At 57.2% G+C, this 140,102-nt stretch overlaps 2 protein-coding genes and 1 long non-coding RNA gene across 21 annotated transcripts in view; 1 reads left to right on the top strand and 2 right to left on the bottom strand.

Annotated features, from left to right (window-relative positions):
- Positions 1-38,985, top strand: part of BRSK2 (BR serine/threonine kinase 2) — a 61,374-nt gene extending 22,389 nt beyond the window's left edge. The window contains exons 2-22 of one of the 16 annotated variants that reach the window (XR_012013787.1): positions 13,892-13,986; positions 15,064-15,149; positions 17,718-17,858; positions 18,932-19,048; positions 19,663-19,696; positions 19,849-19,917; positions 19,996-20,142; positions 22,005-22,036; positions 22,365-22,529; positions 22,643-22,740; positions 22,826-22,976; positions 25,197-25,262; positions 27,134-27,194; positions 27,966-28,173; positions 28,805-28,853; positions 32,181-32,304; positions 32,939-33,119; positions 33,190-33,279; positions 33,467-33,561; positions 35,733-35,780; positions 37,285-38,985. Coding sequence is in view for 12 of the 16 variants with exons in the window: in XM_072790451.1 (XP_072646552.1) it covers positions 13,892-13,986; positions 15,064-15,149; positions 17,718-17,858; positions 18,932-19,048; positions 19,663-19,696; positions 19,849-19,917; positions 19,996-20,142; positions 22,005-22,036; positions 22,365-22,529; positions 22,643-22,740; positions 22,826-22,976; positions 25,197-25,262; positions 27,134-27,194; positions 27,966-28,173; positions 28,805-28,853; positions 32,181-32,304; positions 32,939-33,119; positions 33,190-33,279; positions 35,733-35,780; positions 36,866-37,089 (2,186 nt within the window). In the remaining 4 variants the exon portion in view is untranslated. Of the gene's footprint in view, positions 1-4,843; positions 5,020-13,891; positions 13,987-15,063; positions 15,154-17,717; positions 17,859-18,931; positions 19,049-19,662; positions 19,697-19,848; positions 19,918-19,995; positions 20,143-22,004; positions 22,037-22,364; positions 22,530-22,642; positions 22,741-22,825; positions 22,977-25,196; positions 25,263-27,133; positions 27,195-27,965; positions 28,174-28,804; positions 28,854-32,180; positions 32,305-32,938; positions 33,120-33,189; positions 33,280-33,466; positions 33,562-35,732; positions 35,781-36,865; positions 37,105-37,284 lie in introns of those variants that run through there. The other 15 variants (XR_012013786.1, XR_012013788.1, XM_072790455.1 and 12 more) reach the window with 15 other exon arrangements.
- LOC140612644 (uncharacterized) lies at positions 30,161-37,447 on the bottom strand. Its single transcript, XR_012013790.1, has 4 exons — positions 37,313-37,447; positions 32,920-33,051; positions 32,218-32,347; positions 30,161-30,874 (listed from the first exon to the last, which is right to left on the bottom strand). It is a non-coding gene; the product is annotated as an uncharacterized lncRNA (long non-coding RNA).
- Positions 38,986-46,056: 7,071 nt separating the features above from the next.
- MOB2 (MOB kinase activator 2) lies at positions 46,057-124,310 on the bottom strand. Of its 4 annotated transcripts, XM_072790466.1 has the most exons (6): positions 124,180-124,253; positions 100,518-100,599; positions 56,088-56,248; positions 55,410-55,503; positions 47,876-48,000; positions 46,057-47,109 (listed from the first exon to the last, which is right to left on the bottom strand). In XM_072790466.1, the coding sequence occupies exons 2-6, from the start codon at positions 100,592-100,594 to the stop codon at positions 46,799-46,801; spliced, it is 768 nt and encodes a 255-aa protein (XP_072646567.1). In that variant the 5' UTR covers positions 100,595-100,599; positions 124,180-124,253; the 3' UTR covers positions 46,057-46,798. The 4 variants fall into 4 exon arrangements, with proteins under 4 accessions (XP_072646567.1, XP_072646568.1, XP_072646565.1 ...); XM_072790467.1 differs by lacking the exon at positions 100,518-100,599 and having other exon boundaries at positions 124,180-124,310; XM_072790464.1 differs by lacking the exons at positions 100,518-100,599; positions 124,180-124,253 and adding an exon at positions 106,909-106,934.
- Between the last annotated feature and the right edge of the window lie 15,792 nt (positions 124,311-140,102).

The following is a 140,102-nucleotide window of genomic DNA, read 5'->3' as shown; positions in this document are numbered from 1 at the left end:
TTCAGGGGTGCCTGGGTGGCTCAGTCAGTTAAGCCTCCAAGACTTGGATTTCAGCTCAGGTCGTGATCTCAGGGTTGTGAGATTGGGCCCCGTGTCGGGCTCAGCGCTGGGCGTGGAGTCTGCTTAAGATTCTCTCTCTCCCTCTGTCCCTTTGTCCTTCTCCCCCTTCTCTCTCTCACTCTCTCTCTCTCTCTCTCTCTCTCTCTCTCAAAAAAATAAAAGGTCACCTTCAGGGGGTTTCCCAGGACCCCCTTCTGGATGGGATCCATTGTTTCCTTCTGGTCTACCACTTCATTTTGTCGGGTGACTTCTAGGAACAGTTACTTGGAAAAGAAGCAGTCTAAGTCTCAGAACTGAAGTTCCCTCCTCTGTGCACTCAGCCCCCGTGGGGAGTCCTTTGTCCTCAGAACTTCGAGGGACTTTTGCTCCATTAGCTCCTGACCTCAGGCAGATGGAGGGAAGATGCCAGTCTGATTTACCTTCCTTTTCCTTGCCTCCATTTACATTAAAGCTCCTGAAAAGTGTTATTCTTGTTGAACCCACATCTTTTCTCTTTATCTCTTGACTCTGCCACCCTAACAAAGTGACCTACATGGTGCCAAACCCATGGTCCCTTCTCAGTCCTCACTCAACGAGCGTTTGATACAGTTGAACATTCTCCTCTATTCCTCTCTTCACTTAGCTTAGGAAATTCCATGTTTGTCCTTTTTTTCCCCTTCTGATTCTACTACCCATTTTCTCCCAGTTTTCTTCGCTGCCTCCTCTTTACCTGGGAGCACCCCAAGGTCAGCTTGGGTGTTGTCTGTTGATAGTCAGCCTGGGTGATCCCATCCATTCCCATGTGCAAAGGGTTTGCATGGCCTGTTTTTATGATCCTTTACTTACAACCTATGTACATCCTTGGATTTAAAGTGTGTCTCTTGTAAACAGCATACAGTAGGGTCTTGGGCTCCCCCACCCAACAGTCTTTCTTTGTTGGAGTGTTTATTTGTCCCATCTGTTCTTTGTACACTTGTTCCTCTTTTTGTGTCTTATTTTATGTCAACCAGGTGTCTTTTTTAAAGTTATTTTGCTTTCCATTCTCATTAATATTTTTCCTATACCTCTTTCCCCTTAGTTTCTCATTAGGGGTTACTCTAGAGCAGTTGTCCTCAGAGTCTCAGGCCAGGGACCTCTTGGGGAGAACCTTACAAAGGTTTTTTATGTCGCCTTATTTTTGACGGCTATTTTTGCTGGATATAGAATTCCGGGTTTTCTTTTAGCACTGGGGAGGTGTTAAGCCACTGCCTCCTGGCCATACTCTTTGTGGTGAGAAGTCACGCACTTCTGACACTCCCCCTGATGTGATAAGCATCCTTTTCTCTGGCTAGTTTTAAGATTTTCTCTTTTTCTTCCAGTTCTGTTGGGTTAGCAGTAATATGCCTTGGTGTGGGTATTCATGTTCTCTCCTGATTTTGCCTCTGTGAGCTTCATAGATTTGTGGGCTGACGTGTGTAATACCTTTCGGGGAAAATCATGGCTGTTATCTCTTAAAATATATCTTATGCTCTGTTCTCTCTTTCTCTAGAAAGAGACTCCTATTATAATTATGTCAGACTTTCTGGAGTTGTTCTACAGGTCTCTGATGTGCTGTTTGTTTTTTTATTCTTTTGCTTTCTGTATTTCAGTTTGGACAATTTCTATTGACTTGTCTTAGAGTTCACTAATCCTTTCTTTTGTGTCCAGTCTGCTGTTAAGCCCATCCAATTAATTCTTTTGGGCCTTTATTGTAATTAAAAAATATATTTGTGAGGAAAGAAGAGGGAGAGAAAAGATAAAAATATATATGAATATATTTTTATAATATTATCTTAAAGTTCTTTTCTGAAAATTCTAATAAATATTTCTGTTAGCTCTGGCCTGCTTCTATTGGTGATTTTTTCTCTTGAGTATAAGTCACATTTCTCTACTTCTTTGTATATGGCATCATTTTTATTGTATGCTGGACATTGTTTATTTAGGAAGATAGTTCAGCTGCAGTAGGGAAAGTTTTTGGCTTTTCCAGAATGGGCTTACCCTTCCATCTCAGGCATTTAGGGTGGGTCTGGTCAGTTTGATCTGTGCAGGACTTTAGCTGGATCAGGACTGAGTAGCCACTTCAGTGAGTTTCTGTTTAGGTCTAAGTATAGCAAAAGTGTAAGACCCACAATGTGGACATTTCTTCCTTTATCCCCCCTTGTTTTGAATGCCTATCACTAGGAAAAGCCCCATAAATCCTAAGTGAAGGAGACCCTAAGCTCCCGGGATCTCAGTGTCCAGAAGCTGTGCCTGGATGTAGGTCTGCATGCATTCCATGGCCGGGCAGGCTCTGGGGCCTTTTATTGTGACAAGTCCATGCCCACTGGGCCTTGGGTCTCAGGAACATCTTCTGTACACTCCCAGCTCCTTCCTCTCATCAGATACCAGCTTCCTGGGTTGTCGTCACTTCTTGGTTCCCCTTTTCTCTTCATCTCTGTGCTCAGCCTCATGGGCATTTCTCTGTGTTTTGGTCCTTTCAGCTGCTGCTTTTTCTAGCAGTTAGTCTTTACTTTCCTAGAGCTCTTTTTTGTTTTCTCATCCTTTTTATAGATTTCTTGTTTTATAGATGTAGCAACTTATTAAATCTGAGTGAGTCAATGCAATAATCAGATCTTTCTAGATGTTTCTACCAGGTCAGTTCTGATTCTCTGTCCTGGACTCCCTCTGGTAGCATGTAGTTGGCTGTTGACCTACATGAGGGGACCTAGGTGGGTGGCGTGGCTCCTTCTGTGTAAGAAGTAGGAATGTTTTCTTGCCTGGGTCTCTCTGGAAGGGGACTCCTGCTCACAGCTCAGAGCGTGGTAGGTCTGGTGGGGGTGTGTTCACGGGCAGGGACTGGGCATTAGACCTGTCAGAACAAGGAAGACTTGCTTAGGGCAGCCTCCTGGGCCCTAAAATACTGCATTTTGTCTCAGGTTGTATCCCATTCTTGGCATGGACAGGGGGATATCAACCTGGGTTGTCCTCACGTTGACACCTTCGTAAGTGTCACATCTGTCTTGCAGCCCTACTCTCCGGCCTACCCTGTACTCCCTGCTGACATTGGCATCTGGAGCTTCTCTTGGGTCCCCCAGAGACTGGTGTACCCAGTCCTTGTCCTGTCCCTCATCACCTGCCCCCTGCTTTCTGTTTCCAGAATGTTTTGAGATCTCCTCTCCACCATTAGGCTCCTTCATTTTTTAATCCAGAGGGTGGCATTGACAGGAGACAAACACAAGGGCACCTGCCCACAGCCTGGATCTCTTCCCAAAGTCCCCCCACCCCAAGCATCTGTCCCTGCCCTCCCTTTTTCTCTCCGAACTCCACCCAACTATGCCTCCTCTTCCACCACCTGGCCAGCAAAGTCCCCTTGGGGCCCATCTTCCTCCTCCCAGCTTCCTTCTTGGATTTGTCATATGTCCACAGTGGAGACACCTTCTGAAGGATACCTCATAGCCTACTTAGGAGACGCCTCTGGTAACTCCTGAATATGCCAGCCTCTGGTGGGGGTAGAGACTGCCTCGTCACTGAGCCTGGAGACCTTGGTGCTCAACACCCCCTTGGGGGCCAGCAGGCACCCAGCATCTCCACCTTTCTCAGCTTTGACTCAAGAGGCTGTTCTGAGTGTCTCACAGGGAAGGAGGGTCTGTGTCCCCAGGAGGGCCATGACCCCTCAACCCTCTACCTGGCTCCTGGCAAGAAAGTTCTTAGCCCTGAGGCTCCGGTGGGCGGTTCTTACCAGCATCTTCCAGTTGGGTGCAGAACCAAGATGGGGCTTTTTTGGAGGAGGGGGCATGTGCGACTGTCTTCTCATTTTCAGCTGGCTCTGGGTCTGAATCCATGCCAAGACTCTGAAGGCTGACTCTGGGCTGTGGAGAGAGGGTGGACTGGACCGACCCCACGGTGGAGACCCTGTGGCTCTGCTTGAACCCCTGGCTACACAGCTGGGCCTCTTGATGAGTGCAATTCCAGACTGCCTCTGGGAGGGGGAGGGATCAAATATAGGATGCTTAGGACTGCACTGGGTGTGGGGTCCTCATGCCATCTTTACCATAGGCAGGAGAAGGTTTTGGATATCCCCCAAGGCTGAAGGAGCCACTGAAGCCCCCACCCTGGGAGGGGACTAGGCTTTGATGACTGCAGCCCTCCTTGCCTACTGCAGGGCTGCAGAGATGGCCAGCTCCCCCTGGGAAGGGCTTTTGGGCACCAGAAGAGCCGCACTGTTACGCAAGGAGCTCTGGAATAGCCAGGGAGGCGGGAAGCCACAGATGGGGGTGGGTAGGGAGCTGGCCTCTCCGCCTACCGCCCTCCCCCCCCCCACCTCTCTTCCCATGGGTCGAGGGCAGCAGGAGGAGGGGCTCCAGCCCATCTTGCAGAGGGGTGGCCGGCCCCCACGTGGTGTTTGGGTGCTGTGGGTGGGGAGGGCGGGGAGCTTGGCAGAGGCAGCCCAGCGGCTGCAGCGGGTGTGAAATATTTCAGGCCTTAATTAATTTAATTTGAGAGGTTCCTTTTCAGAGCGTGAACAGTTGTCTCCCAAGAGACGCGCGCCACCGCCTCCCCCCTGGCGCCTGGTGGGCGAAGGAAACAGCGGCATCTATATTGAGATTGAGCTGCTGGGGGCCAGTGTTCCATCCCTCCCTGTCCCCTTCCCGGGTACCCCCCCCACCCGGTCGGGGCCTCCTTCCCAGCCCAGGAGGAGCGTGCGTGGGTGCGAACCTGGAGCTGGCCGCGTGATGGTGGGGTGTGGGGTGTGGGGGTGTTGGTGGACCCGGCCGGCGAGGCTTCCACGGAGCTCGGAAACGTGGGCCTCATGGCGGATGGATAGGGCCCCTGCAGGTTGGGGGTGGGGCACGGAATCCGGGCACCCCCCCCCCCCAAATAGAGGAGGAGGAGGAAGGGTTTGGGGGAAGAAGCAGGGCTGAAGCCCAACACTGCCCACTTCCCAGAGCTGGGGCAAGGGGCCCAGGGGCACCGCCGGAGGAGGTAGGTGGGGGCAGGAAGAAGGGGGAGGATGGGGAGAAGGCAGGCCCACGAGGTGCTGTGGGAACAGGGGCGCTTTGATGTCTGGGCAACTTCAAAGGGGCAGCGGGGGGCGGGGATGCAGCCGGGAGGCTGCGGAGGTGCATTTGAAGCCAGTCCGCTGGGTCCCCGCACCCCTGGGCTGGGACCTGGGGCATCCGGGGCAGCAGGGCAGGGGTGCTCCTGGAACCTGGGAACAAAACAGGGGGCTGGAGCACCCCCACCCCACACCCCCACCCCTGTAGGTGCCCCCGCCATTCCCACAGGTGCCCCCACCCCCGCAGTCGCAGGAGCTGCCCTCTGCCTGCAGAGGAGTGGCCTTGGAAGCCAGACGGAGCTCGGGGCCCTGCACCAGGGCCTGGGAGAGAAGAGAGAGCGATGGCGGGCCCTGTGGGTATGTGGGGGGTGAGGAGCCCCCAAACCCTCTTCCTGGGCACAGGTCTTGCATCTGGGTGCCCTCTCAGAGTGCGGGGGAACTGCTGGGAGGACACTGGGGCCTGTAGCCATTTATTCAGTGGAGCTGACACCCCGCGTATAGCCTACAGCTGGGCCTCCATTCCCGAATGTCCCCAGCCCGGCCACTACCAGGAGGGTAAGGCTGGTGGGGGTGGGAGTCAAGCAGCTGGAGAGGGCACAGACAGCGGGGTGCCTGGTCTACTGTCTGGTCATGGGAGGCAGCCGGGGTGGGGGGGGCAAGGCCTCAGCACGGCCCACACCCCCATCTTTCACACATGCCTGCAGTGGAATAACCAGGACTGGCTCCCAGCACAGCCTTCTGCTGTTAAGAGGTGCTGCCTAGGACCACCCAGGACTGGGATGGGGGGGGCTTCCTGCCCGGGGACCCCCAGGGGGACCTGGGCAGTGATGTCATCCCACTGGAGGTCTGAGGGACCTTGCAGTCTCCCCGAGCCGGGGTCTCAGACCCTCTGGAGACCAGAGCAGGCAGCCATCCCTCTGCGAGGCTCCACCCCTGTCACACCTCACCCCGGGGGCACCCCTGTCACACCTCACCCCAGGGGCGTTTGGCGCTGTGAGTGCAGTGAGCCCCCCCCCCCCCCGGCAGGTCCTGGCCTCCTGGACACTCCCCACTACAGGCTGCCACAAGTAGGATGCCCTTCCAGGAGGAATGGGGGCTCCTGTAGCACCTCCCCCCACCCAGAGGGAGGTGTTCCAGCCTCCCAGGGCTGGTCCCTTGGCCTTACCTGCACCCAGTGCCCGGGTGCCAGAGCTCTGGGGCCAGAAGGGCCGTCAGGGAGGTGTGCGCTCCACTGATATCCTGGGTTTACTGGTTGCCAGCATGCCACGCCCCCCAGAATGTGGTCCCGGCAGGCCTTGGTGCCAGGCTCAGGAAAGAGCAGGGGTGTGGCTCCAGGAGGTGCCCTGAGTGCACTGACAGATGCTTCCCAGGGTGCCATGTAGCCCCTAGCACGTCGCCTGCTGTCCCGGGACCCCCAAGGCAGAGGCTACGCCAGTCTCTGTCCGTGGTGCTGAAAGGACACCTTTCCCCCCACCCCCCACCAGGTCAGGAGCAGGGGCTGGGGACCTGAACTCATTCCCTTCTGTACCTTTAGGCTTCCTGCCCCGCCCCACCCCCCCCACCCCTGAAATCTTTGCTCAGCACCCCGCTGACACCCTAAGCCTGTGCTGGGGGTGCTGGGGGGTGGGACTTGTGCCTGCACCAGCAGGGGAAGCACTGTCCCCAGGCCCAGGCATGGGCAGGTTTATCCTAATGCCTTGGGCAGTGGTAGAAGAATGGGCTCTAGGGTCAGGCAGGCCCAGCCTCAGTTTCCTCTTCTGAGAAAGGAAGTGGGTGGTTGTAAGGATCAAGGTTCAAGTGGAAGATCCTGAGGAACGTCCTTTTAGGCCAGTGGCATGGATGGAACAGGCGGCCACATCCAGGCCTGACCACAACCCCCCTCCCAGAGCCCACCCTGCCCCAGGGCCTTAGCATGGCCCCAGATGACTGAGTGCAGCTCACCCCCCTGGAGGGGAGGATTGTGCCTGGTGCAGGCAGGGCAGTAGTGAGAGCCTCTTACCAATGAAGCAGAACCCGAACCTCCTGCAAACCCTGTCCTCAAAGTCCCCAGACTCCTGCTGGGTCAACAGCCCGTGCGTGTGTGTGTGTGTGTGTGTGTGTGTGTGTGTATGCGTGTGCTTGAATGCTGTTGGGAGCTGCCCACTGTGGCTGGGCATAGCAGTTTGCCAAGTGTGTGTCGGGGGGAGAGAAGGTCCCGCTATGGAGAGGGGTCTGGAGACATGTGCTTAGCTGGGGTTGTCGAAGGAGAAACAGAGACCCTTAGATGCATCAGGTTCCAGACAAAAGAAAACTCAAGATAAATATCACGGGCGTGGAACTGCCCATGTGACAAACTGCCACAGCCCCGGCTGCCAGAACACGAGCATCTCGTTTGCTCACCTGTAGGGACTGGTCCAGGCCTCCCCCCCACACCCCCCACGCCCGGGCGTGTTGTCCATCTGGCCCATAGAGCCGTGTCCCGCGTTTGCCTTCGTGTGTGTGGCGCGCTCTCTGTGCCTCTCATAGAAGCCCTGTCCTGAGTTTAGGGCCACCCTAAGTGCTGAGACACTCACACTGACATCTACAAATCTACCTCTGCAAAGTCTTTTTTTTCCCCCTAATAAGACCACATTCATGGGGTCCAGGCATTAGGACGTCTTGAGGCCACCGTCCACTCCACCTCCTACCTGATCTATCTGTGGTCTGGGGCCCCAGGCAGATCCCACGGTGTCCCCAGTTCTGCACCACAGCTTCCTGCCCGTGGGCTCAGGAGTGGCTCAGCTGGCTGCCAGGAGCCCTTGGTGGTCACCTGGAGCGTGGGCATCACCAGGGCCTCCTGCAGCCTCCATGGGTGCCCCAGCCCTAGACGAGGCAGAGTGTGGGGGTGAGGAAGGGGTAGGGGAGAGCCAGGAGGCGCAAAGAACACCCTAACCTTGTCCTGGTGGGGTGGCCTCCAGTCCAGCCCCACAGTGGAGGGGGCTCTGTGTCAGGTGAAGGGGTGGGGTCGGTGCAGGAAATGCTGCAGGGTGAGGTTCGCTTTTCTCAGCAGACTCCCAGTGGCAGGAACTGCCCTGGTGTTGAAGGGAGAAGGATACAGACACCCCGGGACCGGGCTGCACTGTGCCCCAGCAGGAACCAGATGGCCGGCACCATCAGCTCCTCCGCACCACCAGCATCCATGCAACTGACTGTCCCCTCCCAGCCACACACCAACCCCTGCCCTGGCCCGGGGGGCATTAGTCCTCAGACCCAGGCTGGAGGGCTGCCCAGCAAGCTGGGGGTTGAGACATGATGGCAGAGGGGCTCTCGCCCTGGGACACAGCCAGGTGGGTGCCTGGGGCTGTCTGTGGCGGACAGGAGGTCCCAGAGTGTCAGGAACAGAGCCCGTGCTGTGCACAAGGGCCTGTGTGGGGCGGGCTGTTTTCCCTACTTGCACAGATGAGGTGAGGACACTCAGGCTGGGGCACTAGTCTCGGGGCACCTGCCTGGGCCACCAGGCCATCCACTGCCGGGCGGTGCAGCTGGCCTGGGCATTCAGCTGGAGCCCGGTGCTTGGAGGGCAGAGCATCTTCACTACCTGTTACCCAACAAGGTCCCCCCAGAACGTGAACCTTGTCTCATGGTTCCTGAGGGTCAGGGGAATCCAGGGATAGCTGAGCTGGGCTGAGGCTGTACTGGCTGGAAGCCTCTGTTCTTGGCCACAGGGCGTCACCTCAGGACGAGGCCACGGGCTCCTCAGAGCAGGGATCCCAGGGAACAGACCCTGAAAGGAAGCTGGTTCCCCGAAAGCAGCCACCTGCCCTGAAGGATGAGGGCTTCTTTCTGCCACATCTCATTGTCCACACAGGCCAGGGTGGTGCAGTGCAGGAGCGGCCACGTGGCCAGAAGGTGGGCTTCCAGGATGTGGGGTCCCTAGGGGTCCTCTGGGAGGCTGCTGCTGCCGTCTGGGGAGGCAGGGTGACAAGGTGGCAGGAAGAGCCACAACCAGGCCAGAGGTTGCAGGGCAGGTGCAGCTGGGAGCATTGCACACATCCGCACCCCTATGGGCACGGTCTGTGCTCATGGCCTGTGCCCATGAGCTGCTCCTGGGAGTTGGGAGTGGGGCCTCTGCAGCCCCCCAAATCCACTTTCCTCCGGGCTCAGCTCTATGCTCAGCTTCTCTGGGAAGCTCCCCTGGGCCAGCTGGTTCTGTGGCCCACGGCCTCTGGCTGCCCCCCCTCCCACCCACAGGCATCCACTTCCCATCAGAGGCATTTGGCCCGTGGGGAACACCATGCCTGGTCCCTCCCTTTTGATTCTGCGTCCAGATCCAGGCCTGTGGATCCTGGCCTCAGCATGGGGCAGTTGTGCATGTGGGGACAGTGGCCAGGGCAGGACCACAAGGTTGCTAAGGACCAGCTGAGACCACCTGCTGTGTCTGGAGCTTCCCCTGTGGGGCTGCCTGGCACCTGGGAGCAGAGCCTGGGCAGCTCAGGTCCCATGATGGTCAAGGGCAGCCTGTGGGCTCTGAGCATGGCCCCAGGCTGCTCCCGTGAGGATACTGTGCCCTGATGCTGGGTGGGGGGAGTATTGCTCAGTCCCTCCCCTACTCACAGTCCCACCCTGCCCCTGCCCGCCCTCTCGGCTTCTCCCGCTGCCCTGCCTGCTGTGGGCAGCCCAGCCTGGGGGACGTGGGGCTGGCTCTGGGCCGCCAGCCCTGCTGACTTATTTTTCCAACAGCTGGTGTGGAGAGCCCAAGCAGGAGGGGTCACTGGGCCCATCCACCCCAGCCAGACAGGTATGTGTGCTGCGCGGGCCACAGGGACTGTGCCCTCACATGCCCATGAGGGAGCCCCACAGTGCGGCAGAGAATGGGTCACTCTCAGCTGTGCTTGTGGTCCTGGGAGTCGGCTGCAGGCTCCCAGAGGTGACGGAGGCCGCTCGTGCTGGAGGAGGGATGGCCTCCTGTCCCAGGTAGTAGTGACCCTCGGAGTGGCCCTGTGAGCGCTGGTGGCTGGATGCTGGTTTCTCCCAACTCATGGACGGAGCCCCATGAGGTTGGGTCCGCGCTGCCCTGCTCCTTTGTCCCCCCCATCATGAGTCTCCCTCCCCAGAACCCGCAGTGGGAGCTGCTATCGCCTGTCCCCCACAACCAAGGACCAGCTGACACCGTGGGGGTGGTCCCCCGTGTGAGCTCCGGGGCTGTGGGCTCCGTCAGCACCTCGGACAGTGGCCTCGGTTCTCAGGCGGGTTCCAGTTTCCAGGGAGCCTCCCTCTTCCCTGGAAACTCCTGTGTCTGGACGGCTCGCCGCGTGGGAGCCTGCAACCCACTCCTGCCCTGGGTCCCATGTCCACTGCTCTCAGCCTCCTCTGGAGGGGCAGGGGGATCGCCAGCCGCCGCAGGTGGGGAGCCACGGGAGGACCTTCTGGCAGACACTCCTCCCCTGAGGGCCAGATGATGCGGCCCCTGTGGACATTGGGGGGGGCGGGGTAGCCCCTGCGGACAGTGCAGGGGTGGGGGGCAGGGTAGCCCTGCAGATGGTGCGGGGGGTCGAGGGCCAGTCGAGTCTTGAGGGTACCTGAGTCAGCAATGGGAGGGGCTTCCCCAGGTCTCCATTGATCTAGATATTTGGTGATTTGATTGAGAAGAGCCATCATTTCTCCCTTGCGCTCCATTCCCCCGGTGCAGGAGCCCTGTGTGCATCGTTTCCTGGGACTCTGCAGGCAGGGCCGGTGGTGTTCCCAGGTCCCCACAGAGGCTGTGGGGTTCACGTGCCCTGGTCCGTGGCAGTTGGCAGGGCAGCGGGCACAGGCGTGGCTGACCACATCACGGGGCCCGTGTGCGGCATATGTTCGTTCATCCCTCCAGGTCCCAGGTTCCTCTCTCTGGAGGACCCTAACACCGGGCACATAGTAGACACTCAGAGAAGGTGGCCAGGGCATGCGTGCTCATGGTGTGGGCGGGTAATGACCTAAAGTGGCCCTGTGGGGAAGGTTCATGGTCACTCCGCTGTGTGGTCACCTTGCTTTCAGCTTCCCCCACAGTAGACCAGACACGGTTCAGCCGAGGCGGGCGGGGGCGGAGAGTGATGGGGGGCTTCCCCCCAGAAGCTGTCTTCCCACCATCTCGAGCCTGCGTAGGGGGCTCCTGAGGGCACACAGTCACTTCCTGCCTCCAGGGAAGTGGCAGCACTGCCAGGAACCCAAACACCCCACCCCAGGGGACACAGCCCAGGCTGGCAGGACACCTCACTAAGGAGGAGCACCTCTACGCTGGGTTTTGAGGGGTGTGTAGGAGTCTGTGGGGACTGAACACATCCTTGGCAGAGGCAGCAAGGGGAATAAGATGAAGTCAGGGAAGGAGCTGCCCCAGTTCCAGGACCGTGCCCAGGGCAGCCCCCCCGCACCTGGCCATGGCTCCCGGTGGTCAGGCCGACAGCCCCGTGAGCAGCTCTGGGGGGCAGGCCAGTGGGGCTTGTTTGGCACAACTCGTCTGCTGGGCCGTTTGGCCTCTGGCCTCTGGGCAGCCGTGTACCAGCTGCACAGCTCTGCTTCCAGAGAGCTGGCCGGCGCAGCGTCAGCGCCCTGTCCCTTTGACACCCATTTATTTTCCTGGAAGCAGGACATTTCTCCCCACACGTCTGGGATTCCTGCCTTGTGAGGACGAGTGTGCGCTGCTGTGTGAGGTGTGCGTGTAGGTGTGTCCTCGGTCACCTGCACCCGGCGAGCCCCTGCCCGCCCGTGTGCCCGAGCGCACCGTCCCATCTGCGTGATACCCTCTGCCTGGGCCCTGATTACGGAGCTCCTTCTTGTCTGGGGACATCACGACCCCCTGCCCGTTTTCGCCCCAGGAGCTGGCGTGCAGAGCCGGCCCAAGGCCGTGCCCACCTGTCTCCGCGCATGCCCAGGGATGGAGCTCTGCCCTGTGGGGTCCTCGGGCTCACGATCCAGGCGTTTCTGGGCCATTGCTGTCTCCTTCCAGGTGTCTGGCCACCCATCTGGCATCTGTCCTGGGCCTTCGGGCCTTGGACGAGCTTGTCCCCCTTGGGATAGCAGCTTCTGTTGCCTGTTGCTCCGGCTCCTCCTGGCCTGTCAGCCTTGTTCTGGGGACTGGCCACGCAGAGGTTCTGCTGCTGACTCTGGCTCTGGAGGCAGGGCTGGTGCCGGCCTGTGGGCAGTGAGTCCCTGGGCCTCCAGCCTGAATCACAGACGGAGGCCAACAGCACACCTGCTGGCACCCCCCACCCCCCTCCTGCTCTGTCCTCTGTGCTCTTCCTGCTGACCGGGAATCACAGGGCTCGGGGCCGGATCAAAGGCGGCCACCAGAGGCCCAGGAGTCTGCAGGCCTCCCTGGGGTGGGAGCTGGGGCGGCATGGGGGGCTCAGCGGGCACACCCTGCCGGGGTGCAGGAGCCCATCTGTCCTTCCCTGAGCACGCTCATAAGCTTCCGGCCCGTGGGCACTGCCCACGAAGGCCTGCGTGGCCCACCAGCTCCTTGCACCTGCCTGGCACTGCTCTGGGCTCTGGGCAGCCCCACGCTCTCTGGGCCGCGCTCACACGCACAGGGAGAGGCTGGCCTGTAGGCCCGTCCGTCCCAACAGCAGGGGAGGGCCTGAGCTGAGCTGGGAAGGACGGCCGTGACCGTGCTCCGTGGAAGGACGCAGAGGCCACATAAAGTTATGGACGTGTGGTCCGTTAAGGGATCGTGTTTTCTACACACATGACAAGGGATTCATTTCCCATAAACATCAAAGGGCTTTTGCAAACTCGTAAGAACCCTCCCCTGGCCCCACGTAAAAGTGGGTAGAGTGATCCCAGGGAGGTAGTGAGCCTGACAGGGAGCTCAAGGTCATGGTTAAAGCAGCAAGAGCTGGACGGGGCAGTGGGGGGTGGGGCGCAGGTCACCCCAGAACCACGGGGTGGCGTGCCGTCAGTCCCGGCTTTGGTCAATTCTGGATAATGCTGTGTGGGCGTCCCTCAGTGTTCACAGAAAAGGCATCCCCAAGCCAGGCTGCAATGCCAGGTGCACGGGTCCCCTGTCCCCCGTGGCCCCACACGCTGGAGGTGGGGCCGACCATTGTGATAACCTTCACATGCCTGCCTGGGAGTGGGAGTCACCTTGGAGAATGTTGGGGTTGGGGCCCGGGCTCAGCACCAGAGGGGGTGTCCTGGGCCCAAGGCCACAGTGCAGTCCAGCCAGAGGTTCTCAGGATGCTGGCGGGGGCCAGGCTGCCGTGGGGAGGTGGGAAGGAGGGAGAGAGGGATGTGGGTGCCTGGCTGTGGTCACGGGACAAGGGGGTGGCAACCAGAACTCAGGTCCTTGAAGTGTGAGCATGAGGACAAGTGAGGGGGTCCAGGGGTGGGGGTACGGGGCATGGCAGGCCAGGTGGTGCCATCCAGGGAGTGGCCTTAGGCCCATCCTGCTGTCCTGGGCACACCAGTGAGCTGGATGCCAGTGTCTGGGCACCTCTGTCCGGAGGTCTGCGGACCCAAGGGAGGTTGACAGGTCTGGGCTGCAGGGTGGCAGAGGCCAAGCATCCAGCAGGAGGGGACCCTAAGGGACCAGGCAGGGGGAGACCCTGAACCTGAGAGCACCCTGGCTTCCCTGCTGGGGGAGATGGGTGGTGCTGAAGGCCTGGGGTGGGGGCTCCAGGAGGCCAGAGGGCTGGTGCCATGGGAGGCGATGTGGTGTGTTCTGGGCAGTGACCGAGGAGTGTGAGAGGCCCACGGCAGCTGTGGGGGTCCCGCTGGGGTGCACTGGGCAGGGCCTGGGCCCTAGGGGGTGCGGGGGGCAGGTGGGACCCTGCTGGCCTGGGTCTGAGGGGGCTTCTCTACCCGCAGGCCTTGTGAAGCTGGGGATTCACTGTGTCACGTGCCAGAAGGTGGCTATTAAAATTGTCAACCGGGAGAAGCTCAGCGAGTCCGTCCTGATGAAGGTGAGCTCAGGTGGGCGGCCCTGTGGTGAGGAGCCCGCAGGACGGTCCCACTCGCTCCGTCCGTCTGTTGCCCGTGCCCGCCACCCTGCGACTGGCTGTCCCCCATTCCTGCCTGCTCTCTCCTGGCCTCAGCCGGGGGCCTGGGAGGGACAGGGACAGGCCGCATCCTGGGCACAGTCCTGGTGCTGTGCCAACCCGCTGAGATAGCCAACTGGGCCTCAGTTTCCCTAGTCAGATTAGGGAGGAGGCCCCTGCCTCTGAGGAGGGAAAGAGGAAGTGACAGTTCCTGGGGGACCGCACAGCCCCTCCTGCTTGCCGCCCCTTCCCTCCCCGGTCCTGGGAACCCCTTGTCACCTTTGGGACAGGTTGCCGGGCGGAAGGGGTTGCTCCAGCCTCGGTCCCCCATCTTCCTGCTTAGCCATGGGTGTAGAGTGCTCAGACCTTTGGGGTGGGGGGGCACGCTGGGGTTCCTATCAGCATGGCTGCCCTCCCCCCGGGGACGGCGCCTCCGTCGCTCCCCAAGACGGCTCCCAAGGGGCACATGAGGGGCCAGCACACCAGGAGGGCAGTGACAGGCTGCCTGGGGGTGGAGGCTTGTGGGGGGACCCCAGGGACCGAAGCTGGGGGAGTTTTAAGGAGATGCTTGCTTGGAGGGGTGAGGGGGGAGCTGCTGGGGGGCAGGCAGACCCTGACCTTGCCTTGGACTCACCGGGACTCACGTGTTCACTTGGGGGCAGTGAGTGCAAGACGTGCAAGACGCCCATAAACTCTGCGAGCAGAGAGACAGGAGCTCAGCGGCAGGGCCAGGGTGGAAGGGCCGGAGGCAGCCCCCTTCTTTACAGGGGTACAGACCCCATCGTGAGGCTGGACCTGCTCCAAGCCTCCTGCTGCCCCCGCGAACCTAGCGAGGGTGTCCAAGGGGGCATGGCCCCCGCAATCCCCCCATATCCCCACCAGCCAGGGACCGAGGGCAGGCACGGCCTGGCCTGGGGCTGCGAGTAGGAGGGGACGGGGTGGGTGGAAGCAGGGGGCAGGGGAATGAGCCTGCCCCCAGCTGGACCTCTCCCCCCAATGCAGGTGGAGCGGGAGATCGCCATCCTGAAGCTCATCGAGCACCCTCACGTTCTAAAGCTGCACGATGTTTATGAAAACAAAAAATATTTGTAGGTATTGCCGGGTCTGGAGAGCCGGGGTGGGGGCAGAGGTGAGGCCGTGGGGCCTCGGGGAGGGCACAGGCAGCCCCTTGGGCAGGGGGCCCCGGCGGCAGAGCTCGCAGGAGGGCTCTGAAGGGCGAGCCAGGCTGGCAGCCGGGGTCAAGCAGCAGGTGCCCTGGATCCCAGTGAGCACCCCCAGCCCTGCCACTGCCAGGGCTCCCAGGGACCCTCCGTATTCCCACTGAGCCCCACCAGCTCTCTCACGGGACTGGACCCCAGGGCCGGTTGGCGCCCCTCACCGGTCTGCTGTCCCACCCTCCCTGGGACGTCCGGTTCCCATGGTGCTGAGAGGCTGACCTCCGAGGCCAGCGGGAATCCCACATCTCGGGCACCCCTGGGTTGGAAAGTGGGCCCCGTCACCCCCCAGCCAAGTCAGCAGCTTTGTGGCCTCCATGAGCTCACCTGGGGTGTGGGTGGCGGTCACTCCCAGGGTCACGGCAAGGGGGCGTCCAGCCGTGTCACTGCTGCCTGTGTGACTGCAGGAGGGCCTCGGCCTGTGATGCATGCACAGGCCCTCGGGGAGGGGCTCCAGTGGCACTTCCTTGGGGACGTTGGGATTGAGGGAATGTGAGCAGGGGGCTGGCCCAGGGGACCCTAGAGGGTGTCTGATGGATGGGACCAGCTGGCCCCAGGTGGCCATCCCCAGCCTGCCCAGTTTTCCGGGCAGCGGGAGTTGGGGCACGAAGCTGGCTGCCAGGGGCTGCCCCGGGGGGAGCAGGAAGGCTCGGGCCTACAGATGGAGGACGGGCCCCCAGTCCAAAGCCCAGACCCTCCCACAAGTTACTCCCTCTTTGAGCCTGTTCCTCATCGCTGTGGTGTCCCCGCTGTGTGCCAGCCAGAGGCCCAGTGGCATGAGCGGCCAACTCCAAGTGTTTGAGGGTCAGGGGACAGGAGCTGCCCGGTCAGTACAGGTGTGGGGGTGCCGGGTGGCAGGTCGTGGTCCTGGGGCCCCTGACCGTGGTGAGCAGGACCTCTGCCCCGAGACACACACCTGCATGACCCTCACCATCAGCCTGATGGGGGCCCCCCTTGCAGCATCCAGCAATGTCCCGTGAGCTTGGGGCAGGTGTTGGCTGCCTCCACATACAACAAGCAGGAAACCCATCAGCCCTCATTTTTGCTGAGATCCTGGGGAGGACAGACTCAGGGGTGGGACGAAGGGCAGAGCCTTCGGCCCCAAGGAGGCCACCTCAGCGGGAGTCAGGAAGCAAGGGGGGGGCGCCTGGGACAGCAGGATGGGGCGGGGGGGGGCACAGCCCAGGTGAAGGCCCAATGACAGGGACGCCGTGCCCAGCACGAGGATGATCAGGGCTCCCCAGGACTCAGCCCCAAAGCAGCCCAGGGAGCCTGCAGGGACCTCTGCCAGCGAGGGCAGGCTGTGGCCTGTGCTGTGCTTGGATCCTCCTGCTCAGGAGCAGGGCAGGACCCCCAGGATGGCGCCCCCTGCCTGAACCCCACTAGGGCTCCCTCCCCATCTCCAGCTCCACTCCCTCACCCCCACTCCCACCTAAGGCTCCCTGTGCTTCCACCCCCACTGACCCTTCCATTTCTGCAAGACCAGCAGCTCCTGGGAGGTCCTGCAGGCATCATTGTCCACACGTCCTGGGGGCCATCCTGCACCTCCCCACCTGCCTTGGGGAGGCTCCCCCCGCAGCCACCATCACTAGGCCAGAGACATCAGCAGGCCAGAGACAGCCTGCCCTGCCCCTCCCGCTCTCCCCATCCTGCCCTGCCCCGCCCCACCGTGGCCCTGCACAGTAGCCCAGAGGGTCCTCAGTCCCTGGGCCTGGCCAGTGACATGATGCAGCAGAGGGGAGTGCCACCCCTTGAGGCCACCGCCCCAGGGCAAGTGCCCTGCCCCAGTGTGTGGGCATTGAGGCACTGGCCCACAGAGCCAGGAAACCCAAGGCCCTGTCAGAATCTTCCTGGTGGCCCAGTCCTCACCCCCTGCACCTGTCCAGGCCACCAGGCCATGCTGAGCCAAGGCGGGGGACAGTTACCACCTGCCAGCTGCCCCCCCCCCCCACTCAGGCCCTCCTTCCACACTTTTTCTTCCATCTTCCAAGAACCAGTTTGAGGGCCACCCCTGGGGGCCCCCAGCCATGCCTTGCTCCAGCCCCTTGCCCACCCTTGGGTCTGCCTTGGTGGCCAGGGCTCCCCGAGGGCCTGAGTGTCTGCTCTGGGAGCCCAAGTGGGGCTAGCCAGGGGGAGCCTAGAATAGTCATGACCCCAGCTTGCATGGGGGTCAGTGGCCACAGTGTCCCTCAGCCAGGGGGACAGGTGTGGCCCTCCTCCCAGACTCCCCGCATCAGGCCACCCCCCGCCCCGCCCATGGCTGCACTGGAGGCAGGCCTGCCGGGAGGTGGGCAGGCAGGCAGGGCCCCTCATGCTGAGGGTGCTGGACGCTGGGACGGGCTGGTGGCCTGCAGCCTGCGGCCGGTGCTGCTGTGGCCGGGTGGCCCCGAGGCGGGCTGGTCATACCGCGTGCAGCCACCCGACGCCCACCTGTCCCTGCAGATACCTGGTGCTAGAACACGTGTCTGGTGGGGAGCTCTTCGACTACCTGGTCAAGAAGGGGAGGCTGACCCCCAAAGAGGCCCGGAAGTTCTTCCGGCAGATCATCTCTGCGCTAGACTTCTGCCACAGTCACTCCATATGGTGTGTGCCCCAATACCACTAGGTGCCCCCAGCCCCACCAGCTGACCCCTCCCGTGCTAGGGCGCCTCCATCCCCCCAGGCAGGCCCTCACCCCCTGCCAGGGGCCCATTCCCCACCAGGTGGCCCCTACCATCCCCATCAGGTGCTCCCATCCCCCATCAGATGCCCCCACCCCCCACCAGGTGCCTCCCATCCTACCAGGTGCCCCTTCCACTGTCTCCCATCAGGTAACCCCCCATTTCCCATCACATACCCCCTACCCCACATCAGGTACCCTGCCACCTCCCATCAGGTACCCTTCTACCTACCATCAGGTGCTCCCATCCCCCATCAGGTACCCCTCCACCTCCCATCAGGTGCTCCCATCCCCCTTCAAGTACCTCCCATTCCCCAAGGTACCCTCCACCCCATCCCCCATCAGGTACTCCCCATCCCCCATGAGGTATCACCCATCCCCTATCCAGTGCTCTCCGTCCTCCATCAGGTGCTTCCCACCTCCCATCAGGTACCCCCGCCCCCCATCAGGTACCCCCATACCCTATTAGGTAACCTCCCACACCCCATCAGGTGCTCCCTATCCCCCATCAGGGACTCCCCATACCCCATCAGGTACCCCCCAACCTCCCTATCAGGCACCACCCCACGCCACTGGGGCAGACAGTACTCTTTCTATTGACCCCCTTCAGGAGCATCAGGAAGCTTATGTCAGGTGTGCACCCCAGGCTCCAGGAGCCCCCTCCTCAGGTTTCTTAAGAGGTCCTGGGGCCAGGCCACCAGGCCATTGGGGCCATTGGGGATCCCAGGTTGGCCTCAGCTCAGAGCACTTATGGTGGGTGGGGGGCCCAGAGAGTAAAGCAAAGCTTGCCCCAGGGTGGGTGGGAGCATGTGGTATGACCCCAGAGGGTCCCTGTTTCTCTGTCCCCAAGACCACAGCTGCCAGGCAGGCGACTTCCCATTGGCTGCCTGTGACATCACCAGGCTGGGTTGCCATTGGCCCCATGCAGCGTGGATGGGCTTTTGGGGAGGGGAGGCAGCTAGGGGCTGGTCAGCCTCAACCCCGCCTTCCTTCCCAGCCACAGGGATCTGAAGCCGGAAAACCTCCTACTGGATGAGAAAAACAACATCCGGATCGCCGACTTCGGCATGGCGTCGCTGCAGGTTGGCGACAGTCTGCTGGAGACCAGCTGCGGGTGAGCGGGGCTGCCGGGCCAGGAGAGGGCCAGGCTGCTGCCCCCGAAGGCCCTGCCCTGCCCCCAGATGCCACCAGTGGTCTCGGCTGCGCAGCCCGGGGAACCTGGAGCCCCAGGACCTCTGGCTCTGCTCCCAGCCTGTGCTGCAAAGTGCGCTGCAGTGAAGGGGCCCTGCCTGGTGACCAGTGAGGCCCAGGCCTTCCCTCGGCTCTCCCGGCAGACCCTGGAAGGCTAGTCTGGTCCCGGTGGCTGCCTGCTTGCCCAGAGCCTCAGCGTGGCCATCTTCCTGCTGTGTGCACTCAGCCCCATGGCCCTTCCCGGGACCAGGATGGCAGCAGACACCCTTGAATGTGGCTGGGTCCGCAGGCTCCCGTGCCTCCGTGTCCCCCAGAAGCACGCAGTAGGGATTAGGTTGTGGGGAGGTTGGCATCAAAGCCCCTTGAGCCTCCTCGTGGGTCTGGGGGCCCCCCAGAGGGGCATTACTGCAGGCGGAACGTGCCTCCAGGTGTCTCCATTGCTGTGGTCCGGGGGCAGCCCGGAGTCCAGGCGGGGTGGGACAGCCAGGGTAGACAGCAGGTCCCGAACCTCTGCCTGACTGCCGCTTTTGCCTCCAGATCTCCCCACTACGCCTGCCCCGAGGTGATCCGGGTAAGTGGCCTCAGCCCCCCACGCCCTGCCCTTGTCGCCACCCGAGCCTTGCAGATCCCCAGGCCCTGGCCAGCTCCCACACCCTGAGCCTGGGCGCCCCCATTCCTGCGGAGACCAGCCGTTCACCCTGGCAACCCCACTGCTGCCCACAGGGGGAGAAGTACGATGGCCGCAAGGCAGACGTGTGGAGCTGCGGTGTGATCCTGTTCGCCCTGCTGGTGGTAAGGCCCCCCGCCCCTCCCCCGCGGTGCTGCCTCTGGGCGCCCCTCCCGAGGTGACCCGAGTGCCCCTGTCGGCAGGGGGCTCTGCCCTTCGATGATGACAACCTGAGGCAGCTGCTGGAGAAGGTGAAGCGGGGCGTGTTCCACATGCCGCACTTCATCCCGCCCGACTGCCAGAGCCTGCTGCGCGGCATGATCGAGGTGGATGCGGCCCGGCGCCTCACGGTGGGTCCCAGCGTCGCAGAGGGGCCAGAGGGCCTCCCCTCTCCCCCTTATGCAGCCCACCCACTCCTGGACCCGCAAGGTCCCTGCCTGGGGCCACCATGTTAGGGCCTGGGTTCTGTCTCCAGCGTCTCCTCCCAGGGATGAAGGCTGGCCTGTGCAAGGGATCCCCACCTGTGCTAGTGAGTGTGGTACAGGGGGGCCCTGGGTGTGCACGGGTGTGTGTACATGTATACAGGCGTGTACTTGCATGTGCGTGGGTATGCACATGGCTCTGTGGGCACACACTTGGGTGTGTGTGTGTGCCTGGGTGTGTGGCAATGCACAGCTACATGGCGTGTGTGCACATACACAGTGTGTACTTGGATGTGCGTGGCTGTGGGTATGCGCATGGCTGTGTGGGCACACATAGCTGTGTGCACATGCTTGGGTGTGTGGCCATGTATGACTGTGTGTGCCCAGATGTGTGTGCACAGGTGCACGTGTGTGTGTGTGTGCACATAGGCGTGTAGTTGTGGGTATGTGCATGGCTATGTGGGCACACATGAGTGTGTGCACGTGTGCTTGGGTGTGTGGCCACGCAGAACTCCGTATGCACAAGTGCATGGGTGTGTGTGCACATACACAAGCGTGTACATGTGTGTGTATGGGTGTGGGTATATGCAGGGCTGTGTGGGCACATACATGGTATACACACGTGTGCCTAGATGTGTGGCCATGCACAGCTGAGTGTGCATAGGTGCATGGGCATGTGTGCACATACACAGGCGTGTACTTGTGTAGGTGTGGGTATACACAGGGCTCTGTGGGCATATACATAGTGTGTGCACGTGTGCCGCCTTGCTTAGCTGTGTGTGCACAGGTGCATGGACGTGTGCACATACGCAGGTGTGTACTGTATGTGTGGCTATGTACGTGGCTGTGTGGGCACATACAGGGTATGTGCATGTGTGCATGGGTGTGTGGCCATGCACAGCTGAGTGTGCACAGGTGCATGGACATGTGTGCACATACACAGGCATGTATGTGTGTGTGTGTGTGGCTATGCACATGGCTGTGTGGGCACATACAGGGTATGTGCATATGTGCCTGGGTGTGTGACCATGCACAGCTGTGTGTACACAGTTGCACTGGTGTGTGTGCACATACACAGGCGTGTACTTGCGTGTGCGTGGGTGTATGTGCACAGGTGTGGTTTGGGAGTGCTGGTGTACTTGGAAGGCAGGCGCCCACTGATGCTGGCCCTCGTGTCCCGGGCTTCCCAGGGCCTGGTCAGCGTGCATAGTTGCTCACGAGCACTCCTCATGGCAGCTGGGGGCCGGGGAAGGTCTGAGGGAAGCTCCTACTTCTGAGAGAAGCCCCCCTTGGCCACCTCCGGCCTCCCTAGGGCTCAGCTAGTGCCAGGAGGGCTGGTCCCAGAGCAAGGGCAGCAGGACTCCCCTGGCCAGACAGAGGTGGCCCAGTGGCCAAGAGGCCACCCTCGCCCACCCTCCCAACCAGGCTGTCCCGAGTGCAGTTGAGGGGAGAGCAGGGCTGGCCCCCAAGCCTCCTGCTCACACCTGCACCCAGCCCCTCCCTGTGCACAGGAGGCCGCTCTGCTTCCGTGCTCACGCCCTCTGCTACCCGGCCCCCAGCCCTGCCCCACTTCCTTCTCTTCCACTGGGGGTGAGCAGGGTCAGGGCTGCCTGCCTGGAGCCTCCAGGAACGCAGCCCCTCCCCACGCTCTCCCCCTTCCAGCCCCTTCCTCCCCCCTCCTGTCCTGCTCTCTGCACACTCCCGCGCTCCCCCTCCCGCCCCCTCTGGCCTCCTAACGTGGGCTCCTCCGTCCCTCCTCGTACTAACTCCCTGTTTCTCTTTCCTTGTAGCTAGAGCACATTCAGAAACACATATGGTATATGTAAGTAGCTTCTCCTCCCACATCGCCTGCTTTGCCTGTCACCTGTCACCGTGGCCTGGAGGGCCTGCTAGGGAAGGCGGGGGGTGACCCGGCCCAGCGCAGGCCTGCCCCCAGCCTCAGCCGCTCCTGGCTCAAGGCCCCCGGGCCGGCCTGCGCTGGGCACAGGCAGGACGCAGGAGGTGTGCAAGGGCTGGGCGCAGGCAGAGTAGCAAGACTCGGGGCCCCAGGAAGGGGTGGGCCCCGCCCTCCCGGCACCTCAGGGTGGGGGCGGAGGAGCCCCAGGCCGCGGAGGGGCGGCGCGTGACCCTGCCGTGCCTGTCGTCCACAGAGGAGGCAAGAACGAGCCGGAGCCAGAGCAGCCCATCCCCCGCAAGGTGCAGATCCGCTCGCTGCCCAGCCTGGAGGACATCGACCCCGACGTGCTGGACAGCATGCACTCGCTGGGCTGCTTCCGAGATCGCAACAAGCTGCTGCAGGACCTGCTGTCCGAGGAGTACGTGGCCAGCCTGGGGCCCCTGCGGCCCCTCCCAGGCAGGCGGCCGTGGGGTGGGACCCCCTCCGGGAATGGACCTGCCCACCTTTCTTGGTGCCTCTCACCCACTGCAGGGAAAACCAGGAGAAGATGATTTATTTCCTTCTCCTGGACCGGAAAGAAAGGTACCCGAGTCACGAGGACGAAGACCTGCCCCCCAGAAATGAAATAGGTATAAGGTGGCAGGGTGGCCTGGCCCCATGCTGCCCCTCCCACGCCCGGCGGGCTGCCTGGCCCTGACCCTTGTCTGCACACAGACCCTCCCCGGAAGCGTGTGGACTCCCCGATGCTGAACCGGCACGGCAAGCGGCGGCCCGAACGCAAGTCCATGGAGGTGCTCAGCGTGACAGATGGCGGCTCCCCGGTGCCCGCGCGGAGGGCCATCGAGATGGCCCAGCATGGCCAGAGGTGCGTGCCTTCTGGGAGGACACGGCACTCCGCCTCCTGGTGGCCTGGCCTGGTCGGCACTGGCACTCCTCACTGGCTGCGTGGGGCCTGGCATGGCTCATCTCTGCCCACCCCCTCCCCGGCCCTGGGGCTGGGCCAAGGCCACTGGGCTGTGCTGGACCACGCTGTGCTGGACCACGCTGTGCTAGGGGCTGGGCCGGGCTGCTCGGGCTGCTTGGGCTAGACTGGGCTGGGCTGAACTTGGCTGGACTGGGCTGAGCTGGGCTGCGCTGAGCTGGACCAGGGTGGACTGGGCTGGGCTGGACTGGACTAATAGCTGGACTAGGCTGGACTGGACTGTTGGTTGGGCTGGACTAGGCTGGGCTGGGCTGGGCTAGGCTGGTCTGGACTGGACTGGACTGCTAGCTGGACTGGGCTGGACTGAACTGGGCTTCTAGCTGGGTGGACTGGGCTGGGCTGCTAGCTGGGCTGGATGGAACTGGGCTGGACTGCTACTTGGGTGGTCTGGGCTCGGTTGGACTAGGCTTTGCTTTGTTGTCCTGGCTTGGAGTAGGCTGGTCAGGCCATCCAGAACAGGGTTGGGCTAGACTGGAGTGAACTGGAGTGCTAGCTGGACTGGGCTAGACTGGACTGCTAGCTGGGCTGGACTGGGCTAGGGTGAGCCGGCTGGACTGGACTGCTAGCTGGGCTGGGCTGGACTGGGCTGGACTCTGGGCTAGGGTGAGCCGGCTGGACTGGACTGCTAGCTGGGCTGGGCTGGGCTGGACTGGGCTGGCGTGGACCAGGCTGTACTGGACTGCTAGCTGGGCCGGGCTGGGGTGGACCAGGCTGGACTGGACTGTTAGCTGAGCTGGGCTGGGCTGGACTGGGCTGGACTGGGCTTTGCTCTGTTGTCCTGGCTTGAAGTGGGCCGGTCAGACCATCCAGAACAGGATTGGGCTAAACTGGAGTGGACCAGACTTAGCTACACTAGGGTCAAGCCTTGTTCAGAGCCGCCCAGCAGGCCTGTCCCCACTTGATGCTGGCCCCAGGTTTGGGTCACCTGTGGTAGTGTGGGGGTCAAGGACGTGGATGGAATTCTAGGTAGCGTCCAGGAGCTGGTCAGGGCTGTACCAGCAGCGCCTCCTGGAGGAAGGAAGGGTGTCCTGGTCCTGTAGGGCCTGGCAGGGCCCTTGGCCAATCCTCACCCCAGCTCTGGGCAGGGCCCGCTTGGGGAGACGCCCCATCTTCCTGCCAAGGCAGGGGCCTTTGCCATAGCTCTGGGGCCTGGAGACCACCAGGGCTTGGGGTCCCAGCCCTGGCGCTTCCCCTGGTCAGCTGGGGGTTGAGTGCTGGGGACAGCCTGGCCTTTCCTGGTTTTTGCCAGGAAGCAGCCACGGTTAGCATTAAAATAGGCTGGTGGTCCACAGCTCCCCTGGTGGTCCCAGGCCTTCCTCGGGGAAGTGGGCTGGCTGCACACAGCCCTGGCCCACTGCCCCCGGGCTCCGGCACTGGGGGGCTGCTGAGGGTGGTGGGAAGAAAGTTCTCTGCTGGCTGAGCTCCTGCCCTGACTGTGCCTCGCGTCCTGCTTGTTGGGGGCTCCCCATCTCCCCAGCAGGCCTCCAGGGTGAGAGGCCACCTCTCCCCAGCCCACCCTTCCTGAGCTTCACCCCTGCCTCCCGTTGGACCTGCACAGAGCAGGCGAGTGCAGATGGGGGGCACACGTCATCCCAGCCACCTTGCGTCCCTCCCTCCTCACCCGCCTGGAGTAGGGGCTGGGCACGGGAGGCCACCCTGAGTCAAGTGACCTGCTCTACCTTCCAGGTCGGGCTGCCTCGGGGCGGGAGGAGCTGGGACGGGAGCTGGGACGGGGTCAGCTATGGACCACCCGGGCAGTCCCTGGAGAGCCCCTTCCTCCTGGCACCTCGCATCCTGCCACCGCTGCTGCAGGCTGCGCTTCTCCTTCTGGCTTGGCCACCCGGCGCTGGGCCACAGTGGGCGCCGGCTGGGGTTGGAAGGGTCCTAGGGCTGGCCAGGCCCCCCTGCTCAGCAGGCCACCAGGGTGGGGTGCGCTGTGGCCCTGGCGCTCTCCTGCCTGACCTCCCCTCCTGCCCGTGTGCCCGGCCTGGCTCCAGGTGGGCCCTGCCCAGCTTGCGTGGAGCTGTGTGGAGGTCCGGCCTCCCGGGCCGCCTGGTGGGGCTGCGTCAGTAACTCTGTTTTCTCGCTTTGTTCCTGCTGTAGTAAAGCAATGTTCAGTAAAAGCCTGGATATCGCTGAAGCCCACCCCCAATTCAGCAAAGAAGACAGGTATACACCCTGCCCACCCATCCCCCGCCCCCCAGCCCCAAGGACAACGCTGGGCCTGGTGGCAGGGCTGGGCCTGAGGTGCATCTGGCCCTCGCAGCTGTGGCGAGGGAGCCCTCCAGTGAGCTGGGGAAGGGCCTGGGCCAGGCGGGCCCGTGGCCCTGAGGAGGCGTGGGCTGCGGGGGCGAGGCCGGTGGCCAGCCTGACCAGGGTGGGGAGACCCACTGTGCTCTCCCTGCCTGGGGACCCCTGAGGGTCTACAGGCTGTGAGGCCCCTTCTGCGTGGCCCCAGTGAGCCTCCCCTCCCCTGTTCTGTGCTGCCCCAGGGCCCTGGGGTCATGCCCTGCTGTCCACAGGGGCCAGAGTGGAAGTGGCACCCCAGGGCAGTGGTAGGAGGCATGACAGTCGCAGGGGTCTCTGCATGGGGCCCGGCGGTCCTGAACCCCCAGCCCTGCCCCTGCAGGGCCCGCTGCCCATGGGCGACAGTGGTCGGGCCTCACCCCTGTTACCCTCCCCACTGCTCCCGTACCTTCCTGTGCTCCTGCCTGCTCACCGCTGGCCTCTTGCTGCCCACCTGTCACCCCGCCCTGGCTGCTCTGCGTGCCGGCCCCATCCTTTCTGTCTCAGGCAGGTGCCGCCTGGTTAGACCGGCCGGCATGGAGGCAGCCCCCACCCCTCTTCCTTCCGCTGCTTCTTTTCTGGTTTCCTTGTGCCAAGGGACGAGTGCATGGCTGGCTCAGTGGCAGGCAGGCCCCGGGCGCTGGGCCTCACTCTCAGCTGCTGCCCTGCTGGCCTGTGGCCGCTGGGGGTGGGCACCAGCCAGAACCAACGGCCCCCACTCGCTTCCCAACTTCCGAAAGCTTTGGACCAAGGCCTGGCACTGGCACCGTCCTGGCCGTGGGCCAGCTGGGCTGTAGGGGGCTGGGGGAAGGTCAGCGTCGCCCCCTGGCTCTGTGGCTGTGAGGTGGAAGAGTCGTAGGGTCATTGCCATGGGGCCCCCGCCCACAAATGCCGGGGTCCTGGGCAGAGTGGGCTCAGCTCCTCCCTGAGGCCCAGGGGCTGGGCTGAGGTGCGGGCGGGTGGGCTGACTGGTGGGGGCGGGCCTTCACTCTTCTCCTCTTCTCTCCTGTGGCTACCTCACCCGACCTCCACCCCCGTTTCCTTCCTCGAAGGGCAGCAGGTGCCAATGCCCAGGGCTGAGCAAGCACGGCGGGCCTTCCCTGAGGCTGTGTGGTGTGGTGGAGTGAGGCCCCTGCCCGCAGGGTGCCAGGTCTGCGGGCCAAGTGAGGCCACTGGTGGACAAGGCTCGTGGTCCCAGCCAGGGCTCACCCCAGCCTTGCGTTGCCCAGGCCCTCGTGGTGCCAGCGAGGAGGGCTCTGGGCTGGCGTGCTGTGGGCTGGTCTGGGCCGGGCAGGTGGGCCGTGGGCAGGGCAGGGCTGGGCTAGTGCCCACTCAGTAGCCCACATGCTAGGATCAAGCACAGGGGCCTGTGACACTTCAGCCTTGGGGTTCCTGGCTGGGCTCAGGGCACCGGGGCCTGGGGAGAGGACCTGGCACGGGGCTGGATTCAGCTCCCAGGAAGTGCCTGTCTCCTCATCCCTCTGTCCATCCAAGCCCCTGACAGATCCTTGCTGAGGGCCCCCGGGTGCCAGCCTGGGCCTTGGATTCGGGGCAGCTCCCGCTTACAGGAGAGGAGCCCCGAGGCAGGCAGCCAGCCACCCCACAGGGGCCTTGGGGCATGGCCAGGCTTGCAGAGGCCGGGGCTGCCTCAGGCTTGAGGCCAGGGCTCCCGGCCTTTTGGAGGGCCCGCCTGGGGGAGAGAAGCCGAGAGCCGCGGCCCCCCCAGCTGACCCGCTCCACACCTGTGTCTGCAGGTCCAGGTCCATCAGTGGCGCCTCCTCCGGCCTGTCCACCAGCCCGCTGAGCAGCCCCCGGGTGAGCCCCCGCCCCGCCCCCAGCTCCGAGAGGCCTGCGTGTACGGGGGGGTAGGGGAGGCTCCCAGAGCCCGGGAAGCAGGCCCCCCCGGCCCCGGGGCTGGGCCCGTGCCCCCACCCCCGCTGCTGGGGCCGCCCGCGTGGGTGCTGCTGCTCTGGCTAACTGCACGTTCTTTTTGTTTTGTTTTTTGTTTCGTTTCGTTTGTTTTCTCCTGTGTTATTTGTTTTCTTTTCTGGCGAACGCTCCCACCCCCATGCCTGCCTGTCCCCGCTGGTCCTGCCTTGGGGTCCTGCTTGAACGTGTCTTTCTGGTCCTGGTGGCGCTGTGTGTGCATGCGGGGGGGGGGGGGGCGCTCGCATGGCTGCTCTCGGGACCCCTCGCACTCTGCTGCCTGCCCTGTAGCCTGTTAGAAAGTTTGCCCTGCCCCCCCCGCCCTCTGAGACCCCCTTCGTGGCCTGCCCCCTGGCCACCTCCGTGGAGCTGGAACCTTGTCGGAGCGCTCCTCGGCCCGGACACATCCTCCCTCCACAGGCCGCCTCGCGGCCCAACCCCAAGACCCAGACCTTGCCGAGCAAGGCCAAGCTGACCGACAAGCCGCTGCAGGGCACCAAGTCTAACCCACTCCCGGCCGGCACCCAGGCCCGACCCCCTGTCCCGGGGGGCCTAGGCCCCCAGCTGGCCCTGCCCCCAGGCCCGCCGACCATGCCGGCCCCCACCCGGCTCCCGGCCGCCGGGACTGAACCCAACACCAAATCTGTCCCCACCATACAGGTGACCCCTCACCCCTCTCCAAGGGGTAGTCCCCTCCCCACCCCTAAGGGGACGCCCGTGCACACGCCCAAGGAGAGCCCGGCAGGCACGCCCAACCCCACGCCACCATCCAGCCCCAGCGTCGGAGGGGTGCCCTGGAGGACGCGGCTGAACTCCATCAAGAACAGTTTCCTGGGGTCACCCCGCTTCCACCGCCGGAAACTACAGGGTAAGTGGAAGCAGAGGGGCTGTAGTTTAAGACTGCCAGCCTGGGCACAGGGGTGGCGGGTGACAGGGGCCACCCCCTCTCCACTGGGCTGGTTCACTTCCCACCAGCACCTCTAGGCCAGCACAGGCTCAGGGAGTACCTCCAGATGTCCGCTCACCCCCAGGTATGCCCACTTGGGCAGGTGTGGCCTCGGGACCCCTCCCAGCTCCTGTGCTTCTCTTTAGCCCAGAGGCCACTTGAGACCTGCGCCCCAGGAGGACGGCCAGCTGATGGGCGGGTGCGAGTCATCAGGAAGCCCACGGGACAGGGGAGCGGTGGGCAGCCTGCTGCTGTGGGCTGGGTGCCGAGGGCCCGTGGGCACAGCCAGGCTGTCCAAGCCTACAGCCCAGCCGATGGGTGGGCAGAGGGGGCCAGTGCCATCTGTCAGGGGCCAGCAGGGCCAGCTGGAGGCCAGAAGGCATCGCCTGACTACAGCACTGGAGGCTGGGATGGCCTCGGGGCCCTACGCTCCAGCGGGGGCCAGGAGCACGTGGGGCAGCTCCGTAGGCCCCAGGCCACGGCGTAGGGGGACTCTGGTGAGCGCAGGGCAGAGGGGTCACACCTTCTCTCCCTGTCCTTCCTGTGTGCACAGTTCCAACACCCGAGGAGATGTCCAACTTGACTCCGGAGTCGTCTCCAGAGTAAGTGACTGCTGCCCACGGTTGAGTGTGAGCCCAGCTCTGCCCTGCTGCCCAGGTCCGAATGTATAGGGGAAGCTCATGCTGGACCCTCCCCATGGCTGGCCAGGGTGCCAAGGGCTTCTGGGTGAAGCACCCGCATGCCTCCAGGTCCTCCTCCTCTTCTCCCTGGGACTCTGTGCTTGCCCCAGGCCCCCCTCCACCTGCTGCCTAGGACACCTCCTCTTTAGCACCAGGCTGGGGAGCAGGGCCTGCGGTGCCAAGAGACCTGACCTGTCCCGGCTTCCCTCAGAAGCCACAGCCTGGGGCCAGCTGGAGGCAAGGGACGACCCCCCTGCACCTTGAAGGGACTGATACAGCTGCTGAAAGCCCCGGCCCCCAGGCTGGGGAAGCTGGCGGACCCGAGCCCAAGCACTTGTGGTCAGATGGGCTCACGCTTCTCTGGACATGGGCTCAGCCCAGGCTGTGTTGGCACAGGGAGTCTGCAAAGGACTAGCCTACAGGTGGCATCCACCAAGGAGGGGCGCACTGGGTGGAGCTGACCGGGGCTGCCCAAGGGCAGAACAGAGCCTGCATGCAGCCAGAAATGTGGGGGCTCATAGGGATGGAGGGTCTCAAGGCGAAACATGTCCCCGCTGGCCGAGGAGGATGGAAAGCCATAGAATAGCCTGCTGGGAACTGTGCCAGGGGAGGGTGGCATCATTCAAGGCCAGGAGCAGACTGAGTTCTCAGCTGACTGCCGCCAAGAGGAAGGAGCAGAACCCATGGGAGGTGATGGGCAAGCAGAGCTACACCCCAGCCCACAGCGGGTCTGGACTAGGGCGGAGACCCTGGAGCCATCCCACCCCCACTCTCCTGGCAGAGGATGATGCAGGAACAAGAAATGCACTGCAGCCACGGGGCGGGGCCGGCGAGGGGCACAGGAAGTCTACTCAAAGGCCGCTGTCTCCGCAACTGAGCAGGAGCTACCACGTGGTGTGCTTTGTGCGAGGCCTGGGGACGTGCACGTGCGGGTTAGGGACTCCCATCCCAGGGTTAGTGCCCCTCAGCCGAAACGTCCTGCTGCTGTCACAGCACTCACAGCCCTGCAGGTGGTCTGCAGCCTCCCCTCCTCTGGAGGCTTAGCCCCCAACTGGGGGTCCAGCCACATCCATCACCTGGCAGGTGTGACCAGTGGGGACGGAGCAGGTGTGCAGTAGCCCAGGAGGCCCGGCGTGGTTAGCGCCCCAGTACCACCTGCTGCAGAGGACATGCTTATCCACAGTGTGACCATCAGGGTTCTCAGGGAAGCACTCGGTGGGGTGCATGTGTACGAGTGTGCCCGCATGGGGCTGGTATTTATAGGAACTGGCTCATGTGATTGTGGGGGCTGGCAGGTCTGGGACCATAGGTTCGGCAGGTGGAGATCTGGTTTGGGTGAAATCACAGCCCTGAGTGTGAAGCTTGGGGAAGCGGCAGCCTTTGCCCCTGAGGCTTTCACCTGCTTGGACAAGGCCGACCACAGCAGGGAGCATGGTCTGCTTTCCTCGGAGACACCTGGCTACCACATTTAAGAAGTGGCAGCCAGCCACTGACTGGATGGCCCAGATGACACAAGACACCAGCCAGCACTGCCTCTCTGGCTCCATCAGGCTTCTTCCAGGCACAGGACTGTTAATGATGCCAGATGCCAAGCCGGTGGCTCCCAGACTACAAACAAGTCACATTTCAGTGTTATTCTAGTCTCTTCATCAAGGGAGGAGAAGAAGCCCCAGATGCAGGTTCTGGATTTGCCTCTCCATGTACTTGCTGGGCTGCTGGGCTGCTGGGCTGCAGGGCCAGGGTGGGCCTGGGACATGGCAGGACACAGCCAGGGCAGGAGCCCACCCTCGAGAGTGCCAGACCCACAGTGGATGGATGGCAGGATGGCACGATGTGGAAAAGGAGGCAGAAGAGGCTGGTGACTGAGGGGACAGGGGGGCCAGCTGGATGTGCCTCCCTATCTTCACTTCTGTGCTGCTGTTCGGGCAGGATCCCAGGCCGCTCTGGAAATGGTAGGACAAGGGGAGATCACGTGGTCAGGAAAACCACTGAAAAGTGCCTGAGAATCAGCCCCTACTGCTCGCCCTGCAGCGCTGATGCCAGAGTGAGATGCAGGGCCAGGGCCCTGCCTGTGCCTCACAGTCTCAGTGGGTGCCTCCCATCCTCGGGGCTACCAGGTGGCCATCGGGCCCGTTCGCACTGCCACGTGGCGAACTGCTCCAAGCCCAGCGGCTTAAGCACCACATGCTCCTTGTCTCAGGTGCTGTGGGTCAGGCCCCAATTGGCCAGCTGGGCCCTCCACTTTAGGCTGTCGGGGGGCCATGGTTCCCTCCAGGCTCAGCTGGGGCAGGACCTGCGGCCACACTCCCACGGTCATGGACGTGATTCAGGTTCTGTGGGCTGCTGGACTGAGGGCCTCTCCGCCACATCAGCTGGCTTCGTCACCATGCAGTGGAGACTTGCTAGCAAGCAGGAGACCCAGCCTTGAGTCACACATTCTTAGAGGGGACATCTGTCGCTCAGTTCCGCCTAGAAACAAGTCCTGGCCCTGTCCACAACCCACAGAGGGACCTGCGCAGGCGCAAATGCCGGAGGCAGGATCATGGGGCCAGCAGAAGGGCGGGTGCCGACCCTGGGGTGCGCTGCGGGGGCAGGGGGGATGCAGACGCTGGACAGAGAATCAAGGGCAGACGGTCGACAGGATGGGAAGGGAAGCCCCCAACGCAAGCAGGAGGATGTGCCCCATCCCACCCTGCACAACACCTGGCTTTGAAGCAGCCTTCCTGTCCCAGGGTGACCGGGCTGGGCAGCAGGTGGCCGGGCAACCCCTGGTCCTTGAGGACAGAGGGTGGGGGCAGGGGGAGCCAAGCTGACCTACCGGGTGGTAGGGGGCACGTAGCATTCTGGCCCCCAGGCCCTACTGTCCACGTAGTGTCTCCTGCCCATTCGTCCATGTGGATGCAGAGTTTCCCTGCCAGCCCTGACCCCCGCTCCCCATGCAGCCCCAGGGCAGGGGGTACCTTCTCCAGGCTGCTACAGGATGGCTACAGAGCAAATTCCCCCAAAACTTGGTGGCTGGAACAGGCTGGAGTCAGGCTGGGGTCAGGGTGTGCCCTGGTTTCCTTTCTGGTGGGTTGTGGTGGGCACTGCCCAGACCCAGGCAGGCATGGGAGGAGGAGCCAGGTAAGACTGTGGGGTTATTAGCATTAAGGCTGGGGGGTCAGGTGGGGGGTGAGGAGCCAGGAGGGGAAGCGGACAGTGAGAAGACCCTGATGCGAGCTGCCCTCTGCCCCCACCGCCCGCCCCCAGGCTTGCCAAGAAGTCCTGGTTTGGGAACTTCATCAACCTGGAGAAGGAGGAGCAGATCTTCGTGGTGATCAAGGACAAGCCCCTGAGCTCCATCAAAGCTGACATCGTTCACGCCTTCCTGTCGGTGAGCCTCCCACCCGTCCGGGGACGCACATCACATGCGGACCCTGGGGAGGGAGGCCAGCTCCGTTCTGGGCAGCCCCTCTGGCTGTGGGAGCTGGCGTGTCCAGGGCGGGGACAGGTGTGCACAAGCAAGTGGGGCTGGGCCATGGGGGACGGGAGCACCAGGGATGGGGATGAACTTGGGGCATGGTGGGGTGGGCGGTGAGAGCTCACTAAGGCACGGGCAGCTCACAGGGGAGGGGGAATGGGGCTTACCCTCATCCCTCATGAGGTTCTGACCCCAAGGCCAGCAGTGCACCCCTGTGCCACCAAGCCCTGCCCTAGGCTGACCCCTCTAGGGCAACACTGCCTCCTGTCTCCGGGACATTTTCCCTTGCTTCCGGCACTGGGAGAGGTGCCCTTCTAAGCCCACAGAGCAGTGGGGGGATGCCCTCATCGGTGGCCGTGTGGCCCCAGCCTTGGGGGGAGAGGAGGGGCTGTCACTCGGGTCCCAGCTGCTGCACCTTGGGACCTCCTCGTGCCTGCCTCTCATGTCCCAACCTGCGCGCTAGCTGAGGGGCAGAGGCGTCTGGCTGGCAGGGGGGCGTGGGGGCCGGCCGGTGCCCAGCACACTCACGCCATCCATCACTCCACAGATCCCCAGCCTCAGCCACAGCGTCATCTCCCAGACAAGCTTCCGGGCGGAGTACAAGGCGACGGGGGGCCCGGCAGTGTTCCAGAAGCCCGTGAAGTTCCAGGTGGACATCACCTACACCGAGGGCGGAGCGGCACAGAAGGAGAATGGCATCTATTCCGTCACGTTCACGCTCCTGTCAGGTGAGGCACAGGCCCAGGGCGTGGGCTCCGGGCTAGCTCCGTCCCAGGCATGACCCCTTGTCTCCCCCAGGCCCCAGCCGCCGCTTCAAGAGGGTCGTGGAGACCATTCAGACCCAGCTACTGAGCACACACGACCAGCCCTCCGCCCAGCATTTGTCAGGTGAGGCGGGGGCTCAGCTCAGGCCGCCCCGCGGGCTGGTGAGCAGGGGTGTGGCCCCTCCGACGTGCCCACCTCCCTGCCCCCAGGGGGGCAGGGCCTCCTGGCGCAGTGGGCCAGCCCATCTCTGCACACCCAGGGAGGTAGGGCCCAGCACACCACACTGAAAGGCGCCTCTTGTCCACCGTAGAACCCCCCCCACCAGCGCCAGGACTGAGCTGGGGTGCTGGGCTTAAGGGCCAGAAGGTGGCCACCAGCTACGAGAGTAGCCTCTGACGCTGGCAGGTAAGGTATCCGGCCCCGCCGCAGGGGCAGGGAGGGGGCTTCGGGCAGGGCCTCTGGCAAGTGCCGGACCGGCCCCCCACTCAAACGTGCGGCGGCCAGCTCCCGGCCCTGGACAGGCCGCACAGGCCCAGCACCCAGGCCGAGCAGCCAGACATGGGCAGCCTGGCCTCAGGCCGGCGAGAGCAGGCTCCAGGAGGGCAGTGGCCCAGGCCCTGCCTGGGAGCCCACCTCCCTCGGGGCTCCCCCAGCAGCACCCCACGAGGCCCACAGCCTCGTGTCCACACCAGCCAACACGTGGCAGGGCTATGGGCCGCCTGCCTTACCCATAACAGGCCTGAGTCCTCAGTCAGAGGAGGGGCTCCCCAGCCGGGCCTATGGGGGGGGGGGTCACACAGGACTGGGACTGCCCAGGCCTAGAGAGGCCGGGAGTCCAAGAGCTCAGCATCTGGTGGGGAGTGGGCTCCGTGCCCACTGTGGGGGCGGGTCAGCCTGTGTCCAGGCAGGACGGGCATGTGCACACACCACCGTCCCTTAGCGAGGGTGTGTGACTGCTGTCAGGATGGCGGTAAGGCACGGCTTGCCCTGAGGTCCGTGTCAGGATTTGGGGTCCGGGGAGCACGTCATCCAGCCCAAGCCCTGGCTCTCTGAATAACCCCTGTCAGTTGGCTGGAGTCTTGGGGCCCTTCCTCCAGCCTGGTGGGGTCCAAGAGGCCAGACCTGTCCCCCACCTGTCCCCCCACCCCTGCCATCCTCATTCCATTGTGTGTGTCACCCTTTCCTACCCCAACATGTGCCTTGTCACCTCCTGGGCAGGTCAGGACTGGGCTGACCCCAGCATCCTGGCCCTGGGAGCCAGGCTGGCATTGCAGGTGGGGAGTTGGGCGTGAGCAGGGGTGGGGCTCGGGTGCCTCTGGCTCCCTGAGCCTTCAAGGCCTCTGTCTTCGAGCAGAGCAGTGCTGACAGAGGGAAACTGAGGCCAGGGAAGGACAGAGCTTGTCCAGGGAGGTGAGCAAAGGCCAGGGCCTGCTGTGCTGCCCAGAGGATGCCCAGGCCTGCAGCCACTGTCCAGGGGCCACAGTCCCTCAGCTCCCGGCTGGGCTGTGGACAGTAATCTAGGAGGGGTCATTCTGCCCGTTAGTAGGTGGCCCTCGTGCCAAGTCCCAGGCACAGCACTGAGCAAGGTGGACTCCACCCATTCCCCCGGGTTCCATCCCCAGTCCTGTCCCCGTCCCAAAGCTGGGGTCTCTTTTAGCCCTGTGCGCAAACCCCTGTCCCTGGAAATTCTTGGGTACCCACTCTGGGGCCCAAGCCCATTCCCCTGCCCTTGTTCAGGGGGCCTTGGACCTGGAGAGCCTAAGCCAGGACCCCAGTCCATGCCCTGGCCTCCAGGCCTTCTGATGGGTCTCCCTGAGCCCTAGCCTTTCCCAGCACCCTCCCTCCCGCTCCCAAACTCTTGGCTGGCGAGCTCAGTCCTAGAGCCACCGTGAGCAAGGGGGCAGATGCCGGGGCCCCTCAGCTACCAGGGTGAGAGACCTGGTGGTCACTCCAACAGGGACGGGAGGCTGAGAGGTCACATCCCACCCAGCGTGGGTCCCGCCCAGCACCAACACTCCCAGGCCCAGCAGAAGGTGGGAGAGGGTCAGGGAAGGCGGTGCCAACATAAGTGGAGGGGCAGATGGGACCACGCAGCTGCCTGAGCTGCAGAGTGGCAGTGAGGATGTGTAGGTGGCTAGAACAGACCCTAGCCAGAGCCCTGGGCTTCTCAGCTCTGGAGCCGGCATCCTGGGCCCAGGGCAGGACAGAGGGGACGGAGGGCCAGGCAGGCCCAGGGCACCAAGGGGCAGGCCACATCCTGTCCTCAGGCTCTGGTTACAGCAGAAGAGGCCCCCACTCGGGCACCCCAGGATCCACCCCCTAGCTCCACCCCACGTGGGCCCCACCTGGGGCCTACCCTGTTCTGGGCTCCACCCCTCCCCACCTTGTCCTTTCCCTCTGTTCTACTGGCCCCAGCAAACCCCCTACTTGGCTATGGCCACGCCCCCCGCCTGGCTCTGCCCCCCCCCCCCCCCAGGGCCTGGCCAGAGGCTGAGGGCAGCGCCTGGCCAGGGATCCACATGGGAAGACTTGTTCACACGTCTCCCTCTCCCTCCTTTCTCCATTCTGTGCTCCAGACACCACTAACTGTATGGAAATGATGACGGGGAGGCTTTCCAAATGTGGTAAGAACCCCTCACGCTCACCTGGGACCCCTAGCCTGTCACCCCCACCTGCAGCCTGCTCCTGGCTGGGTGCCGCCCCCGCCACCCTTAGGGCTATCCTGGGGTCCCTGTGTACACGCGGGGCCCAGATGTGGGCACTCGGGCCCATCTAGTCCCTCACCTCTGCCAGGAGCAGCCTCGGTCACCCACCCCTAGGGCAGCCACAGGCCTGGCCCTAGGGTCCAGGCAGGCCAGGAAGGGACCCCAAGGCTCAGAGCAGTAAAGGGCCCCCGTGCCCCGAGGCCAGCAAGGGTCCCATGTGTGGGCTCTGGCCTGGGGTCTGGGTGGACTCCAGGTCTTGCACAGGAGGCTGGTGGAAGGCTTTCTGTCCACTGGAGGGGGTGCGGGGTGCTGTGCATGCACTCCCCTGCCCGCTGCTCTGGGCTGGGGAGTCAGGTTTCAGAAATAAAGCAGAGCACAGGCCTCAGGACAGTGAGAATAGGCCCACCTAGGTGGGGGTGGTCTTGCCATTTCCGCCCCCTTCCTGTCGCCCTCAGGACGTTCCCTCTGGGGTCAGGGCTCCCACGCTGGCTGCCTGCCTCCAGCCCTCCCACACCCAAGCCCTCCATGCCTGTCCACCCATCCGTCCATCTGTCTGTCTGCTGCTGACCTGTGTGTCCATGCGGTGCTGCCCGGGCTGGCCAGGGGCTGGGCTCCAAGCCTTCCCAGCCCAGAGAGGGCTCCCTGGCCCCACGGGCACGCAGGGCGCCAGCCTGGGGCCCCAGGGTCCCGCTCAGCCCTAGGGTTTGTGGCGGTGGTGGACTCGCCGCCTCGGGGTCCAGAGTGGGGCCGGCCAGCTGGCCAGGCCCCGGGCGGATGAGGGGGGCCAGGATGGTGAGGGAGGAGGGGTCCTCCACCCGCCTGCCCGCTTGCTGCCCCTGCCCCCCTGCCACGCCCGCTCTGACCTCATCTCGCCGGGTGTCCTTCCTGGCGTGGACACCCTTTCGTTCATTCGTTTGTTCTCTTTCTCTCTCCTTACCCCCTTCCTCTTTCTCTTCTTTTCTTTTTTCTTGTTTTCTCTTTTGTCTTCTGTTCTGTGTACCCAGGCAGCCCATTGAGTAACTTCTTTGACGTAATTAAACAACTTTTTTCAGACGAGAAGAACGGGCAGGCGGCCCAGGCCCCCAGCACGCCCGCCAAGCGGAGCGCCCCCGGCCCCCTCGGTGACTCCGCGGCCGCTGGCCCCGGCCCTGGAGGGGACGCCGAGCGCCCGACGGCCCAGGACGCGGCCAGGACGGGGCCGCCCGCCGCCCGCCGCGAGCAGCCTTAGCCCCCGCCCCGCCCCGGCCCGGCCCCGCCCCGGCCCCGGCCCCGGCCCCGGCCGCCCGCCCGCGTGGACCGACCGCGGCGCCGCCGGGGAGGAAAGGAAGGGGGGCACCGGGGGCAGCGCCCGGGCCGCTCTTTCTCCTGCTGTCTCTCTCTCTGCCTGTCTCTGACAACGTCACTGTTTCCGCTCTGATACCAGGAATTATCCCGAAAAGTTAACATGTCACCTCCACGAGGCCATCCTCTGTGCTCCGCGCCGGACACCGGCTGACCGAAGGCAGCTGCCGCGGACCCGCCCTCCCTCGTCTCCTGCCGCCGCTGCCACCGCCGCTGCCCACGGCCAGGCCCCGCCCATCCACGCCGCGCCCCGCCCCGCGCAGGCCACGCCCCCCGCAGGCCCCGCCCCCGCGCCAGGCCCCGCCCCCCGGCCCGCGGGCGGCCCCGACGCGCGGGGACCCCCTGGGCAGGGCCGCGGAGCGCGGAGCAGCCGAGGTCGCCGCCCCGGCGCGGCTCCTCCCCTCCCGCCGCTCGCTAGCGTCCGCCCTCCCCCGCCCTCCCCCTCCCCCGCCCCCTCGGCCCCAGGGTCGCTCCCAGGTCCCGTCCCCTCCGCTGCTCTCGCGCTTGGCGGCCCTTCCCGGCCGGGCGGACGCTGTCCCTGGAGGCCCGGAGCCGCCTGCCTGCGCCAGGGCTGGCCGAGACCAGTATTATTTATTTGCTGTTTTAACTTATTGAGTTTCTTCACTTCTCTGTTCAGGGAAGGGGCAGCAGCAGCGCCGTCCTGCCGTCTGTCTGTGTGTCCGTGTGTCTGGGGCAGGGTGGGGTCAGGGCCGAGGCGCCCGGAGGACGGAGCCGTCGGAGCGCCGGGGCAGCGGGGGCAGCGGGGGCACCGGCAAGCTACTGTAAACTTTAAAGAATTCCTGCAAGATATTTTTATAAACTTTTTTTTCTTGGTTGTTTTTGGAACAGGGTGTGGGGGTGGGGGGGCCGCTGGGGCAGGGCTAGGTTTTGTGTTCAGTTCTTTGCTCTTGGTTCTTTCTATATACATACACATATATATATTTAAAGAACGGCGCGGTTGGCTCTGTCCCGTCGCTGTGTAGAAGCGACTCCAGCCCCGGGGGGTGGGGGCAGGCAGGGCGCTGTCCCTGGGCTCGATGGCACCGCCCGGGCCCCCTGCAGGCCCAGGCTGGGGACCATCCCAGGTCTGTGTCTGAGCGCCGGGGCAGGAGGAGGGCCCTGAGCTGGCTCCCACGCACAGGACAGCAGAGGCACCGCAGGGTTTTTTACTAAAATGACAAAAAGGAAAAAAAAAAAAATGGGGGGATAAAAGGAAAAAAGAAAGTTGGCGGCATCCTCCGCCGTGTGTGTTCTCTGTACGCAGCGAGGTCGTGGGCCGTGGCCGCCTCCCTTCGTCCCTGTCCCCAGCCTCTGCTTGTTGGTGTTGGTGGGCCCGGCCCCTCCAGGCTGGCCCAGACCCGTGCTGTGGCGAGCGCCTTCAGGAGGCGCCGGGCGGCGGCGGGCCAGGACGGCAGGTTTTGATTGCATGCCTTCGCTGTAACGAGTCCACTTTGCTTTAGGTGTCTCTTCCCCCGCCCCCCTGCCTCCCTCCCGTCGTGGACAGCTTTTACTGCTTCTGTTACATTGACCCCCCCCACCACAGGCTGGGATTTCAACACATAAACAGTTAAACACCTATAACAGCATAAGCCACGCGGTACAAGCGGGAGGGTTCTCCAGAGGCAGAAGACACCGAGAGCAATACCTCTTGTCAGCCTTCCTCTTTTGTACTTGGGACACACGCAGACGTCACGGAAACAAACAAGCCCCACCCAGTGTATCCCTTGTCAAATAACTGTGAGCAACCTTAGTTCTCGAACAATAAATTCCTTCAGTAAAAATACCCGACGCCAGTCTCCGTCCAGGTGGGTGGGGCCGGGATGCGGGACATCGGGGACCAGCTCTCGTCCCCAACATGCACTCTTCTGGGCTCTGCCAGAGGTGGATGACACCTGACATTACCTTCTGCCCTGAGGAAGAGGACAGACCCCTGTGCGGGGTTGGGGCTCTGCTCCCAGACTGAGCGGGGATCACAGGCTGGGCTGGGGGCGAGGGAGGCCCCGGGGGGGCGGGGAAGAGGGAGCTGCCACCTGGGGCTGACATGGAGCACTGCCCTGCCTGGCTGCTGCAGCTCTGCTGCCACCACCAGATCATGGGGTCACCCTAGCATCTGGACAATGAAACTTCTTTCTGCTCCTTGGTAAGAGGTGGTTGGGGCGCCATGACCCAGCCCTGGAAGTGATGGGCGAGGCTGGCGGGCAGCCCCTGGAGAATCTGGGCTGGCCTCTTCCACATAGGGAAATGGTCCCAGCCATGCCCACCACACCTGCCAGCCACGTAGGCATCACAACCATGCACTGGCCAGCCACTCCCTCTGCTGGAGCAGCATGAGGAGGAGTCCAAACCCCCACGAGCCCCAGGGCTGCCCAGCCCCACGCCACACAGGAGCACCTGGGAGTCTGTCCACCCACCACACAGCGTTGAGGATGGGCAAGGAGCAAACCATGCTGCTGTCCATGGACCCCCCCCCAGGCGTGTCCCACACAGGCACTCCCCCCATATGTGAAGGAAATCAGGCATCACAGCATGGCCACTGCAGCCAGCTGTCTCTCCAGAGCAGGGTCCTGCCACCACAGCACCGACATGTGGGGCTGGATGGTTCTCTGTGGCGCGGGGTGACCTGCACTCTGTAGAATGCCAGCATGGTCCCTGGTCTCCCCCAGCTAAATGCCCATAGCCATCCTCCACCACCCCGCCCCAGGCAAAACTATTTCCGACGCTGGCAGACAGGATCAGCCCTAGATCCATGCTCTTACTGCCTGTACCATCTTGCCGGAAGAGAGTGCTGCTCTGACTTTTGGAGCTCCGGCGCTCTGTGGGAATGGCAGCTGCCTCCAGCTCTGCTCAAGGCCCAGGACGTGAGAAGGAATCTGGTGATGTGGAACTGGGTGGGCTCTTTCTGGGCCAGCTGTAGGACAGCACTGTGCTTTTGAGGGAGGTGGGCACCCAGAAGGTACTTGAGGGGGTGGAGGAGACAGGCCCCACTGCAGTCGCTGAACTATATGGCATCCCATGAGCTTCAGCTGTAAAACAGGCTGAAAGAGGGATTCAGTTAGGCATGGTCACAGGGCCCAGGGGTCCTTGGGGTGCTGGCCACGGGAGAAGCCTCCTGGAGCTGTGGTCCTGCATCTGCTGTCCTGAGACAGCAGCTGACACATGCAAACCATCTCCCTTGACTTGGCCCTCTGTAAATGCCAGCAGTGTCAGCCTTAAGGGACCAGTGATGGGGAGCCCCACAAGGTATCAGTATACCCAACAGACCCACCAGCCTTGCACTTGCCCACCATCAAACCCATTTAGCAGGAAGGCCACACCCTTCAATCCTACTTCTGACACCAAGCTCTCTCTGGGTTGTAAGAAATGGAAACCAAGGGAAGTGAAGCCAAAAACTGTTGGTATGAATGTCTACTAACACGACACTCTCCTGAGCACTTTACGCTGAACATTAAGCCAAATGGTCCTCGTGCTTTTCTGGGAGGTAGAGATGGGAACAGGTACTTAAACCAAAGGAGGATACGGTGGAGGGTCTAGCGCCTGCTCAGAGGATGGCCTCTTAGGACTGACACAGGTCTCAGGTACTGGCAAGTTTTCGGTGCCGGCCACTCCTGGCACAAATCAACAGCTGTGCATCCACCAGAGTCACGGCGGGAGGGTGCTAGATGAAGGCAGTGAGACCCGGGCCCCTCAGGGGCTCTGAGGTCCAGCGGGTGGCAGGGGCAGGATGGAGACACACACCAGGGGCTTGTGCTCTGCTGGGCTTAGAGCCTGCCCCAGACCCTGCCCATGCTCTCTGCTGACCGTGGAGGCAGAGGGTCCCAGAGGCTCCTAAGCTGCGAGGTGGGGCGACTGCTGGTGTCACGGGGGCAGCTTCCTTCTTGCTCAACATCTCTGACACCAGGGAGCTCAGCACTCAAGTTGCCTGGCGGTTCTGCCCTCCCCTCCCCCTGTGGCTCAGAGCCCTCACCCCAGGTCACCAAGGGTGGAATCACCAAGTCCGGTGCCCCGTCTCTGCTGGCTTCTCCCCTTCATACTTCCCCCTCCTTCATCCAGACCACTCCCCACCATCAACCCGAATCTCTTCTGTGATTCATCCAGGGGAGAGGTTAGCGGGTAGTAGAGGAGATGGTGATGACGGCTGGAGAAAGGCAGCTGGGATGGATGGAGGCAGAAGTGTGTGCCAGCTTTGGGGCTCCAGTGGGATGGCACAGACTGTGCTGCTGGCTGCAAGCCCAAGGGCTGTGCTGCCCCACTCCTTGGTGTCAGGCCCTGGGCTCAGTGCTTCCATAGGTCATGTCCTCATGCCCCTAATGACCCTATGAGAGTTCCATGGCTCATATTCAAGATGTATTAGTTTCTTGTTACTGCTCTAACATATTGACAGACTTAAAACACATGATCATCTGAAGTTTTGGGGGTCAAGCACGGGGTCTCATGGGGCTAAAGCCATGGTGCTGGCAGCATGGGTTCCTTCTGGAGGTTCTGTGGGAGAATTCGTGTCCCAGCCCCTCCCAGCTTCCAGAGACACCTACGTCCTTGGAGTGGGGCTCTCCTCCACCCTCATGGCTAGGAACACCAGGCTGTGTCCTCTGGCTGCCTGCCAGCTCTCCGTTCCTTCTTCCACCCCCAGTTTTAAGAAATCTCATTATTATACTGGCCTAGGTAATCTCTGCATCTCCTGCTAAGCTGACCTGCAACTTAAACTCCCCTCTGCCGTGTAAGGTGCCATGCTCACAGATTCCAGGGACTAGGGTGTGGACGTCTGAAGGGAGCATTTGTCAGGCCCACAAAGACTGCCCTCGAGCAAGTTCCACATCCATCCCCCATGGAAGATACCCTCACCCCAACCAGGGTCCCCCAAACTCTCAGCAGCAATGCATCAAGCCCCACATGTCGCCTACATCACCTGAATTGGTATAGCTGAGACTTGGATCCATCGAGTGCAAAATCCTTGCCATGTGCTACCACTGAAACCAGAAGTGCTATGGTGGTACAGGTCCTGGATGCCAGTTACAGAATCCCCATCCCAGAAGGGAGACAAGAGAAGAGGGAGGGAATCACAGGTCCCAGGAGATTCCAAACTCCAGCCAAGCAACTCTGTGAGGTACTGTCAAGGCCTGGGAAGAAGTGTGTGGCTCAAGGCTCCCAGCGGTGGGCCATGCTCTCGTCTGCAGAGAGGCCACACAAGGCTGAAGCTGACGGTTCACCAGCATCCCTGCCCACAGGGCCCGGGTGTCCCACAGCCCTGCACTTTGTCCTCCCTCTGCACCCTGCAGTCCAAGCTGGCAGGGTTTCTGGCGGCATAGGACTCTTGAAGATGGTGCGGGTCTCCTGTGTGCATCATGGGCATTTGCTCCACTAGACAAGACACACCTCCAGATCCTTCCAAGAAAATCTTTTCTCTTTTGCCATTTGCAGAGATGAATGTGGGGTCTACTAGTCACATGCACAATCTCTTCATAGTGCCCCCTGCATGGCTGAACACTCTGAGCTTGGTCATCTTTCTGAGGTATTAGCAAAAGGCTGTCCAGCTACAGCCTCGACTTGTTCTCTAGAGCACATTTCTCCTGACAGTGAACCCCCTTGTTTTAGTGGCTCTTGCCACTTGGCTGGGCGGAGAAGCTCCGGCTCACCACATGTAGGGGCCCCCGTGTTCAAGAGCTCTGCCTTCCAGTGGGCTTCCCTCTCCCACGCCACTATGAGCAACAAGAAACCAGGCTGCACCTTCCACCATGCTTGGCAGTCTTCTCAGCTGAATACACAGGTGGATGGCTCCCACCCTCCAACAACCGTGGGGGCAGAACTTGGTGGGGCTTTCCACCACGTGACACTGCAGGTTGACGGTCCCCTATCCTCCATGCCTACGGACACGGTCCTCACTTCTCTGTGCCCTCCCCAGCAGTGCCTGACACATTCCTGCTTCTACAGATGGACGCTCGTGGTGGTTTCAGGCACACCTCAAGGCAATTTGCCAGTTCTCCTCTGCGCAGCTCCTCCTTACATGTGAGTTTTTGGTAGGGGCATCCTCAACACCCATAATTCCTACCGATCACCTGCTTCAGAAAACTTGGGTTTTTTCTTTTCTTTTCAATTTTATTTATTCATGAGAGACACAGAGGGAGGCAGAGACATAGGCAGAAAGAGAAGCAGGCTCCATGCAGGGAGCTCAATGTGGGACTTGATCACGGGACTCCAGGAACACACTCTGGACCAAAGGCAGACGCCTAACCACTGTGCCATCCAGCGTCCCACCTGGGCTTTTTCTGCTGTGCCCTGCAAAACTCTCCCAGCCTCCGCCCATGGCCACTGGTCCATCCACAGGTATTTGCTGCAGGGCACCCTACCCCTGGGAACACAGTCTGCATTCATTCCCAGTCACCGCTGTGGCAGGGCCCCACAAACGTGGCTTATTTCACAGTTCTGGAAGTCAGATATCTGAAGTGGATCTCACGGGGCAACCATCCAGGTGTCAGCAGGGCTGGTTCTTTTTTTTTTTTAGGGCTGGTTCTTCTTGAGGCTCAAGAAGGAAAAAGCATTTCCTTCCTCTTCCACAGCCCAAGATGGCCATGATGCTCTGGCTCTTGCAGCAAAGAGCTAGCCAGCTGGTGGAGAGCACAGGGCATCGCCCTCACCCTCAGAGGTGTGCAGGCTGGCCCCCATCCTGGCTACCTGCCCCTTCCTGGGAGACCTTTTGAGGCCCGGTGACCAGTGCCGTACCCAGAACCCCATGTGCTCAGGGATTCCACAGCTCCTTCCTAAGTTAAAGAAATATGACCATGTGTCCTGGACACCTTTCTGCAGATATAGAGGTCATTCACATGTGCACGTGCGCACACACACATACACACAATCTCAGACTCCATACAGCAGCTTGAGCTGGAAATCCCCATGTCCTCCTGGCACGGGCAGTGCCACCCTGGCCAGTGACAAGGACCCGGACTGCTCTCAGGCCCAGCCTTGCCACCTTCCCACTTCAGGCCTACGCCCAGTAGCCAGGCCCCACTCCCAGACAAGCACTGGACACAGGGCCTATTCCTTACCCCCAGCCTGGGATTCTGGGCAGAAGAGCAGGTGGAGCCAGGCTCTGCTCTGCCTTCTGCCTTCCCCCAAGAGGTGTTCCTGGGGCCCAGGTCGAGGAAGAGCCCTACCTCTGGCTCCCACACCCAGGCTGTGGTCAAGTTCTTGAGGCCTCTACTTAGGGCACGCATGCCTAGAGAAGCAGAAAGACCTGGGGGTGATGCAGTGGGAGGGGCCAGGGCACAGCCCAATAGGCTGAGGTCATAATGAGACCCAGGCCTTGCTCAGGAGGGGCTATGATCTCCTGCTGGCCCCAGAGGCAGCCGCAGGGTTTTGGGAAGCAGTAGGGGGGTAGTGGGGCTATGCCCAGTCAGAGAAGCCCAACCCTTTGGTAGTTAACATCTGCTAGCCTCAGTGGGAGAGGTCAGGCCTCAAAGGATGGCAAGGTCTGGATGCTATGGGGTGTGTCCAGTGACTGAGGGACAGAGCGGAGCATGCTTCCCCACTAACCTGGGCTCCTGACCAGACAGGGACAAAGGCATGGGCTCCGGTGGGACAGCAGCAGGCCCTGAGGGGTACAGCAGGGCCCAGGAGACTTCTTGCAGGGCAGGCAAAATTTCCCAGTGGTTCAGAGCATGCGTGAATTCAGCAGACAATACAGGTGGAACTTTCTAGAATGGTGCAAGTTAAAGCCATGTTAAAACAATTCTGATGTCTGCCCTCCGTGTCCAGGGACTGAGTCAATGGGGTGGAGATTGGTTCAAGCACCAAAGAATTTTAAAGTTGCCCCCAGCTGACCAGTGTGCAGCCAGCAGGGGAGGTACTCTGGTGCAGGGAGGAGTCGGGAAGAGAGTGCAGGACCCTGGAGAAGAAACAGGGGCCGGAACGTGAAGACAAGGTACCCCCAGGTGCATCTGCATTTGCAGTAAGCTCCAGGACTGTCAGATGGGGGGGGGGGGGGCATTCTCAGGGACAGGAGGAGAAAGAGTCATCACCAGGAGTGGAGAGAAGGTGGGCAGGCCTGGTGGCGGCCACCAGCTGGCAAGACCCCAAGGGTCCCACGGGTCATGGGAAGCAGAGCTGAGGGTGGTGGCACTCGTCTTTAGCTAGGCCCTGGGGCTGCTGATGGATCCAAAAGCAGAGGAAGGTCACAAGCACGTTTTGCAATAGCTGAACTTACAGGCAGGAGGGCAGAAACTGATGACCTTTCTGGTGGGGTGAAGGCTGGGGTAGGAAGGGTATAGGAGCGGAGTCAGGAGTCAAAGACCCCCACACTTAGGGGTGGGGTGGGGTGAGCATGACAGCCAGAGAAGGCCATCCCCTGGCAAGATGTCGGGTAGGAGGGTGGAGTGCCCCTGGAGCCCACTCTTCTCTTCTCTGCCTGCACAGGGCCTATACCAGCTCCAGGGTTACATTAGGTGCCGTCCTGCCCGGCCCCTGCACTGACCGCACTCCCGAGCTCTCCTCTGGGCTCACCACCCAGACACCACAGTGCCCAGGCCAGGGCTGACCCTTACAGCAGAGCCCCCAGGGCTGGGCTGGCCAGGAACCCCCAGCCTGCTCCAGCACACACTCCAGGGTCCCTGCCACCTGCACAGGAGGGTGTGGGACGAGCAGAGTGATCATGACTCCCTGAAGATGCAGGAAACAGGCATGTCCCTCCCCATCCCACTCCCAGCTCCCCAAGGTCCTGCAGGGGAGCCTGTGGTCAACCCTGGCAGCAAGGGCCTAGCCTGGGGTGGGCAGGGGCCACTGGAGTAGGCAGGAGATGGGGCACCCTCAGTCTCGTGGCAAGCACGGAGGTCACCGGTGACGCCGAGGATACACACAGGCGCTGACCTGAGAGAATTATTTTTATTACGACCAAACAGGTGAGCCGAGCAGGGACACCCAGCCTTCCGGCAACAGCTGCGTCTCCACACAGGCTGCCCGCCCAGGCACCTCGGTCCTAGGCCCAGCTAGTCCAGGGGCCCTTGTGGGCGGCAGGGGAGTGGGGGACATGGCCACAGGGTCAAGGCCCCTGTGGACATCCAGATGGGACACTCCCATCCCACCCACTCTGAGCCGCCAACAGCGGCGATCCAAGCCAGGCCAGGAGAGGGAGGTCTGCGGGGCGGTGGGGAAGAATCTCTAAAACAGCCCCACCCTGGAAACCAACCAACGAGAGCCCATGTCCCTCCTGGGAAGGAGCCCCAGCTCTCACTGGTATATTTCTCTCCACACAGCAGAGCCCCCAGGGGAGGCAGAGGCCACGCGGAAGCCCAAAGAAAGGAAAGCCCCACAGGAGAAGGAAACTCAGACTGGCAGGCCCATAAACGTTTGTTGAGCGAATGAATGAAATCCAAAGGTCCTTCTTGACAAGCGGCACTCATCCATCCAAGAGGAAAAGCCCGGCGGGGAGCCAGTCCGACGCACGGCCTGCCAGCGTCTGGAGAGCCCACACTTAGCGCGCCCGGGCCAGGTGGGGGGGCAGCGGCGACCTCTCAGACCTCCCGCCGCGCGTGCCCGGTACGTGTGCGCACACACACAGGCACACGGACCACCGTCTCTCTGCACATGTGCACGCCTGTCCAGCCTGGGGCTCACCTCTCCTTCACGTGGTTCTGTGCCCCCGTGCCCCCGCCGCTGGCCCCATCGCCCCCACCCCCGCCACGGCCCCCAGCGCTGCACAGCACCTCCGTGAGGTCGTCCATGACGGCGGTCTCTTTGGGGTCGAGCAAGTTGAACTCCCTGGCGAAGAGGATGAAGTGGACATAGAGTGTGTTCAAGTGTCCATGGAGCTCAAGGGCCAGGGTCTCCTTGAAGTGGGACCAGTAGATGTGTGCCAGCACGTGGAACAGGTACTTGCAGATCTTCTTCACCAGAGACTCAAAGGAGCTGGGGAATTCTCTGCCTAGGGAAAGAGTCCACAGCGTCACCCTGTGCTCTGCTTCACCTACCACACTCCTCCAACTTCTCTAAGCCCTGATGCAGCACGCCCATGCCCCACCACCCCCAATCCCAAGCTCCCATCGTCAGGAAGGAGAGGGCCAGACCGGCTCTGCAGGCTCTTGGTGCTTTCTGCAGGACCAGCCTGGAGGGTTCCCACCTGCCACACCCTCCCCACAGAGCAGCTCACTGGCAGGCACCTGAGTGACCAGTCACCCTAGGCCTGGCCCCAAGAGCTGCACCAGTAATGATCAGCTTGACTGTACTGGCTGCTCTGCCACAGGTCACTCAAAGTCTGGACTCAGCCCTGGGGTCACGTGGGCTTCCCTGGTGGATGCTCTTGCGCTCTCTACATGGCCAGGGTCACAGAAGAGGACAGGAACCAAGGTGCACGAGTACCTCTGCTGGCCAAGAGTAGCTCTGTATTGGCCTAGAGCCCCTACCAGGACCTGCCCAGGCCAGGACAACACAGCTACTGCTTGCTGGTTGTGAAGCCCCCAGTTAGGTGGACTATAACAGCCCCACTATACAGGGTGTGTGTGGGGGCAGGGGCCACAGATCCCAGAGCCTGGGGTGGGTGGGGTCTTGACCCAGGCTGACCTCTACCAGAGCACATCTGCCTGGCTTTACAGCCCAGGTCACACAGCTAACCCTGCCCCACAAGCCTGGCCCCTTCCCATCGGCAGCCATGCCTGCCCAGCAAGAAGGAGCGCGCTATAGCAGAGATGTACCATATTTCGTGGGGAACACATCCTCGTCGGTCACCAGCTTCTGCACGGAGCTCATGACAAAATCGACGTACTGGGGAGCAGTGCACTTGACCTTCTTTCCCCGCTCATCGTACCAGTAGTACTGTCTGTGGGGACAGAAAAGGCCGGTCACTATGCCCCTGCAGACACCCAGGCCCCAGCCTCAGGCTGGCCACCAGGGATGGAGGTGTGGCAGCTGTCCAGGCTTCCCCTCATAGGGCCTCCAGGGGCAGACACACTGTTTCCCACCACCTCGGGCCCCTCAGCTGTGTCCCACTAGTGATCTGCCTGCACCAAAAATTCAGAACAACATCCAGGACAGAGCATGCCATGTAAACCCAGGTACAAAAATCAACAGAAGGCACGTTCATTTTCTATATCTCGTGGCTGCAAGTTTCATTCCTTTAGGGGATGCGTGTTCTGTATGATCTGAAGGAGCACGGACAGCACGGTCTTTGCTACTGGCCCACCTCTTCCAGAGGCACTGCTGTGACTTGTCAGCTGGGCCTCGACCCCTGGGAACACCCCTGCTCCCCCCACTAGAAGCCACATGCCCTTCATTGGTCCAGTGGGGTGGGAGGCCCAGTCTTCAGTGCGAGCAGCAGGGACACCCGGGATTTCTCACTCTGCAAGTCTAAGCAATGGGACCGAGCAAGTCCCATGTGAGCCTGGACTGCCCTCCTGCCCCAGCACTTCTCTCCCCAGCAGAACACACATAGTGCCTGGTGGGCACCCACCTGGCAGCCACCCTGCCCTCCCCACTCTCTGCTCCTGCCTTCCCAGAGGGCAGCTCTGCAGGCTGGCTCACCAAGGACAGGACTCTGGAGCCAGAAGAGGGCAGAGGGCAAAGGGTGGTGGAGGGTGAAGGAGGATGAGGCAGGGGGAGGGTGGTCTATAGTCTGCTCAGGGATGTGGCGCTGCACCTGTGAGTGATCGCATGGCCCGGACTCTGGCCCTCTCATCCCCTGGGTCCAGCCAGGTGATGGGCAGCCTTTGGGCCCCAGGTTTCAAATGGACTTCTCCCCTGCGCGGCACTCCCTGCACTGCATACCCCTCATTTTGCAGACTTAATTGGTCTCAGAATCAGCTTAGACTAAGTTCCCCAACCTCAACATCCCACCTTGCTCAGGGGCCCTAGGCTGGCTAGGAGTACACTGCTTGATTTCTTGAGTTCACCAAGTACCCCTGCGTGACAGCCACAAGGTCTAACCCACTCCTACCACCTCTCAGGACAGTGGGGATCCCCATTTCCCATGACCATCCTGACCCTGGCCAAGTGACCTCAGGACAGCTCCACTGCCACTGCCTCTGCTCCAGCAAACCCACCTCTACCTAGTAGGAACCAAGTGCTCTGCTCCACCCTGGGCATCCACTAGCATATTTGTGCCACAGGCAGGGAGTGGGGTCAGCTGGCAAGACTAGGAGAGCATGGCCTCCACATTAACGGGCGGGCCGTAACAGGAGGCCAGCCCCAAGTGAATAAGGGGACACGGCTCAACTGTCCCTCAGCATGAGACCTGCCCACTTGGAGGTGGAAGGTCTGGGGTGTGGCTGGAGCATGGGGTGGGTCTGCAGAAGGCAGATCTTCCTGCTCCTGGGCTGCTCCTAGGCACTGCCACGCACCCACAGGGACAACAGGCTGCACAAGCCCAGTGCCATGTGCCCCACAAGGCCCAAGAATGCGATCAGGCAAGGGAGCTAGTGAAGACAAAGTCCTGAAGAATTTGCAAAACTCTCTGCTTGCCCTCAGGAAGTAAAAATCCAGCAAGGCGCTCGCGTCCAAACACCTGCCCTAACAGCCTCCCCACACACACGATGGCTTTGCCTGACCCTCCTTCCACCACACAGACGTCACAGGGTGTGTCAGGTCACCTGAGGACACGTTCTGGGTCACTCTGGACAGCCTGTGGAGTCCCCATGCTGGAAGTGGAGCCCGGCTTCTGGGGGCCAGGCTGAGGCCCTCGTCTGCTGTGACATCCAGGGAACAAGGCCCAGTGGCCGGGCAGGTGTCACAGACCCCTGCTCCGACTCCCCTGCCTGGCATGATGTTAGATGCACCTGCCACAGGTGCCCAAGAGTCAGAAAGCACAACTGTTGACTAGAAACCGGGAGACATGTCTCCACAATGTGTAGCCCGGAGAGACCAGCTCCTGAGAGACGGGGAGGACTGCCCCAGCTGTTTGGAAGATGAGACGCTCTGCTTTCAACATTCCTCTTGTTGGTTTTCATTTCTAAATTATCTCGCAGTAAAGAGGACACATTCTGGTATGCAGTCCCACGCATTTCACCCATCCAGATGGCCGGGTACCTCCCACAGCCAAGCACAGCTCACACTGCCCTTCTCAGCTACGGCCTCCCACCCCGGCCCTCAGTCCGTTCCCAGCACAGCAGGGATAGCCCCTGGAGAATGCCATGTGATCCAGCCCATCTCGGGGTGCATGCCCGTGGTCCCTGCCTCCTTACTGCTGAGGTGAGCTCCAGCACCCAGGTGCCAGTGTGTCCAGCTGTTTGCCTGCTGGAAGACACCTAGGTCATTTCCAGTCTGGGACAATAATGGCTTAGGCTGTTATAAATGCTCCTGGGCAGGTTTCTCTGTGAGCACAAGCTCTCAATTCTCTAAGGTGGGCACTCCGGACTGCTGGGCCTACCCTCCTGGACTGGAGTGCATCCCTCCATCTGCATCCCTCTACTGCTCTGTCACCCACATCCTCGCCAGCACCAGGCATTTGAAGCAGGTGCTGTCACAGAAAAGTCTGAATCCCTATCCCCCACCTGCTGCTCAATGGTCATCTGCTCTCCTATGTCCTATCTGCTCACCTGTGTGTCCAGGCCCTGGCCCACTGATGATGCGTTCGGGGTCTCACACAGGAGTGGCAAGGGTTCCCCACACACCCTGGACACTGGTCCCTTCTCGGTTATATGATTAGCCCATGGTTTCTCACAGCGAAAGTTAGAAATCTTGATTATGCCTGATTTACTGACTCCTTCACATCAACGAGCCAGGAGCTCTTCACCTAGCGCTAGGTTATGAAAATGTGTCTTCTTCCAATAAAAGTTTTAGTAAATTTTGGCATAAAGTGTGGGGTTTCAGTCAAGATTCACTTTTTTTTTCTTTTCTTGCACACAGACGACTGGTTTTTCCAGCAGCGTTAGTTAAAAAGATTATCCTTTCTGCATTGAATTTTTTTCGCATCTTTGTCACAAAGCAAAGGGCCACATTTGTGTGGGTCTTAGGCCTATTTCTGGACTCTGTATTGTTACCTTGATGTGTGTGTCCATTTGCCAGCACCACGCTGTCCAGATTACTGCAGCTGGACAGTGATTACAACTGGGCAGTGGATTCTTCCAGCCTCACTGCTCTTTCTTCAACACTGTCGTCACTGTATCTGTGACTGTGCCTTACCATGCCCAGGCCAGAGTGGGCTTGACTTTTCTCACCGAGACGGTAGGAAATGAGCAGATGAACCTGGGAGCACCGCCCTCCAGTGGAGCATGCCTCCATGCGTGTGTGCGTGCGTGCCTCTCAGCTCCACTGTCCAGCATCTCAGCTTCCCAAGTTCATCCTGAGCATCTCGTCATCCGTGGGGCTGTTGTACGTGGTGCGGTTCTCTTAGTTTGGGGCTCCAAGCAGACACTGCTCAGGGTTTTCTACACAGATGACCATGCTATATACAACAACAGAGGCACTCCTAGTTCTTCCTGTCCACGTGATACCTTCTGCTTCTGGTTTCTTGCTGTACTGCGCTGCCCACCTCCAGTGAAGTTTGGTATTTTGCTCTTACCATGGGATTGGGCCATTTGAACTGTTCAATTTACATACATAGGGATTTTAGGTATGTTTCCTTAATATCTCCTTAGTATTTGGTGAGTTTATAGAGACACCCCTTTCATTCCTGATACAGATACTCTGTACCTTTTCTGTTTGTCAATCTTGCTAAAGGCTTACCAATTTTATTGATCTTTTCAAGAAACCAGCTTCTGGTTTCACTGATTTTCTGGTTTTCAGAAATCCATTTGTATGATATCTACTCTATTATTTCTTTCCTTCCATTCAATTTGGGCTTATTTTCTTCTTCTTTTTCCAGTTTCTTCAGGTGGCAGCTTAGATCCCTGACCTGAGATTCTTCTCCTGCAACAAACATGTAACCCTATAAATTCCCCTTGAACCTCTGCTGTAGCCTGCATCTCACCACGGCAGGTAGGCTGCATTTTCATTTGTGCTCATTTTCAAACATTTCTCATTCTTCTCTAACCCATGGATTATTTAGAAATGTGCTCATTTCCAAGTGTTTGGAGATTTTCCTGTTTTCTTTCTGTTACTGATTCTAGTCTAATTCCAGATGGTCAGATGATGAACGCAATACGGTTCTGATTCTTCTGAGTTTTGAAGGGCTGTTTTGTGAGGTGGGATACGACCGACTTTAGTGACTGACCCATGTGCACTTGAGAGAGGGTCCCTTGCTGCAGAGGGTGACATGCATCGAGCCCCGTTGGCTGGTGTCCTTGCTGACTTGCTGCCCACCAGCACCATCTGCCTCCAAGAAGGGACCTGAAATCTCCCACTCTGACGTGATCTGTGTCTGTTCTCTCAGTTCTGTCCACTTACTTTGTGTAAACACTGCTGCTTAGTGCACACATGTGCAAGATCAATACTTCTGGACTGACTCTTCTGTAAATATGCCATCTTCCTTATCCCTTGTCCTCTACTTTACTCGGAGGTCTACCATGTTTGGGGTTAATAGAGCCACTGTAGTTTTCCTCTGATTGATGCTTTATTGGTATATCTCCTCCATCCTTTTCGTTTTAACCTACAGATGTCACTGTGACTGTGGTGCAGCTGGCTCAGTTTGAAAACCCTCTCCTGCAAAGCGGAGGCCTGTCATGTGTGGTCTCACAATCCCTGGTCTCAGGTCCTCATGGTCAGCTGCCTCCTCCTGACACGGTATCAGAAAGCTGAGAAGGACTAAACAGCACATCCTACTGCCTGCATCCATCCCCGTCCTCCAGCATACCACGTGGGCATTTGATCATCACATGTTATCACATGAAGAAAGTGGTGCAGTGCAGTAAGAGCTCTCTCTCTCTCTCTCTCTCTCTCGAGAGAGAGAGAGAGAGAGAGAGAGAGATTACATTCACCTCTTATTCAATTGTCCCATTTTACAACTAGTTATTAGTGTTCATCTCTGTTTCTAATTTATCAATGAAATTTTACTACAAGGCACAAATGCATAGGAAAAACAGCACATGTAGGGGTCAGTCTGGCTGGTGGCAGACCCTGTATCTCAGCTGTGCCATCAGCACATCTACACCTCTGACATTTATGGATATTTCGGGTGTGTCTGAATTTAAGTTTACCATCTTTCATTTACTACCTGTCCCCTTTGGTTCTTGTCCCCCACAACTCCTCTTTCCTGCCTGCTTTTGAGCTATGTTTTAGTGTTTCCTTTTAGTTTGCCAATCATGACTTCAACTACATCATTTACATAACTATTTAGAAGTTGACAACAGGAGTATAAAATACACACACTGCTGTTTTCAGCACCAACCTCCCGCCACTCCAGCAGGAGCACCCAGAGCCCAGCCTGCCACAGTCCCCTCTACTGTGATCCATCAGATGGGCAGGGCTCAAAGTGCCCAACAGGACGGCTCCTCTGGGGCAGGTCTACCAGCTGTGGATGCTCTGGGTCTTCCTCCATCTGAGAAAGGTCCGTATCTCACCTACAACCCTGACTGATATGTTTGCTGGAAGGACGACTTCAGGGTGACTGCTCTTTCCTTCCCAAGTTTTAAAAACATGGCAGAGCTTCCTTGTGGCCCAAGGCTTCTGATGAGCGCTGTGGCCACCTGCCTGTGTCCTGGGGGGACGCGGTGCTGCTGGCTTTGCTCTAGGAAGGATTTCTCCTGGCACAGTTTTGTTATATGTCTGTGTGTGGGCTCATCACTTGGCCTACTTGGAGTTCTTTCAGCTTCTTGAATATGTAGGTTTGTGTCTGCCAAGCTTGGAAAGCTTCCAGCCATTACCTCTTTAAACATATTCTCCATGTGGCTCTTTCTCATCACCCTCTGGGACTCCAACATGACCCCCTGGTTTCCATGTCTGGGCCCTAGGCAGACACGCTGATCCTGGGGCAGCATGCAGCTCTGGCAAACCCACCTTTTTCTCTTCCACTGACTAGATGTCCAACAACTGCTAGGAAAGCAGTAAAGCAGGCCAGGCCCTGGGAAGCCTAAACACTCTGGGGAAGGCAGCTGCAGTTGAGATGAATGAGAAGATTCCCAGTCTCATACCCAGCTCTACGCTCTTTCACAGAGTCTCTTCTCAAACACAGTGATACGGAAGGGCACATGGGAGCAGAAGAAACCAGCTTCCCAACCTGCCCACCCACCAGGCCACCTCTGACACCACTGGGTCAGACATAGCCAGCAAGTGTCCTCTGGAGCATGCCACACACACGGCAGCTCTACAATACTGTCCTGCCCACCTCCAGCATCTGCTGCTGGGTGGTTTCCTTTACTGAGGGTACTTCCCTCACACATCAGTGTCCTCCCCCCAACTTGCCTGCCCCACCCTTCCCTGGGTGATAGAGTGGAGAGCCAGCTGCGGTCTACATTTGCTCCCATGGGACAAGACCCTAAGCTGTGATATACCAGGGCCACAAGAGTGGGGTCTGGCCAGGCTGAGAGTTAGGACCTCAGTGGGCCCTCAGTGATGGCAGAGCTCCATTTGCCTACGTCTTAGCTGGGTCTGTGCCCAGGAGCCTGGCCAACAGCATCTGTGGGCAGGCAGTGAACTCAGTATAGTATGCATTTGTGCATTCACCAGCAGGGGCCAGCGGCTCATGCGCACCTGCATCAGCTCCTGACCTAGAGCCCCAACGATAAATAGGTGTGAGAAAGGAGCTTCCGTGCCTCCTTGTCAGTCACAACTGCCCCAGGTTGAGGTCCAACTCACTCGGCCTCCTATTTGTAGCCGCCTTCCACTCCATCTGCTATGAGGGGCCAGTGGCAAGCCTGTGCTGTGCGGTGGCTCTCCTACCTGCACCCCAATCAGGAGATGCAGGGTGCCCCAAAGCCCCTTAGGGGTGCCTGCCTACTGAGGACACAAACGTGCACAAGCTTCCGGAATAGAGTGGCCAGCACCCAGGCCCCAGCCAATGAAGAAGGCAGCCAGTGCCTTTCTCCACCCAGTCCCTCCCTATCCCCTTCCTTACTCCCTCCACACAGAGCAGGAGCTCTCGGGGAAAAGCCATCCTTCAACTGGACAACTAAGTGAAGTAGAGAAGAACCTGCAGCTTCATGACGCTCTGCTATCTAGGAAACCAACCTAGGCATATACTGTGGAAACAGCCTAGCCCCGAGAACTCACCCCGTGCCCCAGCAGGACCCACACCACTGAGCGCCTCCCCTGACGGGGCTCAGCCTCTGGTGTCCCTGCCCCACAGGACACTGTTGAGGAGGACCCCATGCCACCAGGAGACCCTGCAAGGGTGCCAGGCTGCAGCCAGGCAGTACTCACGTGTTGCACACGGCCATCGTCTGGCATGCCTCCCCCGTGCAGAACTCTGAGATGGTGCTGTACTGCAGGTTGACGTGGTGGAAAAATGTGGTGGCTGTGAGAGAAGAGAAGAACCAGGTGTGAAAACCACCACTGCAGAATCGTTCCACGTCCCCAGTGCCCTGAAGGCTCAGGAGGTGCAGCGCTTCTTCCCTTGGACCCCAGGGCAGCCAGCACATGCCACAGACCAGAAAGACACATCCCAGTGCAGAGCACCAGCCCTGGAAGCTGGCCGTGTGCCACTGTCGTGCAGGCTTGGCATGTGTTTGGACAGCGCCAAACTGGGCAGAGAGCCACTGGCCATCTAGATGGAGTCCCCTCTGCAAGGGGCGGGGCAGGCAGACATGCTGTGAGCCCCAGGTCTGCCCGGCGGCTGGAGGTGAGATCCACCCTCCCCTCCCACAGGCCATGGCCTTCCCATGACCTTGGCACTGCCAGCCTTGCAGCCACACACCCGCACCACAGAGACTCCCAGCACTGGTAGCCCATCCCTGGTTCAGCCAGGACCTATGCCAGGTCTTGGTGTTGTGGGAGACCCTAAGTGCACGGCAGGGCCAGCCACCAGCTCTGGGAAATCCTCGAGGAAGTGACCAACGGCAGCAGCTGTGGTGTCCTTCCCCACCCCGTGCCCACACGCACTGTTGCTTGCCAGCCACTCGTTCAGGTCGATCTCCCGGGGCAGTACCACCAGCTCCTTAAAGCCGACGTCAGTGATTCTGGACTTGGTGTACTCTGGTTCCAGGTACATCTTCTTCTCCTCTGTAGCAGGCTTCTTTCCGTTGGGCTTTGCTTTAGACTTCCTGCCAGAGAGAAGGGAGCAGAGGGTCACTGCATGACAAGCACAGGAATGGGGGCCACGAGCTAGGTCCTAGGACAGGAGTGGGGCTGTCCCCGCCAGGGGGACACCCCAGGAGATTCTGCTCCCACTGGGCGCCAGGAGTGGAAGGAAGCTGCCCCATGTCTGTGCCCTCCTCTGCCGTTATCAGAGGCCTATGGCCTGACTAGCCAAGCCATCCTGTCACCACAAGGGGAGAGTGGGATGCAGAGACACAGGCCAGAGTCCTGATGCCATAGGGCCAAACCCGGAACCAACTACAGGCAGGTGGCTCTGAGCCCACTGAAGGGGAGGGGTTGTGGCCACACTTGTCAGGCTCTACCCCCACCACCCCCCCCCCCGCCACGCATGACTTGGCAGCTGCCTTGGCCCACAGGGTGGCCAGGTGGAACACAGAGATGAGCTTCCCTGGCCCAGCTCCTGATCCTTCGTGCAGACAATTCAGCCAATCGAGTCACCTGCCCTCACAGAGCACCCCCATGCATGACAGCTGGGGCTCCCGTGCACAACCCTGTCCTGCTCCCCTGGGCTCCATCCCAAGCACATGGTGTAGGTTCTGGGCAGGGGCAGAGAGGTTAGCATGAACCAGGCATTACAGAGATCTGCTCACGTGACCACTTTGCACCAAAAGTTTTTTTGCTGAGAAAAATAGTTATTTTCCATAAAAATATACTGTCATACAGAATGATCTTGTTATAGCTATTTTTATGGGACTAAATACAGATTTTTGAAGTGTCTGTTTTCATTCAAATCTAGTGAGCATTGGTAGCTAATAAGCCCCATAAATCAAAGTTCTTGGTGCTGAGAGGGCCCTCTCCTTGGTGGGGGAGCCCTGGGCCCCAAACCAGCCTCCCACCAGCCTCCCAGAAGCCAGAGCCACAGCCATGGTGTGTGCAACCTAGGTAAAGAAACCAGATGGAATGTTCCTTAAGAGGGAAGGGTGACCAACACAGTGGCCCAGAGCCTACAGCTGGGAACACGGCCCAGGCTGGGTCTGTCATAAGTCATCGAATGTCCCACTGGAGCACACCCTGGGCAAATGCGCCTTGGAGCAGAGGACGTCATGGAGGGTCACGTGCAGACACAGCCCCTCCCGGCAGCGACTGCCCAATGTGGAGGTACAAGGGGACCTCCTGCCGTTTGGGTAGCTGCTCAGAGCACTGCTGTAATCCTTCTGTGCCTGCAGAGACCCCCCCAACGTTTTAAGGTTCAGAATTGGGTTCCCAGGGGAAAGTCTGGGAAACTAAAGAAAATACCTAATGGCATGAATGACCCTCTTGGTTCTTAGTTGGACAAGTGAAATCTTCAGTGGCACACACTGACTCGTGGAAACAAACTGAAAATCAACACTATTGGGAAGTCTTACTGACCAGAAAAGGCCACCTTTGGCTACAAACTCTCAAAGAAGGGCCCTCCCCGCCCTAGGCACAGAGCCTCAGGGGAAGTGTGTGCATCTGCCCTGGGGACAGAACAAGATAGCTAGAGGCCTCGGAGTTCCAGGAGACACCTGCTGAGAGCCCCCCATCCTGCTCTGTAGTGGTGAGGGGAGGGAGTGAGCATGCCCCTGCCATGGCAAACCAGTGGGCCCTACTGTCAGGAGAGCCACAGCCCATGGTACCAGGGGCCACCTTCCCCCATTTGGCCCCCTGCAAACTTGGAGGGCTGTGGTTAGGGTGCTGGCAGGGCCAGAGGGCTGGGGGGCAGGCAGGCTGAGGACCTGGACTTGGGACCGGCATACTTGGCCAGGCCCCACCTGCTCATGTCCTCAAGGTCTGCAACACCTACAGAAGAAGAAGCAAACCAGCTCACTCCTGGCCTCTGTCTCTGGCCCAGCTGCCCAACTGGGAATGTACCGTGGGTCTTGGCTGGGGCACAGCCTAGTGGTGGCTGAGCTGGACGCTGCCATCCTAAGGACTCAGGGCACCCAGATCCCTGTGCACCCCTCCCACCCCTCCAGCCCCAGTCCAGTAGGGGCGAAAGGTCTCTGCAGCTCCCTGACCCTGTACTTTTCTTCTGTTTTGAAAAGTTGCTAGCGGTTTATTTAAGAGAAACAGGAAGGAAAAATGCTCCCTGAATGCCAGGGAGATGTTTTTCCTCAGCTTCTCAGCAAATCTTCTCCTTAAAAGGCGATGTGTGCTCAGCCTCCTGGAGCACCACTGGGAGTGGCCAATGCCACGCAGGGCCACAGTGTCCTGGGGACAGGGTGGGACGGACACCCCTGACCTAGAGCTGCCAGCGCTGCCTGGGTGGCTGGAACAACCTCTGTTACATACACATCTGCAGTGAGCACTTCAGGGGTCCCTCAGCCAAGGGGCTAAGTTCACTGGAGACAAATGTGGACACATGCTTCTCAGGGCCCTGTGGTCCCCTGGCCCAGGTTCCCACCCTTCCCAAGAGCATGCACAGGAAACATTGGCCCTGGGAGGGCTCTGCTCACTCCCTCAGATATTCCCTCAGGAAACGGTGGGCAGGCCGCTTGGCTCCCTGCCCCCTGCTCTTCTCCTGACTCTGGTCTCCACTACTGAGTCACATGTCACCCTATCAGAAAGCTTTAAGTTGCCTGTGAGAGCTCCTGTGCCCATAGCCCCTGGCACGAGGGACCAGCACACAGGATGCACCTTCCACCTGTGCCAGTTCTGCTCTGCCCATGCCCCACCAAACATCCATCTGCTGGGCAGACTCGCTGCTCTGCATCCAGCCCAATCTGACCCCCACCCACTCCCTGGTGCTCTATGTACACACCTGCCCACACCTCACTCTGACTCACACCTGGCTAGGACCACATGCTGGGCCTCGACCTCTGGGTCTAGGGGGTCCTATGATCACACGTGTAGGGAGGGCATCCACGGGGGCCTGAGCTGCAAAGCCGGCTGTCTGACCACCTCCTTGCCCTGCCATTCAGGAACCATGGTACCAAGTGATGCGAGGACGAGGCATCAAAACCAGCCTCGGGGCAGCTGTTACTGGAACAGCCACAGGCAGAGCAGTAGCAGGAACCACCTTGGCACAAAACGTCACTGGAGTCTCACACAGACCCGCTTGGGGATGCTGCCTCAGGAAGGCTGTGACACTCTCCTGCTAGGGAGTCCATTACCAGGGGACACTGCAAGCCCCCTTAGGCCAACTCTCCAAGGGTCAGACGGGCAGCCTCGGGAGGATATGGGCTGTGATGTGTATGGTCAGAAGGCCTCAGCCTCCTCACCCTTCTCCCCTGCTGCTGTCCGCATCTGTTCTCCTGTAACAGGCTGAGTGGACAGGTGCATACCAGGCCCGCCAAGCTTGACTTCTCCAAGCTGGTTCCCCTGTTCCCGTCATCCAGGGCTGGCCTGGGACCCCTGGACATTGGTGCAGTTTGGGACAACTCTTCTGCCAAGCCTGCCAGCCCAGACTTCCGTGGAGCCTGGGCATGGAGTCAGTTTCCTTTCCTTCAGTCCCACAGGCAGGCAGCAGATGATGGGTACTGACCCACAGGTGGCAGGACAAGGTACAAACCAGGGCCCCTGTGCCAGAGTGGTCCCACAAGCCCAGCCACACTGGGTCCTTCCCACCCCAAGTTCTGTCCCATCCCCTGCCAAGCCATTTGGCCCCCCTGGGTGGCAAAATTGGCCCTGGCCCTGGCCCAGCCCCATTCCTCTGCTGCCAGCAGCAGTGGACCTGAGATTTCAGAAAACACCTTGTGGCTTCAAGGTGAACAGGCTATGTGACACCTGTCCCTGTGGCCACACAGGTGGAGAAAACAAGACCCTGTGTCCCCCGCTCCACAGGCGCTGAGCTCTGGAGTAGACTCTACTCAGGCAAGGCCTAGAGGTCTGCAGGGGAGCCACACAGCTGGGTTCCTCCTCTCTGGCTCTCCCCCTTACTGCTCACTGGAACCCCCACAGTAGCAGCGATAGGCTGAATCCCAGGCATGGAGTTGCTCTGAAGGGACCCGAAGGTGGACACAAGGCTTTGGCGTGCCACAGGGCCTGCTGGCACTTCAGGGAGGAGTATGGCCACAGACACATGCAGAGAACCCCAAAAGTTCCTATATACTGCTCCTGGTCTACCAGGTGGGCTTCAAGGCTGGGCCATTCATTTGGGAGGGGCCCAGGCTCCACCGATAGCACTTTTGTACTATCTCTCACATTGGTGGGTGCCCACCCAGTAGCCTCACCCCTTGCTTGCCCCACCCCCACCCCCACACCTTACCACCACCGCAGGAGTAGCCATACTCTGCGCATAGGCCCAGCAGGGTCCCTCTGCCCACGGCTTGGCCTGACACACTTCCCATCCAACGTTACACCACAGTCCCACCAAGAAGGCCCCTCAGTGTGAGCTGGCATGGACACGTAATATATCCACACTGAGCAAGGTGATCCAAGTGTGTAGGAGTGATGCCCGCCCCACAGACTGGGAAGGGTCTGTCGGCCACAGGAGAGGTGTCTCCCCTAAGGATGCAGACACACTGCAAGGGATCCATTGCCCAGGAGCACCTGCGGATGGGCTGCAGCTGAGGGAGCACTGCCCATGCTGATGTGGTGAGCAGTCAGCTCAACCCCAAGGGCTGGCCCCCATGGGCAGATGCAGTAATGCCCCCGCTGGCACAGCCCCACCATCTAGGAGCTGTAAGTACATGTCAGGTTTGGAACATGGGATGCCTCCTTACAGCCTAAGCCATGCTGGGGCAAGGGGACGCTGGCTCCCAGGCACAGAGTGAGGCCAGGTGTACGCAGCAAGCAGGTGCTGAGCCAGGAGAAGAGATGGGCAGGACAGGTGGAGACCCCGGTCTTTCCTCAGAGCCCTGCTCAGTCTGCTGTCCCCCAACCTGACTCCGGCGGTGCTCCCTGGATGCTGGCATCCCAGAACAGCTGAGGTTCTGGCTGGAATGGAGGCCGAGCAGATGGAAGAAGGCCCCCGTGGGAAGTCGACAGAAGCGTGAGACCCTGACCCTGCAGGAGGTAGCTCTATGAGATGGAGAGCAAAATGCCAGGTTACGAGGACCCTATGGATGGATGCATGGACGGCAGACCCACGGGCATAGAGGCCCCACAGAAAGTGCGTCACAGAAACAGAGCCTGTGCTGGTGGTGGTGGTCTGAGAAGGGAAGGACCTGTGGGGAGGGCATCTGAGGACTGAGAAAGCAGGAGCAGGGTGCCCACCTTCCTGGGTGCAGCCCATCACTCCCTACTAACAGGGAACTCCCAAGCCCAGGCTTGCCAAGAGCAGCTCTTTGGGGATCAAGAGCAGCCTCTAGGTTACGTGCACAGGACTCCCTACTCCCCAGGGGGCAACAGGGCCCCAAGTCCAGGCTCCTCCTGACCTTCCCAGGACAGTGATGAGGGCACGGGTTCCACAGGGATGGCACTGACAGCACTGTCACCCCAGATGGCCCACCAGCAGGGTCAGACATCTACCTCAACCCCAGAGTGAAAACCCTAGGGCTTAGCACCACTCCCAACCCCAAGTTTCTGATGCGGCGGGTCTGAAAACCACTTCTGATATGTGAGGTGCCCTGCATATATTGCGTTCTTGCCGCTCCTGGTGCCCTGGTGTCACTATACTCCTTCCTGTCACAGAGCTTTGGAAACCAAACGCTGGGAAGATCCCCCCGGGGACTCCCATCAAATCCCCATGGGCTACAACTGGCCAGGTACTGTGGAGAGGGACGCACAGGTTATTTTCCTTCTTGGTTTAACTGCCTGGCAGTTAACACCCCCAAACAATGCACGCTTTCACAAACCTTTGTGTCCCCTACAAAACGAGAGCCACCAAGATGGAAAAAGCCACAGAAGACTGAGAAAGGTACACAGACATCACTGACTGAACGTCCACGTGAGTCAGGTGCTGCTGCATGCGGTCTGACCAAGAACCCAAGCCACAGTGTTTGCTCAGAGTACAAATTTTACATTCACTTTTCCATTGGCAGAGTAAGTACTCTTCCTGTGACCTGGGCTGCAAAGTCACCTCCACCGTGAAGTCCTCTCAGATCTCCCCAATAAGAAGGGCCTGGGCCTCTAGTCTCCCACAGCAGCATGCTGCTGCCCGGCCAGGGCAGGCTAGCCTCTGTCTTCTGCAGAGCCCCCTCCCACCATGCACATGCACACAGGCGTGCACATGCCCATGCAGGCACCCACCATGCCCTCCACATTGCCAGTGATGGTCTTGTCCCTGATGTGAACCAAAGACCTGGAGGGGAGCACCCTCAGCTTGTCCACATTTCCAGATCTCACACCTTAGCATTATAAAAGGCCAGCTTGGGCCAGCTAACAGCTTGGCTCTCTGCTCGGAATTCCCCGTGTGGCACACAGGTGGCCGGATGTGGGGAAGGGCCCTGTGGGAGAGAGGGGCAGAAACCAGAGGTGCCCACAGATGGTGGGTGGCACAGACATGCACTCGGTCCCTCCATGCCAGCCACCACCAGCTGGGCTGGGCTACCTGTCAGACCCCCGGCAAGAGGCCTGCTCAGCTCGGTTACACTTAAACACAGAATTGGAAAAGCAAGAGACATTTACTCTCATTTTTAAAATGATGACCTACTAAAGTCTCAGGTGAATGTGAGATATCATATCAATCTAGCTGGGACACTCGGGATGCTGACTCTGGCCGCACTTCTAAGCCCTGCACAGCCCCACAGCTCTGAGCAGGCCTGCCCACCTCTAACGGCCAGCTCGGCCCACTGCTGCCGCCAGCTGATCCCACGCCTGCACCCTCCCACCAGTAGGCCACACGCTCTGCCCAGCACCTGACATGGCTTCTTCTCAGACACAGAAATGGCCCCGGAGTGAGTTTCTCTAGACCCCTCTGCAGGTCAGAAAAAGAAACTTAAAAAGCTGTCAGAAATGACTTTCCTGGCAACCCGCACCTCCTTGAGCAGACAGCTGCAGCCCACGTCAGGTCTCTGGACAAGGCTACTCACGGAGAGCTTCCGGTTGTCCAGCCGGGGACAACGGGACAGACACCCTGCCAGTCTGGCAGGCACGGGAGAGGGCAAGGCAGGACCGCCATGGGAGATGGGTCACTGCTGGGCCGCCTTTTCAACCAGACCCTCCAGGGGCGAGCTTCCTCCCATAAGCAACAGGAAGTACCGGCATTTAGGGAAAACCTGACTCCAAAGTTCCTGACCGAATCAAGCCCCCCCTCCCCCGGCCCCCGCCCTGCCAGCAGCTGCATACAGCCAGGACCTTTGTTGGGAGAGTAGCAATCACAGCACTCCTCCCCAAGCTGACCCCTGGGCAGGGCTAGGGACAGTGAGACAGTCCCCACCACCCCCTGCCCCATTCACCTGAGCACTTTGCCAACAGCCTGAAGCACCATTTTGCAGCTGAGTCCAGTTTTGGGGGGCTGGGTGAGCAGAGCTCGGTCTGTGGGGAGGCTGCTGTGATCTCCAAGCATGGTGGGGCAGCGCAGAAACGGGGAGGGAAAGTGGGAGCCACGGCACTGGACTGCCGCTCCCTCCTCCCTCCCTCCCTCTCTCCTCCCCCCAAGGAGACCAGCCAATGAGGACAGGCAGGGAGTGAAAGAAGGGCTCTGGCCTGGCAGAAAAAAACAGCTGCTCCTTTTACAGGCGAAGGCTGGCCAAGTCTGGTTAAATGAGGGAGTGTCTCAATCGCCTTTTCAAAGTGGCGCCTCACGGGCGCTGTGTGGGGTAAGGCCACTGCTGAGGAGACAACCCTTGGGCAGGACCCATCAGCGAGGCCCCAGGGTGGTACCACGTGGCCCCTCTGACACAGAAGGCAGCAGCTCTGCCCCCAGGAGCTCCGGGGCCAATGCCCCCCCCAACCCCGCCTGAGCCCAGCCCAGCTGACACAAGAGACCAGCAGGGGCAGGGGCGGGGGTGGGGTGGGGGGCTACCTGGGCTGGCCACACACCTGCAGGGCATGGGCATGGGCTTGCAGCACACCTACACTCGTACAGCCTTGGAAAGAGAAGGCTGGCTGGCTCCCAGGACGTCCAGAGCAGGCAACGAGTTGGCACGGGGCAGAGACTGCTCCTGGAAGGCAGACCTCGATAGAAATATCCAGAACTCCCAGTGGGGGTGCAAGAAGCTGAGTGCCCAAGCCTTCTTTGCAGCTGTTCTAAGACACAGGAGGCCACAAAGTACTGAGAAATCAAAGGTCTGAAAGAGGATGGTGCTCTGCTCAGTCCTGGTTTTAGTTCTGGCCACAGGGACAGTGACAGCCTGTCCCCACGCTCACTGAGAAGCCCCACCCAGCCCAGAGCACAGCCAGAGGTCTGCCAGGCCGCTGCACCCAGATGCCCAGGCTCAGCTCTGGCCTCCACTCTCCAAGGCCACATCCCACAAAGCACCCTGCTGACCTTCTCATCTGGCCAAGTTCAACCCAACTCTGCAGGGGCAACCCCAAAGACACTGAAAGGACAGATTAACATGCAACAGCAAAGGGCAGCCTCTGCCCAGCACAGCTGGTGACACTTCCAGCCACCTGTGAGGCAGCGCAAAAAGGGCCCCTCCTCCCTGGCAGAACAGTGCTCCCGTGGCCACCCTGGAGTCAGCATGACCTGAGGCACTCCACTCGCTTGCTGCCTGCCCAGGGTAGAGCCACTAACCAGAAGGCCACACCCGGGCAGGTGGGTGTGGAGGCTCCAGGAGGGGAGGACACAATGTGTGGGGGCTGCAGTGGAGCACTAGAAGAATACTCCAGGCTCACCTTGTTCCACTGCCTTCCCTGGCATCAGAACCAGTCACTTCTCCAGAAGCCCTGGTCCCTTGTATTGGAGAAGACAAAAACCTGACACCCAGCTGCTGGGTGGTACTTTCTTAGGTCCTCTTTGCTGACAGAGCAGGGAGACGTGCGTGCGCTCACCTACATACCTAAATCACCATCTCTGCGCGCCATCTGCATAATGTTGTGCACATGTTCGTCCCAATGCCCCAGACAGATCCGTCACCCATGGATCACCCCAGCCTCCTCCCCTGGCTTATCTATAACCTCCTGCTCCAACAAGGAGACACCTCTGAGGAGCCACAAGGTTCTGTATCACTTAGTCAAAATCACGGCAGCCCGGGTGGCCCAGTGGTTTAGCGCCACCTTCAGCCCAGGGCCTGATCCCGCAGCCCCGGGATCGAGTTATGGAGCCTGCTTCCCTCTCTGCCTCTCTCTCTGTGTCTCTCATGAATAAATAAATAAAATCTTTAAAACAAAACCACGGCAGAGGGAGCTCTGCCCTGTAAAGGCAGCAAAACCAAGGGGCCCAGTATTCTTATTAGTGGTACAGGAAAGTGCAAGCTTCATTTAAAAGCAAATGGGAAAAGCTTTGTGGCCGAGTCCAATGAGATAGAAGAGAGTAAGACAGAATGAGCACCCCACTAACAACCAAACACCCCAGAAAGATACACACACAAAACAGATGAAACCTGTAACCCAACAAATTAGGCAATCTAAGGAATAAAGTGACTTAAAAGAGGATTTGGAGAGGCAAAAGAACTCAAAATAGGAATGAGAAACGAGAGCCCCTGAAATGCAGGCTAACCCAGAAGGAGCACAAGGCCAACTGGCAGGAAATAAGGATGGAAAAAGTGTTTTTAAATAAAAAAAAAGAACAAAGAGACATTCACTTGCATGACAGTGGGGTGACAAGTCCCAGGCTGACCTCCACCACCAGCCGCTACAAACTGGGTGAAATATACAAAACAGCAGGTTTCAGGTACTAACTAGACAACTTGCTGGCGGCCCAGGACAGTGCCTGAGAGTAGGGGGCCCAAGGGTGAGCAGCGATCAGTGCCGGCTGGAGGCTGGGGTACAGGCAGGTGAAGCCCACAAAGGCCTTGAAGTCTCAGATGGAGGCAAGGATTGAAACTGGGGCTGCTGTCACGTGCAGGGCAGGGTGCCAGATGGGCTGCGCTGCCTAGAGAAGGGACTCCAGGAAGAAGGGACTGAAAACCAGTTAAGCCTCTGGCTGGCCACTCGGCAGAAGACTCACAGAGCCCCTCCATGGGGCCTGGCAAAGAGCAGTTATGGGGAACCATAAGCTCATGGGGTGCTCTGGAGGTCGTGAGGGGAGAAGACAGACATCCCCACTCCCACAGGAGACCCTGCGTGCACTCCGTTGAGGCTCCCCAGGGCCTCGGCTGGCTACGGCAGCCCCACAGGAAGGTTTCTCTAGACCTGCCCTCATCAAGCTCCAGCAAGCCTCAAAGGGTTTCTGCTGAACCAACAGCCAATGAACTGCATCCTCAAATAACCACAGCACTCTTTCAGGAAGGACAAAGAAACCCAGGGCTTTAAAAGCACTTGCCACCACAGTACCTAATGTGCGCACGCGCACAGGTATGTGAAGGAACAAAAAATGTTACCCATAACCAGGAAAAGTAAGAGTCAACAGAAATAGACCCAGACACAATAAAGACGCTGGAAGTCACAAAGACTTTGAAACTACAACAATAAATACATTAAACAATTCAAGGATTTACAGGAAAGAATGAACATAATGAGCAAAAGGACTGGAATTCTCAAAAGAGACACAGACATACCAAAAAACAGAAATTTCTAGAATTGAAAAATAGAATATCTAGAATGAAATTATATGGGATATACTTAGCCGATTAAAGAGTGAAATAGAGAAGTTTGTAATAAAAATTTAACATTAAAGTTTATAGAACACAGCTAAAAAGCAGGGCTTGGGGAAAATTTAGAACTATAAACACTTATGTTACAAGAAAAGGCTTAGGGACCCCTGAGTGGCTCAGTGGTTGAGCATCTATCTGCCTTTGGCTCAGGGTACAATCCCCAGGTCCTGGGATGGAATCCCACATAGGGCTCCCTGTAGGGAACCTGCTTCTCCCTCTACCTATGTCTCTGCCTCTCTCTGTATGTCTCATGAATAAATAAAAAACCATTAAAAAAAAGGCTTAAAATCAATGACCTACACAGCCACCTTGAGAAGCTAGAAAAAAGGCATATTAAACCCAAAGGAAACAGAAAGGACATCATAATAGAAATCTATTAAACAAAACAGACAAATAATGAAAAATTAACTAAACACAAAGGTAACTTCAGAAGCTTAAGAGAACTGATAAATTTCTCAGCCAGACTGATGTAAAAAGGGGAGGGTGTGGGGGTGCAGATGGCCCATGGCAGCCACGGAACAGGACGTGCTGACGAGCCGAGAGATGCTGGAAGGATATGAGGGAATGCTGTTGAGTCCCACACCACTGGGACTGCTGTGAACCACCGAATGCCAGCAGAAATGAGACAGTTTCCTTTTTTTTTTTAAAGATTTTATTTATTCATGAGAGACACAGAAAGAAAGGCAGAGACAGAAGCAGGCCCCATGTAGGGAGCCTGATGTGGAACTCAATCCCAGGGCTCCAAGATCACACTCTGGGCCAAAGGCAGGTGCCAAACCACTGAGCAACCCAGGTGTCTCTGAGACAATTTCTTTTATAAACATAAGTTACCAAAACTGACACAAGAATAGAAAATTTGGATTTGTAATAAAAAAAAAACTTTCTATAAGGAAATGCCAAATGCAGGTGACTTTATGAGTGAACTCTGCCAAATATACAGATGAAATAATAGCAGGGCGTTTGGGTGGCTCAATGGTAGGGCATCCGACTCTTCCTTTCAGTTCAGGTCACCATCTGGTGGTTGTGGGATCGAGCTCCATGTCCGCCTCTGTGCTCAGTGCAGAGTTGGCTTCAGATTCTCTCTCCCCTCCCTCCCTCCCTCTCTCTCTCAAATAAATAAATAATATCTTTTCTAAAGAAAATCTAAAGTTAATATCCAATGTTCAGCTGAAAGCCTATACATCCTTCCCTTAAGATCAGGGATCAGGCAGGGATGTTTGCTCTCAGTATTTCTATTCAGCACTGCACTGAGAGTCTCAGCTGGGGTAATGAGGCAAAGTAAGAAATAAAACGTATAAATATCAGGAAGGAAAAGGATATCTTGTTTGGGAAATAATATGGCTATATATACCAAAAGGTCTAGAAATGCACAAAAAGTCTGCTATAGCTGATAAGTAAATTTAGCAACATCACAGGATGCAAGGTCAATATACAAAAATTCATTTTATTCCTATATACTAGCAACAAACAAATAGAAAACACAAGTTATAAAACTTTTATTTAGTCAGGGAGCCTGGGTGGCTCAGTCAGTCAAGCACCTGCCTTCGGCTCAGATCATGATCCCCCACATCCGACTCCCTGCTCAGCAAGGAGTCTGCTTTTCCCTCTCCTTCCACCACTCCCCCCTACTCCCGGCCCCGCTCATGCTCTCTAATAAATAAAATCTTTAAAAATAAACTGTTATTTACAACAGAACTTTTAAAGTTGAGGAACAGATTTCATCAAAAGCATATGGAGCCTCTCACTGGAAAAAGCACAAAGCGTTAATGAGAAAAATTAAAGACAGAAATAAATAAAGATATCTACCCTCAGCCTAGATTAGAAACCTCGATGCTGTTGGGAACGTCAATTTTCCCAACCGGACAAAGATAAAGCACAAGCCTATCACAATCCCAGCAGAATGTGCACGTAGAAATTGACAGGGTAATCCTGAAATGTATATGAGAATGCAAAATGCCTCATAATAATTAAATGATCCTTACAAAAGAAGAACCACATTGCAAGACTTGCTAATTTCAAGACTTACTTTAAACCTATAGTATTCAAGAAATTGTGTTACTAACAATAAGAACAGCTATATCCATGTAAGTAAAACAGTAAGTTCAGGAATAGTTCCACACTTACATGGTCAATTGGACCTCAACACAGATGGTAAGTCAATTCCATGGAAAGGGAAAGTCTCTTGAATAAACACTGCTACTAAATTGGAGAACAAAGAAAAACAACAACAAAACTCAACCCCTACCTCACAGCACAGACAACAGGTAATTCAGGATGGACAAGAGACCTCAAGGTGAAAGCAGAATCACGATGCTTCTAACAGCAGAGAAGACGTGTGCTGCCCTCAAGGTAGGCAAAAATGTCTTAGGACACATGAAGCACTAACCATAAAAGAAGAGTTGATAACATTTCATTAAAATTTAACACCCACCCTCCCACACTCCTATTCAAAATACTATTGAGAAAAATGAACAGGCAAGCTACAGACTGGGAGAAAATATTCATAATACATATACCTGGCAAAAGCCAGATATGTGGACTCTATAAAGCAGTATAACAATTCAGTAATAAGACAACCCAATTTTTAAAAAGGACAAAAGACCAAGGCCCCCAGGTGGCTCAGTCGGTTAAGCATCCAAGTCTTGATCTCAACCTCAGGGTCCTTTGTTAAAGCCCCATGGGGCAAAAGACCAGCACACAGCACACTCTACCAAGGAAGCTACTGGTATAGCAGATAAATACAAGAGAAAGTGCTCAGCATCACTGGTCAGTAGAGAAATGCAGCACAGGTCCATCACTGATGAGACTCCACTACGCTGGCTAAAATTAAACACAGAAAGAACCCAAGCGTCAATAAGAAGGCAGAGCAAGAAAACTGACACACCACTGATGAGATAGAGAACAGCACAACTACTCAAGAGAATGGCTGGCAGCTTGTCATAAAGTGAATGTGTCATGTATGCTCTAAACCAGTAAGTCCATGCCTAAGTGTTTGCCTATGAGAAACGAAACACGCATCCTCACAAAGGACACAAGAATGCTCACAGCAGCATTACTACAATAGCCAAATACTGCCAACAACCCCAAGGTCCATCGACAGAAGGACAGACTGGTTATGGGCTATTCCTATGACAAATACCACTCAGCGGCCCAACGCCTAACATCACTAATAAGACTCGTCGTATGCTCCACCTCACAGACAGCAGGATGAGAAACAAAATGCCAGAAAGAAAATAGCAGGTCCGCACAGTTCCATTTACATGAAGTTCTAGAAAAGGTGAGGTTAATCTTCGACAAAAAAATCTTCTTGGGAGGGGAGGCAGCAGGGAAACGGAGAGGACGGAACTTTCTGGGCTTGGGGTGGTAAAGCACAGGGTGTTCACATATGTCAAGACTCAGCGACCTGGACACTTGAGATATGGGCATTAGACAGTCTGTAAACTATACACCAATTTAAAAAACACTGAAAGTTTTTATGAAGGAAGAAAGAGCATTTTAGGGAAAGCAGTAGGGAAACCGGAGAAAGACTGGACACCACGCACTGAACCAGTGCGTGTTGGAGCAGAACCACCCACATGGAAGTACAATCAAATCACTGGACCAAAGATACTAAAAACCCTTCCACAAAAAGACTAGCTTGAGAGGGAAACTGATTTTCATCAGACTCTCAATGACTCTTTCTGCTGGAAAGCTGCTGTTACCAACAGCATGTGTGCCCATTCCCAGTCCTTCCAGAGGTCCTACCTGCCAGGGGGAGGGTGTCTGAACATGTGGCCTCTGGGAGGTGATTAGGGGCAGATGAGGTCACAAGGGTGGACCCACGATGGGATCAGGGACCCTAAAAGGGGAGAAAGGGATCTCCATCCCCAGCCCACCAACATCCCAGTTAGCCAGGACCCTGACATCAGATTGCAGAACCGTGAGAATAAAGGCGTGCTGAGGCGCCTCTCTGTGCTCTTCTGTTCTGGCGGTCTGAGCTGACATAGCCATGTGTGGTCAATGAGGCACAAGGACAGAAAACGTGAGCCAAAGACTCCATATTTACCCAAAGTGTCTTTCAAGTGTAAGTTCTTAACTAGGGATGATACTGCCCTGGGGAATGTTTGGTAATATCTGGAGACATGGGCAGAGGCCAGGGCTGCGCCCCCCGCCCACCTCCCCATCCCCCGCCAAGAATCACCTGGCTGCACACAGCGCAGAGGTGAACAAGCCTGCGAGTAGGTGCAGATAAGGAGCTCAGGCCCCATGGTGACCACCAGGCCTCTTTGCATTTACATCACTGCTTCTCAAGCTGTTTCCAGCATAGCAGTAACAGCAACTGGGAGCCCACCCGAAATGGCTGCTCTCGCGTCCTCCCAGCCCTACTGGCCTGGATGCGCTACAGTGAAGCAGGCATGTAGGTAAAGCAGCTCCCCAGGCACTTCCGACACAGCCAAAGTGCTAAGAACATCCGTGGATGACCTGTGAGCACCAAGGATATTCTACCTTGAGAAGCAACATTGAACAGGAACAACAAATATCATTCCAAATCAAGTGTAGGAGGAAGGGGAGCAATATTCAAGACTTCTCACAGGAGGAAACCAAAGGGCAACAGCCAGAAGACCATGGGACTGGGGGCTTTGCAAAGGTAACTGCAGAAAAACCTCAACATTTAAAAAAATTATTTTTTTCTTCCAAATTTTTATTTAAATTCTAGTTAGCATACAGTGCAATACTGGTTTCTGGAGCAGAATTCAGTGATCCGTCGTCACCTGCACACCACATCCAGTGCTCAGCACTACACATGCCCTCCCTAACCGCCATCTCCCATCCCATCCCTCCCCCAGCTCCCTCCACCCTCCCTGTCTGTTCTCTATCCTTCGGAGCCTTTCATGGTTTTCATGGTTTCCTTCTCTTTTTTGCTTCCCCTATGTTCATCTGTTTTGTTTCTTACATTCTGTATATGAGTGAGATCACCTAGCATTTTTCTCTGACTGATGTACTTCACTTAGCATAATACCCTCTAGTTCCATCCACGTTGTTGTAAATGGCAAGATTTCATTCTTTCTCATGGTCTGAGTAATATTCCATTCTATATACATATACCACAACTTCTATATCCATTCATCAGTCAGTAGTCACCTGGGCTGTTTCTAGAGTTTGGCTATTGTTGATAATGCTGCTATAAACACTGGGGTGCAGGTGCCCCTTCAAACTTTCATTTTTGTATCCTTTGGGTAAACTCACTAGTGCAACTGCTGGGTCCTAGGGCAGCTCTATTTTTAACTTTTTTTTTTAAGATTTTATTTATTTATTCATGAGAGACACATAGAAAGGCAGAGACACAGGCAGAGGGATAGGCAGGCTCCCTGTGGGGAGTCTAATGCCAGACTTGATCCCAGAACCCCAGGATTACATCCTGAGCTGAAGGCAGACACTCAACCACTGAACTACCCAGGAGCTCCAACCTTTGTTTTTTTTTTTTTTTTTTTTTTTAAGATTTTTTGTTTATTCATTTGACACAGAGAACAAATGAGCACACAAGCAGGGGGAGCAGCAGGCAGAGGGAGAGGGAGAAGCAGACTCCCCGCAGAGCAGGGAGACCAACGTCAGGCTTGATCTCAGGACCCTGATGAGATCATGACTTGAGCCTAGAGCAGATGCTTAACCGAATGAGTCACCCAGGTGCTGTATTTTAACTTTTTGAGGACCCTCCATACTGTTTTCCAGAGTGGCTGCACCAGCTTGCATTCCCACCAGAGTCAGGGGATTCCCCTTTCTCTGCATCCTCGCCAACATCTGTTGTTTCCTGACTTGTTCATTTTAGCCATTCTGACTGTTGTGAGGTGGGATCTCACTGTGGTTTTGATTTGTATTTCCCTGATGCCAAGTGATGTGGAGCATTTTTTCACGTTTGTTGGCCACCTGGATGTCGTTTTTGGGAAAGTGTCTGTTCATGTCTTCTGCCCATTTATTAGCGAGATTATTTGTGTTTTGGGTGTTTGGTAAGTTATAGATTCTACATACTAACCCTTTATCAGGTATATCATTTGCAAATATCTTCTCCCATCCCGTAGACTTCTAGCTTTGTTGATTGTTTCCTTTACTATGCAGAAGCTTTAATCTTGATGAAATCCCAGTAGTTCATTTTTGCTTTTGTTTCCCTTGCCGCCAGGGACGTGTCTGGTAAGAAGCTGCTACAAGGTCAAGGAGGCTGCTTGTGCTTTCCTCTAGGATTGTGGTAGATTCTTGTCTCACATTTATATCTTTCATCCATTTTGAATTTATTTAAAACATCAACATTTCTTAATAATCTTCTTTTTTATTGTGGCAAAATAGACATAAATGTACCATCTTCACCGTCTCTAAGCCACAGCTCAGGGCCACTATACACATTCACACTATTGGTGCAGCCGTCCCCACCATCCGTCTCCAGGACTGTCCATTGTCTCAAATGGAGACTCTGTCCTCCTGAGACACTGGCTTCATCTCTCCCCTGGCCCTGTGACCACTGTCCATTCTCTGTCCCCAGGAGACACTAACCCCTATCCCTCCCCTGGCCCTGTGACCACCTTCCACGCTCTGTCCCTGTGAATCTGAAGACTCTAGGAACCTCAGGTGGGTAGAATCCTGCAGGATGTGTCCCTTGGTGTCTGGCCCGTGTCACTCAGCATCACGTCCCCCAGGTCCACCCATGCTGTGGCAGGTGTCAGCACGTCCCTCCTTGTTCAGGCTGAGTGACTGTCCAGCGTGTGGATGGCCCACATTTATCCCCTTGTCTGTCGATGGACACTTGGGTGGGTCCCATGTATCGGCTGCTGTGAACATGGGTGTGGAGCTTCCACTCCCGGCCCTGCTCTCGAATCTGGGTAAACACCTACAAGGGGAATTCCTGGATCATACAGTCATTCCATTCTCAATTTTTTGAGGAACCACCACACTGTTTTCCAGAGCAGCTGCACCAGCTTCCATCCCCTCTAAATGGATGGTGCACGAGGGTCCACCCTCCACAACCTTCCACACGTGAGGTTTCTACTTTCTGTGTTTGTCTTGTTGGTATGGTTGTCAAGGTCTAGGCACAGGGGGTTGGTATGGCTGAGAACACGCTTCATGGTTTGGAGACATAGATGAAGGGGAGGTTCTGGACCTGTACGTGAAGTACCTGTAAGGACACATGCGTCCTCTACATTCCCACCTTTTCTACCTCTGTCCACTGAGATGGCCAAGAAAGAAGACTGGCTCAGAAGTAGAGAGCATGCCTGGTGTCCAGACTATAGCCTCTACACGTAGCTGTCCCTGTAGCAGCCAGGCAGACTCCTAAATACCCATTCCAGGTGTGTATCTTGCAGTCATGGGTGGGAAAGGATGGCAGTGCTGCCTGAGGCCAGGAAGGTCACTGTCACCATGACTCAGAACCAGCCTGAAGACATTCCCTGGCCACGTGTGGAGCAGTGGAAGCATAAATATAAGGACAACGACCCAATGGGTCGAAACACAGAGGTGTTCAAACCTTAACCAAATGATATGTTTTACAGAAACACTTCATTGTTGCTCTCTGGAGGATGGCAAATCACCAAATCTGTATGAAATGAAAGGAAAGAAGTAGCGCTTGTCCCACTCGTTGAGGTGCCCAGTCAGTGGAAGAGGGGAAGGTTTTCTTTCTGGAAGTATTCCATCTGAGCAGTGAACAGAGGTTGGGATGTGGCCTCTGTAACATCTAACAAAGGAGTGATCCTGGGCAGTGGTCAGGAGTGTGCAAGCCAGTCACAGATAGCCTGAGAGTCCAAGCCTCCAACTAGAGGTACACACACACACACACACACACACACACGAGGAGTCTTACCCCCAAATAAGAATTCAATCCAATTAGTGTCTTGGGATAGCTGACAACTTACAGGACACGGGGAGGAATTGTGCTAACCTGTGTCCTACGGAAATACCATAAGAGAAGTGGCCTGGTCTCCTCAATGTGACCATAGGGAGGAAACAGAAGGAGCAGAGCCTGCAGACTGAGAGACTAACTTGCTGAGTAAAAGGGAACAGCGCTGTGACAACATCACCCTCTTACACTCAAGCTGTGTGGGGTGCCACCACTTAGGGCCTGGTTGAACAGGACATTGGATTCTCTGTACTGTTTGTTCTTGCAATTTCTTGTAAATTTATAATTATCTCAAAACATACAGATAAAGAGAGGGGTGTCTGGGTGGCTCAGCGGTTGAGCGTCTGTCTGCCTTTGGCTCAGGGCATGATCCAGGGTCCCAGGATCGAGCTCTGCAGCTTCTCCCTCTGTGTATATCTCTGACTCTCTCTGTGTCTCTCATGAATAAATAAACAATCTTTTTCAAAAATGAACAAAAGGATAAAAAGAAAATTATAAAACGTGTCAACAAACCACAACATACAGATTCTACTTTAATTCAAACACTAAAAAAAGTTGTAAGAACCTAGAGAAATATGAACATGGATTGGATATTTAATGTTATAAAGGACTTCTCCTTTGATATGATAGCAAAATGTCCTCTGTTTAAGGAAAAGCAGCCCTCTCCTGTCACAATGTCCAGAGTTTGCTTCAGAGTAGCTCAGGGGATGGGGTAAAGGTCAGAGAACAGGGAGATTAGGGTCATACAAGGTGTGAGTTCGGAAACAGGGCTTAGGGCCACGTGCCACGAAAACCTCACTTTGAACTACACACTCATTTAAAATCTGGACATGAATCCAGCCTCCAGCCAAGAGACAGGCCTGCCCAGGAACACCTGGGCTTAAGTGGTCCAACTTAGTGGCACCCTTCATCAGTGTGCTGGGGCATGCTGGGGCATACTTTTTTTTTTTTTTTTAAGATTTTGTTTATTTATTTACTCATGAGAGACACACAGAGAGGCAGAGACACAGGCAGAGGGAGAAGCAAGCTCCCTGTGGGGAGCCCAATGTGGGACTTGATCCCAGAACTCCAGGATCATGACCTAAGCTGAAGGGAGACGCTCAACCACTGAGCCACCCAGGCATCCCAGCTGGGGCGTACTCTTAAAGCAAGGTCTAAGAACAACTACTGGTGACTGCTGTGACTTCTCCAAGACTGCCAGGCAGGGAGGGAGGGAGTGTTCCACTACCGAGGCCGTGTCCTGTTTCCTCACACCCAGGCCCACGTCTGATTGGCCTGGGTAGGGACGTCTATTCCTCCGGAGAAGGCACAAAGGAGATAAGTACCCTCGGAGTTGTTCCTCTGACCTGGGTGGGGAACAATCCAAGTCTTTTGCTCTTTGTGTGGGCCACCAGGAGCTTCTGGAAACTCACCGGTCCTGACTTGTGCAGGTGCTCCTGTGCTGTGGCAGGGTGGGAGTCCGGCTGTCCTGCCAGGCTTGGCACTGTGATCACTTGGTGGCCGGGGGTGGGGGTAGGGATGTGGCCGGAAGCTCAGTGGGACCACAGGAGCAGCCAGTGTGCACCCCGCCCCTTAAACACACACTGCACTGGGCTGGCCACCGAAGGAACACATGAAAACAGGGCTCTCCCAAATATAAGGGCCACCTTTCTCTGCCACCAAAGTGCCCATGGCTTTTACACACTGAAGAAAGCAAGTCTGCGGGAATAAAAGCAGTTTCAAAGCTCACTCAGTTTTGCTAACTATGCACACCTTTTAAACCAGAGGGTCCTCAAAAACAGAACTTCCAATCGGGGCCATCTGCCCTGGTCAAGGTGGAGTAACAGGGACAGGATTCTACCTCCTGCTTGAAACAACAGGACACTGGATCAGAGGAGTGATAGCTTTCAAGATCCTAGACATGGGACAACAAAGCACAAGTGACTATGGGGACAGGAGCAGACAAGGTAAGTCTGCACCACAGGGAGGGGCCCAGTGGGACCCTGAGTTGAGGAGTCTCCACTGGGCATCTGAGGAGGCCAGAGAAGCCAGAGGTTGGGGGGCAGGGCACCCAAGAGGAGAGAGCTGTGTGGATGTGCTGAGGGCCCCATGGTGTCCTTGGCTGAGTACCAGCCAGAGTGTGTGTTCAAGGGAACTACAATGGGTGGGATGAGCCACCTGGGTGGGGTAGAGGGACAGTCATCGAGGCTCATGAAGGGCTGAAAGGAGTCCCTTTGCCACGAGCCAGAGTGGAAAAACTTAACCTACAGTATCAGGAGTAATAAGAAGTTTTGCATCAGCAGTGAGGAGAATTTGCTCTGCATGAAATAGCGCCCATAATTCCAGCAAACAAAGAACATGGACAAGAACTGAAGAGGATCAATCATTTCCAAAGGTAGTCCAAGAAACACAGCTCAAGAATAGGTATAAACATACAAAAACACGTGGCATCAAAAAAGGCATAGCTCACATGGTCTTGCAGCTAGTCAGGAATGGCAAGCCTTCAAGGAAGAAGGAAGATGTACTCCATTGCTAAGAGTCAAGCAATTGACTGAAAAAGACCCCCAAAATGGCCAGATAACAGAATGAGAACACAACGTGAAGTCAGCACAACCTCATCCCCCATCTGTTCCAGAAGCTGGAGGAAATACTGAGCACATTCGAGAGAGACAGAGAACGTTTGTTTTAAGATCCAAACTGAATTTCTGGACATAGAAACTACAACATTGTGAATGAAAAGTACTCTGGGTAGGATTAACAGCCAAGTGAATGCAGCCAGAAAAAGGATGAATGAACCTGAAGACGCGGCAAGAGAGGCTATCCAAAATGGAACCTGGGGACTCTGAAGCCAGAAGCAGGCCCCCTGGGAGCCCACAGCACCCAGCTAGCTGCCTGGGGACAAGCCACAGGCCATGGGACCCCCTCTGAAAGCATGTGCCTGACATAGGACTTGCATTTAGAATGTTCCATGCCTCCTATGACTCAACAAGACAAATCCCAGTAGAAAATGGGCAAAAGGTCTGAGCAGATCTTCCTCACCACAAAGCAAAATCTGCCCTATTAAAATAGATGCCGGAGGTCATTAGGTCCCAAGGAAAGGCGGACTACATCTGCTGAAGCCGATGCTTTACTGCCTTCGATGGGCTCCAACCGCAGAACTGCACCCGGAGCTGACAAGGAGCAGGCTCCGGGGCTCTCACACACGGCTGGCACCATCACTGTGCAACTTGGTTCAGCAGTTTCTTAAAATGTTAAACATAACGCCTGTCGTACCACCCAGGCAATCCACTGAAGAGAAAGTGCGAGTCTGTACACAGACCTGCACACGTATGTTCAGAGCAGCTTTGCCTGTGACAGCCAGCATGAGAAACAGCCCCATGGCCACCAGCAGGCGGACAGATGGGCCAGCCGAGGCCTGACCATGCCATGGAGGAACGCCCTCCTGACACACACAACCACATGGGCGATTGCAGACTCATGCCAAGGGGACTGCGAGTCTATACTTATAAGTGAGTTTCACTTATAAATGGCTGGAAAATGTCACTAATCCATGATGAGAGGGGCATACCAGGGTCGCCTGCAAGGGGGTGATGGGTGGGGTCACTTCGTTGGCTGTGGAGAGGGATCCGTGGCTGTGCATGTGCACACACACACGAATGCTTCAAGATTGGACCCCTCCAGTGCGTCACGTACAGCACAGCAGCGGATGACAAATCCCACCACACCTCCTCGCTCCACCTGTCCTGACAGGCACCCTGAACTCGCCTGTCCTTCCTACATGGTCCCTCCTGTGTCCTCAGGAGACATCCACCTACCTGTAGGTCCTCAAGGCTATCTATAGAGTGCATCAATGGGTAGGTCTGCCCTGGCTGAAGCCCCCTGGGCTCTCACTGTAGGACCGCTGTGGCCCCTCCAGTCTGCTCTTTCTGTCCCAGGATGCTGCTTGGTGCTCCCTCACTCACACAAGGGCTGGATGATGACGCTAAACACATGGACCTGCCTGGAAGGGAGCCCCATCCATAAGACACCATGTTGCCCCGGGGAGGGCTAATGCAGCAGAAGGGCACCCATGGCATCTGCCCGGGGGCTAGAGTCCTCTGGGCACAGGTGGATGGTCCATCCAAGGTAACCAGTCTCCAATAGGCCCAGTGCCGGGCAGTATAAGTGCTTGTGACACCTGCTCTGGGTCAGGCACTATGACATGGACCACACAGCTATGTGCTGCTCCTGCCTCCTCCAGGTGCTCCACCAGGAGACTGTCTCCTCTCCTGGCTCCTGCAGGTTGCCTCCAACACCAGTACCCTAGCAGGACTGGAGTGACAGGGCCCAGGTGCCCCAAGTACACCACCATAGTGAGCCAGCATCACACAGATGCCTCCTGCCGCAGCAGTCAGACCCCGGCCAGTTACTGTGCACACTCACTGCTCCCCCCACAATGGGAGACACAGGGCAGCCACAACAGAACAGGGATTCTGTCTGCAAATGCAGTGGGCGCCAGGAGGGAGCGAGTGTGCTGGGTGGGCACCACCCTTCCGCCACCTCTCCCATAAGCATGGACGGAGCGCCAGTCAGTGCCGGGCTGGGCTGAGCTGCACAGGAGTGAATTGATGGCTCTCCCCACTCCCAGGAAAGGCCAGCTCAGGGGGCTTGGGTTCGTACTGCTTCCTTGGTGCTACATTCCACACTTGGAGAGCATGCCTGGCACAATGAAGGCACACAAAGAATATGTGCTGAGACAGGCAGACCAGCTAGGAGTTAAATAAAGAAGAGAGGACAGAAAAAAATGTCTTTCTGATGTGGTCACTCTGGAGAAGACCTGTACCCCATCAGTACTTTGTTGCCTGCCACTGAAAACCCCAATCCTCCCATTGCACACAGGCACAAGTACATTCTGCTTGCCACCAAGCTGAGGCCTTGCAGGCCACCAAGAATGCTTGTCCTCCCCTGGAGGCCAGGAGCCCTGGGTGATGGCCACAGGGAGGAAGGCCTGACACTCAGCCTCGGGAGAGTCCAGAAGTAAGCAGCAGCCTCCCAGCAGTCCGCACACCCCTTAAATGGCAGAACAACCTGAACAGGAAAGCACGTGTGCTGCTTCCCAATGTAGGGGAGATGGCTTCACCCACCTACCCTCCAATGTGAATTGCAGGCTCCTGGGGACATCTGACTTTGAAATGTGAACACTGTAATTCTGACTTTCTGGCACTCTCTCCATGAGCCAACACCTACTACAGGCAGTAGACATGCAGCCAGGCTGAAGGTGCCCCACACGTAGAGCAGAGTTTAACCACATTTTGGCACTGGGCTTGTTGCGGGTCCGCCTGGCTTCCCCACACTGCTACGCAGCCTCAGGTAGAGTACTGCTCCCTGGTAAATGAGACCACCTCCTCAGGAAGCCTGTCCAAGGAGCACGCATGGTTTACATGTGGTATGTGTGTTGGGGGGAGGGCGCTCTGCCCACACTCACTGCTTTGTGCATTCATGCCCTTCACTCACTCAACAAAGGTGCACTTGCACCTCGTGGAGCTCTGAGTGGGGCAGTGAGCAGGCTCACCCAGCCCCAAACACATATGTGTACCCGACCCCAACATGCTGTGGGGAAGGGTCCAGATGGGAGAGGGCTGATGGCTAAGGAGTCGGGAGGGCAAGGAAAAGAAAGGTCTGTGCAGGGAACAGCACACACAGATGCCTGGAAAGGAGAGTGTGCAGAGGAGAGATCCTACCCCTAAGAGAGCCATGTGGAGAGAGCTAAAGACACAGGAGGCAGTGAGGTTGAGATTTGCACTGTGCCTGAGGACTGAGGGAACCTCCAAAGGCTGTGAGTGAGGGAGAGCCATGCCCAGAAGCCTGACTTGTATAGAGAAGGTAGTAGGGCCAGTCTGGTCTGGGCTGGCAGGATGAGAGAGGCAGAGGGCAGGAGCAGGTGTGAGCATGGGGCTCAGCTAACAGGGCCACACCCAGGCTGCCACAGAGCTGCCCAGATGCCCTGGGTGACCACCTGTGCTGGCACTGTCACCTCAGGTCCTCAGCCTAGCCCAATGACCCTGAGTACCAAGGCCCTGCCCTGAAGACAAGGATGCAGGACCCTCCCGTCCCTCCTACGCCATCCAGGTGCTGCCCAGCTCGGCCATGCCCCCAGAGCTCAATGATGCGCTCAGCCAACACCGCACGGTTCCAACGGCGGGTGAGCCTCCCCACAGATGGCCTGACATCCCAACTTCCCCAGAGCACAGGTGTCCCACGCACCTCCTCACGCTCAGACATCTGTACCACCATGGGGACAAGCATACAACTAGCTCGACTTCCCTGCCAGGCCACCTGGGGGAAGGTGGGCATCAGAGCTGCCTCCCTGCCATCCTGCTGCTCCAGGTTTCCAAGGTGGTGCTGCCCCCAGGAGGGGCAAGGGCAGCGCCGGCCAAGGTTGGCCAGGACCTGGACAGGGTGTCAGAGCCATTCCCCACAGGCCTCATGCCTGGACGGAGCACTCTCAGAAAGAAACCCAGCACGGCTACTGCTGACTTCAGCAAGTACCCACTTACCAGACCTGCCGGAGAGGCTGCTCTCCCTCCCTCCTTCTTCTCAGAGAGCCCACAGGAACGGAGGCACCTCCAGGACAAAGAGAAGAGCTGGGTATCTCAGAAAACAAACATTCTGCCTCAGACCTTGGCTCTACAGACTGCAGGGCAGATCCCACCATCAGCCAGAGGCACAGACACCACTGCACGTAAACAGCAGGGTCCCCAGTGTCTCGGGAGGCTGTCGGAAGGAAGGAGCCGGGTTGTGGGAAGAGATGGCCCCTGAGAGCGGCTCCTCTGGCAGGATATCCTCTCCAGTGCTCCAGGCCTCTGACCCTGCCCACCTCATTGGGAAACAAAGGAAGACACGGTATTCAGTTCAGGGCACAATGGCATCCCAGGTGGACTTTCTGAAGAAAAGAGAAAGCCTTCACATCACTGAGACGTCAAGGTGGAGAGCCCCAAATCTCCTCAGATGTCTGAAAGGCCAGAGACAAGAATTAATCTTATTTTTAAATCCAGAACAGCTGGCTTAATGCTGGCTACCAGAAGGAGCACAGTCAAAGCAGCAGAACATCTCCACACCAGAACTCCCTGGATGGTGTCCTACGTACACGATCTCAACAGGTCCTCCTAACCCAGCAAGGTGACCAGAGCAAATAGTTTCATACCCATTTTATACCCCAAAAACCAGTGATGAAGAAGATCCCCACAAACTCCTTAATGACATTACAATAGGCAGATGCCACATGCACCTATGGAAAAATGTTATCCACAAACCTCCAATTGAGTGGGCAAAGAAAGCTTTCCGGCAGTTAACCCACCTGCGTTTCCTGCTTTTCTTAAGAGTCTGGACTGTCCAGCCCACACATGGACATCTCCAAAGAGGCAAAGCACAGTGTGCAAAGCACAGTGTGTGTGTATATTCGCATATGTGTGTGCACAAGTGTATGTATATGTATGAGTTGTATGAGTGCATCGGAGTTGTGCATACGTGCATAAATGTGAGCATATGAGGGTGTGCCTATGAGTACATGTGAGTTGTGTGAGCATGGAGGCGTGTGTATGTGGGTAGCTGTGTGTACAGGATGTGTAAGTTGTGTGTGCACACATGTAGCTAGCCACTGGCTCCTGCCCTCGCCTCCCCAGCCAGTGACCCTAGCACTGCTGGGCCACGCCAGCCCCTAACCACACTGTAAGCACAGGAGCTCATGCCCACCTCGGGGCTGCAGTGTCCTGCTCTCCCTGGACTCCTTCTCCTGACCTGTGGGGTTCTGCTCACTCGTTACCTCCTGGAGACACTCCCCCATGCCACCACAGTCAACCCTCACCATTCCCCTCACTCTCTGCTAGCACACAGCATCTGGCACATGGTTTACTCATCACTCCCCCTGGGACCACACCAGGACCAACATCAGGAAACCAGGGTGTCACCAGATTTGTTAATGACCATAACAAGCCCAGGACCCAAGTACTCTCACTCTCCCATGAACTGCTTCTTATCTTCCCAGGGAGCTTATAACACAACTTTCAGATAGAGTTTGATGACATGCCTCTGGCACCAGGACGTGCTCCTGACAGCCTTCCAGCTGAGGTGAAGGGTCACGACAATGCTAACTTCACCCTAACCTTTGTCTACTTTCCTGGCATTTCTGTCAAACTGGTACAAGAAGCAATACTACTTTCAAAAAACTGGATGAGCTCTGATGTCTGGGCAAAGATAAGGGACCTGGTAACCAGGCTCCTGGCTGGCTCAAGTGTTTCCACTGGTGACATATCCATGTCCCAAGAGGGTGCAAAGGACAGTTTTGGAGAATGGATCCTTAAAGCCCAAAAGCAACCCTAGTGAAACAGCTGGCATCAGAACTCCTCTCTCCTTGCCTCCCAGCTTCATCACGTGCACACCTGCTAGCTCCAGAGAAGGACACAGAAAGGTGCTCAGCCCAACCTGCGTGCCTGACCCTGGCCCCCCAGGAGCTCGCATGGCAGACAGAAAGGGGCATGTGCCAGACTGGACAGTCTTCCAGGAAGCAGCAGGAGCAAGACCTCAGTGTCACATGTAGAAAAGCCAGTTGAGGAGAGGGCAGTCCATAGAAGACAACAACGGAACGGACGAGCTAGATGTCATCAAAAGTAAGGATGTCTGTGCCTTAGAAGACTCCAGTAAATAATGGAAAGTCAAGCCACAGACTGGAAGGGAGGATGAGCAAATCGCAGAGCAACACAGGACCTTCATCCACAACAGATAAAGCACTCTTAAAACTCAACAGTAAATTTGAGAAGACACTTCCCCAAAGAAGGAAAGAAGGATGAGAAGCATGTGGGCAGCTGCTCAGTATCAGTCAGCAGGGAAAACACAAGGCAGCGCCACTCCCACGGGGTGGGGGGCCCGTGTACTAACAAGGGCTGAAGAGGTTGCAGAGAAGCCCAGTACTGATGGCAGGAGCAGGAGGGGCTGGTGCCTCAGGAGCAGCACAGTCCTCCCAGGTCATGCGTGCACCCCCTGGGTGACCCAGAAAGTCTACCGCCTGTGTGGGGTGACGAAGATGGGACTGGGACAGTTCACAGCAGCACTGCTTATGATCACCAACCACGGGAAGCAACCTGAATGTCCAACAATGGCGGGTGGCTAAGCAAACTGTGCCTTATCTGCAGAAGGAGCTACAGCTCAGCCACGACAAGGAACAAGTACAGATACACACAACAACCTGGATGATCTGACTGGCCCCCATCACACTGATCTGAGGTGTGCACACACAAACATCATCACATGCCAGCAAGGAAGCAGGAGCTCCTGCCTGGAACACCAACCACAATTCCCACACAGTGGAGACTGCAGGAACTCATGCACCAAAGTGGAGCGCTACAGGGTTACAGTCACCTTGTGCACGATCTTGGATCAGGAGGGGTGGACAGGAAGGACCGTGAGGGCTTGTGTGCTGCCCTTCCAGGTTCTGGCAATGTGGTCTGGTAATCTGAAAGCCACACGCAGGCACACTTGGAACTGTGCTCTCCCCATGTGGGATGTGGTAATGAACTTTTCACACGGAGTGTCTGTGATCCCGTCTGTATAGGGGCAGCAGCTACCTCTTCTCAGCCCCTTTTTCTGCACAACTACTATATAAGCACGAGTGGCTCTGCTCACATTAGGGGAGGGTCCGACCTACTCAGCTACCTGTAAGGCCCAAAGAGAAGCCACCAGAGAACCAGCCAGCCTGCAGTGTCAGCTCCGCAACCCCTCCAGCCCTAGTGAGCCCCCCATTCCCAGGGCCGCATCCAGGGGCCCAGCAGCCTGACAGCAGGCACACCCACATCAGGATCCCCCCTGGAATGTAAGCAAACTTTCCACAGAAGTGAAGTTGCTACTGCTGTTAGTGGAACCGACTAGGGAGGGACCTGAAGAAGACTTCTGTTCTCTCGGAGAGCCAATGTCAGGTGGTCACCACCCATGCAGGGTCAGAAAGAGGGAAAGCTGGAGTTGCCACACAACTGAAATTCGGCTGGAACCAAGCAGACAGCACTCAGGGAACCCTCATCATGATGGCCATCAAAGGCTTGAGACAGGAGAGGAAGTGGACTTGGGGCTGGGAGGCAGCAGTGGCTTCGGGGCAGGTTTTCTGTGAGAGCCACTGGAGCACAGGCTGACATGGTCCCTTGCAGCCAGTGGTCCCCACTGCACACAGTCCAGGACACAGAGGACAGAGGCACAATCCCACCCATAGCAGCCAGGTGCCCCTGCACACCAGGACTTGTGACGTGGCTCAGCATGAGCCAGGCCAATGGGCCCTCACTTGGCGCACCCTGAGCTGGGCAGAAAGGGCCTCCATGTGCTTCCCTGAGACCTCACTGGGCCAGGAGCCCCATGCACACAGGAGGGGAAGGAAGGAAAAGAACAAGCCATTGGAGTCCTGGGGCTCAGCGACCCCACCCCATTCCTGTTCCCTCTGGCACCAGAGGTGACATTGTCTAGGGGTGACGCCAGCAGTCAAGTCCACAGCACAAGCAGCCCCCCTCAGCACACTGCAATTGCCCTCCAGGTGTCTAGACATCCCCGTTCTACAGAGACAGAAAGCAAATCCAGACCTGACACAGGAAGCCTGCTCCAGAGCCTTTGCTCTTAGCTACACCCCCTACCCCTCAAGAGAGGACAGGCATATCTGGAAAGGAGAGAAGCTTATTTCCACACTGGCCTAGAGGGGACTTGTCACAAGTGGCCCTGAAGCTGGCTCAGAGGCAAGTCAGCTGCAACTTCCAAGGGCAAGCGTCTCTGCCTCCCTCCTAGCCCCAGCAGCAGAGGGAGGACCCAAAGAGAGAGAAAGCCCCGAACCCACCACTGCCCCACCACTGCTGCCCCACTACCTGACACCACAGAAGAGAAACGCCCAACACATAATACCTGCGTCCTTCACATGGAAAAGAGGACAGCCTGACCCCCTTCCGACGCTCACCCTGATACTAGCACCTGAGTGGGCACCAAATCCACCATGACAAGGCAAAGATGTAAACACAGGGGTTGGAGCAGGGCTAGGGCCAGGCTTGGGCCCATGACCCAGTAGGGCTCACCTTGCATTCCTCACACACTTGCCCAATACCCCTGTAAACCAGCCTGAGGTGGTCAGGGAAGAAGCCGTGGGTGGCAGGCGAGGAAGACATGTAGGGGTCAGGCTGGAGGTCAAGTGCTCTCCTGGAAGCCAGCACCAGGGTAGCCCTGGATTACTAGGTCACCGGGGAGCAGGTCTGAGGCCAGGCAGAAAGAGCTGCCTGGACAGGAGGAGGAGGTGGGCTGAGGACCACACAGGGCTGGGCGCCAGGGTATTAGCACACATCCAGAGAGCAGAGAAATACACCACCACACCACCAAAATCCTGTTCCAAGTTCAAGTCAAGCCAAACTCCAAACAATGAAAGTGGCTGTTGAAGCCTGCCTAGTCATCCCGCCTGGCCCCCAGCCACCGCTGACCACAGAGGGCAGGGGCGTCCAGGCCACGTGGCAGCCACCTCTGGCAAGTCTTCCCTCCTGACCCCCACACTGGCATCTGCCAAGACAAGCTCCCGCTGGCCTGGGCATAAGCAAGGTGGCCTGCTCGTGGCAGGCTGGCTGGGACCCACAGATTCAACAGCACCCCTGTGTTTAGTGCAGCAAAGTCGATGTGCCCCAGCCCTCCCGGCCCACGTCAGGGGCCCAGGCGAGTGCCAGACATGACAGTTCAAAACCAGCACTAACTCCCCCAGGAGAGTACATGGGCTCAGGAAGGCCAGTCTGCTCAAGGCAGACATAGGTGACCGCCTCTCTTTACCTCCCTGCCTCCACAAGCCCAGCAGGCACGCAGCCCAGGCTGCCTAAGAATAGGGCAGTGTGGGTCCCACCATGTCGCCCCGCCCTCCCTACTGCTATAAAAGCCTGGGCTGCAAGATTTAGCCCGGGCTCAGTCCAGGAAGGAGGCTCAGAGGCCACAGGGGAGGGGAGCAGAGCAGTGAGATCCTGCCTGTGCCTGGTCCCTTCCAGTGCCCTGCATGCCTGTTCCCCTGCAGGTACTTCAGTACAAACACGGGGAAGCTTGCCCCTCTCCCCAAACACTGAAATACAAGCAAAAACAGCCTTGTATTAGAAAAGTGCCAGAGGGAACCAGAGGGGCACTTCTACATCACGGGAGACAGATGGAAGCTTCCAGAGAAGAGGGTATCCCAAGACAGGCACAGGCCACAGAGCTGGAGGGGGGACAGGGGACAGGGACAAGCTCTCCCCCACAGCACCCCAGGCCCACAGGTCGCCCCAGTGAGGGCACAACCCTGCACAACACAGCTTAGAAGTACTGTGGGTCTAGGGAGGACACAGGGTCCCACCGAGCTGCCCCAGAGCTTCACAGCAAAGCCAGTGGCACCTGGGTTATCCCGTTAATAAGGCAGGAGAGTCAGAATCCCCCAGAACTCTGTCCACACGAGAGCACTGCCGGCAGCCACCCTGTGGCCAGGCACCATCCAAGTCCCAGCCCTGACTGCTGCAGAGGGGATGACTGAGGCTGTGCTAGGGAAAAGGAACCCCTCCCTCTCCCCTTTCCCCTCCCCCTTCCCGCTGCTGTTTTCTCCTCGGAGATGAGGACAAAGGCATCAGGCATGGGAGTTCCAGAAATCAAGAGGAAAGCCAGAGTCTGACATGCCAAGGCCCATACTTCAGATTCCTCAGGGCAAGGCTCAGAGAAGCCATGGGGAGGAGACATTGAGCATAGCGCACTGGCCTGGAGACACTGGCCTCCTGCCCTGGCACCTCCTGGGCATGGAAGTGGCTTGAGGCCCCCATGGCTACCCTGCTGGCCCCCAGCCCCAGTCCTCAGAGGGCTTGCCTGTTCACCTCCGTTCTTAACCAGAAGCCCCCCAGAACTCCCATCTGCTGTGAAAGCTCATGGACACCCCATGTGATGTGTGCCCCCACCAGTGCCCATGATGCCAGCCTGGCCCTGGGGACACACAGACGGCCACCCCATAGCCCTTGTCTGGCTGTGTCCTCAGCCTCAAAAAGCCTTGGAACAGACCCTCACTCGTTCCTACAAGCCTTGGCCCAAATGTCACCCAAGATCCTCATCCTCCAAAACTCAAAAGGCACCCACCCTGCAGTCTTCCCCCTGGTTCCACTGGGTCTACAGGAGCTCAATGGAGTGGGAAACGGGCCTGTCCTTTCCTGCGACCACCTCAGTCAAGAGAACTTGGTCCAGCATCAGCAGTGATGTTAACACATGCTCCCAAATGAATTAATTCCTAATATGCAAATCAGAACACTTGCAAATCAGCAAGAAAAACATGACAACCCCCCCACCACAAAAGAGCAATAATGGGCAAAGACAAAAAAATAGGCAAAGAGAATTTTAAAAAACTATAAATGGTCAATAAACATAAGATCAATTTCCCTAACCCAGAAGCAACCCCACAGAAGACAAGAGGACTTTTTTCTGCTTCTGATCAAGGACGAGGACAGCCGATGCTGGGGAGGCTCCCCCGCACCTCCCACCTCCCCCCACCCTCCCACCCCCACCCCCGTGCAAAGACTGCCTCACAAAATGTTCCGGAATGCATGATGCGAAGACCCTGTGACCAGAAAGTCTACTTCTAGGAATTTATCACCAATACTCAAACTCAGAACAACTTACAAATAAGGAAGCAGAATGAAGCCCTGCTTGAAAACTGAGATGCTGGGAACTGCCTAAATAAGCCTGTGCCCACAGGGGCCTGGTTAGTAAGCCGTGGTACGTGTCTACAGGGCATGTGCCAGAACGGATGGACCATGGCACAGGGACGCTGGAAGGTGATGGAAGGTGTCACCTGGAATATCTCCTGCGAAATCTCATGTGGATTTCATTTCATTTATAATTTTATGAATTATTGGCATTTCCCATATAATCAGAAGGGGGGAAAACTGTAATTTTAGAGAAAATCATACATGAAAATGCCAAGAAAAAAGATGCTAATAAAAGGTGATTTTTCTTTCCATGTCCCCAAATGTCCAGTTATCTTGCTTTTAGAATTCAAAAAAAAAGTCATTACCTAGAACCCAATAAAGACTTTAAAAAATGAGGCACAGCTAAACATTTAGCAGTTTCCCCAAAAGGGAAACACACACTGGGTACCCCACGACAATGCCCCTCCTAACTAACCCCAAGGGGCAGAAAGACACAGCCACGGCCACACGAGGACTTCCAGAGGCGCTGAAAGGAGCTCTAGCCACAATGGGAAGACGACCCCCCCAGCAGCCACCAGCTGCAGAATGGAGTCACCCTGTCGTGGCGGCCACACTGCAGACTGTGCTCCGCACTCCAGAGGAACCAATTCCTGCTCCACACACAGCAGGTGACCTCGAGGCCCAAGGAGAGACCCAGACAGTACCCAGGACAGGCTCTCTGGGCACAACATGACAGCAGCATGGCAAGGAGGGTAGTATCTAAAAGGAGAGACATGCCAGCAGGAGCCTAGCCCCCATGACCCTGAGAAGGGTCAGGTATGGGTGCTGTCCCCTGACCACTGACTACACACACTCAGCTGTGCCAGGCCGACCTGACCCACTGGTGGGATCCCTGGCCGAGAAGACAGGGCGGCCACCAGGGTTGAGGGGACTTCCATTACAAGCAGCTCACGGTGACCTCCGGGGTTGTGGGTATACCTCCTCTGCTGTTCCTGTCTCTTCCCAAAAACATGTCTTCAGAAGCCAGCAGTATGCACAGTGAGGAAGAAGGGACAGGACGGAAGGAGCAATAGCCAATGCCACTCACCCAGATGCAGGTAAGGGGGCTTTCAGAAAGCCTGCAGCCAGGAATTATTAATTGGGAAGATTAGGAACAGGAGGCCAGGATCCAACCCCACAGGAACCTGAAGTGCCCTCACAACCTACCCCATGATCTCCTGTGGCCACGCTGGCAGGAAAGCGTCAGCCCTGCTCTTCAGCCCTGGGAGGCGCCCGACTCTGACCACACCTGCTCCCCCTCAGCACCAGGTCTTCTCAGAAACTTCCAAAAAGGGGGTAGATGGAATTAATCCTTTTTTTTTTTTTTCAGAACCTGGGAGTGAGAAAAGACTTTTATCCTAAACCTCGAGTGTGACAGATGGTTGTCTGATGTGAAACCCACGTTGGAAATCCTTTTCTGACAGTATCTTGAAGACTATTTTATTTCTGGGTTGGAATTTGTGTTTGGATTCCTGGTGTTTTGTTTTGTCTTGTTCCTCTCTCTGGAAGTTCCAAAATGTTGTGGGAACAGGGGACCTCCCTGTGCAGGGCACTGGACAAGCCTACCGTATGTGAACTCACGGCCCGCAGCTCTGGAAATATGCCAAACTGCGTTGATAAAGCCTGCTTCCTGCTCTTGCCGCAGCTCCTCTGCTTGGGTGCAGACATCCTCATGCTTATTCTCCTGGGGTCCATCCCTGACTTTCTGTTCTACTTGCAGGCAACGCACCCAACTGTACCTCTTATCCCTTGGCCTTTTAATTTGCTCTTGCATTCCTAATTTCCAAGCATTCTTTTTAATTCTTGAGTTGTTCCTTTTCTGTGCATCTACTCTTTTGGGGGCACACAGTCTTTAGCCTCTGAGGAGCTGAGTGGTGTTCTGCTCAGAGTGTGAAGTCTGACAGGAAGAAGTCTCTTCCTTCTGGGTCTGATCCCTCTCTTGTTCAGGCATCCCTCAAGGTGCCTCAAGTGGACCCCTGGCTGTCCACTCTCTTTGTCCACCAAAGAGCGCATTGATGGTCCCATGTGCTTTGCTGGGGGCCATCAGACTCCCTGGAGGGAGCATGGGGACGCCCCCATGTTAGTGTCTGCAGGCCTTCTCTTTGGGGCTGCTCAGATTCCCATTCTTCTACCTGGAGGGTGGGGTCCTGGAGACAGACAGGAGAATGGGGTGGGGGATCTCAACACCATGGCTGCAGGATATTCTCAAGGCTCTCCTTGCCTGATGGTGGCCCCAGTGCACAGTCCTGTGACTCAGGCCCTTAGGAGGGACAGGGATGTCCAGCTGCTTCTGAAAGACCCCTTGGGAGGCTCCTAGACTCCACCGATCAGGAGCCATTCTGAGCTTCATCAGGATGACTGGCAGCTCGCTGAGTCTGCACCCATTCTAAAGGCAGCCGTCCCAGTTTCCAAAACCAGAATCAGTCATCCCATTCCCCCATCTTTGTTCCTGAGGGCTTCTGCCCTTCCACACTTCCCTTGCCTCTCACTTCAGTGGAGCTGGGGAGGGAGCAGGTCCATGCAGAAGTCCAATGCATTCTATTTAGGCACTAGGGCCAAGCGCAACCCAGAACCCGGGATGCTGGCAGGTGGCCTCCGGCTCCCCTTCCTAAAGACCCTCACGGGCACCTACCAAGTGAGACCATGGCCACTTCTCCATGTGTACGAGAGGGGCTAGTGAGGTGTCTGAGCCATGCTAAGGAGCAGCCTGGCTGCTACTGGCCTCACACCGTTTCCTTGTCCTGTGCCCAGGGTCTCTAGCACTGTCAGTTCTACTCATGTGTTGGCAGGATTTTCCACCCAGCTCAGGTGGATTCATAGAGGCGGTCTTTACTGTACCTGGACGCAACTATACTCAGCAGTAGGGCTGACCAGCCTCAGAGGGAATGCGCCCTGATAGCCTCTCCCAGGTAGCCCAACCCTAGCCCTACTTCCCAGCCTGCACCTCAGGATAACTCTTCCCTTTGCCCCTATCCCCAAATAATCAGAAAGCCTTGACTCAACCTTGATGGTCAATGTGTTGTTCCCTGTCCAAGGCCATGAGTTGTATACTCTAGCTTTGGCCCAAGGCTTCCAGAGATACCACTGTCCCCATAGCAGTGTGTTCAGAGGCCAAGGGCAAAGCACTAATCTGTCAAACCAGTGGGGACTCTCAACCCTGAGCCTGGCTGAGGCTGCTAACTCAGTCTCCCATCTGCACAGCAAGGGTATGGCTCACACATGGCTGTTCAGAAAATGGGGTCTCTCTGACTAGCTTCAACTGCCACTACCCATACCCTATACCTACATGGAGTTTCGAAAGCACCTGGGGAAGGCTTGTGTGGCTCAGAGAGGTCCCTACCCCACCTCCCTGATGCAGCCACAGGCCGAGTTCCTGATCTGGCAGTCACCTGGCCACTGGCCCCAGGCCCTCATGGGACAGTGGGCTCAAGTGTACAGTAAGCTCAATAGGGTTACTACCTTCATGAGGAACTTAACTCAAGGTCAACCCAGTGGCAAAATGCAGACCTCTCCTCTTGGTGCCCCCTGAGAAAGATACTCAAACACTGGCACCTATTATGAGCCAGACACGGCTAGTCATGTGCATGCAGCCAGGCCAGGGATGCACACACACACCTGCTCACCAGAGCTCAGAGCCCAGCAGGGAACCCAACACAGGCACAGAAGGGATATGCTCCCCTGAGGACCACCACCCTGCCAGGTGCTCTGAGGCAGGGTGCAGCCATAGGCTGCCTAGAATCTCCTAAACAAAATCGGGGGTGGGGGGGGGGGGGGAAGGGCGGGGAGGCCAATACAAACAAGGCCACAAGTGAACCAGTGATGACAATAAAAGATCTTATGCACCTAGCATGCAGTCCTGAAACACTGATGCCACCCAGCACTGGCAGACTTGAGAGTACATGGCATTCCCGTGGCTGCGGGGGAGGAGCAGTTGGAGCACGTAAGCCAAGCCAGCCTCTCAGGGTGCCTTGCTGGTGGCAGCACGCCGAGGCCTCCCGTCCTCAGGACAGGTGTGCACTCCGGAGGCAAGCTGGCCATTCCGCCACGCACTCTCCACCACGCGTTTGGTCAGTTCCAGGCTCACCGGAAGGGACACTGCGCCAGCGGGCACCCAGCAGGCCCCTCTGGCAGCCCAGACCAGAGCGGCACGTGGGCCAGCAGAGCAAGAGCACTAACACAGGTACACAGCGGCTCTCCCCAGCTCTGGGATCCTGCTCACCCCAGAAGCCCACCTGCGTGCTCACCTGCGCCCTCTGGTGGACATGGGCTCCAGCTCACAGCAGCTCCTCCAAACCCTGGTCCTGCTCCAAGTCCCAGTAAGTCCCCACTAAATCCCACTGCAGGCTGCACGGTCTGGACCCATCCTGTCCACTGCACAGCTCAAAACGTGGCAGGTGTGCAGTTCAAGCCTGTGTCAAGAGATCTAGAAGGCAGTAGCTGAGGTGGAATCAGCTTGCTTCTTGAGGGGCATGTAAGTGCACCCCAGAGACCTGGGCGAGTGGGCTCAGTGGGCTCCAAAGCAGAGAGTGGGCACATCAACCCCCAGCAGCACAACCCCCAGCCTCAGGAGCTCAGCAGTTACTCGACCTTTCTGGGTCTCCTTTTCCAGTCTGTAAAGTGGGAATGTCGGCCTCCCAAGTCCAGCATGTCCCAAGTGAGCAGACACAGCACTCATGTGGGCACCTGATCGGGCACGAGAAGGCTGGCTGCCAGAGAGGAGGGTGCCAGGGCCTCTGAACACACCATGGGAGGGGTGCTCTTTCTAATTAACACGATGGGAGGGGACAAGGGAGCCGCCTCTGGCAAGCATGGCTATGAGCAGGGAACAAGTCTCCCTTCGGTACAGTGGCCAGAGCTGTGCAAACAGAGGGCGCCAAGCACGGGCTGCTTCCACGGTCTCACACGGTCTCACCATGGCTGTGACACTCCCTCCAGTCACCCAGAGGGGAGTACCTCCACACAGTGACCATGGCTAAAGAAATGAATAAGAAAAATCTCTTCTTGGCAGAGACCACACCTCCCAACACAGCACTTTGGAGACCACAGTGAGCAATGCAGAAGAAAACTTATAAAGGTATCAAAGACATAAACATAGGGGCGCCTGGGTGGCTCAATGGTTGAACGTCTGCCTTCAGCTCAGAGCATGATCCCGGGGTCCTGAGATCAAGTCCAGCACTGGGCTCCCCGCAGGGAGCCTGCTTCTCCCTCTGTTTGTGTCTCTGCCTCTCTCTGTGTCTTTCATGAATAAATACATAAAATCTTTAAATTACAAAAAAAAAGAAAACATAAAAATAGGCTCAGCCCCACTAACAAAGAAACAGGCAACACTGGAATCATGTGCCAGCAGACTGGCACCCCCAACCAGAGCAGGCCTCTGGCCACTGAGTAGGCAGGAGTGAACAGAGTGCATGTGACAGGATGTGTCACCAAGGGAGAGGACAGCAGTGACTCCTCTGGTAAAAAAAAAAAAAAAAAAAAAAGGCAGCAAAGACAATGAACTGAGCTGGTCCCTACGACACTGCTCACAACTACCACCTGACCATCACCCACAGTGGGGACAATGGTGACCTGTGGGGTGGCTGGGGGTGGGAGGGGTGCGGGCTTGTGGCACCACAAGCCAGGTCCAGAGTCCAGTCGCCCCATTTTTCTTTCAAACAAACAAAACCAGGAGAGTGCCCTCTGTGCATCCAGATCTAGGGGTTCGTGTGCCTGAGAAGGAAGTGGGCACGGGAGGGGTGGAATGCTGTCGAGTCCCCCTCTGCTGCTGCAGGGGGCACATATGAGACTTGACTCTCAGTCTCTACAACGAAGGAAAGCACTACATGAGACAAGCGAGCACCAGAGCACCCGATGGCCCCATGAGACAGGCACGATGCAAACACCGCTGGTGGCTTACTTCCAGCGCAGTCCTCCACGCCACAAGGAAAGATGTCAAGAATGCAAGGAAGACCAAGGAGCCAGGGAGGAGGGCCTGGCAGGGAAGCCCACCCAACTAGCCCACTTCTGCCCTTCATGCCAAGCTTTTGAAAATCATGTCTTCACACCCTGGCTCCACCTCCAGACCTTTCTGGAATTTCATATGCGCCCGTCCCCATCCCCCAACACACCCAAAACAGCTCTTGCTAAGGTTCCCCTGAGCCCCATACCCTTCGCTGTAGTCCAGGGAGTGAAGGACACCTGTCATAGCTGCCCGTGCAACCCCCGTGGACCAATGCTCCCCGTAGCTCCTTCCTGCTTCCCGCAGCTCCTCTCAACCGGAGCCCAGCCTTGCACCTGCCCCTCCCCGTCCATTCTCCGCCCCCTCCCTGCCCAGGTCTGCCCAGGCCCGGCTGCACACTCAGCCAACCTCGTACCTCTGCTCCACCACACGGACATACCACAGCACCTCAAATTCACCATGCCCCAAAGGACAGCCAGGACAGGCACGCCTGTGCCTCAGGAACAAAGCCGCCCCCTGCCCACTCCTGGCCATGCGATGCGCCGCCACCATCTCTCCCCTCACCTGAATCCCATGGCAATTCCCTCAATTTGCTCTCAAACACAAGCAGAGCTTGGCGCAGGCTCTGGCATGGCTGTGCCAGGCTGAACTCCAGCACCCAGACTTCCCAGTAACTCAGGCAGCTTCTTGCCCCATTTGTGCCTGCTTCATCGTCCATGAAATGGGGTCACTGTGAGAACCCCTAAAGGCATGCACTGAGGAAGATAGGAACAAATGTGCCCACCACACTGTCCTCTCCATCCCCACCTCAGTCACCCTAAGCAGGTCCTGCCATCTGCTGGGACTCTGAGAGGTGTCCTAACTGGCCTTCTTCATGAGATCCTGGCAACACAATCCTCTTCATGCTATACCCAGAGGGGTCATAGGAAAACACAACAGGGCCACACTAAGCCCCTCTGAAGGCTTCCTGATGTGCTTAAAACATGCCTCACCTCTGAGAAGCCACCTTGAAACCTGTCCCTCTGGCCTCACAAGAGGCACCCACTCATGCCCTCCTTGCTCTCCACACCCCATGCCTCCTGGATCCTCCAGAACTCGCCTCCCTGCAGTGCCTAAACTTCACTGCTTTAAGCATACTTCCTCGGGATCACCCCCAGCCCAAAGGACCCTCCAGCAGCCCGTGCCTCAATGGGCCCCGCTGTGGGGTTCCACATCATGGGGAGGCCCTGTCTACAACACGGTCCACACAGCTTCTCTGTGGCTTGCAGCTCTGCCTCAAGGTGGATGTTGTCACCATACCCAGCCACAGTGGGGATGGAGCCCTGGCCCCAAGGGCCCTGACAAGACCCCCCTCACTGTTGGCTCACAGTGCACGAGAGCAACACCCACCTGCCCCCTGCTGCAGGAGTGCCCAGGACAGCTCAGCCAGCAAGACTCGCCACAGAGGCCTGGCCCTGGCACATAGACCAGTGGCCCTGGCAGTGGAGAGAGAACTTTGCTGGCCCAGCCACCCACAAGCTGATGCACAGCAGCATGAGGCCTGGGCAAGGCTGCAGGAGACCAGCAGGCCAGCTGCCGTCCACTCCACCTGCACTGTAATAAGCACTGGACACAGTGCCTGGCCTGCTCTGGTATCACAAACACAGCCAAGTCAGCTACGTGTTACCTTCCACTGCACCAGGTGGCCCATGTCCTTGCCTGTTCCCTGGACACTGATGTTTCTAAGGATGGAGACAACATGGAAAACTCTAGTACTCTCTGGTTAGTAAGTGCTATGGAGAAGACAACAGTGCAGAAAGGGGCAACGACAACTGGGGCAGGGAGGGAGAGTTTACTTGAAGCAAGAGGTCAGGGACAACGTCCCTGCTCAGGGGACATCACCACTGACAGCTGAGTGATGTAAAGGGACAAGCCGAAGAAAGGTATGGAGGAAACAGTAGGTGCCAAGACCCAAGTGCATGGGAGCTGGCCATGCAGACAGGCAGGAAGTCAGTAGGCTGCGGCCAGGCCCGTGGGGGCAGAGTGGAGCAGGGGGTGAGGGCCTGATGGGTTCAGAATCACCAGCTGCCACTGGAGTCCAGTGCAGTGGAACCCCAGGGGACCCTGGAGGCCATGACACAACCAATGTTCTGCCACAGAAGTCCCTCTAGTGTTGAGGCAGCGAAGCAGCAGGCTGCCAGCCAAGGTGCTGTGGATGTGGCCCGGGAGCAAGACGCCAGCATGCACAAGGCTCATGTGCGTGGCCGGGACCCAGAGGACTTGGGGTGCACCTTCGTGGGGGAGCAGACCTCACGGGGCTGGGAGGAGATGCATCATGGTTGTGGTGGAGCAGGCCAATGAACGGTATTTGCTGAAAGAAGGCCTGCAGTGAAACAGGGAGCTCCCCTGTAGACACAGAGAGGCAGCGAGCCTAGTCCAGCCAGGACACAGGCAGAGCCAGCTAAGAGGCTGAGGCTCACAGTTGTGCAAAAGGAAGAGGCCTGTGAAAGTCCTCCAGAGTCCTCTCAAGAGCCCAAAATGACACTTCTTGAGATACCCCTCAGGGACTCACTCCTGAGTGCCCAGCAGAAGCTCCTCTGTTCTCTCACAGCTTTGAGAATAAAGCGACTGCTCCCTGGGAAGATCTCCCACCAAAGCAGAAATGGGAGCAATTCCACCTAAGCCTTCCTGCTGCTCTCATCTCCCTTCACACTGCACCCGAGCAGAGGCCTGGGACTGCCCTGCTCCCCAGATGCCCTCCTAGTGACGCCTCTGCATCCTCAGCCCACCCACAGCAAGAGCTGCCACCACTGCAGAAAAAGATGTGGCTCTGTTGCTGCGGCCACCTGCTGCTGCCTGCAGGGACTTCTCTGCCCTGAGGGCCAGATCCTGGGGCTCCTCTGCTTCCAGGCAGGCAGCGCACATGCTCAGGGGAAAGGCATGGCCCAAGGATGGATGCCAGGCAAGGCTGTTCTGCTTGGGAAAATCCTTTGCTCATTCACTGACACCTGATGTTCATGACGAAATCACACCTGCATAAACAATGTGAGGGCCTCATCTTCTCAAAGGACTCTTAATTCTGATCAGGACCACACCCTCATCGCTCAGTCCCTGGAAGCAGAGGAAATGACAGGCAGAAGGTGCTGGGCCTTCCCAGGCTCCAGGGTGAGCTGTGGGTATGGGAACCCACAGCCTGCCCTTTGCAGTCCAGCAGCACTCGGGGGACTACAGTGAAAAGCTCAGGTCCTGGCACCTCAAGAGCAAAGGACCCCAAACCAGGGGTGAGGCTGTGCCTTGTGCATTCCCTTCCCTATAACACCGGCTTTAGGACACCCCACTCAGTGGCAGTGGGGAGGCTTGACCCACCCTAATCAGCTGCATAGCATGATCACTAACTTGGCACCCCTCCCAAGAGGGGGTGCCCCCATGCATGGCAGGTGCACAGCCTACACACATGCGCATACACGCTCACACTCTCACACACAGATGGTGCACACTGTCCATGCTGTGACACAAGGGTCTGTGCAGGAACTCCAGCGACTGCTCAGCACCCTCCACTCATAGGATCATCCCCACTGGTCTCCTCCTTTAAAGTAAAATGTCCTCTTTTGTTAGGAAACAATTCTGCGTTAGTAAGCCTGGATTGTCTCATTTTATTTTTTTTTTATTTTTATTTTTTTATGATAGTCACATAGAGGAGAGAGAGGCAGGGACATAGGCAGAGGGAGAAGCAGGCTCCATGCACCGGGAGCCTGACGTGGGATTCGATCCCGGGTCTCCGGGATCGCGCCCTGGGCCAAAGGCAGGCGCCAAACCGCTGCGCCACCCAGGGATCCCGGATTGTCTCATTTTAAATGGATCTCCTTGCATGTGTGATTTTAATATCACTTTCTTTTTATTCCAAAATAGAAGGTACTCTGAAACTTTCTCAAACTACAAGCTGAACCCACTAATATGGGTTGTAAAACTGGCTTGGTGGGTCAGATCCTAAAAAAAAAAAAACTAGCACAAAACAGAAATGATCACTGGCATGTGCAGCAGACTAGTCTGTTTCAGTTACACACATACACACACTCCCCATTGGTACACACACACAGTGCATTCTAAGTCACATTACAAAATAAACTTCACGATCACAAAGTTTCAAAAGTCTGTTCTGGAACACACTGTAGCTGTGCCTGGCTATCTTCCGGGAAATCTGAGTGGGACCCAGGGCCTTGCCAAGCCAGCGTGTTGAGATCCATCTACTGGAAGGTCCTACCTGCCAATAGGGCACAAATTCACACATTTCGTATTTTAGGAACACCTGAAACACCCTCCTGCTCAAGAGGCTAGTCCCGGTGGAAGGAGCTGCAAGCACACACAGCTCTGCAACAGTCCTGAGAAGCCAATGTAGGATCGACAAAAACAAAACCATGTTTACAAACAGAACCATTGGAAAATGCTCTCCAAATACAATGCAGTCAAGTGTGTTACTGAATCGGTGTTTTTTACAAGTTAGTCATAAACTTTCAATGAGGTTTGCTTTCTTTAGAGCTGCTTTTTCAATTCTGCTCCAGACAGTTATTCAAAACTTCACTTGATAGTTGTTCTTCCAAAACATGTCTTACGGAATGGATACCCCAACACCCCCAGTCTCCCAGTCAGTCTGCAGTCGAGATGCTGTGGGTTTCCTTCCTGCTCCTATGGTGGCCCTCAAGCATTATGCTGTGATTGCATTCCCCATCCCTGGAACTCTCCGGATCCAACGGGTGGTGGCACTTAAGAGAGAAACTGAATCAGTGGGGAATCTCACAGCTCCAGCACCACAAGCTTAGGGAAGGGACGCGACCCAAGGCCCCCGCACCTTTCTCCCATGGCCCCCAACCCAGCCCAATCTGGCCCCCAACCCAGGCGATCCTGCTGGGGTCTCTCCCCAACACAGACAATCAGAAATTCTGATGTTGCTGACCCAGAGCCCCCCATCAGGTGAGGAAGCTTTGGTGCCAACGGCTGCCCCGAGAGAGCAAGAGGGAGGGAAGCTAGACCATTGTTCATGCAGAGAAAGGCGGAGGAGCTGAGACATGAGGGGCCAGCCAAAACCCAACAGCAGGGCAGCAAGGGGACACCCACCCAGCGTTCCACAAGGGCAAGTGGCCCCCCTGCAAGGCCGCCACGAGACAGAGGAGGACACTGCTTTCTGCTGCTGTCCTCAGAGCACTTATGCAGAAACATACGAGGACTATCGTAGAGCAAACACACAACGGTTTGTTCTGTACATTTTATTGTATAATGCAATAAATACCCAGCCAGGGAGGTTATGACCCACAGCTACCCTGCCACATCCAGGAGACAGCCACTCAGAGTCCACTCTTCACTCCTAAGTACAATAGCCCTGGGATTCTCCTTCCCAGAGTCCAGCCTGGGCCTGGGTGCTGGTGATGAGGCCATGCACACACCCCTGGACTGGAGTGGAGGGCAGAGTAGTCCTCTTGACCTTGCTGAGGAGATGCGGTAAGAACTACTGACCTGTCATGCACAGGCTGCTGCCAGGCACAGTCACCAGGCCAGCCATCCATACGACAGGCGCACAGAGGGGCAGCACCAGGCTGTGGGGGCAGACAGGCTTTCTGAGGAAAGGGAGTCAATCTCTGGTGGACAGCAGTTGCCCTGGGAAGCCAGGCAGGCCAATCTGGGAGAGGAGCCTAACCTGGGAGGCAGTGGGCAGCCCCCAGGCCCTGGGGGCATGGACAAGCCCCAATGCAGCAAGGTCTAACAGCACAGAGCCTCTAACAGACGCTAAGCACAGCTCCTGTCCATGCTGGAGCCTGGAGAGAGGAGAGAAGACATGGCACAGACAGGCTAACCCAGCCCTGCTTCTGCCCTTTTTTTTTTTTTTTTTTTAATTTATGATAGTTACAGAGAGAGAGAGAGGCAGAGACACAGGCAGAGAGAGGGAGAAGCAGGCTCCATGCACCGGGAGCCCGATGTGGGATTCGATCCCGGGTCTCCGGGATCACGCCCTGGGCCAAAGGCAGATGCCAAACCGCTGCGCCACCCAGGAATCCCTGCTTCTGTCTCTTAAGATAAGAGCGGGGAAGCCTCTAGAGCATGAAACTAAAAAAAAAAAAACAAAAAAAAAAACATTTTAAGTGCTCCCCCCACATCACCAAAACTAAAAAAGCCCAACCAAACAAGAAAACTTGTTTTACTTACTTAGAGGTCCAGAGGAAAGGGTGGTGGGTGAACCCAACTTGGCCACTGAGAGGCGGCAGCAACAGCCACGGCACCATGGCATCTGCCCCTCAAGATAAAAACAGTAACCCCAATTTCAAAACTGTTTTAACAATGAGGAAAATACAAGAAGCCATGAGACAACTGTGCTGACACATCAGAACTAGAAAGATTCCACGCCCACGAAGCATAGAAAATCGACCATTGCACCAGTCGCTAATGTCCCCTCCAGAAAGGCACAGGAGCTGCGGGCTGCCTGGCGGGATGCAGATTAGGAGGGGCACACTCACGGGCCCGGGATCGCCCACCCTGACGTCAGCACTGCACCGCTGGGGGCGGGGCTCGTCCCGCCAGCATGTGCCTCACGTCCCAGTTACAGACAGCAGATAAACTAAACAGGAAATTCTGCTGCTAACCCAGGTTGAGAACCTTGATTTCTAGACAGTGAGAGCTGGCTAGGAAATGGATTGGATTATGTGAAAGCCCCAGGCCACTCGGAATGGGAAGGGTGAGCGGGACTCCACAGCACCTTGTCTTTCCATGTATGGTCTGTTCACCAAAAAAGCCTAAAAACAGCGCCCAACCCAAAGCAACGGGGCCAACCCTTGCACCGGGAATGTGGTCTCTGAAAGCCATCTCCCACTACAAGAAACCAGGGGTCCTTTGAGAATAAGGCAGATTCCAGGTCTGGACCTTGTTGTCACTGACCGCAGAGAGCAGTGACACTACCCAAGGCCACAAGGTTCCTAGCCATCAAAAATCACAACCAGCCTGCAGGAGCTCACAGGGGTAGGAGACGGGACAATGTGGCTGCTGGTGAGGGGGATGACTGCAATGGACTAAAAGGGAAAGACCGTTTTAATTCATGAATTCTTCTTGAAACATGTATATTGTAAACCCTCCCGGCCACTTTGAGCAGATGCTAGGGAACCAGCTCCTTAATTCTGAGAGGGAAAAATCAAGCATTTATCCTGCATTCCTACACTGATTTGAGATATCTTGGGATAACCAAGCCACTGACAGGAGGTCTCTAGTCAGAGTGCTGCGCTCCAGGCTGCCTGGACACTGGGATGTGACCTTCAGCAATGAGTCTATACCACCTGCTCTCTCCCTCTCACCCAATGAGGAGAAACGAGACACCAAGTAAACAACAGCCTGTACCCAGCTCCAACCTCAGTGGCACGTGGGAACCACGTGAAGGCTGAGCTCTGCAAAGGGAGGTTTTCTGGCCAGCACAAAGAGAGACTCATGATGCCAGATGTGTTGTGAATTGCACTCCCTCCCTGCCCATGGTCCCTGCCAAAACAGTCACCTCTTGTGAAGAGAGACCTGACCCCATGCAAGGATGGCCTAGAAGGACGTCCCTTCTGCTGGGCCCACTACCCTCCTGGAATGTGGGAGAAGCTGGTCAATGGCCAGACAGGGCCTTGTCCATCCATCTGTCCATTTGCTCCAACGGGGAGCAGGACTTGTTTCCCTCTCCCTGGCAACATGACCTCAGGGCAGTTGCCTTAGTCACCTGTGGTAGGTGAGCAAGCCAGAGGCAGCAAGGCCAGTGTCCTAAGCTGCCACAGTGCCCACTACAAACCACAGCTCCCTTCACCAAGTGGCCACTTTACTGCCCCAAACCCCAGCCTCTCAGATGCCTCTGCAGGGGACTGGATGACTCACTTCCACACATGGTGCACAAAGAAAGCAGTCTCAGGACTCTTCTCACTAACCCCAGACCCAGGAGCCTTGTGCCCTTGTGGGGGCCCCTCCAAAACAGATGTGGTCAGGCAGGCCTGTCTCCCATGGGGTGTTAATGAGAGGCTAGGTGAAAGCAGCAGAGGCGACTGAGATGGCTCCTATGCACGGGGCTCTTTGCACCCACTGGACACACACCGCCAGGCACCTGCTCCGGACTGCCCCAGAGACCCTGGGACTTGACACCTAAGAATTCACTGCCCTGTCTCCAAAGGGGATGGCAAGCAAGTGAAGCCGACAGAAAGGAACAGAGGCTGGAGGGAACCCAGCACACTGTGGGACCAGAGCAAGAGACTAGGGCTAGAGCCTGGGACCTTTCTGTTCTGGGTAGCCTCAGCCACCGTGGTGGGGAAACAGAAGACAGGCCATGGCATTGACTGGGATGCTGCCCTGGGAGAAGGAGTGAGGTTGCTGGTGGGGCCCGGCAAGAGTTCCAGAATCTGTGGGGGGAATACTGCAGAGCTTCGTGTGGGCCTCAGGACAAAAGAACAGATTTGTTTCAGGAAGGGATGCCAGAGCCCAGGTTCACCTAAGGTCACAGTGCAGAAGGAAGCTCACTGGAGCAAAGACAGGCTCTAGAAAGTCCCAACCAACTCCTTCCAGTCTGTGCACTCCCCAGAGTTGGACACCCCCAACCTCACAACCAGGGGAGGGGCTGTGAGTAGTACAAAGAGGGAGTGCAGGCTGCAGATGAGCAGCAAAGATCCCATGCTCTTTCTCAACAGCTTGAAACACAATACTACTGAGTAGCAGAGACAAGAAAAGCAAGGATCCTAGTGACTTTCATTAATAAAAGTGGCTTTAAAAATCTCTCAGAGGAAATCGAGGCTGTGACAACTACACAACAAATATATTTATTTGAGAATACCTACTACTTTGTATGTTGTTACTCTGCCTCTGACCCCAGTCAGCCAAGAGGCCAAACTTCTCTTACAAGTCCCATCCATTCTCTTTTCCCTGCCACTGGGGCGGGGTCTGGTCTCCATGGCCACCATGTGAGTGGGGCTTTTGGAGGGCACACCGGCTCGGTGACCCCCAGAGACCCAGCCTTCCAGGCCTCCCATCCCCGCCCAGCCCCTGCCCTCAGAGGCTGGCAAGCCCTTATACTGTTTCTTACCCTGATACCACATGGCCCTCACCTCTGCCTTCTTCCTCCTCTGTGGCTCTTATCCAGTGACTTTCGATCCTATTTCTAAGCTATACTAAGTACGGCAGAGGCAGCAGGCTCCTCCTAGTGCAGCCTGTCTTATTTGAGGTTCAAGGGGTAAATCATTATCAAACGGTTAAGAAAAATATATATGTGGTGGGAGGGGAGAGAGATGCGGAGCAGAGGTAGGGAATGAGAGAGCAAACCTAAGGGTGATGCTAGGAATCCAGGAAGTACTGAAACTATTTTTGCAACTCCTCTAACTTTGAAATTGCTGTAAATAAAAACAAAACAACAGCAGGTGGGGTGGGAGAATGGATCACTTCCAAAGGAGCAAGAGTTTACCTGACAGCCAGCTTCTCAAAGCAACACCAGAAGCCAGAAGCCAGTGGATGGACATCTAAAACGGGCTGAAAGAAAGCCAAGCAAAACTGCTCCATGCAGTGAAAACATCTGTCAAGAATGAAGGCAAACTGGAGATGGTTTTGGACTGACACAGATGGGGAGCTCCCCACCAGTGCCGGGCACTGAAGAAAGAAAATGGAGAGGACGTCCTTCAGGAGGGAGAAACCGGCTATGGAAGGGAGCAACGAAAGCAGCAAATCTACAAAAATTGGATATCAGAGAAATGCACAAATCTAAATAAATACCAAGTATATGAACAGAGACAATACTTGGGAGGTTACAACATACTGAGTGAATGAGCACGTCCTCGAAAGATCACGAGTCCTAGGGCAGGTGACTGCAGGAGGGTCTGAGATCTGGGTGATGCAGAGAGGAACAGAGCAGCTCATTAGCATCATATGTCAAGTTTAGGGTCTGTGCCCTACATAACCTCTAAGAGAAAGGAACAATGAGTGCATAGCTTCCAAAGCAGGGCAGGTAGGAAGAGGTAGGATTTAAAAGAATAAGAGGCGCCTGGGTGGCACAGTGGATTAAATGTCCAATTCTTGATTTCAGCTCAGGTCATGATCTCGGAGTCGTAAGATCAAGTCCTACATTGGGCTCCACCTGGGTGCAGAGCCTGTTTGAGGTTCTCTCTCCCTCTCTCTCTGCCCCAGCCCCCTTAAAAATTAAAGAATCATAATATATTCAAACAAAAGGCAGATGAGCAGCACTGCAGGAAGGGCCTGGCCAGGTGGGCCCTACACGCCCTGGCCTCCACCATACACATTAAGGGGAAGTGGGCTAAAAGAAAAGCCAATTCATGTGCCACCTGCTTATGTGACCATTACCAGACCTACAAGGTCTATTGTGTGTGGTGCAGAGCCTTGGGGTGGCCCACTCTGGGGGCCACATGCGATCCCCCACTCTGGGAGTCTCCCGCCTGTTTCTTGATCTTCAGCGAGGTCTGGCTGCATCCCTTTCATCAGTGTTACATGCACATGCCACACATCTACCTGGGGCATTGGCCTTTCTACTACTCAAGGGCTTTTTTTTTTTTTTTTTTTTTTAAGATTTTATTTATTTATTCAGAAGGAGAGAGGCAGAAACTCAGGCAAAGGGAAAAGCAGGCTCCATGCAGGGAGCCCGATGCAGGACCCGATCCCAGAACTCCAGGATCACACCCTGAGCCAAAGGCAGTTGCTCAATGGCTGAGCCACCTAGGTGTCCCCCAAGGGCTATCTTTTGATGAACTTCTTAGTCTTAATGTAAACCAAATTCTCTTTCCCTTTATGATCAGCACTTCTGGCCCTGTTTAGGAAAACCATTCTTAAACCAAACTCCAAGAATAGTATCTTCTGTGTTATCTTCTAGAACAGTGCTGTCCAATAGAAATATCACAAGCCACAAATGCCGTCATGTATATAATTTCAGATTTTCTAATAGCCACATTAAAGCATTAAAGGAAACAGGTGAAACTAATTTTAATAACTGTTTAGCCCAAAGTACTGTCATTTCAACATGTAATAGAAATAAAAACATTTTTTGTTGTTTTTTTCAGAATCTAGGTGTTGTTCACTTCCACACATCTGAAGTGCTCGATGAGCATGCACAAGCTCTAGAACTTCTATATCTACACTCTCCCCGGCTCAGTTATTCTTTGTATGGTGTGTAGTATGTACCACGGGTTTTTTGTTTTCTTTTAAATATATAGATATCCACTTGACCCAGCATGCTTTATTACAAGGACTCTCTGGACCTTCTCTCTTCTCTCTCAAGCAGTCTTGCCAGAGATGTTCACTCTATCCCTATTGTTCAAAGCATCAAACTCTGGCCTTGATGACTCTGCTGAAGATCCAGTTTCTGTTGTACCAGCTGCCACTCCCATGCTCTCCGCACCCCCTGCCCTTACCGCCCTCCACATCCTCTGGCTTGCACTGCTCCACAGGTGACTCCTTCCTTTCTGATCTGTGATTCCGAAGCTCTGAACTGCTCTCTGGTCTACTTGCAGCCCACAAGTCCCAACAGGTAGTGTTTTTGTTATCTTTCAGCTAAAAATATTTTCCCCTTCCATTACAAATAATTTTTTGTTCACCTGGTTACTTAGAAATGTGTCTCCTAATGTCTAAATATAGGGAGTTGGCTTCTCTTTGTCGTTGATTTCTGGTTTGATTCCACTTTGGCCAAGAACACACTCTGCATGGCCGCTATTGGCTGAAGCCTATTGAGATTTCAGTTTGTGAATGTTCTAGGAGCCTTAAAGAGGGTATGGAGCCCACTGCCATTGGGCTCCCTATTCTCTATATTGGTTCAAATGTGGAAATCATGATTTTCAAATATTTACGCTGGCTGGCATGTATGGCTGGCAAGGGTACAGTGAAGCTGAGCTGTCATGAGTGCAGGGCAGGTCGGTGGACTCAGCTTCCCCACACCTTCTTCCTAAGGCCCCATGCTAGCAGGGCCACTCTACATCCTGCTCAGGGGCTGTCCAGGGACCCGGGACAGTAAGAACAAGAGGAGAGCCAAAGCCAGGATAAGCGTTTTTTCCAACCTCCCCCTATTTTACCCAGCCCCTGGCACTACTCTAGCCCTCTGTTCCTGAGTTTGATTTTTTCTTTTTTGAGAATCCACAGTAAGTGATACCAGGCGGTATTTATCTTTCTCCATCTGGCTTATTTCACTTAGCACAATGCCCTTCAAGGTCATGCATGTTGTCACAAATGACAGGATTTCCTTCTTTTTAAGGCTGAATGGCATTCCATTGTGTATAGATATGTTTCTGTCAACCCACACAAGTTGCTTCCATACCTTGACCATCAGGAATAACACTGGAATGATGGTGGGAGTACAGATGTGTCTTCAGGATCATGATTTCGTTTAGATAAATACCAAGAAGAGAAACTGCTGGATCATATGGTAGCTCTGGTTTTAATTTCATGAAGAACCTCTACACTGTTTCCATAGTGGCTGCACCAACTGACATTCCCACCAAAGGTGCAGTTTTGACCCATTCTCACCAACACTGTCAGGTGTGAGGTGACAGCTCAGTGTGGTTTTGATTTGTATTTCCCTGATGATGAATATCTTTGCACGTACCTGCTGGCCATCTGTAGGTCTTCTTTGGAAGACAGGCAGATGGGAGACTTCCTAGGCCAGGGTCTCAGCTGGAGAGGGCACATCAGAGGGCTGACCAGGCTGTAATGCAACAGGTACCCCTGGGGCGGGAACCGGGGTGGGGCTAGAGGGGGATGGGAAATTTGGACAAAGGGTCTTTTAAGCAAGTGTGACATGATAGGCTCTCCGGTGATTTGTGGAATACTGGATTCAAAGATGAGGATGTATGGCCCCCAATCCCACATCTAGGTGCCTGCTTGCATCTGGGAGAGCCCATGGCCCCAGGGCCTGCCTGGAGGGAGCCCAACAAAGCCATGGCCCTGACGAGGTCCTACAGTCTAGACTGGCCCCTGGACCAGGCCTGCAGCCAGCACCATGGGGTACGGAAGCAGCCAGGACATGGCCTGCCCCAGCACAGGCTCTCAGTCCAGGCATATAGGCTGAAGAGTGCAGTCTTCACCCTAGACTCCTGCAAATGTCATTTTAGTGGACATTTTATTATTTGTGTTACAAATCAAAGGACCCAGATTTCTGGGAAAGAAATGACATATAGAAAATAGTAGTGGTCCAAAGAACTGCTCCCACAGGGACACCTGACTCTGGAGGGCAGTGTGGCCCCACAATTACTGTTCTCCCAGCTGCTGTGTTATCAGGAGCACCCTGTGACCCCAGCTGCAGCAGAATTGGCATAAAGCACTAACAGGACTACTGGGGACATCTGCAGGTACCACATCTTGATCCTACATCTGAGTCAGTGTTCTAAAAACAAATAAACCATGAGAACAGACTCAAAGGCCACAGCCCCATAGGCCCTGGCCCTGGCCCTGGCCCCTATACTACATACAGTCCACTTCTACTGCCTGGTCCTATCGTGGCTTCCCCAGGGGATAGCCAGCCCAAGCCCAGCACCTTCATCACCTATAGCACTGGAGGTGCCAACTGCCAGAGGCCGAGAAAGTACAGCCAATGTCCCCACCTTGCCAGATCAGCACAAGGCCAGGACACTGTGGAGACCCCAGCCACCAAGTCCTATACAGCTGCGCCTGCTCCTCCAATGCTGTCCTAACTGCAGATACAACAGGAACAGGAGCCACCGGGAGCCAGATGCCAGAACGTCACACCCTGGCCAGCAAGGTACCACGGTCCTCACACATGGGTCTAGCTGTAGCTTAGGACCTGACACGACGGCACCCAGGCACGCTGCTGGCGGCTGCAGCTAGTCTACAGAACAGCAAAGGCTGAGCCTCTGACCACACTGAGCCTGCCACCAACGCTGACCCATGTGTCTCTGCTATGCTGACAGGAGCAGGGAGCATGCTGCACACAACAGGAGGCAGATGCGGGACAGCAGAGGACATGGGCAAGTGGGACCCCTCAGGCCCCTTGGCCCGTGTACAGCTCCAACAATGCCTCCGGGGCTTGGCCAGATGCCAGGTACAGGACCACAAGCATACAGCAGAGCTGCTCCACCCTGAAAAAGCACGGCAACACCCCTGAGGTCTCTATCTGAGGGTTCCCCTAGACCTGAGGGGGCAATCTGGGCCCTAGCACTGGCTGGGACAGACCCACCTGCTGAGGCCTCCTGCCCACCCCCCTCCATCTCAGGCCCTAGGGTGGAAGTCTGAGTCGGGCTGGGCGGGCCCCTGGAGCCAGTCGCAAAGCGGATGTGAGCTCTGTCCACAAAGGCCACCTCTGGCACCAGCTCCACCAGCAGGGCGATGGGTTATGCTCTCACACAGAGCCTCAGGAGAGAGGGCACTCTTTGGGCAAAGAAAGGCACCTGCCACCTTCCTGTTGACAGCTCAGACCTCAGGGGCCAGCAAACCACAAACACTACTTAAAACTGCGAGTCCAGTGAGGAGACCACAGGTGAGGGGAAACGATGCAGACAGCGAAGCCCCCACCCCCCCCACCCCCATCCCAGGAAGAAGCACAGCCCACCTGCAGCAGCCCTGCTCCTGCTGTAGCCCTGCTCACAGATCCCCGAAAGACAGAGTGAAACCCCTCGGGGCCGACTGTCCAGTCCCCATCACAGAACGACAGCCACATTCAGCTGGCCTGTGAGGAAGTATAGTAAAGCCAACGAGGTCACGGCAAGACAACACATTTATTTTCACATGAATTATAAATGTCAGGAACTCTCAACAGAACTCAGCTGAGCCCAGCACTTCTTCAGCCAAAAAGGTAGGAGGCCTTCCCAGCAGGAACAATAGAATGCACTTGAAAACAAGGATTGTAATTACAAAGCATTTCAAAGCCCTAGCAGGCGGAGGAGAGGCCTGGGTCTGCACTCTGACAGCCAGGAGCCAACATGCCTCCCAGGACCAAAGCCCAAGGCGGAAATGAGTCCCCTCAAGTCCCCTTGCCTGTCACCACACAGAGCTCAGCCCGGATGCCCTGCTTCCGGGAGGCTGCAGACACAGCCTGTGTGGTGACAGGGTGACCACAGGACACATGCCTGCACGCCCTTGGTGCTGCTGCACACTCTGTGCCTTGAGCACGTCTGTGTCTCTGAAACTAGGAAACTTGCTTACAGCAAGGCACAGGCATGCCACACTGAGCTACCAACTCTGTCCTGGCCAACACCATCCTGCAGGGCAGGGGCTGTGGACTTGGGTGCTGAGGTGCAGGGGGCAGTCATGACACCCAAGACCACCTGGCCTGCAGACAGCACAGGGCATGAGCTCCCAGGCCTCCTGGCCGGTACCTCTTCCCGACAGCAGTGCCTATAGGACACATGACCCTGGCAGGGGCAGGGTGCCCTGGTGTGGCCTCCTCCCTGAGAGGACGGCACACTATGTATGGCAGAGGCTACCCAAGGGTCTGCGGAGAGAAGATGAAGCCCACCCTGAAGGGGAAGCATTCATAGTATATTTTATTCTGGGTGTGGGAAAGCCAGTGCAACACAAAATGCTCCTCTTATAGAAGGGAGGGAACACTATCCTGGGCAAACTCAGGTGGCGGCTCTGGTCTCCTGTTGAAGCCACAGTCCTTAGGTGCATAGCCATGTCAATGACTCTCAGGAAAGCTCAGGTAGCCTCAGGCCCTGCGCACTTTCTGCCCTGGGCCACTACCCGGTTCACCCAGCACAGGAGGGCACATCACACAATCCATAGCAAGAAGTAAACACACTTTGGGAGCCCTGCTGAGAGGATACCAGGCCTCCTGGGAGGACTTCTTTCTGCAGCCCATCATCAGCTGCAGGGTGGTGGCGAGGGAGGGGGTGAGGACAGCATCAGTGGCCTAGATTCCTTCTCAGCCCTTCTTTGTTCATTCAACAAACAAGCCAAGAGGACATGGGCAGATGATCTGGGAAGAGGGCTAGGGGGCTGGAGGGGGGTGACTCTCCCACTGTGTGAACCATTCACATAATGATCTCACTGGGGATTGCTCAGAGCCAAAACTACTGCTGTCTACTGAGCTTCCAAGAAGACCCCAGACTTCAGCCAGGGTGTCCCAAACTCATCTAGCACCTCAGAGGATGAGTACTCCTTGAGGAGCATTTTGAGATACCCTGTTTTGGGTGCTCCACATTGCTCCCATGCCCTGCTGCCTTCCTAATAGTCTCTGTAGCCTCAGTGACCAAATGCAGCCCCAAAAAGGCACTCAGCAAGCAAGGGGCTCCAGAACAGCTCATGACACCAACGTGAACTGAATTTCTTCCTAAGAGAACAAACCAAATGGTACACACACTTCCAGTAATGCACGCATGTGGGGGAGGGGGGGCGATGATAAAGGCTGTACAAGAATATATGGAATGCTGAGATCACCCCACAGACTAGCCAGGAGGATATGGGTAGGGCACAGGGTCAAGCTCTGGTCCTGGTCTACAGCCCTCCCAGGCTGCCAAGCCGAGGGCCTGAGGCCTGCTCTCTCGGCCCGAGCACCCTTACACCCCGCTGCATTCACTGTTTCACAGCTACCACTCTGGTCTCCTGGCACACCCTGGACTGTTCCGGGCTTCTCTGCTGAGTCCCCGTAGGGGGGCATGTGCACTCTCTCAGCTAGTGAACAACAGCCTCAGGAAACACAGCGGGGGGTGGGGAGGGAGGTAGTCCCACTTCGGCTGGTCCTAACACCTCCCCTACTTTGATCTTGCTCTTTTTCCTTTAAGAGCAAACTCTAAAATCTTAATACTTGGGATTAATACCCTTAAAGTATACAGAACTCAGGCCAGTCATAAGAAAGCTAGACCACTGCACACAAAGCGCAGACAGATGACTCACCAAGAACGCTGGGGCCCAACGCTCAAGAACATCAGCTTCAGCCCTCCTCAAGGATTCGAGCACTAACCACCCTTCTTTACTTAATACAGCAAAGATTCTTTTCATAAGAGTACCGCAGGCAGCTGGCCACAAAGTAGAGAGGCAAGCGGCATGCCTGCGCGATCAGGAACGCAAGCTGGCAGAGCCTCTCCAGGAAGACCCTCCCAGGCCCTGCTCTCAGAGACCACCGGTCCCCTTGCAGAATTCTACCCAAGGAAATGCCAATATCGGGTATGGCAAATGGTGATGTACAAGGATGGTCAGAAACCCCCCTCCGCCAGGAGGAGACACCCTAAACATCCTGCCACAGAGGACTATAGGAACTACAGCACATCCACAGGCAGCCACCCACATCTCCTGCCACGGACCTCGGATTGCTGGGCAGTCCACATCCAGTGTGACGTCACTTTTGAATGTAGAGTAACGGTCTCTGGGTAGTGGGATCACTCACTTTTTGTTTTCTGCATTTCCTGTGTTTTCATGTTTCTACAATGGACTTGTGAAACCGAGTTCCACAGGAGCCACAAAGGAACCCCCGGTAGTGCTCAAAAGGCAATGGGAGAGTACATGAGTGTTAGCACCTCAATACTCAGGAAACTCTTTAAGGGTGTTTTTAATTAAGATTTTGGGCTCCTTTAGACTCCCTGGACATCCAAATGGACCTTCACCTTCCTGTGCACTTCCCACATGCCGGCCCAGCACCCAAGTGCTCCTCTGCACTGGGCGCCCCACTGCTCTCTCTCCTCCCTGGGCCTCAAAGACCACTCTCCATAGAGATCACGGTACTGGCTCAAAAGGATACAGCCACTAGAAGCCACAAAGGCACAGGTGTCCACTCTAGTGGCTCTGGGCACAGCCCCCCAAGATGGCCCCCAGAGCACACAGAAATCTTTTACCCATCCCACATTTCCCCAGCGCATCCAAACCCAACCACTGGGGAAATACAACCACACAGCTGTGACAGGCCCCCTCTGGCCTGGCTCTGCAGGTATCTCTGCCAGCCAAGCCACACACACAAAGGACTGAGGCTCACCAGCCCCTGGGGACAGCAATCAGGGCCAGGGGCGGCCCTGCACCAGGGCCACAGCTGCTCCTGCCCTATAGCTCTATGGTGTTAGCCAGGCCCAGGCTGGCTCCACTGAACAACACTGACACCTGGGGCTGGCTCATTCCCACTGTGGGGCCATCTAGGCACTCCAGGATCCTGAGCAGCATCCCTGCCTCTACCCCCTAGGCATCAGAAGCCCCCACCAAACCCTCACAATGTCTCTAACCAAAACATCCCCAGCAGGTAAGATCACCCCAGGTTGAGACCCCCTGAGAGCCCAGTCCATGGAATGCTGCCGAGAATAACAAGAGGGTCCCTCACTTCACGCAGGGACCAGATCCTGAGTGTGCCAATGCACCAGGTTCTGGGGAACCAAAAGTGGGTGTTAGTCACTACCCTTCAGAGGTACAGCCCGGTGGGCATGGGCTAAGTTGGTGCTACTAGCTCATGTCTGTAGCACCATGCAGGGCTGCCACACATGGTTACCCCAAGAAGAGAAACTACATGGGCCGCCTGGGGGGCTCAGTCTGCTAAGCCTCTGACTCTTGGTTTCGCATGATCTCAGGGTCCTGGGACCGAGTCCTGCATCGGGCTCCCTGCAGGGAACCTCCTTCTCCCTCTGCCTATGTCTCTGCCTCTGTGTCTCTCATAAATAAATAAATAAAATGGAAAGGAGAGGGGAGGAGAGGGGAGGAGAGGGGAGGGGAGGGGAGGGGAGGGGAGGGGAGGGGAGGGAAGGAAAGGAAGAGAGAGAAAAGAAAGGAAAACAGCTCACTCCCACTTCTACAGAAATCAAATAGGCCCAGGAGGACAAGGACCTCAGGAAGGCTGCACACTAGGGTCAGCACCAGGACCACCCCTCCTGTCTGCACCTTAATGTCCAGCCTGCAGCAGCAATTAAGAAGGCACCACCAAGATGAAGCTGCAGTCTGTCTCCCATCATTGGCCTGCAGCGCTCTCTGGGCTGCTGGACCTGGGGAAGGGAGGGGTGACTGACTATACATCACCTCCTGGGTACCTCCACCACCCTCCCCTACTGGGGAGTACTATGCTGATGCTCCCCTTCTTTGAACTGGAGACAGTCCTTGTGAACCTATCAAAGGGTTCTCTGCTTTAAGGAGCCAGGGTTAAGCAGACAGGGTGGCTGAAGGGGTGAAGTGACTCAAAGGAGAGGCCTGCCTGGGGCTGGTGGCTGGGGCTCCTAAGGCCACTATGCAGCTGTCACAGGGGAAGGCTGTGTGCTCTGAAGCCTGTAGCCTGAGGGCTTTTTTTTTTAAGTTTTTACTGCAATCTCAGCCTACGGTGTACTGCTAGTTTCAGGTGCAATCTAGTGACCACACACTTCCATGCATCGCCCCATGCTCATCACAAATGCACTCCCTAATCCCTATCCCTGCTTCCCCTCCCCTCTGAGGACCAGCAGTCTGTTCTCCACGTTCTTCCCTTCCTTTTCATTCAGAAGCCTAGCTTCAGGCTGAGAAGCCAGCGCTGATATTCACTTGCTGCTGAATGGGCTGGGGGCATCCCCAAGCCTCCCAGACAACCTGCCCCCCTCAAGGCATCCCTGGGTCAAAGCAGCCTACAAGTGGGAATACAATGGGCCAGTGCTCTGCCAAGCAGGTGCTACTGACATTGGAGAGTCTAGCTCTGTCTCTGGAGGGACACTGGGCCCTCCAGGTGTCCCTCAAGGACATGCGGCCGAGGGCAGTCTGTCTGCAGCGCAGGAAGCAACTCCCACTCAGCCCCACTCCCCACTCCACCCTGTCTCTCCCCAGCTGTCTCAGTACCTCAGGCTGACAGTAAGGGGGAAGCAGTCTCCCAGGTAGGGAGCAGCCTTGAAATACAAACAGCCACAGCCTGGAGGCATATTTGTTTTAGAAGCGCCTATTTAATGAGCAGCTGGGACTGGGTGATATGGCCCACCCTCCTCTGTCTTGGAGGGGTTATCCTCTATGCTCCTCTCCATGACCCCGCAGTTCCCAAGGAACCCACAGAACAGGCCAAAGGGACTATGTGGCGTGCAGAAGCCAGAGCCTACCAGGCAGGCTGGACCGAGCCAGTGGGCCCTTAGCATGGGGTCTGGGGGCCCACAAGGATGAGACCTACTGTTGGCTCCATGTCCTGCACCGACCGGCCACGTGTCTTCAACAAGGGAACACAGTCTCCACTCCATGGAGTGTCAACGACAGGGCCCTGGTTCTCGCCAAATCACCTGCTCAACAGCAACTAAAGCATCCGGTTGAGGCCAGTGTCCTAAGACTCCTCAGAGGCCTGCCCAGGGAGGGGCAAACAGAGAGAAGGGGACAGTCCTTTCTGGGTCAAGCACCAAGAAAGCCCCTGCCTTCTCATAAACGGCCTGGGATCCTCACAGGTCAGGGCCTGCATCTTCATTCAGCAGGTGGAGAAGCGGCTGGGAGAAATGGTCACCCAGGTTCATAGGCAAGTCTAACCTCAGCTCCTCAACTCGTATATATGGCTCGCTGCTGCCTTAGCAAGCTGAAGTGGGAAATAAAACCAAAGTGAAAAGTGATGCTGGCATCCTGAAGTAGGGCTCGGGGCAACTGCTCCCCCAGCCAGAGGGCCAAGCTGATGGAGAACAGGGCACCGGGGCACTGCTCCCTCAGGATTGGATAGCTCCATGTGCACATGAGGTTCATGCCAAAGCAGTTGTCTCGGACAGGCAGGGGGCACCAGGCACCACCTCTGCCTCTGAACCTGCTGCCTTGCCCTGACACTGCCTGGCCCACCCAGGCCCAGATGCAGGGGAAAAGAGAAGAACGGCGGGAAGTGCTGAGGGAAGGAAACGAAAGGCAGTGGGGTAGAGACAAGTGAGGGCAAGGAGGCAGGGTCTCGGCTGTGGGACAGTACAGGAGCAGTGGGGAGCAGCAGCTGGCCCAGGCCAGGTGCCTGAGCCCAAGAAGGTACGTGGGGTAAGAAAGCAGGTCTGTGTGCTGAGGGCCCTGAGTGTAGTTGCTCCCAGCACAGAGGCAATAGAAGGAAAGACGGAGCTTTGCTACAGGAAAAATATTTCAGCAAAACAGTTGTGAGGGAGGGACAGGAAGGAGAGGCAAGATGACTGAGGTGGGTGCAGGCTCTAGGAGAAGCTAATGGGAGCTGATAAAGAGCCAGTCTCAGCAAGGCCAGGGCAGGGCCAGCTGTGCCCCCCACAGGCCAGCACCCTCTCAGCCTCCCCTTTCAGCACCCAGAACACCCTCAAACTTAAGAAGGCGGCAGACCACAGGAAATAAGTAGCCACAGCCCTACATCTTCCACGACAAGGGCAGCAGCGCCTTTGCCACTTGGTGCTGCAGCCTCCCATGCGGGCGTCTTGCAACGGCATCAGGACACACACAGGGCACGAAACACAAGGCCTGCAACCTCCCAGCACAAAGGTGGAGGCGGGAGAGCCAACGGTGCGCACCAGTGCCTTCCGACCACACTGGGGTTGTCTCTACAGAGGTGCTGACATCTGGCTGGGGAAGGCAAGCCTGGCATGATGACATGCTACCAGCTCGGGCCCCACAGCTCTGGGAATGGGCAGGCCCAGATGGAAGGCACTGTCTACCTGGGGATGGGGTCAAGCAGCCTCTAGAGAGCACCAAGCCTCAGAACACCTGCCTCTGCCCACAGTCACCCTCAGAGCCAGATCTGACACAAAAGCCCTGGGCTAGGCTCTGGGTGCCAACCTTGCTACCCAGGATGGTGTGGCCGTCAGACTGGGTTCTCCTTAGGGACCAGGACAGCAGGGCTACCTACCTGCACATAAAAGCAGCTCTTCGAGAACAAGCAGAGCTGACAGTGACCAGGTGGCATGTAGGGCGGCAGGTGCTGGGAGGTTCTCAGTGAGGACATGTGAGGGAAGGCAGTAGGATGACAAGAGGGATGTATCTTGCACACACCTGGCCCTGCCTGGAGCTGGCTGCTACTGCAGGTGCTATGCACACAGGCCACACACCACAGCGAGCCCTTGGTGGGGGGCGGGCAGGAGAGAGAGGACTCCCACCCCACCCCCGGCTTCCAAGAAGGAATTTCCAAATTTCCAGCACAGAAAGAAGTTCTCAGACCAGGCTGGTGATAAGGCCTGTCTCAGAAGGGGGGGTGGGGGGGGTTCTCCACAACACCCCTCCAGGGCACACCCACACTACCTGTGGACACCTCACAAAATCCCCCAACCACTGCTAGGAAGGGGACTACTGGGGCTGTGTTGCCTTGCCGATAAGAAAATTGAGGCTCAGGGAGCCCTAATGAAGCTGCAGAGTCAGGATTCACCCCTGAAGCCGTCTGTCCCTGAGCCATGTTGTCCTAATCACTTCTGTGCAGAGGAGTCCACCTGCACACCTTTTCCTGACAGACTTCACCTGCCACCTGAAGGAAAGGCTCTGAGCTGTTATGGACACCTGGGTTCCCAGTAATAACAGACCCCATGTTCCCACCCACATCCCTTGGTCTGCAGATGGGGATGCCAGACACCGCCCCTTCCCTACATGGGAGACCCCTCCTTTGAGAGGGAGAGTCTGTTCCTTCCCACCATATCTGGGTGGCTCTGTGACTTGTCCGACCAACACAGCATATCAGAGGTGACACTCATCTTCCAACAGCTTCCGCGGTGGTTCTGCTCCTGGAGCAAGGCCACAGAGAGCCCTTGTCATGGCGCCTGAAATGTGGCCTGGGGGCCAAGGTTAACGCTCTTCTCCTAACAGCTCTTCTCCTAACAACATGAAGATGGTACTCGCCTCTCCCATTCTCTCACCCAAGCGCAGCAGAGCTTTCCAGAAGTTACATGACTTGTAAGATCACAACACAATGAACCCAGAAGCAGATATAAAGATCCAGCTCACAAGATTTGTAAAAAAGACCAATATTGTCACATTTTTTATTCCATAAAATATAATTATTTTCATCGAAAAAATGTTATGCTAACATATGCTGGGTTTATTATTCTTTTTAAATGAATTAACGAATATTTTTATAAATTTCTTGATTTTAATTTCTAATATGATAAACATTGATAGCTGTAACACATATAAACCCAATAATTTTTAAGCATATAAGGGGGGGTTTGAGACCACAAAGTTTAAGAACCCTGCTCCAGAGTCCACGTGCAGAGAGGCCATATTGGGAAACTGAGGCTCCCACCCATCCACTCAGTTGTGAGAGGTGGTGGTCCTTGTTTGGACCCACTAAGTTCTGGGGTTCATGTCACAGCAACAGACACCACCCAAAGCCCAAGCTGAGAAACTGCTAAGACAGGCCCTAGAAGAGAAACACATTTATCTGGCACAGTAGGGCCAAATACAGTGGACCCCAGGACTGGATGTGGGGCACACACCTACAACCTGGCTAAACCGCCCACAGTACTGCTGGGAGTCGAATCAGCAAGCCTTTGGGGGGTGGGGGGGGGCTCTCTCTCACAGCCAATGAAGTAGGAGCTGACCACTCTGCCAGGTGTGGGCAATGCAGCCCAAGCCCTGACACAGTGGACTCCAGAGGTGTCATGCTCTCAGAGAGAATAATCGGCTAGCCCAGGGCCAGCCTGGTACAAAGGCTGGAGGGGAAAGGTTTCTTACACCTAAGGGGAAAGACGCCATACATCCCTGCTTTCCAATGTCAGCCTGCTGTTTCGAAGAGAAGGTGCATGCCCCTGTGGGAGCAGCTCCCTCCCCTCACCCTATACAGAAATGCTCAATTAGGTGTGTCTGGGTGGCTCAGTGTGTAAAGCTCTGCCTTTAGCTCAAGTCATGATCCCAGGGTCCTGGGATCAAATCCCACCTCAGGCTCCCTGCCCAGTGGAGTCCGCTTCTCCTTCAACCCCTACCCCCTGCTTATGCATATGCCAGCACTCTCGCTCTCTCTTGCTCTCAAATAAATAAAAATCTTTTTTAAAAAATGCTCCATTAACACTAACCAAAAAATCGCTACAGAAATGCTCAATTAAAATAAAAAATTGCCACCATTACCCAATGTAGCAGCAACATTCCAAACAAACAGGTGTGATAAGTTTTACCTCATGTCTATACACCATGCTATACCTGAGACGTACCAAGGAAGAGCTACAGGAAGGAACAGAATGAATGTCCCACCCCAGCAACTGCATTATCAGCTCTTTCAAGCTAGCAAAGGAAACTATCTTCAGAGAGAAAGGAACCAGAATGTGAAATGTGACAATGTGAATGTGGCCACAACCCAAAGCCACACACGGTTCCATGCATGAACAGTACCCCAGCTTCCATGTGGCCTGGACACCCCACCCATCCCCACTTCCCCTCCTCTTCTAAGCTTCCACAGTTCACTCCTTGGTTTTGATTGCTCCTCCTTCCATGTTCCCAGGCACTGTTCTACAGAGCGACACACAATGCCGACGGGTGTGCCCCAGCCAGGAGAAATCCTGTACAGAAAGAAAAACAAACATGGGGAGACAAAGAATGGGAGGCAGTCCCGCCAAGTCGGACAGGAACAGCACCCACCACCTCCTGTTCCGGCCAGGCCAGCAGGAGGAAAGGCACACCCAGCCAGCAGCAGAGACCAAGGCCAGTGTCCTGACTCGCTCCCAGTGTCCAGGTGCCCCAAAAAATGCAGAGCGCGCCTCACTGAGTACCTCCCTTGCCCCATGAGCACGTTCATGACAAAAACAAGAGCGCGGGTTTGGCCATGTCTGAGTTTCCAGGACCATTTCAAGGGCAATGCAGGAAATGCCGGGACAATGGAAATGCTGTCAACAGGCATCCCCCACCAAGGCCTCCAACACCCATCATCCCAAACGCCATGGCCACAACAGAGGTCACAGCTCCCTCCTACAGGCTGCTTAGAGCCAACAATGGCCCAGCTGTACACAGAGAACCCCTCCCAAGCCGTGGCTAGCTGCTGACAAGGTCTGGCACTCCCCGACACACACACCGGGATGTCTGGAGGCCAAAGGCAGGGCACAGACAAGGGCGGCCCTCAGGGGCAGTAGGTATCTCGGAAGCCCTGCCCAAGGCCAGCAACACCTCCCGCCCCACCTCCCACTTCCCGGCAAAGCATTTCTGCAACACCTCTCATGAATTCACATCCTATGTCTGACCAGACACACAACTTCCAGGACGCTCTGCGTGCACCAGGCTACCAGAGGACACCCCAAGCAGGGGGACAAATGAGAAATGAGGTGCTGCTGAGAGCTCCCAGGTGCACAGGGTTTGTCTCACAAAGGGGTCCATGTGGCTGCTGTTCTCTTTAAAGGGAATGTGAGTGCAGATCAGCCCCGGGCAAGCGCCTGGGCAGACCAGGCCCGCAGGTGTCCCTGGAAGTGTTCTGCAATCACAGCTTCTGAGGGGGTGCCAGCTGGAGGACGCTTTTGCCACATATGCCTCCACACCTTTGCTCAGGCCTGGGTCACAATCTTTCTTCTTTCTTACGTGGAAAATTCTATGCATCTTCCCATATGAGCTTCCTGAGCACCCCTGCTCTGAGCCACCCTGCCAGCCTGGGCTCCCCACTTCCAGCTCCCCCTCATTTACTCTGCTACGCTCCATCCCCCATGTCCGAGGCCCTTCTGCGCCAGCCTGAGAAAGCAGAAACTGTGTCTTCTCCATCTTGGAAGCACAGGGCCAGGCCCACAACAGACTGTGAAGGCAGTCAGGACCTGATGGTCCCCTCAGCTGAGAAAGTGGTCCAGCTCACTGTCCAAGAAGGCTGGGTCACAGCAGCATCACTCATGATTGGCAAAAAGAGGGAACAATCCAGACACCAACAGAGAAGCAAAGCATGCATATCTCTATACTGTGGAATATCATCTGGCAAGGAAAAGGGTTTAGGGTTGACACATGCACAGTCTGAACACATTTTTAAAACATTACACTAAATGAATTGGTCACAAATGACCCCATATTGGATTCCATGTGTATGAAATGCCCAGAATAGGTGAATGGAGACTGAGAGAAAGGCAACCAGTAACAACCCAGGGATGGGACAGGAAGTGACTACTGATGGTCACCAGGCTCCTTCAGGGTGACGGCAATATCCGCAAGTTAAACTGTGCTGATGGCTACAAAACTCTGCAATTTCACTAAGTCACCTAATTGTTATACTTAAAACAAGTAAACTTTATGGTATGTAAGTTACACCCCAACAAGGCTGTTAAAAAAAAAGTCTGGAGACTCAAGCAAGTTCATTCGGGGTGTCCTCCTGGTAGGGTTAGTCAGATGCAAAGTGCAAAGAAAAAGTCATCAACGCCCCCACAAAATCCCTGCACAGGTACATACGCACAGGATTCTATCTCCTTCGACTGAGCTCAAGATTCCTGAAGGCAAAGCCAGACAGGCCAGAAAGCCCTGTGGCCACTTAGAAAGATCTGCCTGCTGACCAAGAGTGCCAACTTCCATCACGCTCCACACTAAGCTGCCAACCCCAGGGGCGGGTCTCTGGCCAGAGCTGGGGAGCTCTCAGTTACACACCTCACCCAGCTCATCTCTGCTTCAAGAGCAGCAGGGCAACAGCAGCCCCAGGAAGGGGGCTGGTGTGTGCCTGCTCCTGCCCTGGCTGCAGGCCCAGGCTAGAGGGCGCAGGGAGGGCGTGGCCCTGCAAACTACCCCCTGTGGGCCCCACCCAGGACCAGTAGGAGGGCTGATCTGCACCCACCCCCAACCCCCTCCCTGACTCAGAAGTGGGAGGAGGTACATTTCCTCTTCTACATTCCCAGATGCTTGGAAACTTTAGGACTGAGCTGTCTGTTGGGTAAAAATGAAACTGCACTTTTATCGTCTGCTCACAAATGCCTGTCACCGTCAGTTAGGATAAGACAAAAGCTTCCCCCACACCACCACACACTGAGCCATGGGGCACCTCGCGCGGTCTCAGAGCACGGGGAAATCTGATGTTGCTCATGCAGCATCTCTTCTGGGGCTCACTTCCTTTCCAGCGACAAGGGCGCCATCCTGTCATCAGCTGTCCAGAATGAAGATGGCCAAGGACCAAAGAGATGGCCAAACAAATGGTGACCCTTTTTCAAGCTAGGAATTACTCTTTATAGGACGCCTGGGTGGCTCAGTGGTTGAGCATCTACCTTCGGCTCAGGTCATGATCCTGGGGTCCTGGGATCAAGTCCCACATCGGGTTCTCCACAGGGAGCCTGCTTAACCCCCTACCTATGTCTATGCCTCTCTCTGTGTTTCTCATGAATAAATAAAGTCTTTAAAAAAAACCTACTCTTTACAAAAAGAAAGAGAAATTACTGTACACCAATTTTCACCATGCCGAGCAAAAGAAACATACAATAAAACACATGGATACATGCTACACATCATAAAATTTTTCTCCAAATAAGTCCCAGCAAACTCCAACAGCAAGCTGTAACATGCTGGAGTTATTCTTGGCTTCCCCCGGCAGGTTTCCTGCAAGACCTCCCTTTCCTCAGATAAGGCCGCTCGTGTTACTCAGCAAAGCACTTTCCGTGACAGGGAAGTGCGTCCATTCGCTGCTCTGCTTGCGATAGCTGTCCGCAGAGGAGGCGGGAACCGCGTTTGCTACTACAGCCCGTCCATACTTTGTCACCTGAGATGAACCAATACAGAGAAACTCTTTCTTTAAAAAAAAAAAAAAAGGAAAAAAATAAGTTTAAAACATAAAAAGAGAACTGTATTCCAAACTACCTGGTTGATAATGAACAGTGTGAATTAATAAAAATATCAAGAAATAGTCAAGAATAACACTTCCTCAATTCTTCCAGGTTGAAAACCAGTTAAAGGGTTAATGGCTCACTAAAGCCCCGGCACAGAGCACACAAAAGGTGCCTGGCAGGAGGAGCTCCCTCTTCACCTGCCACTGGCTGGCTATCCTCAAGGAGGGCAGGACCAGAGGGAGGGCCAGCTGGGGTCACTGCTGTTGGCTCACTCTGCAGCTGGAAAGCCGAGGCCTCAGCACCCCCCTACAGCAGATGCCCAGTAAACATGTGGGAGGAACAGAGCACACGGGCCCTCCCAGCTCTCACGTCCTATGGTAACACCTCGAAAACAAGCTCTGGAGGAACATCCCTATGTGACAACTGAAATCATATCACTTTTGTTTACAAAGGGCGGGGGATTCAGGATTAAGGAACTGTTAATTCATAATTCACAATGTCCAATGGGCAATGCACTAAATTCACAAATACGTACACAAGGATAACCAAACACTGTAATCCATCTTTTGAGATCTCTAGTGTCCTTAGAGCTGCCTATTTTACAGCCAGGCACAGTAAAGACTCCTTCCGTCTCTGGGGCTCACGGAAGCAGCAGTTCCAGGCGGTGTCCCTTTCAGAGCTGTCTTCCTCTAGCACCTGGACCAGCATCCTCAGCGTGGGACCCAGGAGGTGAGTGCTCCACCAACCTCACCCAGACGACTGCCTGCTTCCCAAAGTCTTGATGAAGGCCTCGACAACCAGTCCCTGGTCAGCCTAACTGTGGGGTTAATTTCTGAATACTCACAATGACAGGGAAGTCCACGAAGCACAGAACCCAGTCAGTTTAAAAGACTGCATGCTAGTCAGGTTTCAGCACAGAATACCTGCTTCTCGTGGACAGGAACACATGCTCATCACACACAGACAAAAATAACAATCGGCTGCCTTCTCAACAACCCCGGTCTTCTGGCACAAAGCAGCGTGAATTCAACCCACCCGATCAGTAGTCTACTTCCCTCAAACAGACTCCCTGGGAGGCCAGGTGGCCAGGTGGCCTGGCCTCCCAGGGAGTCCCTCCCAATAAATGCAGAAAGCCTCTGCCATTCAGAAATAAAGCAAACACAGCTGCCTGCCCTCAACGCTCGGTGCCTGTGGGTTACAAAGGCCTCCTCTAAAACCTACCTCCGCACCAACGGTGGCCAACGCTCACCAAATACCAAGCGCTGTTCAAGGTGCTTTCCGCGACTTACCTCGGTTTACCCTTCCAGAGTCCTACAGCACATGCACTACAAACTGCATCTCACAGAAGACTTTAAAGGAGCGGGTCTGGGGAGGGGCAGTGGTCCCCTCAAGTCACACAGCTAACACGGAGCTGGGCAGGCAGTCAGCCTCTCCCGGGAGGCAGCCCAGCTGGTGGTCCTCTGCGCCCCGGCTCCAGGCCGGCCCCTGCCACGCTCTGGATCCGCCCGGCCCTCGCGGGCTCATCTCCCCTGGTGTCCCTCTCACGGGCCTCCAGCCACCCCCACCCCCGCCGCCGCGGGCCAGGACGGGCCTCACCCATCTCCTCCGTGATCCTGACGGCACCCTCCTCCGCCCTGCCACCCGCAGCAGCCCCCGGACCCAGAAAGGAAACGCGGGAGACCCTGCCCCGGCCTTTCAGGACTTCCCCCAGCCCCGGGCCACGGGCGATGACAACGAGAGCTAAGCAGAGAGGGAGAAGCGCCTGCCCTCCCCGTTCCTCAAAATCAGAAAAGTTTCTTGCACAGGGCACTGCCGTCGGAGAACTTTCCGCGGCCGTGACGTTCACCTCGCCGCCCTCGTCTCCAGGGCGCCGCACGCACCGCGCAGCGCAGGGCCAGCCGGCCGAGGCGCCCTTCCTTCTCCACCTCCGGCCCGCCGCCCGCACCGCGGCCTCCCCGCGCCCGCCCCCGGGCCCCGCGCCGCGCCAGGACACCCGGCCGGCCGGCTTCTCCTCGTTCCGCGCAGCCGTTCCCGGCCGGCGGCAAAGTTCCCTCCCGCGGAGCCGCTTCCCCGCGGCGCCCGGCCACGGCGGCCGCCGTCCGCCCCCACCCCGCGGCCCCGACACCAGAGGCTCGGGCGGGGGCGCGTCCCGCACAGGCCGCCCGGCCCCGCTCCCGGCGGCTCCCGTCCGCGACCGCGACCGCGACCGCGACCCCGGCCCCGAGGAGACGCCCCTCGCCCGCCCAGCCCGCTCCGCCCCGGCCCCACGCCCTGGACCCGTGCCGCCCGCAGCGCGCCCCGCGCCCCCCGCCGCCGCCCCGGCCCGCCCGCCCGGCCGCCCGACTCACCCCATGAGCCAGTCCATGGCTGCTCGGGGCCCGCCGCCCGACACGCTCGGCCCTCAGCCCGCGGCGGCGGCGGCGGCCGGAAGTAAACACTCACTCGCACACTCCCACACGCGCGCCACGGGCGCCGCCGGAAGTGACGCGGTAGCGCGCCACCCGCCGGGAAACGTAGTCCCCGAGGCCTCTGGGGCCCCACCGGCCCTGCAGGGATCCTTCGCCCCTCCTCCTTCCAGCCCCCTCCCCTTCGCCCCTCCTCCTTCCAGCCCCCTCCCCTTCGCCCCTCCTCCTGGCTGTTCCCTCACACCCGGGATGTCCCCTCAACCCGGGATGGCCCCTCACACCCGGGCTGACCCCTCAACCCGGGATGGCCCCTCAACCCGGGATGGCTCCTCACACCGGGCTGACCCCTCACACGGGGCTGACCCCTCACACCCGAGCTGACCCCTCACACCCGGGCTGACCCCTCACATGGGGCTGACCCGTCACACCGGAGCTGACCCCTCACACGGGGCTGACCCCTCACACCCGAGCTGACCCCTCACACGGGGCTGACCCCTCACACCCGAGCTGACCCCTCACACCCGGGCTGACCCCTCACACCCGGGCTGACCCCTCACACCCGGGCTGACCCCTCACACCCGGGCTGACCCCTCACACCCGAGCTGACCCCTCACACCCGGGCTGACCCCTCACACCCGGGCTGACCCCTCACACCCGAGCTGACCCCTCACACCCGGGCTGACCCCTCACACCCGAGCTGACCCCTCACACGGGGCTGACCCCTCACACCCGAGCTGACCCCTCAAACCGGGCTGACCCCTCACACCCGAGCTGACCCCTCACACCCGGGCTGACCCCTCACACCCGAGCTGACCCCTCACACCCGGGCTGACCCCTCACACCCGAGCTGACCCCTCACACCCGAGCTGACCCCTCACACCCGGGCTGACCCCTCACACCCGAGCTGACCCCTCACACGGGGCTGACCCCTCACACCCGAGCTGACCCCTCACACCCGGGCTGACCCCTCACACCCGAGCTGACCCCTCACACGGGGCTGACCCCTCACACCCGAGCTGACCCCTCACACCCGGGCTGACCCCTCACACCCGAGCTGACCCCTCACACCTGGGCTGACCCCTCACATGGGGCTGACCCGTCACACCGGAGCTGACCCCTCACACGGGGCTGACCCCTCACACCCGAGCTGACCCCTCACACCGGGCTGACCCCTCACACCCGAGCTGACCCCTCACACCCGGGCTGACCCCTCACACCCGAGCTGACCCCTCACACCCGGGCTGACCCCTCACACCCGAGCTGACCCCTCACACCCGGGCTGACCCCTCACACCCGAGCTGACCCCTCACACGGGGCTGACCCCTCACACCTGAGCTCACCCCTCACACCCGGGCTGACCCCTCACACCCGAGTTGACCCCTCACACCAGGCTGACCCCTCACACCCAGGCTGACCCCTCACACCCGGGCTGACCCCTCACACCCGAGTTGACCCCTCACACCAGGCTGACCCCTCACACCCAAGCTGACCCCTCACACGGGGCTGACCCCTCACACTCGGGATGTCCCTTTACTGCAGGCTGACCTCTCACACCTGGGATGATCCCTCACACCCAGGATGTCCCCTCACACTTGTGATGTCCCCTCACGCCAAAGATGTCCCCACACACTCTGGGCTTGCCCCCTGCACCCTGTACTGTTTCCTGGCCTGGACTGTCCCCCTGCACCTGCCAGTGCCCCGCGCCCGCTATGTCCCCTCCTCACTCTTAGAGGAGCTCCCCCAGAACTCCTGTCCCCATCAAGTCTCCTGCTGCCATGTTGCCTCCTTTCCAGACTCAGGAGGACTCAGGAATCATGCCCTCAGGGGCATCAACAGAAAAAGCATGGACACTGTTTATGGGTGGACACAGGGCTGCTGGCAGCATGGCCTGGAGAGCTGGGGGGCCCCTGAGACCATGCTCTGACCATGACCTGCCCGCTGATGCTGAGCCCCCACCATCCCGCCATCCCCACAGCAGGAGCAGCTCATGGACCGTGTTACCCCTGCTGCCCTAGTAGCCATGGGGGGCTGGGGACACGGGTACAGCCAATGAGGCAAACCCGAACATGGGTGACTTCGAGGAGCAGCGGCCAGCACAGGCTGCCTTCCTTTAAAGTTCTTGAGGCAAGAAAGATGTGGCCCCGCTGGAAGTCCCACCTAACATAGCTCCCTCAGCCCACACTGCTAGCTGCGGGCTGCCGCCTCTGCTGGGCACGAGGGACCGACACCCCTCGGTGCTGATGCCGGAGAGGGGCAGGTGCTACCGGGCCCGGGAAGCCTAGGTCATTCCCCTGTGTGCGGTTGAACAGGAGGCCGTCTGTTCCTAGAGGAAGAGGCAGACCCCACCTGCCAAGGGGAGGACTCCTGCGGAGATTCCAGTGGAGGAGGCCAGGAGTGGAACCCACCACCAGGATCCACCCCATTGTGCCGCTTATACTAACTCCGTTCTCTCCACACCTATACTTCGAAGGGGGAGGGGGGCGTTCTGTGCACCATCATGCACCTGCCCGTCCTGTCCTTAAGCTCGACTCACACCTTTCTAATGGGCCTGAGTCTCATCGGCGATTGCCAGGATCCACAGAGATCTCTTTTCTCCCTCGACTGCCTTCATGATCGTGAAACTCGGGGCGGGGGGGGGACCATTGCAAACTTTAGCACCAGCCACCACCTGAGATCAAGCAATGAGGCCAGATAAAGGAAAGAAGAAGGGAATTAACTTAATATGTAATGACTCTGAGGGGAAGAATGTGCACATCCGGCTGCCTCTCCACCCAGGGCAGTGACCCAAACCATGTTCCCGAGGAATATGAACTCCAGGTGGTCCCACCTGTTGTGACCATCCACTAACCAGTGCCCTTGCACATGGAGGTCCAGGGAAGTGCTGCAGTCTCCACCCATCTTTCTCCTGCCGCCACTGTGGGCCAGCAATCCTGCGTCCCCTCCAGAGCCTGGGGGTCAGATCCCTGCTCGTCCACTCACTGCCTGGGTGACTTGGACGAGTTGTTTGATGTCCCTGTGACTCAGTGTCTTTACTAATGTGATGGGGATAATAATGTTGCCAAATGTGTCATGAGAAACTTGGCGAGTTCACAGGTGTAGGCTGAAGGTGATGAGGCAGGCAGGTATGACTGGGTATATCGGGATTATGACCTAACTGCTCATGGCACTTTTCCTGAGCTCAAAGTCAGTGGCCTTTCCCTCGATGGTGGTGTATTGCTGGGCACACCCCACTTTACAGCTCTGTGTCACCCAGTTCATAATGGACAGTTCAGATCACACGGCATGTGATGCCCTTTCTCCTACTCTTTTTTCTCATCTTCTTCTTCCTTACCCTCCCCCCTTCCACTTTCTCCCAGCTTCCCATGTGGACAGAGTAGCCAGTGGAAGTGGTTGTGTGGCTCCTAGGAAGTCCTTCCTTTCTACCCCCAGCCCTGGTCCAATCTTCTGGTTCCTACTGAGAATAGGCGAGGGATGGCTAAAGATCTTGTAGCCATCTTGGACCATGAGGCATGTGGATGACAATGGAGCATAGAGATAGCACTGAGGTTCCAGAAACGACCACAGCAGTCCTGAACTTCCTGCCTCTGGACTTCTTTTAATTGAAAAAAATCCCAATTAAGTCACTGTTCTTTCCTGTCCCTGTTATCTGAAGCTAAAAGGCAACTGCCTCATTGATACACTCAGGACAATGTATGTCTTCTTCCTGGTGTCCAGGTGATTGAAATATAAAAGCTTGTCTTCTTTGCAGGGTATGTCATGACTTTGCAGGGTATGTCATGACTTTCCCAGACCACTAAACCCCTGAAATTTTACACAGCTGTGTCCGAGTTCCTAAAGTCAAGGGGAATAACCCTCTGGCAAGCACGTATGTTTTATCAGCATCCTGGGCTTCGTGGCCTACTGGCAGGACATCCTCCATACAGTGGAGTGGTGTGAAATCCCAAGGCATGCTGGGATAGCCAATGTCTGTGTGGACTGAGCTGTGTGGAAAACACAAGTGATGATCTGACCCTGTGGCATGAAGGTGGAGGCATACCAGCAGTCTCGCCAAAAGGACAGAGCTCTCGGCTTCCCAGTTTATGGGACAAGGCAGGGCGTGTCTGCATGAGCCACGGCTGAGTCATACATGTGCTGACTTGCTCCAGGAAGGGCATCACATCTGGAAGACAGCAGCCGTTGGAATCATCACGTCTCTAAACTTGCAGCAACACAGTGTCCATCTCCTGCACAGACGATGTAGAAGAGTGACGGGAGCCCTGTCCCTCTTGACTCTTAGGCTGGGACGGTGGGGCTCAGGACTGGCCTTCTCTGCAGGTGAAGTGTGTGCCGTCCCTTTGAGCTGGGAGGTGGAAATGTAGGATTTTCAATTAGCCCTCCCTTCTCGTCATGCCCTCATTCACTTGGCAAAGAAGTACCGAGTGCCGACTGCTTGCCAGGCCCTCATGAGGTGCGCAGAATACAGTGTAGACAAAGCAGACAAAATTCTGCCCCTGTGGAGCTTACAGGCGGCTGGGAGGAGATGGGATGAAAGAACAATAAGAAAGATACATACTAGGTCAGACACTAACACCAACGACAGGGACAGGGGATGCTGGCTGCTCCCCTGCCCCCATGACCTCAGAATGGGACCTTACTTGTAATGAGGGTAATTGTGGATTAAATCAGTCAGGAGGAGGACCTGGAGGCTAGGGTGGGTACCTAAGCCAGTATGATGGGTCTCCTTATAAAACAGGAGAAATCAGGAGTGCAGAGGGAAGGCTGTGAGATGAGACCCAGGGAGAAGACAGCCATCTTCAGGCTGGGGGAGGCCTGGGCCCCATCCTCACCCTCATCCACAGCCTTGGGAGGAACCAGCCCTGCCCCACCAAAGATTTCAGGGTTTCTGATCTCCAGAACTGCAAGACAATAAATTTCTGTTGTTTTAAGTCACCAAGTTTGTGTTGCTTTGTTACTACTGTAGGCACCAGTCCTCTACCTCCCCTCTCACCAGGCACCTGCCTCCTGCCAGGATCCCAAGGGGCTTGCCAGCCAGGAGTCCTTGGGCTGGGAAACAGGGCTTGGTTTTCCTAACTGTGCTTTGCCCTGGGCAGGGACCTGCAGGAATTCCCCCCAAAGGAATAGTCCTCTGTTGTGGGGTGGAGGGAGACACTTCCAGCATAAGGATGGATGCATGGCCAAGACTCCGGGGAGAGATGAGTCTCTGTTCAGCGGCTGACCTGGGACAGAAGCTGAGCCCTGTTGGGTCCTCCCTTCACTGACTCTCTCTGTCCCTCAGGCTTATTCCCCGCCACCAGCGGGCCCCTGCCCAAGAGTGGGTCAGTGCTGAGCATCCTTCCCTGGGCACAGGGCAGTCCTCGTGACACCTGTTCTGCACCCTGGAGGCTGGAGAACAAAGCCTGCCTGTCTCCTCTGAGCCAGTCCCTGTGCTGGGTACGGTCCCAGGTGAGGCTGAGGGTGAGCCAGGGCAGTGCTCAGACAGCCTGTTCCATCCCTACCCACCCCCACCCAGGGTCAGCGTGTCATTGTCGGAGAAGCCTGGCAGTGTGCTGTGGGAAGCCTGTCCCAGGGGAGCTTCAGGGTTGGCGGCCCCTCCATCCCTCCTGGAGCATTGGGTCTTCTGAGCCTTTGGCTAACACCATAGGTGCCCTCCCACAGACCTGTCGTGGGCCGGCTGCCTTGTGCACGCTCAGTGGCTCACACCTCACACCATTTGGGGAGCGACTGTCAGCAGGACCCTGAGGCTCTCAGAGGGTCAGAGACTGCCAAAAGTCCCTCAGCAAGCTGCAGGCGGTGGGATGCCAGAGTCCTCTGCTCCCAAGCCCACCATCTTCCCACTCTGTCCCACTTCCCAGTGGGGCGCTCCTCCCTGGGTCTTGAGAAACAGTGGACGGGGCCCCCCACGGGAACAACCTGCAGAGTGGCTCCTCCAAAGCACCAGCAGCTGAGCTGCCTCTGGAGACCTCCAGGCTTCGGCTCCTTTCCCTGTCAGAGAGCAGGAAGCCCCTCTGTGGTGCATTTGGCCTCAGTGCTGACTGGTGTCCATGGAGCAGCTAGGGCCAGGGCCCAGACATCCATACCACCTGGGGTCACTTCAGTCTCCTGCTGTATGTGCAGCCTGCAGGTAGGGGCCCTCAGCTCCCTGTCTTATAGGTGTGGCTCAGCAAGCTGGTGCAGGGCAAGTCCTGGAAGGCCCAGAAGGCAGGTGCATCAGCTCCTAGGTTGGTCACCACCCCCACTGTCTCCCACCCACGTCACACCTGGCATACCAGGTGCTCCTTCCTCCTCCAAGCCTCCCTCCCTGGAGCATGCGGATGACTACTCAAAGCTCTGGCCAATGGAGGTCCCCTGAGAACCAGGGACAAGCAATGCCTCTGCTCCAGAAACCCACCTTGCTTACTTACCTGACGGTGGCTGGTGTCTGAAGAAGAGTAGGACCTTTCACATTAATGACTTATCATGCTTCCTCCCATCTGAAGGTTCATTTTCACGCCAAAGTTCAGAGGCTGTGCCCCAAAACCCCCGGACCCAGGTGACCTGGCCGTCACCTCAGGCTGGTGTGTGCGCAGCCTTAACCTTTAGACAAACCAAACTGGGATTTGGGTGGGAGGCTGTCTCAGTCCCCTAGGGCTGCTGTGACAAATGACCAGAAACCAGGTGGCTGAAAACCACAGAAATGTCTTCCTTTGCAGTCCTGGGGGCCGGAAGTCTGCACTGAGGTGTCAGCAGATCCAGGGGAGGCTCTTATTTGCTTATCTGGGGACGGCTGGTGTTCCTTGGCTTGGAGGCACCTCACTCACTGTGGTCTCTGCTTCCCCCTTCACACTGCCTTCTCCGTGTATGGGTTCTGTGTCTGCATCCAAACTGTATAAGGACACCAGGACACCAGTTGTTGGATAAGGGCCCACCCTTATGACCCCCGCCTACCTTGGTTACTTCTGCAAAGACCCCATTTCCAAATAAGGTGACTTTCACAGTACTTTAGGACTCTCACATATCCTCTTGGGGCACACAATTCAACCCATGCCAGGGGTGGTTCCTTAGACATGACCCACAACACATATGACACACTTTCCCTGGGATATAGACAGGGCTCAGTAATTCCCCAAAGACTTACATTGATCTACGTGGGACTTGTCACTAAGGAAACACTGGCTTCCAAGGTGGTAGTCGAGCTTCTTTCTTAGGAATGAATCACCAATGCAGACCTTGGATTTTCCCTTCTGTTCTCAGCCTCTTGGGGTTCCACTCACTTGACTCTCTACTTGGGATTTTCAATGGCATTTCTAACCTCCATTACCTCTGGGCCTTCACTGCCCAGAGGAACACCCTCTCCCTGGACCCTTCGAAGCAGAAGAGAAATTGCAGGAAGTCCGTCCCATAACTCCATGGCCCTGAATGTCCGGCTAGCTTCTCTCCCACAGAAGAGGACGTTTTGCATTTTATTATTTGCTCTGCCATCCAGCCCACGTCAGTAAGAAATCACTTCATGGGGGCATCTGGGGTGTTCAGTCAGTGAAGCATTGGCCTTCAGCTCAGGTCATGATCCCAGAGTCTTGGGATTGAGGTCCACATCCAGCTGCCCATTCAGCAGGGGGCCTGCTTCTCCCCTTTCCACCGACTGACACCCCACCTGCCTGTACTCACTGTCAAATAAATAAATAAAATCTTAAAAAAAAAAAAAGAAAAAAGAAAAAAGAAATGACTTCATGAAGGTGTGTACTTCCATATAAGTTTTCACATGTCTCATTAGCAAAGGGCCTCCAAGACCAAGGTGATCTCCCTCTGACCATTGCTGCCTAGGACCCCAGGCCCTGCTCTCTCAATTTTTCGAAAAAAGATGAGCATGTGAGCGTTTGCTCAAGGTTTCCAGCTCCTCCCAGCGCTGGTCAATCCCAGCAGGAGTGTCAATGACTACATGCTAGTGAAAGGACACCCTGGCCCCCAGCTCGGGGCTGGAACCTCAGGGGATCCACAAGGGAGGCTCAGGCAGGGCCAAAAAGTGAGGAGGCGCTCACTCTCTGGGTCACAGTGACCGCCTAGCTGCCTCTCTTGCCTCACTCTAGCCTTGCCCTGGCCCTGGGACCCCCATTCTAGACCTGAGCACAGAAAGGGGAATCAGGAAGGTGGGAAGGTGTGAGCCTGCAGAGGGTGGTGGGGTGCACAAGGTGCCCTATCAGGCCCAGCTTCCTGCCTCTGCCCCGCCCCCGGGGTTCCTAGCCCCGCCCCACCTCCCAGGAGTGCTGGCTCCTGCCTGCCTTCCAGGGGTCTGGCCCTCGCCTGGCTTCCAGGGAGGGGGATCAGGGGGTCCCACCCACCTGCCTCTCCTCCTGGGGGAAATCCTGCCTCCCTGGGGGTCCTGCCTCCACCCTGCCTTCAGGGGATGGGGGTGCCCTGACCCCAGCAGGGTCCTCTCTCAGCAGCCAGAGCTGGCTTGGAGGGGTGGGACTGGAGAACCCGGTGCAGAGGAGCCCCAGCACAAGGAGGAAACAAGACTGGCGGGATTTCCCCCACCAACCCAGGACCCTGTGTCCCAGTGCCTGGTAGGCAGTACCAGCGCTCCTCCCCACCCCATCTAGCCCCTCATAGCCCTACCCACAACCCTCAGAACCATCCTTTCCGATGAAGGTGAGGCCCTCTGCTGCCCCCCCCCCCCCCCCCCCCCGTGTAGAAGGTGTAGAGAGTACCTGGCAGGCAGCAGGTGGAGACCCTGCAGGATGCTCCTTGAGGACCCAAGCCCCAGGGTCACCATATCTCGGGGCAGGAAGTCAATGACCAACTGGGTTAGGAATTGCCCCTTGGCATGTGCTCACCACCCCTCCCACCACCTCCACCCAGTAGGAGAACCATGAGTCTCCCCTCCCTCTACCCTCACACCCAGCAGCCAGCCCCCAGCAACCCTTTCTGAGGTGTTGGACCAGTCTGTTCTGTTTACCCTCAGGACAGAATACAATCCTCAGGGGCTACCCAGCCCCATCCTTCTTCCTGCACTAACCCCACTCTGTACTCTAAAGAGCACGGGGGCCCAGGGTAGATGCCTGGTCAATAAATGAGTTATGTGGCCTGAACTAGTAGATTCTCTCACATTACAGGACTTGCATATGCTGTTCCTTCTATCTGCAATGCCCTTCCTTTTAGAGAACTCCTACTCATCCCTCAAGGCCTCTGTCAAAAGCCCCCTTCCTCCAGGCACTACTTCCTTCAAGTAGCAGCATTTCTTGCACATACCCTGTCACAGGAGCCACTGATGTCACCGTGGTGGCATGTCACATGGCCTCCACCACTCATCTTCCATTGTACTGGGGGGCCAGGGGAAACTTTGGGGATGAGGGATCTATCTTGTGTGGATCCCCAGCACCAGGGGTGCTACAGTAGTGAGTAAATTGAAAAAAATTCACAAAAGGTAGGAGCAGGAAAGTAAGCCAGGGATATTCTCTCCCAGCTGCACTGCCCCTTCACAGATGGCAGGGAGCTCCTGGGTGGAGCTGCTGGGGCCAGGAAGAGAAAAAGAGGGTGCTTTGTCGACAGGTCCTCCAGAATAGGGGGTGGGGGTGAAGCAGAGGAAGCATCCAGATGAGAGGGGAGGGGAGGGCTCCAGAACAGTAGCCAGTACTGCTTACTGGGGCTGCAGGGGTGAAAGGGGCAGGGAAAGGGGCAGTGAAGGTGCGGAGCTGAGATAACAGTGAGAGGTGTTGAGATCAGCTAGACTGTAGATGGCACCCAGCAGTATGGGATTTCCGGGTCTGAAGGTCAAGGATGCAGTCTGGAGATAGACCTGGGGCCAGTGTCTGCAGCGTCCCTGAAGCCCTGGGTGTGGCTGACCTTCCTGTGGGGCCTGGAGGCGGGTCTCGGGCAATTGAGGCCTCCGAAGGGCCAAGGGGAGGGCCTCAGAGAGGGGCAGGTGGGAGCCATGGGGCTCAGGACCGCGGGAGACCCCAACGCGCCCCGCCAGGGCTGGGGCTACTCCGCCTCGAACTGGCTGCCCCTCGGCGGGCGCGGGCAGCAGATGGCGCTGCCGGGCTGCTGTGGGCCTGGTGGCTCCCGGGGCTGGGGCGGGGTGGCCGACGGGGCCAGAGGGGAGCCCGAGGCCCAAAGGAACGCGCCCCCCGCCCCCCGCCCAGGGCCGCCCCCGAGGGCCGCTCGGCCCGCCCTGCCCAGCGGCTCTGCGGCCCCCGGGGCCAGGACCGGGATGCGGGGCGCGGGCTACCGGCGCGATGGCCTCGGGCTCAGCCGCGGAGCCGGTGTCAGCGCTCCCGCCCTCCGCTCCGGGCCGGACGGGGGCGCGCGGCGGGGAGGGCGCCCGGGAGCGCGGGCGCGGCGCTCGGAGGATGAAGGGCTGCAGGCGGGCCGGCAGGCGGGCGTCCGGGGGCGGGCGCGGCCCTTCCCGGCGTGAGCTCATCGCGAGCCGCGGGCGCACCCACCGCGCCCGACCTCCCGACCCTTGGAGCCCGCGGCTGGCCTCTGGGATCGCAGCGCGGCGGGGGTGCTTCTTGGGAAGCGCAGAGGCCGGCGGCTCCCGCCCGGGCTCCGGGGCCCGGGGTGCCCCCGTACCTGCCCCGACGTCCCCGCCCCTCGCGGGGCCCCGCCCGCGCCCGCCGACCGCACCCCTGCCCCGCAGGCGGAGAGGCTGCCTCCAGCTCCAGCTGGGGCCTCGGCTCCGGGGAGGGCGGGGCAGCCAACCACCTGCGCGGAGAGGTGGGGGCCGAGCGACCCTCCCGCACTCCGCCCTCGGGCCGGGCCCCTGCCCTGCTGCGGTACCCGTCAGGGCTGACTCGCGGGGAGGGGCTTAGCAGCTGCGTCCTCAACACCCCCTAAAGCCCGCCGCCAGGACGCCAGCCTGCCCATCTGTCCCCAAAGCTGACCACGGACAGATCAGGAGCAGAGAGGGGCGGGTGCCTGCGGGGAGTGTCCCCCGGTGGGAACCCAGAAGGAAATCATGGGGAGGGGCGAGGGGTGCAGGGAGGAGGCTCTGGGCTTGCACCTCTGCCACCCCCGCCCCTGCCTGTGGGGACTCAGCCCTGTCCAGCCTGGACTAAGCCCCCAGGCCCCCAGATAAATAGGTGGAAGAGAGAAAAACTTCCTCCTCTGCTCAGGGCCATCCCATCAGCTGCAGCCTGCCTTTGGGAAATCCCAGGGCCTCTGAGCCCAGAGGACCGTCCTGTGGGGCTTTGCGGGGGGGGGGGGGGGGGGGGCTTTCTGCCCAGCCTGGGAGTTGTGTGTGAGGGATGTTGGAGGGGGCTCCTGTGCCAGGGGCTAAAGTCGGAAGGGGTGAGGAAGGAGAGGCACGGAATCTCATCCCTGCTGGGCACCAAGAGGTCCCCAGGTCCCTGCCACCTGGGACACAGGTGGGGAGCAAGGGCAGGCTCAAGTCCCCACCCTTCTCTGTCAGGAGACAGCCCCCTGGCTCGGTCACTCCGCCCACCCCAACCACCCGCACCAGGCCGGTAAGGTTCTGACTTCACCCTTCCTCTGCCGCCGTTTCTGTGTGCAAACACTCCGTTAGCGGGGGGGGGGGGGGGGGGGGCGGGGGGGGGGCGCTCTCTCCGGCCACCGCTCCAGGAGTCCAGCTCCTCCCCCTCCTCTGCTCCCACTTCTATTTCGAGCTCTCCTTGGCTATTTATAGGAAGGTCCGCCAATTGCGTCAGGCCGAGTCTGGCTTCTCGGGCCCTATGCCAAGGGTGCCAGCATCCCCGCTGGGTCAGCTACCTGGCCTTCTGGGTCCTGGGTGACCAGGTGTGTGTGCTGGCGCTCGGCTGACTGTCCAGCAGATTGCCAATTGGCTGGGGCTCAGATGCAGCAGAAGAACCGAGAGCACAGGATGGGGGTCAGGGGAGGAAGCCCCCTAATTTAAGACTGGGGGGCCGGCTGGTGGGGGTGTGTATAGAAAGGAAGGGGCAGCTTTCCCTCTGCTCCCAGAAGTGTCCTTGCTGGGCTGCCCTGAGGAAGGGCCTTTGCTGCTCTGGTCTCCTCGTTGCTATTTGCAAAGAGCCAGGGAGAAGGCTTCCACCCGGCTAGGGAGGGCTGCACATGGTGGCCTCTGCCTCTTTTCCTCTGGAATGAAGGTCCCTCACCCAAATCCCAATCTGCTCTGGCTCCATCCATCTGACTTCAGGGAGCCCCTCTCCACCCACCCCTTACTCTCCTGAGACCACCCCACTCCCAGCCCCTCTCCTGGTGTTCCCCAGGAACCAGGAACTGGGTTGTTGGAAGGTTTGCTCAGCTTTGAAAGGCTGGAGGGGCTCCCCAGGCACCTGCCTGCTTGGCAAAGATCTACCCCTGGCATCACCCTGCCCTGTGGCCTGTGTGTATTTGGGAGAGGGAGCAGTTCTTCCCCCAGCCCACCAAGAACTCCTCAGAGGTCTGGGCACTGGCCCCCACATCTCAGCCTGGTGCCTTCCTGCCTGACCAACACTAGCTCTGGTTTTATCCTGGGGAGTGGAGGAGGAACCGCTCCCTTCCCCTCACCTTCATTAAGCTAACAGCACCATCTTCAGGGCCTGGCCACTCATTCAGAGATGACCCTATGTCTAGGGACCCCACAATGGCCAGGAACAGACCCCAGGGCAGCCTTGCCAGCCTAGACCCCTGCCCCCTGACAAAGGGATGAGACTACCCTGGGGGGTTGGCTCAAGGAGCCCTCTTCCCCGGGAGAGAAAGGTTCCTTTCCCGAGGGCTCATGCCATCTGCACAAGGCACCTCTGTGACACTCTGCTGGCAATCAGCCTGTATGCCCAGGACCCAGCCAACCCTGTGCCCCTTTCTGCAGAATGGGACACCGAACTGCCAGTTTGCGTTTTTTTCAGATCCTTGGAGGCTCCATGGCTCCTCAGGAAGGACTACTTTTTGGCAGAACAGAGGAACCCCTTGCCCCATCTCTGCCTTTCAGAGCTGTGTACTCCCCCTCTCACTGGACCTCACCTTGCAGAGGTCATCAGCTTCTGCCTGGCCCGGAGGTGTTCAGCCCCACCTCCACCCTTTCTCTGTGGCCCTGGTACAGTGTCCCCTCTCTACATATGTCCCAGTTCTCCAAATCCAACCTGGTTTTCAGAGGCCAACTCCCTCACCCCAAGCCTTCCTGAGAGCCAGCGGCTTCATGCTTCCCCTGCTAAGCCCCTTTAGGTTGGAGCTGGAAGGGGCCTGAGGGGCCACTCTGGCTGGCCCATTCCATGATACCTCCGCAGACTGCTCAGCTGGGATGAGCAGAGCCCAGAGTCAGGCATTGAGCCCACCCCAACTCTGCCCTGACTCTGAGGGATGTTGGAAAGTCAGTTCCTCTTGTTAAAAAACAAAATTCAACTGAAAAAATTTTGAAAATTTAATTGGCTTTATTTAAAGATTTGTGAATTGGGCAATATCCCACCTAGCAGGCAGAAAGAAGCTCTGGGGAGTGGTACAGAATGAAAGGTTTATATAGGCAGAAGTGGGGGAGGGGACAAGGAAGCTAAAAGAGTGGATTGTTTCAGGAAGGTCACCTTCCCTTAGGGAAGGCAGGGATCTTATCCAGCAGATGACCTCACTGGTGCTGACCAGGAAATTCCAGACTGAGTCCACCTCTGGGAGAGGCTGGAACTGCAGTTAGATTAGGTGATTAGTCTTGGATTGCTGGTGGGGGGCTTAGCACAGGTGACTCCATTTTGGGCCTGTTGTCACTCTTTTAGCACCTCCTTGGGTCCTGGAGAGGATTGAACTGGGTCTCTGCAGTGGTGCCCAGCTCTGAGCCTGTGCTTTATACATTGAACATTTACTGACCATCTTCTATAAGCAGGGACTAGGTGTCTGCATACAGACCAGTGGTAGAATGGAGGCAGGCACACAGCTTCAACGTAAGGTAGACCAGCAGAAGTGCACCCTGTAATATGTTACTACTTATCCATCTTCTTTCTCTCCCTCCCTCCCTGCCTTCCTCCCATTTACCCATCCATCAATCTCCTGTCCACCAATCTACCTACCCATCCGACCACTAACCACCCAGCCAGCCTCCCATTTACTCGTCTATCCACACATCTACACACTCAACCATCTCCCCATCCATCCACCCATCTCACCCACCCATCCATATACCACTATTCACACAGCCACTCCCTAATCCCCCATCTATCAACCCCTTATACCCACCCAGCCAGCCAGCCAGCCAGCCAGCCCTGGAGTATAAGTGCCTGAGGATTAGCTTTTTTGATTCTTAATGTAACTGCATGACATTAAGCTTTTGATTGCTGAGACATTCACTTCAAAGACATCCATCTCAAATAAACACATTGCCAGCTACTGGACTGGATAAAGAGCCAGGCTGCCCCACCCAGGCAGTTCTGTTCTAGAAAGTCCTCAGTGACTTGATAACGAACCACTCTAGAAAACCCAGCCCCCACCCCCAACCCCCAAAAGTCAGAGACCAAGGTCCATGCAGCCTCCCTCTCTATCTGCGACTTTGCTGTCTCCTCCAGGAGCCATGAGCAGTAAAGCTTCCTCCAAGTTCCCTGATGGCTGGTGCTAAAGTGTGTCCTGTAATGTAGGATGGACCACCAGCGCCGGTCCTGCCATGACACCGGCTCCCATGGGGAAATGCCTGTAGTGGCCACCAGCGGTGGTACAGGCCCTGGTGGGGGCTTCGGGCATCCCCAGTCGATAGCATCATTACCCACAGGCGAGACCAACACAGAGCAACCCTTTACCGACAATGCACTCACCCTTCCGAGACCTATCAAGACCCTAAAGCTTTTGACCAAGGAGGGCAGAGGAGTGAGAGGCAGAAGCAGGCAGGATGCCCAGTGTTTGCAGAAGACCCCTTGCGGCAGGCACCAGACCATGTGGTCCAGAGCAGGTGGAGGCCAGCCCACAGTGCCCAGGTGTGCCTGGCTACTTGCTCTGTTCAGCCCTTGGGCCAGTTGACCTCCAGGAGCCTGGTCGACTTGGTAGCTGGCATCTTTCCACCCCACTTGGGTCCTTTGTCCTTATGAGCCCCAGCGGGTCATCCTGGGAGAGGTGCCATCACCCTGCCTCCTTAGGGAGCAGGAGGCACTGTGGGCTGCTTGAGACAGCCATCAGCTTTCTTCCAGTCCCCAGTTTTATGGACTCCAAGGGGCTGCCAGAGTTATAAATAGATGTTCTTGAGCTAAAAATAGCCTTGCTTTAGCGACAGCCCTGTGCTTCTAGTTTTCGGCCTCTTGAGGGCTCCTAGGGATGCTGGATTCAAGGACCCTGCCTCCTCCCACAGCCCCCCCAGAGAGGGGCCAGCTGAGCCCTTCAGCTTTCCCCATCTCCTGCTTTCTCATCTCTTCCAGCCTCCTGAAACATGCACATCCTGCATGCTTGTGCGCAATCCGGTGTATATGTGCTCACATGCACACACACACATAGGTCTGGCCTGTGTTCCTGGTTTGGGCTACCAGCAGCTTGGAACTAGGGAAGTGTCCCTAGGAATAAGCAGGCCAAACCTCCAAGAAGGGTCAGACCCTCTTCGAGGGCTAGTGCTGTGTTAGCCAGAGGGCCATGGGGCTGAGGGCACAGACCTGTCCTTCAGTCCCGCCCCCCCCCCCTGCCCTGCCCCACCCCATCCCACCCCACCCCAACCCCACCCCTGAGCCTGGGAGATCTTTTCCTGGGAAATGCCAGGATGCCTGGAGTAGTGCCTAGCACATAGTGAGCCCAGTACACAGAAGCTGTCGTTATAGTAACAGCCAGGCAAGCGTTGGAGTGACCCAGAGGAGTCATGTCTGAAAATCTGTCCCAGGAGAGCATTATCTGAATGCTCAGAGCTGCGGCTGTAACTGCATTCCGGAGGACTAATCTAAGCCCCTGGGAGGGGGGGGGGGGGCGCTGGAGCCCATCACTTGCACTGACCCCAGGGAGAGGAACCCACAAAAACGGGTGAG

Source organism: Canis lupus, chromosome 21 (genome assembly GCF_048164855.1).
Source record: "Canis lupus baileyi chromosome 21, mCanLup2.hap1, whole genome shotgun sequence".
NCBI lineage: Eukaryota > Metazoa > Chordata > Mammalia > Carnivora > Canidae > Canis > Canis lupus.
The sequence above is the reverse complement of the archived record's forward strand: the minus strand, read 5'-3'. Positions and strand labels throughout refer to the sequence as shown.

Bases quoted from the DNA above. Each gene is read 5' to 3' on its own strand.
- MOB2 (XM_072790465.1), bottom strand. From the start codon at position 63,654: ATGCTTGGAGATCACAGCAGCCTCCCCACAGACCGAGCTCTGCTCACC. The intron at 56,249-63,544 runs GTGAATGGGGCA...TCTCTCTGGCAG, and splicing joins GCTGTTGGCAAAGTGCTCAG to GAAGTCTAAAGCAAAGCCCA. The intron at 47,110-47,875 runs GTACATCTCTGC...CTCTTTCCCTAG, and splicing joins TGTGTTCCCCACGAAATATG to GCAGAGAATTCCCCAGCTCC.